This window comes from Pistacia vera, unplaced genomic scaffold, assembly GCF_008641045.1.
Source record: "Pistacia vera cultivar Batoury unplaced genomic scaffold, PisVer_v2 Contig184, whole genome shotgun sequence".
Taxonomy (NCBI): domain Eukaryota; kingdom Viridiplantae; phylum Streptophyta; class Magnoliopsida; order Sapindales; family Anacardiaceae; genus Pistacia; species Pistacia vera.
Window position 1 is genome coordinate 175,771 of NW_022195938.1, and position 142,320 is coordinate 318,090.

Here is a 142,320-nt window from a genome sequence, read left to right on the forward strand (position 1 = left end):
TTCACTTGAACATTCTCCTGAAAGCTAAACTTATTAGAGAGCAATTCTTGTTGTCTTTTGAAGTTTTCTGAACTGAACTTGAAGATTGAAAAACATCTCTTGATCATAATCAATTCTTAATCACTTCTTATCAACTCCCAGCAGTAAGACAACAACACCATTTCTTATCAAATCACAGCAGCAAGACAAAGTACACAACAACACCATTTTTTAATCAACTCACACCAGCAAGACAAAGACATATCTCCTTCAGCAACTTAAAAACTGATACTGCAACATCACACAGCAGAAACACTTCTTTATCTCTACAGTTCAAATACAACATCATTCTGATACTGCAACATCAAAGACATATCTCCTTCAGTCAACTTAAAAATTGATACTGCAACATCACAGCAAAAGTACTTCTTATCTCTGCAGCTCCAAAAAAAAAAAAAAAAAAAAAAATCTTCAACATTCTGCAACATAACATCAGAGCAGCACCCATTAACGGATTTTACTTGACAAAGAAATTTCAAGTTTAGGAAGCGAAGTGGTACATGACAACACTAAACGAGATAATACTCTTACATTGAACAGCAAGCTTACTACTGAAAGCAGAGTAGCCTTTATGCGTGGCATTTCCTCCTCTCATCTTCTGTTTTTAACTTTGATTCACCAGTGAAAAAAATAATCTTTTAAGTCTAGGTTGAGGTTTTCTGAGTGTAACGAGATGACATGGTACGTGAAATGCTACATTACTCTTGAGAAGATGGAAGTAATTATACATTAATATTTGGATTCAAATCCAAAATCTTTACTTAATTTGTACCTGTGTATCCCTGTTCTTTTATTTGAGATATCATTTTCGTGTCAATGCCTCCATGCTAGTTCTTGAAATGAATACTATAGCATACAATGTCTATATTCATATGGGAGAACAGTTAAAGAAGAAATAGCTGCTAGTGCTTCAAGAATTATGAAGCTGGCCTGAACTAATAATTATATGCTTACTGTCTTCAAAGTGGATGGCAACATAGAGAGTATAGATAAATTATATCACACCTAGAAATCCCACCACAGTTGTCTGGCTGATTCAAGAGGTAGGCAATTTGTATTACCCCTGGATTATGCAAAAATGACAAACGAGGTTTAGTTAACTCAAGAATTGGCAGCAGCTACTCTAAATCATAAACAGTGCCCTCCCTATCCTTCTTGCTCCGTCTCTGACGCCGCATTGCACCTATGCGCATTGAACCTATGAATACAGTTGCTCACTCTTTTTGGTTTCTTTTTTAGTAAAATAGTTTGAATGCTTGTCTTTTTCCCGTCAAGGAGAGGGTTTTGGTTTTAAAATGGGGTGTGCCATTTCTTTTTCCAGGTGTATATATGGCTTAGATGCTCTGAAGAACTCATATTGGCACTGCCTGGGCATTCTGTAGCAGTTAATTGTGTGAGCTGGAATCCAGCAAATCCTCACATGTTGGCTTCAGCCAGTGATGATCATACAATTCGAATTTGGGCCATGGAAGTAGTCGTAAGTAACAATGCTATACTTTTAAAATTCCTTGGGAGTCGTCAGACATTAATGTTCTTTAGTTCGTTAACATTTGTGTAAATTCTACAATCATTTGCTTTTGTTCATTGCATCCACGGTAGACAATAAGCAAGTCATTAATGCAGCTGCTGTCTGCCAACACTTAGGATCTCACTCCTGTTATTCTCTGCGTGTATGAATATGGTGCCTAATTTCTTCGCACAAAATATACACTTGTATTACTATACATTAAGCTTCACAAATATTGCATATTAATCTTTCTTTAAAAAAGGTCGATATGAACAGTATTTTCATTAGACTGTGTCGAAACAAATATTGCATATGTGAGTATATATCATCCTGGAAATTCCAATAAATTCAGAACTACATAAGAATGAGATCCACCATCAAATCTTTCATTATTATCAGTCGGAAAGCTTCACAAAGTCCAGTAAATGCATAACTTTAACGGGAAACACACTTAAACAATGGCAAGAAAGGAAGAATAAAATAGAGCTTTTATTACTACAATTCACCTTACCCAGTAAAACAGGAAGAAAAAAGATCCAATTTAAACTAGTGGGAAGTCTTCATCGTGGATCCATTACAGATATAGTTAAGTTATTTATTGTATTCTCTGTCCTGCTTATTCCACTCGCATTGTCCACAACAATCTTTCTTTCAATGGAAAATGCAGGCTGTTTTGGCGCTGGTAATTTTACTCCTTCATTTGTTAACATAGAAATAACAATTGACATGATAGGTCTGTCCATTTGATTGTGTTCAACACAAAGCAAGGCCAAGTTAATACATCTCAAAACTTGGTCTTCACAATATGAATCATGTAGTGTTGGATTCATTAGTTCTATGGCTACACCTTCCTTCCACATCTNGGTACCTTTACAAGTATGGAGACAAAAGGAATTGAAGGTCATTTTAATGTGTGTTTTAATGAAAAATGGTACATCTTCTCATGCAAATTTAACGCAATGAATTCTTGAAAAGCATCAGGAACTTGTTTAAATGATTTTCACACAGAATATTAGCAGGAAAAAATGATAAGAACTCACCCTGAATCTGCATAAATTCCTGACTTCAGACCTTTGTTGTGCACATAATCTGCAAGAGCTTTAATCCCGCTTGGGAATGTAGTCCTGTTAGCTCTTAGATTGCCCTACAATTTGATCAGGCGATGGTTTCAATAACCATTTTTGCTGGTAAAATAGAAATATTAGAAAGACATAAATTTTGGTTAGAATACAATTGAAAATTATGAACATCAGATTTTTTTTCAAGAAACTTAACAGACCATGTTAAATTGAAGGTCATCCTAGATGTTTTAGTGTGCAACATAGACCAGAAGATCTTCAAGTCTATAAACCCACTGGAGAAATTGTAAAATGAGTAAAGAAAAGATCGTAAATGAACCTTATAATCGCGACTTGATTCACCCCAACAATCATTTGGTAAATATGTAGAGTGCAATGTCTATTGACTAATTGATAAGAAGATTATTTCACCTAGGAATGAATAGCAAGGTGCTTTAGATATTTCCCACACCAAGTTGTTACCTATGTTGACATACTGATATCCAAGCTTGGCTAGTCCACTTGATACTAGGGCATCAGCTGTTGAAGACAAAAATTCAGGGTGTAAAGCAGAATATCTCTAAAGAATACAAGTATAACCTTCCGTAAGACTGATTTAAAAATAGTTTCATTAAAGCTTGAAAGTGAAGGGCATGGTCAACCCCAAGGGCATGACCGAACTCATATGCCCTTCGTGAGTTCTAAACGCTGTTTTGGACGTCCTCTTCTTTAACCTGAATCTGGTGGTAACCTGATTTGAGGTCCAGTTTTGTAAAAATGGCTGCCCCTGATAGTTCTCCAGTAGCTCACATTGAGGGAATTGGAAATTTGTCTGAATAGTGATGTTATTAAGTGCGCGGTAATTGACACAAACCCGCCAACTACCATCCTTCTTTTTTCCACATAGAACCGGACTAGCGAAAGGACTTGTGTTGGGTTGTATAAACTTGCCATCACATCTCACCTACCAACCTTCAATTTCATTTTTCTGGTAAAGGAGTATTTGTATGGACGATGTTGGGAGGTTTGGTATTGGTTTCTAAAACTATGGCGTGGTCAGTGTGTCCTCTTGTGGTGGTGTCGACTGTTCAACAGGTGGCTAAATCCATCAACCACTGCTCGGCTGCTAGGTCCATGGGTTCCTTTGTTTCCTATCCTTACACCATGGAGCATACTCGACCCATACCCACATTCCTCTCTCTGCAAGGATTTCAGCATTGCCCTTAGTGATACCACTTGTCTTGACTAACGATGGATCCCCTTGTAAACCACCTTCTTTCCCTTCACTGAAAATTCCATTGTCAGATTTCTCCAATTTGCACAAACATCTCCTAGTGTACTAAGCCAAGAATTCTACACGACTCTTGCCCCTCCTAACTCAAATGGAAAATAGTCCTGACACCATTCAATACCTTGCATCGAATGGCACTCCTCTGCAAATTCCCTCTCCTCTAATTGTAAATCTGTTTCCCACCACATCACCCCAAGGATTTACTCTCTCCACTGGTAGCTCTAATTTTCGCACCAATTCATGCGAAATGATTATGGGAAGCCCCACTGTCAACCAAAACAATCAACTCTGTCCCTCCAATCACCCCTTTTAATTTTAGGTTTTATCATGGTTACCCCTACGTTGAATGCTGGATAAGGCCAATGGTTACCTTCTCGGTATTTCCGAGTGGTTCAGGACTGCCGTCCATCATTTTCATGCCCGTGTGTTGGTCACTAACGTATTATCTTGATCGATTTGCTCCGACACACGTGATGGCCATATTATCTCATCACAACGAAACCAGAGACCCTTTCCCGTTTTTGTTCAGCTCGGCCGTCGGACATTCGCCGAATTATCCCGCAGAAGTTGGCGTGGTCGGTCGCTGCTTATCGATGTTCTGTCGTGAAATCGATTTGGGGAAATTGGGGAATTTAATCTGCATTTCCATGGGTTAGTCCACCAATTTGGCGACCGGTTCGGGTTGGGCTTGGGGTACCGAGGTAATAATCCAGTTTGTTTCCTTGGGCTTTAGTAATCTGCCCCGATTTTGTCTAAAACCCAATTTCGTTCTCCACGTGATTGGCCTGATCCATCACGGCAAACAAGACTGGCTTTGTTAGGCGAATCTCAGCTCTTATTCCTCCTTAACACCCTTTGCAAACCCCTTAGAATGTCTTTCTCCTACCTATAACGCAAGGGTCTTGGCATGGCCTTAAAATTTTCCATGTACTTCTTCACTGTTACACCATCCACTGCTTCAGAGCTACCAAAGCTGTCATATGCTTCAGCCCTAAATGATGTTGTCCTGAACCTGCCTCACCACTGCATTTTAAGAATCCTGTCCCAGGAACCGATGGGTGCCCTATACGCCACCCACTGATACCATTTCATGGCAATGACCCTTCCATAACACGGCGACTGCCGCCCGCCTTTTCTTCCTCCCCATATTGATTCACAGCGAAAATATCGTCAGCTCTAATGTCCATCCCAAAGCTTCCCTTTGAATTGGGTATTCCAACTTTTTCACCTTTGAGTCCTCTCCATCCTTAGTTCCTATCCACATCCCCTACGTCGTCACTACTTTGGAAGCTTCACCGTTAGATTCTTCCCTTGTCCAGGCTCCAGATTGTGCATCCTTTCTCCTCCTTAACTTCATCCCTCACACAAGCGCTAGTAAAGTAGCCCTTAATACTGCACCTAGTTCTTCCTTTAGAGTCCCCATTTCCTGCTCAACGTTCCCCCATTTCCTTTTCCAAACCTTCCATCTAGTTCCATCTTTGATTTAACCTTACCCAACGAAGCTCTGATGCCAATTTGTTAAGCTCCCTGCACTATCACCAGCAACACACACAAGCATCCACAAAACAGAAATGTATTCTCAATGAATTCTCAACAAGATTATATTACTGAAAAATAGAAGAGTTGCCAACAATGTATAAAACACCAAACTGATAGATCCCAGCAATTAGGAGCTGGGACCTCTCTCAATGAATATCCTAAAACTTTGATAACTCCAGAACAGACCCCCTCTATTTAAACTATCTTCTTAACACCTATTCTCTACTAACACTTTGATTCCCCACTCATACGGTACGACTCTCCAAACGATAGGGACCTCACACCCGCTTTACTACCTCAATGTCTCTTCTGCCCTTATATTGATAAACTGATTAATGGGAGGTCTTCACATTCCCAGAAGAAGACATGAAGCACTTTTATATGAGTTAAATACCTTACAGGATACCCAAGTGCTGAAATTGCACCCATATCACTATATTTCACCCACCATTACCAACTTCAAGCTGTCCGATCGTTTTAAGAAAGGGAAGATATATTCCAGTCAAAACATACATTTTGGGGTCAAAACCCTCCAATTGCCCTAAATTTCACAATGAGTGGGCAACTCCCCATTTTATTTATATTTATAATTGCTACACTTGGGTATGTATCAGAAACTCTACTCGTATCTTGTGTATGAAACCCATCAAAGGCTAAATTTTCGCATTAGAACTCAATGAATGACACAACCATTACCATCCTCCAGGCTGCACAATCACATAAACTTCATTCAGGTCAGCACTTCCGCATTCTATAAGAAAAATGTAGTGGAAACCATCTACTTCTAAGCTCCACCCCTTGCACCGATTTCTTCTAGACAAGACACACCCTTGAGATACTAAGTCACAACTGTCTAGAATGTCCTCCTGCAGATGTACAGCTTATCGATCCCCTGAGTCTGAATGTCAGCGGTAGGTCTCCAGCTAGTTCCCAGAGTCGCCACCCAACCCCAATATCCCCAAGCCGGTGCATGGCCCCCCCGATGTTAGCAACAAAAAAGAATTGACTGCAATCATTGTAGAAACCTCAAAGTAAACTAGTATGCCACATCAGAGTAATAGATATTCACGATAGAGAAGAAGATGGGGCGTCTGTCGCCTGATAATGCAGTGGACTTGCCTTGGTACCCTGAAAGAAACAAGATTCCGTAGACCTTTCATCAAGGGGAAAAGAATAATTTACCAAAACATGGAAAATATAAAACATAATGTTAGATGACCTATAGTGTGGTCTTGTGTCATCATTCGTAACATTGTCATACTTCAAGTAGTCTTCCGTCCCCGCTTAAGCTATAAAAATTACTATCTTCCATCCTCTAGAGACCATAACTGGAAAGCAGAATGATCACTCAACATATATATGCATGGTGTATTATGTTTGGCGCATTCCCATGCACCCCAGAAGCAAGTTGTAGCATCTTGTCTTCATGCCATTACCGGGGCATTTTTCCCTGTACATGTTTCATCCTAAAAGAAGTGGAGCCTGTAGTAACATATAGAATGTGTATCAATATTGCAAAAGAATTCTGTTGAGACTCCCTGCACTATCAACCAGCAAACACACAAGCAATCCACAAAACATAAAGTAATATACTTAATGAAGTCTCAACAAGATTATATTACTGAAAAATAGAAGAGTTGCCAACAATGTATAAAACACCAAACTGATAGATCCCAGCAATTCGAGGAGCTTGGGACCTCTCTCAATGATAATAGACTAAAACTTTGATAATACTCCAGAACAGACCCCCTCTATTTAAACTATCTTTTTAACCACCTATTCTCTACTAACAACTTTGATTGGAATTGGGGAAATTGCATATTGATAACATCAAAAGCCTCCCACGATGCTTCAAAGGAAGCCAAATCCTTCCATTTTATAAGGACTTCCCGAGAGCCATCTAATAAAGTGCAGACTACCAGTACTAATTCTGGGTGAACAAGGAGTTCCATTTCCTCGGTGAGGAAAGAGGGCAGGGGCTGGATGGGCACCGAGGGGTGCAGATTGCGTTTAAGCTGAGAAATGTGAAATACTGGATGAATTTTTGTCGTAGTGGGCAGCTCTAACTTGTAAGCAACCTGCCCAATCTTTTCTAAGATAAAAGGGCCATAAAATCTCGGGCTCAGTTTCTCATTCAGTTTCTTGGCTAAGGATTTGAAACGATACGGTTAGAGTTTCAAATAGACCTGGTCCCCTAGTTGAAAACTATCATCCCAACGGCGCAGGTCAGCTGTGCCCTTCATCTATTCTTGAGCAACAGCTAAGTTATGTTTCAATTCCTCCAAAATTGTATTGCGTGTAGCCATCTGCTAGTTCACTTCTTCTATAGCAGAAGGATAATCAGTAAACCTGAGGAGAGTGGGTGGATCCCTTCCATATAGGGCTTTAAAGGGGGTCATTTTTATGGAACTGTGATGGGTGGTATTGTACCAATATTCTGCCCAAGACAGCCACCTATGCCACTGTTTGGGCTATGAACTACAGAAGCAATGTAGGTAAGTTTCCAAAGATCGGTTGACAACCTCCGTCTGGCCATCAGTTTAAGGATGGTATGCTGAGCTAAACTTCAACGAAGTGCTAGCAGCCTTGAATAGCTCCTGCCAAAACTGACTAAGAAAGACCCTATCTCTGTCCGAGACTATGGATTTAGGAAATCCATGGAGCTTCACAATAACAGAGATAAAAAGTACAGCAACATCTTTAGTGCTGTAGGGATGGCACAGGGGAATGAAATGTCCGTATTTAGTAAGCCTATCCACCACAACCATTATAGTATCCTGTCCTTTTGACTTTGGTAACCCGCCAATGAAATCCATGCTGATATCTTCAAAAACCTAGGTTGGAATCGGTAAGGGCTGAAGTAAACCTACTGGTTTGAGGGCAGAATACTTATTTAATTGGTAGACTGAGCACTGTTGGACATACCTCTGCATATCTTTCTTAATTCCAGCCCAAAACACTATATTCATTAGTTTCTTGTATGTTCTGAAAAAACCTGAATGGCACCCTCCCGGGCTGCAGTGAAATTCGGCTAATAGTTTAGGAATGAATTTCGAATTTGTGGGTTATACCAATCTGTTTTTGTAGACGAGACAGCCACGGCGAAAACCATAATGGGCATGGCTGGAAGGGTAAAAAAGAAGGTCTTGTATGATTGCTTGGAGCTTGGAGTCTTGTTGTGCCTCGGCAGCTAACTCATGAAATTCAGAAAATTGGACCACCGGAATGGCCTCCAATTTAGCACCCTCTCCTCATCTTGATAATGCATCAGCTACCCGGTTTGAGCTACCAGGTTGGTAATGGATTTCGAAAGAGAAGTTGAGGAGCTTAGAAATCCACTTTTGTTGTTCGGGTGTCTTGGCACGTTGATCTGTCAAGAACTGCAGGCTGCACTGGTAAGATTTAATGATAAATTTGCGGCCACTAAGATTGTGGTTGGAGAAGGCTTGGCTAATGAATGCGATGGGATGCTGATTCTGGACCAGGACAGCACCAATCCCCTGTCCTGATGCGTCTGTGTGGACTTCAAAAGGCAGAGTGAAATCAGGGACTGCCAGAACAAGCACATCAGTCATTGCCGCTTTAAGAGTTTCAAAAACCTGTTGTGCTTGGTTAGTCCATGCAAAAGAATCCTTTCTCAGTAACTGTGTTAAGGGCTGCGCGATTAAACCATAATTCTACACAAAGCGGCGGTAGTAACCGATTAAGCCCAAAAAACCCCGTAATCCTTTGATTGTGGATGGGACGGGCCAAGATAGCATTGAATCAATCTTTTGTGGGTCAGCCTCTACCCCTTTTGCCGAGATTAAATGACCCAAATATTCCAATCGCTGACGGGCAAATAGACACTTCTTGCAATTGATAACCAATTCGTGCTTGGTGAGAATCTGAAATTGGTGTCGCATGTGCAGCAGATGGGTCTTCAAATCAGGANATCAAATTCAGAAAATTGGACCATCGAAATGGCCTCCAATTCAGCACCCTCTCCTCGTCTTGATAATGCATTAGCTACCTGGTTTGAGCTACCAGGTTGGTAATGGATTTCGAAGGAGAAGTTGAGGAGCTTAGAAATCCACTTTTGTTGTTCTGGTGTCTTGGCACGTTGATCTGTCAAGAACTGCAGGCTGCGCTGGTTAGATTTAATGATAAATTTGCGGCCTCTAAGATAATGGCTCCACTTGTGGACAACAAACACGATGGCCATCAGCTCTCTTTTGTATGCAGATTTCTGTCGGGACTGGTTGGAGAAGGCTTGGCTAATGAATGCGATGGGACGCTGATTCTAGACCAGAACAGCACCAATCCCCTGTCCTGATGCATCTGTGTGGACTTAAAAAGGCAGAGTGAAATCAGGGACTGCTAGAATAGGCACCTCAGTCATTGCCGCTTTAAGAGTTTCAAAAACCTGCTGTGCTTGGTTAGTCCATGCAAAAGAATCCTTTCTCAGTAACTATGTTAAGGGCTGCGCGATTAAACCATAATTCTGCACAAAGCGGCGGTAGTAACCGGTTAAGCCCAAAAAACCTCGTAATCCTTTGATTGTGCATGGGACGGGCCAAGATAGCATTGAATCAATCTTTTATGGGTCAGCCTCTACCCCTTTTCTTGAGATTAAATGACACAAATACTCCAATCGTTGACGGGCAAATAGACATTTCTTGTAATTGATAACCAATTCGTGCTTGGTGAGAATCTGAAAGGGGTGTCGCATGTGCAACAGATGGGTCTTCAAATCAGGGCTGTAAATCAGAATATCGTTAAAGAATACAAGTATAAACTTCCATAAGACTGATTTAAAAATAGTGTTCATTAAAGCTTGAAAAGTGGAAGGGGCATTGGTCAACCCGAAGGGCATGACCAGGAACTCATAGTGCCCTTTGTGAGTTCTAAACGCTGTTTTGGGAACGTCCTCTTCTTTAACCTGAATCCGGTGGTAACCTGATTTGAGGTCCAGTTTTGTAAAAATGGCTGCCCCTAATAGTTTGTCCAACAGCTCATCAATTGAGGGAATTGGAAATTTGTCTGGAATAGTGATGTTATTAAGTGCCCGGTAATCGACATAAAACCGCCAACTACCATCCTTTTTTTTTTACCAATAGAACTGGACTAGCGAAAGGACTTATGCTGGGTTGTATAATACTTGCCATCAGCATCTCACCTACCAACCTTTCAATTTCATTTTTCTGGGTAAAGGAGTATTTGTACGGACGGATGTTGGGAGGTTTGGTATTGGTTTCTAAAACTATGGCGTGGTCANGGCATGTTTAGTTGTATTATCCAAAATAAACGATCAAGAACTCACCTGTTTCTCTAATGATCTTCTCGTTAATCTGGCAGTGGAAGTGATTCCAACTATTCCACCTACGCCATAGAGTTAAATTGCTTGAGGATAAACCATTTCTGATAGAATATTGATTTTATCACAAACAAAATTCGTTATAACAAAACCATAATCTTTTATTTTGTGAGTACTGCAAAATTAGAATAATAGTGTCTTTGGCATAGAGAAGAAAAACACACTGCAAACAGAGTACACAGTTTCACTATAATCAGGCGAATATACTCTTTAGTTCATAGCAGAAAACAACATCTACTTATATAATTTGCACCTAAAACAACCTGCTCAATATTAACTTCTCTTACACACTATTATAAAAGAAAATGGCAAAGAGGAAATAGTTGTGCAGAAAAGTATACAGGTTGTCTATTTGCATAGATAGGATAATGATGAATACCCCATTGGAGGAGTGAGACCGAGATCGTTACGTAGCAGAATTCTCCTACCAGCTCCATGGCTGCTTGCAGAAGGATTAGATGAAACTATATAAGAATGGTTGAAAGAGAGGCTGAAGAGAATCGAACATAAAAGCAAGCAAGGCGAGTAGCATCTATCCATCGTCTCTCACTGCCAAATCATGTATCCACGGCCCAAGTACTTAATCCACCACAACCAGATGATGAAAACATACTTTCTTACTAAACGGTTGGCGATACCTAGAGATGGAAAAGTAGTCACCGAACCCCATATTTATAAAAAATTATCCAAGTTTTTTCATCACTCAGTAAACTGAACAAATAAAGTATTGAAGTGCTATTACACGTGCAACCCAGTGAAGCACGCTTCCACTACAGCGAACTTTTTAGCCTCTTTGTCGACCAATGCTAAAAAATAAGTGGATTATAATCATTAACTAATGAAAGATTGGTATATCACTGCATTATAATTTTATTCTAAATAATCATTTGTATTGGAAGTATGTGTACAAGGCACTCAGATCCTGGATTAGCCCAAAAATCTGCAGACAATAGAACAGATTCAGATATCTAATTCAAACCAAAACCTCTTTAACTTTACAAGATTTTCTCATCAGGTTATAACATCTCTCCATGAAATCCCTGTACAACCTCCAGGAAATCCCATGTAATTTCTTTCTTTCATTAAGAATTCCCAGTACTTAATTGGGTCACTCAAACTTTTATATGTAGAAATAGAAACTGAACAGTAATAAAGGAAAATTAGGATTTTAACTCCCACAAAGTTAGAATATACTGAAAGTAACTGTGCCTAAAATCATCAATACATGTTATACTTGAACAAATTATTAGCCTTTCAATAAATATGGTATTCAGGAAGCATTAATTACCCATTCCTGTTTAAAGTCATCTAATGAATGGCACATTGCCTCACAAAAGTTTCTACAAAATTTTATAGAACAAATTCCCCCGGAGCCTCGTGTTTGGGTTAACTACAGTTTAAAGGCAGACCTTGTTTCACAAAGCCTCCTTAAGACGGAAGGTCCTAGCTATGTTCCTTGCATTGTCATACTCATTGAGCTCAACCAACATTTTCTTCAATCGACGAGCAAGTCCGCCTGTCTCATTCTCAGTCACACCAGCCAAATGCTTCTTCTCTAGAGTCTTTCCTAATGATAGCATGTAATCAACCAATGGTTGCAACTTACGGCTGCGGCTTCCAGTGACGCTTGAACCAGACCAGACCCCAGATAAAGAAGCAACAATTTTTTCGGTTCTCATGATTGCATCATGAACATTTGATGTGATGCTTTATTTTTTTCGGTTCTCTATTGCATCTGATTTATTACAACTGTGGCAATACTTTTCTACACAAAAGCCATCAAGGACAAGCTCTTCTAGAATTGGCAATGCCAGGATTTCTTTCCACAAGCAGATATTTCTCATCAAACGAACAGACATCCCAAATCGGTATGCTGCAATCCGTGCTGCATTGGGGACAGCATTATAAAAGAGGGCTCCATGCAGGGACTGTAAGGTTAGAAACAGCTAGCAGGCGGGTACGAATAGCAAGTAGTAAATCCGCAGTGCACTGGAAGTAGGAACAATGCGACAACCAAGCTTGTGCAAAAACAGCATCTTTGTTCTCTTGTACTAAGCATGTCCCAGCAATGAGCAATTTCGGGTGGCAGAATTGGAAGTGCAACCTTTTCCACCAGCGTAGGAACCAGGTTAGCATCAGCATCATCCAGGGCAAAATCTCTCCATTTCTGGCAAACCAAACTGAATAGTAAAGAATGCCATTTCATATCAGAGAAATCAGCATCCTCAGTAGTGGGTCCCACTTTAAGAGCTCAACTTACAAATGGAGAAAAATAGTAGGAGCACTTAGGGACATGTAAGCACACGATAGCTCGATGAATACTCTCTTCTTCATTTTTCAAACCTTTCTTTAACCAATGAAGTTGGAATATCCTCAGATGCATCATGAAAATTCATCAGCATGCTGGAGCACCAATTCACGGTTTGACTGGTATGCGAGAACTCTCACTAACTTTCATCAGTACTAGATTCTCCTTCCATTTTCTGATGGAACTGTCAATATCCATGGATGACAAGCGCTTTGACTCAAATGAGCTCTCTACGTTGGCGTGCTTCAGCCCTCCGTGTCATATCCATCCGTTTCTGCAGGTTCATATCTCTACCAAATTCATCTAACTTCACGGTAAATTGTTTGTTCTCTAGGCAGAAGATGCCGCCTGAGTGCACTTTTGGCAATTATTGCAGCATTGTTGCCACGTTCGTTGAATACTGCATAGCTGCTTTCACAGCTGCTTCTACCTCAATCATTTCATACATTGTCGGCAGCCCTCTCCCAAAGGTGGATGCACGTTCTTCATGGAGCTTTTGCATCTGCGATTCAGTTCTCTATGTAAGGAGCTTTATGCTGAAAGCAGAAGAATATTACCAACACTTATAAGTACACGTTCAGATTTACACGAAAAGCAACAAGCAAAAGAAGCACAGGTTAACACAACAAAGCAACAAAAAGAACAGAAAACTAAGCATTCCTGATAATTGAGACATGCCCAAGAACAAATTGAATTAGAAAAATTAATGGGCCAATACAACAAGCAAACATCAGTTTTCTTATCTCAAAGAGATACTGGCAGATATGAGTTCAATTTGAAGGTGTCCAACTAATACGAAAGCCCGGGGGGATTTTATACTCTTCCCATCAACATAAATTGTTGAGAGTGAAATTCACTGATCTGTTTTCTAAGAGAATCTCAATCGTGGCCTGGAAGCAAGCATTGTCAGAGTGTGCATGAAGGGGACCTTTTTATCTTAGAATATCACTAGACTATTTAGGCAGTTCACAAATCATTAACAAGATCTTGCTTCTAGATGTTTCGCTATGATGAAACTAGAAAGCAATTAGATGAACTAATAAAGGGAAGAACAAAAGGCACTGAGCAATAAAGAAACCAAAAGCAAGTATGTTTTCCGGAGGACCTTAGAGGTTAATAAAAAGAGGTACATAAAAATTTAGAACAAAACAGATGGCTCTAAAAGAAATATGACATTAAACATATGACAGTACCAGTATGATCAAACAATATTTTTAGTTGGGATGGGATACAAGGACAAAGGGAATTACAGAGAATGCAAGAGCAGGTGGTGAGACGTAAAACAATGCTGGCACCAGTTCGATCAAACAATATATTTCAAGTAGGAAGGAATACAAGGACAAGAACAATGACAGAGAGAAAAAAGTATTCACGTAAGACAGTTCCAATTATTCAAATCTAACTTTTCCCTAATAAGAATAATCTATATCCAATAGATTAAGAAAAATCAGAATATAAAGCCACTGCAGAAGCTAGTCAATACCTACACTTTTTACTGAGAGCAATGTTATTCTGTTTGTTCTGTCGAAAGAAAATATCTCTTTTTTTTTTTTTTTTTTTTTTACTTTTTTATCTTGGTGAGAATGAAGTGTACCTGAGTTTTCTAAGGAGATTAACAAAAGTGTGAACAAGTAATCCATGAAACAACGGCAACCCCTAGGGTTACAACTATATAATCAACACAGCTCAAACCCACAGAATTATGCTACTAACCAACCTCTAGCATACAAGCCCTGATGGTCATAAAACAAACCTCTATCAAGAGATAGCATCAGGAATTCCATGATACAGGTCCTAGAATGATGTATACAATTCACCCAAATCTTATAGCTTCATAAGTTTTTTGATAACTAATCTATCATATAACATTTTCAAACAGTTGCAATGGACTTTGTACATGAATCACTGAAATGCTGATAAAAACCATGGAAATTAATGTGTAACCCATCAAGTAAATTATTCCAATTTGACAGGTTCTCCAAGATCACAAAAAGCACAGAGAAAAAACAGGAAGACCTAGAGAATGTAAAAGGTCGTTCAAAAACCAAGGAACTAGGCACACATAGCAGTACAGAACATAGAATTAGATAAAAGCATACCTGCAAAAATTCACATATGACAGAAACGAAGTCACGAAGCTTTTGCATAAAGATGAACTTCTCACCGGCAGCAGATAGAGACCTTTCAAGATCAGTAATTTTCAAGAGTGAGGCAGACAAATCTTCATCGGCCTTTGTCAGTGATGACATCACTCTACCATTAGTTTCCTGGTACGAAAACGAAAGTTAAGTACATAGTTGTAAATAGCAATTAAATTAAAATCATGAAACATCTTTATAAATATCCTGCCAAAACGAAACTTGATACATTGGGACAAAATTTTAATTATACTGTAAGAACTATTCTATTTCCACAATTAAGAATTAAAGTTTCAAAAGTTAATTAGAAGAGTGGAAATAGCACCATCAGATATCCTATGTGCTTCTTCTATATCTTAATTTTCTGAGTGTAATCCTCTCCCATAACGTCTACCAGTACTGAACTCTCATCAAATTTGAGAATTTTCCAAGATTGTGGAAAGAACCGTCAACTTAGCACCACTTTCTCTGAGACGCAAACAGGAGAATCTAATTGAGTGAACTACAGAAATTAACTTCTGGGGTTGGTAAATTACTGTTTTGTGTATGTATTTTAAAGTCTGTTAGATCTTATTCGGGTCAATGATGAATTGAGTTATTAGGTCTTTAAAATGGTCTTTAGTTGATTTAGAATATGGGAAGTTAAGAACTTGCATATCCTATACTTCTAAAATCCTACATTTTCTAAGGAAGTAGTCTAATCAAAATATATATACATCTCTCACAATCAAAACATAAAAGTTGATGTCTTTCAATCCAAACAACAAAATAGACTAACAAACCCAAACATACCTTAAGCCTATTGATATTATCGTTCACAGCTTTTATGGCATTCTCTCCTTTCTGAGATATTGACATTGTATCAAATCCTTGTAATGCTCCAATTGCCCCTCCAATACTCGGCGGAGCTGCTGTGGGATACAACTTCTGTGGCTGCACCAAGGGCTGCTGAGACATAGGAACACTTGTAGTAGCACTAGAAACGACCCTAGCAGCAGCAGAACTATCATCTATTCTCTTCCCTAAACCCTTCCTCACTTGCTCCTCTTCCCACATTTTAGCAACTTCATCTTCATCATCATATTCATTATCCTCCACGTTTTTCTTCCCAGCATTACCAACCACCACAGGCCTCTCATCCTCCTCCTCCTCATCCTCAAAAACACCCTTCTTCATATTCTTCTTGTCACTCTCTAGCTTCTCCCCAAACATAGCCACTCGCCTTGGAAATTCCGGTTCTTCATCACTCAAATCCTCTCCACCCAAACGCTGATCACTCCCTCCTTCCAACGATATATAATCTGGCGCCGCCCGCCCTCTAGATAGCCTCATTCTCTCCCTCTTTGCTCTAATTGCTTCTATTGTAGCTTTATCAGGAATCAAGTCTTTCCCTTTGGCAATCCCCATCGAAGCAAATCTCTTCTCCGTATCATCTTTATTATCAGAATCGGAATCCGAAGAAACCCTAGAAGGTTTGTCTTCGAAAAAGGTGGAATTTTGAGGCTTGAGCAGGCCCTTGAGGACAATTGTGGGTTCAGAAGAAGGCGGGGGTTTAGAGGAGGGGGCGGCTAAAGTTTTGGTGTTCTTTTGAAGTTCAAGGAGGGCTTCTTTAGTATAAGTTCCAGCTTGGGGTAGAACATTGGAGAGAATAGGAAGGCGTTCTTTAGAGGAAGTAATTTTGTGAGATGAAGAGGGTTTGTTGAGACGTGAAGAGGGTTTGTTTTTCACTCTATTTGAAGATGGGCGGTCTTCTTCTTCATCGTCAGCAAAGCTCAGCAGTTTCTTAGGTTTTGATGAGGAAGGTTTCTTACCCGTGGTGGTGGCGGCGGCGGACACAGTAGAGGGAGTACTGTCGGTGTTGTCTTCATCGTCGTCGCTGCGACGGCGGAAGTTTCTAGCTCTAGAGCTGCTCATGGTGGTGATCTGAGAAGAATGGGAGCTAAAGATTAGAAAACTTACTCTAGGCTTTCCTCTGTCTCTCTCACTCCGTTATTTCTTAAATCACACTTTAATTAAACATATTTTTATTTGGATTATGCTAAATATTAAATAGCATATAGAATTAGTGAATTAGCATATATTTCTCAAAATGATTTTAGTTCAAATCATGAAAAAAAATACATGTATATATGTATGAAATTATGAATAACAATCATAGATATATTAAAATATATTTATCTACATCATATTCATTTTTTAGGACTTTAGTATATGGAATCTTAATAAAATGTTGGACATATATATATAATTCCACACAAGGTTCTCTTCTTATATATGACATAAAATATTCTCTACTTTCTAAGAATGTGACCATATCAAAATTGAGCATTTTATATATAATAGGGTTCATATGAAAATATTGAACTAAACTAGGCATGCCAATGGGCCTCGAAATTCAGGGGTCGAGACCACCCCCCCCGCCCCCCCGGTATGGGGTGGGGATTCCCCAATTTTTTCGGGGATAGGAGTGGGGATGGGAGGAGTTTTAATCCCCATCCTTGAGGATGGGGCGAGGGTAAGGGTGCCCTTCCCCTACCCCGCCCTATCTCACCTCACATATAATATATAAAATTATATACAATAAAACCTTTCTATAGTCATAATAATGGGACTAATTAATTTTATTACTATGAAGAGGTTATAATTTAATAGAGGTGTAGTTAAAAAAATTTCTTATTTCATAATTCATGTTTTAGTAATACAATATTAGAATTTTAATTCATGTTTTAATAATATTAGGGTTTCAATTCAGCGTTTCAATTATCTACTTTTGAAACAGATAGAAAATCGTGTTTTGAAACCAACAAAGATAACTGTCATTAATGGAATTGTAAATGCAGTTGTTTTATGACAATTGATGTGAAGCCACAGGCAATTGTCAATTGTTTTAAGCATTACAAAATTAGGACCTCCGATGTCGATGAATTGTAAGTTATAATTGAAGTGAATGAGAAGAATCAAAGAGTCATTGTAAAATTAGGTGACCAGATTTGACAACTTCACTATACTAATCGAATGAATATTAATGTCTTCCTTAATCATCCAAATGAGTAACAAGTCATTTAACAAAAGAAGAAATCATTTCTACAATTAAACAAGAAGAGAAAGAAAATAATTATGAGGATGATAATACGGAAATACAAAAAGTTTCATGTCAAGAAGTTAGAAATGTTTTGGCTTTAACAAGAAAATGTCCATGCTAGCGAGTAATGTATTCGCAAGTTAAAAGATGTAATAACAACTCTAAAGCATAAATTATTGTTCAAAACAATTTCAGATAAATATTTTATTTCATCTTAAACATTTAATGTAACATACCATATTTTTTTTGCAATATACAGATAATTATTACAATATGGAGGCAACTTTCCTTAAGACGGGAATTAGAAAAATTATAACTTATTACAATGTGGAGTTTATTCTTATTTATAACTATCCCAAATTAGGAATATAATTTTTTATGACTATGTAGAGTTTATTCCTATATAGAGTATCACTATATAGATGTTTTACTGTATATATATACTTTTCACTAATACTCCTATATATTTCATTTTATTACCTAATTATTCTACCTATATAAACCCATATTTTTCCCAATTTCCCTCAACCTAAACAATTGAACAAGAACAAACCCTAACCCTTAAGTCTTAAACTTGTCACCATTGCCATCCGCCCTTAGCCAACTTCATATTGCTATTCGTCATATGGACGAATACATAATGAGTCTGTATTTTGGATAAGTGCAATGCCTTACCTTAAGTTTAAATGATTAATTAAAGTGTTTGTCATGTGGATGAATCTAAACATTAAAAGAGAATTAACTATTATGTTTAGTAATGCTCAAATTGATGGGGCGGGAACGGGCCTCCAACATTCCCCATGGGCCAAGGATGAGGAATTCCCCCGCAACGGGGATGAGATGGGAGTGGGGATTGATGTTGAGGGTGGGGATGGGGACGGTGAATGAGATCCCCGCCCCACCCCGCCTTATTGCCATGCCTAAACTAAACTGTAAGGTTGGAACTTGGAAAATATTTATGTGTAAGCCAGCTTGTGAAACTTATACAAGACTTTATTGATAGGTTCATAATGTTGTTACCTTCATACAAAAACTAACGCTGTTTTAATGGGTAACATTCATTATCTTTTCAACTTTTTGATGAGTTACTCATTTGGTTGTTCCATCTGTTGGATTTGATGCACAATTTTTTCGCTCCAATCCAAGATACTAAAACTGAAGTTGTAAAGGTAATAACATGACGTTAATAAACTTTTCTAACCTGAGTTCTTAACATCTCATGCTACCATGAATCCATATTAGTAGTGTCAAAATGTTACGAGCAGGCAACAGCACACGTTTATTTGAATCCACTCCAATAACTTAAACAATTGAGTTAGGCAATTGTCGTTTTGTGGGTTTGAGTAAGACTCTTCTCAGGGAGTTTTTTTTTCTATTGGTTTTGAGGGGTTTATAATTAGACTGGTTTTGAAGTATTCTAAAACCATTATTTGCTAAATTTTTCATGCATTGGTTTGGATGGCTTAAAAATCCCCTAGAACCAGTATAGTGTATTTTTGAGGGGTTTATAAAACACCCCAAATTGAGGTGTTTTGGTTGATTTTAAAATTTTATTCCATAAATACATTATCCACTACAAAAACTATCCCAATTATATCAAAAAAAAATTAAGCATATAATGTGCATCTCCAACCATATTAAATATAAAATAATTTTAGGAAAAAAAAAAAAAAAAAAAAAAAAAAAAAAAAAATATGAAAATCTCATTTCTAAATGCTTTCTTGGAGAAATGGAGCTACAATTTTTCAATCATTCCCGATATTGCAAAGAATGGCGAAAAAGGATAAGATGACTTTATTACATTTGAAGTTATAAAATACTAATAGGTAGAAAACAAATAAAGAATCCTTACCTTCTAATTGGAAAAACAAAACTCTTAAGTACTGGTTGAAGTTTGGTATTTTTATAGGCATATATATAAATTTATCATTTTAAAAAACTGTCAGAACTGCTACAGTTATTTTCCCTCGTAACCGCTACCATGAAACTTCCAAACGAACCTAAAGAAATTAGCTTGTCAAGTAAGGGTGTCTAAACTCTTATAAACTACGTGTCCTCCATTTTTCCCTCCCAGTGTAGGATCATAACATATACACTTCATTCTTTTTCAAGAGCAATTGAAAACTCTTAAGAGGCTTTGGTTCAGGGAATGTTGGATTACTGGAAAGTTAGATTACCTTGAAGATTATTGAGAATCTTTAGGAAATTATGTTTGGTTAACTGGTGGGTATGTTATATTAATATGTTTGGTTAGGAGGAATAAATTGGTGGGTATGTTATTTAAATTACTGAATTGTCCTCTATCAGTATGGAAGACAGCTTGTTGAAGTTCAGTATACTGATAGGATGTACGCAGGTTTGAGTTTGTAATGTTGGAAATATAGAAGGGTTGTGTTTGTAAAACAAAGTAAAAGGATAATAAAGAAACGATGACGTTTTTAGATTTGTGTAATATAACAGAATATATGTTATATAAGTCATCGTTCTCCTCTGTACAAACTAACAAAAACATAATACACGTTCACGTGTTTTGGTGAATTGTTAACCGTCTTTTTCTCTTTGGTTTATTTCTTGTTTTTCTAGATCTTTCTTGTTTCTTGATAAAAACCTTCATGGTTTCAGAGCTATAGACAAGCGTCAATGGCTCAATCGATTTCTAAATCCTCTAATTTCATTTCAAAATCAGAGATAGAACAAACCTGTGCTGGAACTGGAGTCAATTCCAGTATCCAGTCATTACTTCCTATGGTTTCAGTAAAGCTTGGAGAAAAGAATTATAGTCACTGGCGTTCTCAAATTCTTCCAGCACTTGCATCTCATGATCTTGATGGATTTATAACTGGTGAGAAAATCTGTCCACCTATGCTTGTTATCGAAAAGTCTGATAATTCTGAAGATATTATAAAAAGGCCAAACCCTAAGTATTTTAATTGGAAACGAACTGATCAATGTTTGGTAAGCTGGTTGTTTTCATCAATATTTGAATCTATGTTCAGACATGTAGCAAAATGTGTGAGCTCTTATGAAATTTGGAATACCTTGGAGTTACATTTTCAATCTATTTCAAAGGCTAGGACTCTACATCTAAGAAACTTGTTACAAAATACTAAGAAAGATTCATCTAGCATCAACGAGTATGTCTTGAAAATGAAAGAGTTAGGAGATGAGTTGGTAGCTAGTGGTGTTAATCTTAGTGATCATGAGGAGCTTTTGTTGTATATTCTAGATGGTCTTGGTCCAAAATACGATGCAATGGCTACTAACTTGACTTACAACAATAGTACAACAAGTATTCAAGAGGCTCAATGTAACGCCCACATGGAGGTATGTAATTTAATTTATGTTTTTATAGCCCTTAGTTGATTTTGTTAAAGTTATTTTAAGAAAATATGAAGAAAATGCCTTAAAACTTGCATTAAGGGTAAAATGGTCTTTTCACTCAAAATTAGTTGAAAAAGTGAGGAGTGAAAAGAGAGAGAATTTCATGTAAAATGCAATAAAAATGAGAGCATTATGGTAACTGACTAAGGGACATGGTGGAATTTCTAAGAAAGTGTAAGGGCAAAATGGGAAAGTATGTTTATAAAATAAGATATTAAGGGTTTGAAACCCTTATTTCTCTCCTTCCACCGCCACTTTCCTTCTCCATTTTCTCTCAAATTTTCACTCAATTTTCCAAGGAATTTTGAGGGCTTTTGAATGGATTTTAATAAGGTTTTGATCCTAGGAAAAAGAGGTAAGAATTCTTGCTTTATAGATAAGATTTATTTGTGTAGAAGTCGAATTCTGATTAAGTTTATACTTAGGGTTAAGAGAAGGTTTGAATCCAACAAGAGTAGAGAGCTTTAGTGGAGACTACTCAAGTATAAGGTAAGTAAATTCCACTCAAACTCCAACTCAAGTTAAGGTTTAAGAAATCAATTGAGTAGAGATTTCTTTAAGCATGTGTATGTTATGATTGTTGAGAAATTAAGATGAGATGGATGATTATTTGTGCTTGTTGTTGGATATATTGAGTATGAGAAGTGTTTTTGATTGTATGATGATGGATTGAAATTCAGTTGGAATTAGAAGAATTTTGGGAGTGTTTTGCCGTGTAGGGATTATGAGGATACATGGGAGTTTTGCTCTTATTTTGGATGGTTTAAGAAGCAAAGAGAATTATAATTAAAGTAAAGTTTGTATATGCACATTTATTGTTTGATGAAATGCCTAAGAGAAGTATGAGTATGAGTAGAAACTTTAATTTTATGCAACATTGCATATTTGCATTTCATGAGTACATTTAAGTAAGAATTCTAAGCATTAGCGATCCATATGCATATATTTGTATATGTGTAATAACTTAAGAAAGAATAAAGAATTCTAAGAATAAAGAGAAAGAAAGAATAAGCACTAAAGAATTATAGAAAGAAAAGCATTAAAGAAGAGAAAAGAATAGGTTGTGCGATGGGGAACCGTGAGTGTTAAGAAGAAATTCCCACATACATGCCACCTTAATTGAGTGGCATAAGAAGAAGAAAAATTGTACGACTCGTAAGAGTGTATGTGGATGAGGGTTGCACCAAGAAGAATTCCTACATACACGCCACCTTAATTGAGTGGCCTAAGAAGAAAGAAAAAATTTGTATGGTTCGCAAAAGTGCATGTAGATGAGGACTGTACTCACTCACACGACCAAGGTTCCAAATCCATGCATCAACCGAGTCCGATTGGCAAAGAATAAGAAAAGAAAGAATAAGAACAAGAAAAGAAAGAATGAGAAAGCTTGAACAAGCAAAGAAAATAAAAGAAAAGAAAAACAAGAAAGAAAAGAGAAGCTTGAGCAAGCAAGACAAGAAAGAAAAGAAAAGAAATAGAAAGAAGAAAGAAAATACATTTTTATGCATTATTGCACATGCATTTCATTCATGCACCTTACCATGTATTCCATCATGGTTAGAAAGAATAAAAAGAATAAAAAGAAAGAAAGAACAAAGAGAAGGAAAGAACAACGAGAATTAGGAAGAAAGAAAGAATAGTGAAAATTAGAAACAGAGAAAGAAAGAAGAAGGGAATTAAGGAAAGAACCAAAGAAAGAGAAGAGATAAGGTATTTACTTACTAAGCATTTTTATGCTCACCCTGTTGTTTTTCCATGTTTTGCAGGAAATAGGTGAGCAGCGGTCGGAAGGAAGTCGACAAGCTAAGAGAATTGGCATTACTGTCCACTGTTGCTAAGTTTTTGTACTTGTTATTTTTGTATATATTTAAAGAATTATATTTTATAAGTAAAGAAAATTTGGGCCCAACTATTTTTCATATGCTAGGTATGTATGTTTTTATTATATATGTTCTAAAGTATATTAGTAGAAAGAAGTCATTACACTCAATTCATGCTTCATAATCATGAGATAAGACTAGAACGACAGCATAATAGTCTGACCAATTTTCATGAACAAATGACATCTGCTTTATTTGCTTCTAGACAAGAATCCAGTAACTCACTTGCACCTGTATCTAATCTTGTAATGAGTACAACACCTGAACTTAAGCCACTGCTATCCAACTATCCTCAAATATCAGGCTATAGTTATCAGCCTAGTACTAATAATAGCACTACAGTAGGAGCACCAAGTTATTCTATAGGAGTAGGTGTTGAGTTTGGGAATAACAGTCCTCATAGCCACCAAGCTTTTGGTAGACCTTACCACTTCCCTAATGCACAACAGTTCTTTACTAGAGGTGCTCAGCTGAATAACAATCCAATGAGGGGAAGAGGTAGAAGTAGAGAATTTTTCAAACCAAAATTAGTGTGTCAAGGTGTGGGAAAACAGGACACTTTGCCATACAATGCTATCACCGGTTTGATCAAGAGTATCAGGGATTTGTTGGTCCAAATTATGGTTCTCAACCACAACCAATTGGCTACACTTCATATGTTCCTCATTCGAATGTATCTAATGAAGGTTTTAATGCTCCAGCTCAGGCTTTGTTTGCAAATGCATCCAATCATGTCAACTTTCCTGGTTACACATCCAATAATTCACAAGTGCAGAACTCTTCCTTTTTTGGTTTGTTTCATGATCAATCTGCGTCCAAAGGTCCACCAATACATCACAATTCTACAGGTTTCTATCCATCAACTGTAGGAAATCAATCCTCGGCTATACCTGCTTATCATAACATCAACCTTGATGCCTCTAGTAATCTACCACAGCAAAATGTCAAAGATATTTTCTCTAGTTCAGCTTCTCATCTGCAGCCTATAGCTACTCCACAGACACTCCGTGATCAGCCCTGGTATATGGACTCTAGAGCTTCCAATCACATGGTAGCTGATGGATCCAACTTGATGGTTAAGTCCAATTATCCTGGAAATTCCAAGGTGCAAGTAGGTAATGGGGAAGCTATTCCAATTACACAAACAGGTATGTTGTTGATTCCTTCTTTTGATACTCATAGATTGATTCATCTTAGAGATATTCTATGTATTCCCAAAATTGCAAAGAATTTGCTAAGCATCTCACAAATAACTAAAGACAATAATGTTATTGTGGAATTTCATGCCAATTGTTGTTTGGTAAAGGACAAAAGTAGTAGAGCGATATTGCTTCATGGCACTGTTAAGGATGGACTGTATCAACTTGAACTTTCTCATGCTGTCACCTCCACTCCACAATTCACTGGTTCTACTGTTGCTACGTTTCTGTCCTCATCAGAAGCTAATTCTGTTTCAAGTGTTGATAATAATAAAGTTGCTCCAGATTCAAATGTGGCTAGTCATCAGTCTACTGCTGTATGTAATGCTGTTGAAGAATTGAATAAAGTTGCTGCAATTTTTGTTTCAAGTACTGATAATAGTGAGAGTGTCTCTGTATCAAATAATGATGTTCTTAGCTTTATTGGTGCATGTTATACTACTGCAAAATTAAATAAATCCGTTGTATGTAATGCTGCTGAAGAATTGAATAAAGTTGCTGCAGTTTTTGTTTCAAGTACTGATAATAGTGAGAGTGTCTCTGAATCAAATAATGATGCTCTTAGCTCTATTGGTGCGTGTTATACTGCTACAAAATTAAATAAATCTGTTGTATGTAATGTTGCTGAAGAATTGAATAAAGTTGTTGTAGTTTCTGTTTCAAGTACTGATAATAGTGAGAATGTCTCTAAATCAAATAATGAGGTTCTTAGCTCTACTGGTGCGTGTTATACTGCTACAAAATTAAATAAATCTACAAGTGTAGACTTATTTTTGCTATGGCATGCAAGGTTAGGACACCCCAATAGTTGAACTCTTCATGTTGTGCTAGACAAATTGGATGTAAAACAACAGTTACAATGCAATAAAAGTTTTTTTTGTGAGGCTTGTCAGTATGGAAAACTGCAACAATGTCATTTTCCTGCATCTTCTTCCAAAGCAACAATCCCTTTAGAGTTGATTCACTCTGATCTATGGGGACCAGCTCTTACCATATCCAAAGAAGGCTATAAATACTATATTATCTTTGTTGATGACTATAGTCGTTTTACATGGATATATCATTTAAAACTCAAGTCTGAAGCTTACACAGCCTTTGTCCAATTTTATTGTTGTATAGAGAAGCAATTAACACAAAATAAAGGCACTGCAGACTGATTGGGGAGGTGAATTCAGAGCTTTTACTAGTTATCTTCAACATCATGGAATCCTATTTAGACATCCTTGCCCATATCTCCAACAGCAAAATGGAAGGGTGAAGAGAAAGCATAGATCTATCACCGAATTTGGTCTCTCACTCTTGGCTCATGTTGGGATGCCATTAACTTACTGGTGGGCTGCTTTTAGTACATCCACCTATCTTCTCAATAGACTACCAACATCAGTCCTTGATTTTGATCTCCATATGTTGTTTTGTTCAATAAAGAGCCTGACTATAGTGAACTCAAAGTGTTTGGTTGCAATTGTTACCCTTATCTCAGGCCCTATAATAAGCACAAATTTGCTTTTCACATAGAAAAATGTGTTTTTCTTGGTTATAGCCTCACTCACAAAGGATACTTATGCCTAAACTCAAAGGGTCGAATTTATATTGTCAAGCAAGTGAGATTTAATGAGCTTGATTTCCCTTTCAAAAGTGGCTTTACTTCTGTGAATGTGACACTGGCAGAAAGCGAGTCTATGGTTGTAAGTTCATCTTCTTCATCCTGGAGACTTCCACTAAATTCAGCAGGTTTGTCTGAGTTGCCAATGGCCTCTCATGAGGTGTCAAGAGATTTTCCCAGATCTGCTATTCTTCCTACTTGTTCTCATGATCAACCAGTTGACTTACCTAAAGTACCAGTGGTCTCACATGAGTTGTCAGGTTCCAATCCAACAGGTGATTCCTCAGAGTATAATGACACTTCTACTTTACACTCTTCAGCAGCTAATGTCTAGTCTATTGAAAACGCAGTTCAACATAATCTTAGAACACGTTTACAGGCAGTCCAATGAACTTCAGTGGGCTGCTGTAAATATTGACTAAGTTTATTTACAACAAATGCTAGGTCTGGCCTAGACAAAGTCAAGTATTGTAACCCCCCTACAATGCTTCTATATAGACTCTTGGACTGGACTATTTTGACACCTTCTCCCCAGTGGTTAAAGCAGCTACTATTAGGGTAATGATGTCCTTAGCAGTTCATCAAAGGTGGGATATTCAGTAGTTGGATGTGAATAACGCATTTCTATATGGTGAGCTAACAGAAAAAGTCTTCATGTTACCTCCGGAAGGGTACTCTGAGTTTGAATCACATAAACATAAGTCATAGCAAGTGTGCAGATTGCAAAAGGCATTATATGACCTTAAGCAAGCTCCTAGAGCTTGGTTTGATAAACTCAAATCTGTGCTGATCGGTTGGGGCTTTGTTAATTCAGTATCCGATATCAGTCTCTTCTTTTATAAACAAGGTTATACTATTATGTATTTACTTGTGTATGTCGACGACATATTGGTGACTGGAAATGATGATCATCTGATTTCTAAACTAATAGCAGATTTGAATGTTACATTTGCTCTGAAGATCTTGAGTTCAGTTCAATATTTCCTAGGCTTTGAAGTCAATCGAAATTCATTTGGTTTACTTCTTACACAGACCAAATATGCTCAAGATTTACTCACAAAGGCAGGGATGGCAAATTCTAAGCCTTTTTCTACACCAATGGCCACTGGTCTCAAACTTGGTTCAACAGATAGTAAAGTGTTTGATCAGCCTACTCTATATAGAAGCATTGTAGGGGGGGTTACAATATCTGACTTTGTCCAGGCTAGACCTAGCATTTGTTATAAATAAACTTAGTCAATATTTACAGCAGCCCACTGAAGTTCATTGGACTGCCTGTAAACGTGTTCTAAGATATGTGAAAGGAACTCTAACATATGGTATTCTTTTCACTAGGAAGAAGGTTTTTGCCTTGGAAGCATTTGCTGATGCAGATTGGGCTGAAGATGAAATGGATAGACGTTCCACCAGTGAGTATATTTTCTGTTTAGGAGGTAATCTTGTTCAGTGGTCTTCTAGGAAACAAAAAGTAGTTTCTTTATCCTCGACTGAGGTTGAGTATCGGTCACTTAGCCAGGCTGCCACTGAAGTAGTGTGGATTCAAAATTTGTTTAAGGAACTTGGCATTCAAATCAGTAACATTCTAGTGATTTGGTGTGATAATATGAGTGTTGGAGCACTCTCATCTAATCCTGTTTTTCATGCTCGGACAAAGCACATTGAAATTGATATGCACTTTGTCCGAGAGCTGGTTACAAGACGATTGTTGATGGTTCAATATATTGCTTTAGAATGTCAAATGGCAGATATATTAACCAAAGCACTTCCTAGTTCTCGATTTGCTATGCTCCGGAACAAGCTAAATGTTACAGATACTTTACCAAGTGATGACACTAGTGCTAATCTTGAAGTGTCTAAATGAAGAACTCTGAGATTGTAATAATTAACTGGGTTCATGAAAAAGGTGATATGACGAAAGTGTTACTCTGTTATTTTATGTTCAATTATCGGAAATGTAGTCTTGGCAGAATTAGGAGTGGAAAGCTTGAAGACTGTTTAGTGTACGGGAGGATAGTAGTTTAAGAAGTCAGCTTGGGATTGTTAGTTGGAAGTTGTTCATGAAAAGGTGATATGAAGGAAGTGTCACTAGTGTTACTTTGTTTTTTGTATTTTGTATTTATTGATTTCTTTTTTTGTGATCAAATGCTGGAAGTGTAGTATTGACAGAATTAAGAGTGGAAAGCTTGAAGACCGTTCAGTTTACGGGAGGATATTAGTATAAGAAGTTAGTTTGGTATTGGTAGTTAAAGGAAGGTCATTCAACTTACGGGAGGATATCAGTATAGAAGACAGCTTGTTGGAGTTTAGTATACTGATAGGATGTACGCAGGGTTGAGTTTGTAATGTTGGAAATATAGAAGGGTTGTGTTTGTAAAACAAAGTAAAAGGATAATAAAGAAACGATGACGTTTTTAGATTTGTGTAATATAATAGAATATCTGTTATATAAGTCATCGTTCTCCTATGTAACAAACTAACAAAAACATAATACACGTTCATGTGTTTCTGGTGAATTGTTAACCCATCTTTTTCTCTCTAGTTTATTTCTTGTTTTTCTAGATCTTTCTTGTTTCTTGATAAAAACCTTCATAATTAAATTTATTATTATATTATTTTTTAATATTGATTATTATAAGCCCCCTACATTTAACAACGTAGCAAAAACAATCCCATAATAAAAGTTTGGAAAATTAACAAAGTACCCCTACCAACCTAGCCATTGCCAGTCGCTGGCAACCATCGTAGGTTGCCGACAGTCGGCAACCTAACGGAGCACAGAAGGCAGGAAATGGTCTCCGTGCGCTGTATGGTAGAAATGGCCAAACGTGACAGATCTGGCCGTTGACGGTTAGATTTAACACAATTTGATCGGAAATGGCCATATTAGCGCACGACGGCCATTTTCGACCTTCCATGCGTCGTTCCAGTGGCTGACCGCGACGGTGGTTGTTGGCGGTAGGTGGGTGGGGGTGGTGGCTTGGGTAGGCTGCTATTTGTTTTGAATTCAAGGGTAATTTTGTCCAAAAAGTTAATTAATTGGGATGAAATAGTAAAAGTCATATTTATATAAATAAATTTAAAAATAAGGGCATTGTTATCCTGAAATTTTATTAATAAGGGATATAATTATAACAAAAAAAGATAACCTTGATAATATTAAAATATCTAAGAAAATGAAAATAATCAGATTACCTCCAATATTATCAATAATAATTATTATTGGTATTTACATATCCTATATAATGACTAAATATAATAATCAAATAATATAAACTTAACTCAATAATCCCACATTACCATGACTTTTGAAAAGAGATGGCTTGTTTTGTTTTCTTCTCTTAATCACAACAAAAAACCGGCGGCTATGGGGCGCACACAGACAACAACAAACAACAGTAGTATAACCATTGTCTTTCTTTGTGCTTACTCTTTTAAGTTTTAACACATAACATGCTAATCTTACTTTTCATATTATTATTTTAAAGACTTCACACTATCTTGATGTTATATGCAAAAATCTTTATCCAAACTATCTTCAACCCTCAACTGCAATTATAATATCAGTAATGTTAAACGACAAATTTTTTTTACAAAGATTTCTATGAATTTTACAAATTTTTTTATAATATACCCTCGTGGGCCTAAACGGTGGGGAAATGACATGTGACCCCTCAAGGTTCTTAAAAAGTAACAAATGGATACACAGATTTCGAGAAGCGTGTGCCTCAACGTTAAACATCTTGCAACTTGTTCACATCCATCTCCATCCACGTATTCATAGCTGCCCACAGTTTAATCAATCCTACCAACTAAAATTTCCTTGCTTTAGCTACTACACTCCTACTAGTCACCTTACAAAAACATAACCAGGACCTTCGGTTCTGAACTGTTTCGACTCGGTCAGTCTTTTCTTCATCTCATTTCTGCTACTGGGTATCATTTATTTCTATACAAAGTTTATTCTTTTTACTCAAAAATTCCTTCTTTTTGGTCCACTGATTTGGGATTTGGTACTGTGTGAATCTATCTCTTTTACTTGTAGATTGGATCTGTTTGTTTTGATTCTTCTTCTTTGTACCGAGATGTTGAGAGTGTCTATAGCTATGATTCTGTGTTTGGTATCTGTGAAAATTAAGTATTTAAAATGAAAATATGATGAGATTTGGTGGGTTGTTTTTCAAATTTTAAAGTTCCTGTTTCTGATTTGCAGGTATATCTGTAATTGGTTAAGTTAAATCATGGCGAACATAGACATAGAGGGAATCTTGAAGGGAGTTCCAGATGATGGGCGAGTTCCTAAAACCAAGATTGTTTGTACTCTGGGTCCCGCTTCACGTTCAGTCCCGATGCTTGAGAAGCTTTTGAAGGCTGGTATGAATGTTGCTCGTTTCAATTTCTCTCATGGTACTCATGAGTATCATCAGGAGACTTTGGACAATCTCAAAATTGCCATGCAGAACACCCAGATCCTTTGTGCCGTTATGCTTGACACCAAGGTCTCTCATTTCGTTACTTTTCTTCCCCTGTGTTAGCTTACCTGCTATTGTCTGTCCGTGTTGGTTCAATATTGTTTTTATTGAATTGGATAATGGACTATTTGTAGATATTGCAAAGGTGTGGGATGGAGGGATGAGCTGATGAGTTGCTTATTAGAAAACCAATTCAGCTACTGTTAATGTATGCAGATTGGTAAATGTGGCTGACATGGATAGTTGAAGTTTGGTTGATGAAGGCTTTATAATGAACTTTAAACAAATAATTTCACATAGTTTCCCTGATTTGTGAACTTGGTTGAATTAGTTTCCCTCTTAACGTCTCATGTACTAGATTTGCCTGCCTTTAGTACTTCTTAAACTTATCTTTGTTTTCCACCTGTGAAAGAGAAGGCTAAGCTTGAGCTAGGCTTATTAGATCATTGATAAGCTTGATGGCTTGCCTTTGAAAGAGAAGGAACATTCCCTTCGCTGTGCTTGCAGAATGTTACCTCTATATTTCATTGAAGTGTGGGTTGAGAGAAATATCAGAACTTTTTGAGTAGCACTCAATCATGGGGTTCAAAACTGGTATTTAGAGGAGTTTATTTTCTTGGAACTTCATCTCCATTAAATCTGGTTTTTCCATTTCTGCTTTGAATTTATTGGATGTGCTAGATTAAGTTGTTAGTTTTCTTTCCTTTTTGCCTTTTCCTATTTTGTTTGCTTGGTTCTCTCTTATACTTCCTAAGTGGCATTCTCCCCTCACCTCCTTCCTTCAAATTGAGTGTCTGTTAATTATTGATGTTGCATGAGGAGCTGTATAGAAACTTTGATTGTTTCGTTCACTAAACATACTGATAGTGCTTAGTACATAGTCCATTACCATTAATAATTGAGCGTTGCAAGATATTTGATTTATGAAGATGGTTGTGTAAATAGTACACACACACACACACACACGTTTTCTGCGTGAATTGGTGGGAAAGAAAATCTTAGTTGTAAAAAATAAATAAGTGGTGAAAGATATTTGATTTATGAAGATAGTTGTATAAAAAGTATATACACACTCTCTTGTTTTCTGCATGAATTGGCGGGTAAGAAGATCTTAGTTGTGAAAAATAATTGAATAGACAATGATACTTGTTACTTATATTGCTTGCCTACCCTGCTCTACATTTTAATTATCATCATCCCTTTTCTGCACAAATATTGCATATATCCTAGCTTTTCTTTTGGTGTGCTATAACTCAAAATGTGTGCTATCGAATATTTATATACAAAGTCTGCTTCAAGTCTTTATAACTAATTAGATTTGTCATCATTAACTATTCTAAGTGCATTTCATTTCCTCTATTGGTTATAGGGACCTGAGATCCGAACTGGTTTCCTAAAGGATGGAAAACCTATACAACTACAGGAAGGTCAGGAAATTATTGTAAGTACTGATTACACCATCAAGGGTAATGAGGAAACGATTTCCATGAGCTACAAAAAGCTGCCTGTTGATGTGAAGCCTGGAAATACCATCCTATGTGCAGATGGCACCATTACCCTTACTGTTTTGTCATGTGATCCAAATGCTGGAACTGTGAGGTGTCGTTGTGAGAACACTGCAATGCTAGGCGAGAGAAAAAATGTCAATCTTCCTGGTGTTGTGGTGGATCTGCCCACACTAACAGACAAGGATAAGGAAGATATCCTCCAATGGGGTGTTCCAAATAATATAGATATGATTGCTCTATCATTTGTCCGGAAGGGCTCAGATCTTGTCAACGTTCGTAAGGTCCTTGGGCCCCAAAACAAGCATATACAGTTAATGTCAAAGGTATGCTGTTTCTTAATATTTTTTAACATTCAGGTTGCTCATTTATTTAGCTAACATAGGCTAATAACATAGCTCCATGCATGGATGTGTTTATGTTTTGATTGGTATTATTTTTATCACTGCAATGAGGATTTAGGGCTTGGGGACTGCATATTGTTTGTGAGGGGTTGGTGCAATTATAACTTGAATTGACCTAGTAAAATGGTCTGTCAACCAAATGTATCTGATGATTATTGTGTTTATAAGATGCCCTTTCTTTTATTTGTTCCTTTTTTTTTGATAAGTACTTGGCAAATTATATTAAAGAAAAGAGAAATAGGTTCATTAGTGGACTAGAAATGCACATAATTATCAAAAAGTTGGAGATGGGGAAAATCTATACATGCGAGTGACTAAAACTCTTTCAACTTTTATTTTTTTCTTAATTCACATTTTACATGCTGACCTGAAAAGCCTGGTTTTTCGTTTTGAACCGGTTTTCCCTTTTTTCTTTTTTATAAAACTTATTTTTTTTTAATTTTTTCCTAAATTAAATTGTAAATATAAACAATATATATCCAAATAAAAATTAAACATTCATATATATCCATTGACCGCTACTAACAATACATTAAAAATTGATACAAATAAAAGCTCGAAATGAAATTATTTTTTTATTATATATATATATAAAACCGGTTCAAAAAACTGGTTTCGGTTAACCGTTTTTAATTTTTTCTCAAACCGGTAATCCAGTTTTTTGAATTTTTCGAACCGTAACCAAACCGTTTTTTCGGTTAACCGGTTTTCGGTTCGATTTTTGCATTTTTTTGAACACCCCTAGCCCCAAGCATGATAAGCTTTCTATTTAACAGCTTACTTTTGTTCCTTTAAAAGAAATCATTTTTGCTGATGTGACCACTTGTTTGGTAGCTCTGGTTTTTATGTTCATTTTCTGCTGTTGAATTTACTGTGTGATTCTCTATAGCAGGTGTTATCCTTTGGTGGTTAACTAATATTTAGTTTGATATTTGATTTTCCTAGGTTGAAAACCAGGAAGGAGTTATCAACTTTGATGAGATCTTGCGTGAAACTGACTCATTTATGGTTGCTCGAGGTGATCTTGGAATGGAGATTCCAGTTGAGAAGATTTTCTTGGCACAAAAGATGATGATATACAAGTGCAATCTTGTGGGCAAGCCTGTGGTCACTGCAACTCAGATGCTTGAGTCAATGATCAAATCTCCCCGGCCAACTCGTGCTGAAGCTACTGATGTTGCAAATGCAGTTCTTGATGGCACAGATTGTGTTATGCTTAGTGGTGAGAGTGCAGCTGGAGCATATCCAGAGATTGCTGTGAAGATCATGCGTCGAATTTGCATCGAGGCAGAATCCTCGCTTGACTATGCGGCTATCTTTAAAGAGATGATAAGATCAACTCCTCTACCTATGAGCCCATTGGAGAGTCTTGCGTCATCAGCTGTCAGAACAGCTAATAAGGCTAGAGCAAAACTCATTGTTGTGCTAACACGTGGTGGTACCACGGCCAAGTTGGTTGCCAAGTACAGACCGGCTGTTCCAATCCTATCTGTCGTTGTTCCAGTCGTGACAACTGATTCATTCGACTGGACCTGCAGTGATGAATCCCCAGCAAGGCATAGCCTGACATATAGGGGCTTGATTCCTATCCTGGCAGAAGGATCTGCAAAGGCCACTGATGCAGAATCTACTGAAGTGATTTTGGTAGCTGCTATGAAGTCAGCAACAGAGAAGGGATTGTGCAAGCCTGGTGATTCAATTGTGGCACTTCATCGTATTGGAGGAGCTTCTGTTATTAAGATCTGCGTAGTGAAATGAAGTGGACTATGCAAATACCTTGAATAGCTTCAAGAGGCAGTAAGGCCATGGATTTTATTATATGCTTTGGAAATCTCTTTATGCTTATGCTATGGTACCTTAGTAGTAGTGGAGGATTCAAATATTTCCTGTATGACCTGAGCTGTTTTACAGAGTACTCTTTTGATTATTTTGCCTTTTCCTATGTTTTTAACTAGCTAATGTTGTCGTACATTTTTATGTACGATTGTTACCTAAATAAAATCCAGGGTTTGTTTTTTTTTGTAGCATTTGTGGCTATGGTATTGCCTTTCAATAATACTGCATTGTTTTAAAATCCGGATCGGAGGACAGCCTGTTTTGTTGCTTGGGTCATGGGTCAATTTTATTTTTAAAAAATTACATATTAATCTTTTAAATTTTAATATATTAAAAAATTCCTCTAAAAAAGTTTAATTAAACCCTAAAATTTGTATTTATTTAAAAAAGGCCTCAAAAATTACTAATTAATTTTTAAACTTTTAACGTATCTCTAAAACATCCTTATAAAATTATAAAATAACCTTTATAATTTTGAAATGTTATAAAAAGCCCCTTAAAACCTGAACTAGACCAGAGAAGCTATCGGGCCGGTCTAGTTTTTAAAACAGAGAATAATAGTGCACTTATAAAGTAGAATAGTCCAGTTTTGTAACTCAAGGTTGATTTGTTGATGCCATATTAAAGATGAAATGAAGAGATAAACAATGTAATTATGTATAATCAGTTGATGCGTTTGCTAAGTAAACAAAGATGAGATGTTTACTTTGTAAGGGAAGCATTATTCATTGCTATTGCAATTATGTCTTTTGAATGATCGCAAACCTTGACAAATATTTAAAGGTTCAATTGACAAATCTAAAGACAGGGCTTTTTTGTCAAGAGGGATCTCTTTGACAAATCTAATAGTATTTTGTCAGGCTTTAATAAACGTGTGCCTAACGGCGAACATACAATATTAATAAGTGTTTGTATTTAATTAGTTTATAATATGATCTTTTATTTACTATTTATTTGCCTATGATCAGAATAAAGGAAATATAATAAACTGGAATATGCTTTGGGATAACACACATGGTTGACTAGTAAGAGAAAATAAATCTTGTTTTGCTCAAAAAGCTAATATATTAATTCAGAAAATTATAACCTTCCATATCCTGGGGCCCTTATGAGATCCGGGTCAGAATTTGCATGCTTCTTCTCCACTTCAATGTTCTGAAAAAAATCATTTTTAAATTGAAGACTTGATGATGAATTATGGGTATCTTCCACGTGTACAATATGAATAATCAACTTGATGTGGTGGTCCTTGGCCTTAAGCATGGCAATGGCATAATGGTATTTCAAAATCTTTGGCCAACTTTTCTATCATTTGATGTAACCTGGACCTGGTCCATGTAAAACCCACATTTATTTTCTATTAATAGGTCAAAAAATGGTGTGGAATATGAATGGTTAAGTAATTAATTCAAAGCAAATTTATAATGACCAGTCGTTTGAGAGAAGCTCTTCATTTTGTGACCGACATATAAGAGTTGACTAGTTGATGAACGTACTCTTGGTTTGCATATGCTTTTTCCCTACTTTCACTTACTTGAGTTAGGCTCTTCTGCATAGATTTTCCCTTTAGAATATTAATATTGGTAATTGACATGAATTTGTGAATGATTATTTGTATATTAAGTTGATCTGCCATGCATGCATGCATGAATATTAACAAGAGAATATTGCTGGTTAAAAGCTCAGATGAAGGCTCTAGAGTTTAAAGCTCTGAGAATCCCACTTTCACTTGCACAAATTGTAACAGATGAGATATTGCAAGAAGACAGAATTAAAAGGAAGTGGCTTTTCTTGTCTTTAACGGCAAAAGCACAACCCCACACAGTACAAAGAGCTGGCTGGTGGGATCAAAGTGGGGTTTCTTATAAACTTTAAAGCAGCAGCTGTCAATGATACCAGACCTTAAAAGATTGCAGTAAACATGCACACATACATACAAATTTATCCAGTCAAAATATATAATTAATATATTTGAAGATACACATGCTTTGCCTTTCCCAATCAATCAATCAATTAATGTAATTGTCCTTATCTCCCCAAATTTTATAATTTGAGTAATGTATTAGTCACTGGGTTTTATCCTGATGACCTCTTGGTAGGGGAAAAAAAAAAATTTCTTTTTAAGGATTATAACTTCCCTTTTAAATAATTATACATACAATGAATCAATTATGGGGTCCGAAGATTTTAGATTCTGAAACAGATCAGTCATTATACTGATGTGTAGTAAAGAGTGATAAGAAAATTGGTGATTGTAAATTTGGCAAATGGGTTTGTGTTTCTTTTGAAAGGGATTTGCTTTAAATTACTAATATAATGGAGGATTTGTTATGAATAACGATGAGGGTAAATTTGGTATAAAAAGATTATGTAATGATCTTGTTAAATCTATATAAGTATATATAATTGCATTGTGACTTCTTGACTCCTCAGGCTTTATTCACTGGATTGCTTAGCTTTGGTACTGGCTTCATATGGAGACTAAAAGGCTTGATGCTTCGCTTGTGAAGTTGATGTGTGTGTTGCTTTCACTGTTATCTTCATTTATGGTGTTGAGTTTTGCTTCACCAGATGCCAACTTCAATGACTACAGGCGTAATCTTTTAGCAAATGGCCTTGGCATCACTCCTCCCATGGGGTTTGTTCATTCTCTCTCTGTTTCTCTTTCTTCTTGTTCTTGTGCTACACTGTTTTTCTTCAGATCATATCAAGCCTCTCCTTTTTTTAAGGAAAGTTTTTGGCTTTAGTTTGAAACTTATAGAATAGTCATTGCTTTGGTGTTTGCCGCATACCCTTTACTTATCAAACCAATTAGCGGCTATATATGAACAAAGATTTGATTTTTCCTTAAATTTGCTAATGTGATCATCACTGCTCAAAGAATTTTCAATGAGCATTCGGTATATAACGAATAGAAACAATATTTTCATTTGAAGAAACCTCAATGGATTGAATTTGCTTTCCATTATGTTGTATTGATGATTTTTTAGTTGTATTCCACCTTTTAAAATAATCCCCAGATGCAAAATTAAATTTAGATATGACAGGCTGAAAATGTAACTGAAAATACTGCTGTTCTCCTTTTCTGCAGATGGAATAGTTGGAATCACTTTAGCTGCAACATTAATGAGAATGTCATCAAACAAACTGGTAAGTTCTCCTTAAACTCTTTTTTCTTCTTTTGTAATTCTCAAGCCCAGATTCTTGGTTAAGAAGATTTATAACACAGAGATTTATAAGCTGTTTATTTGGTTTGACAGCTGATGCTTTGGTTTCCACTGGTCTATCCAAGCTTGGTTATACCTATGTTAACATAGGTATGTTGCAATTATGTTTCAAATTCTCTCTTTCTGGCAAGTTTTTTTGTTCTTTCCATTATTGACATAACTTGCTAACACTGGAGTGCATTATCTCCTTTTCCTTAGATGATTGTTGGGCAGAAATATATAGAAATGACAAGGTGTGGTTTGTTTTGTTTTTAGTTGTAAATTTTTTTTTAAAAAAAAAAATTGTTTAAGTTTTCATAAAAGAAAAATGAAGCAGCACTGAAACTAAGAAATACTAATTGCAGGGTGAATTACTGCCCAAGAACTCAACATTTCCTTCTGGTATTAAAGCTCTGGCAGACTATGTTCACCGCAAGGGGCTTAAGCTTGGTATATATTCAGATGCAGGGTAAAATAATGACGTCAATACATCATGATACAAACTTGTATTACATAGTTGTTGGTAAAATTTTATATATCCTTGTTATGAAAATTACCAAGCACATTTATATATTCATTTCCATCTATTTCGCAGTTATTTTACTTGCAGCAAAACTATGCCTGGTTCACTTGGTCATGAGGAAGAAGATGCGAAAACCTTTGCCTCATGGGTATAATATTTAGTGTTCAGTTTTCCATTTTGGATTCTATATTTTGTCTAGCTCATACCACAAATGAATTAATACTATGCACTTTCTGGGCAGGGTATTGATTATCTAAAGTATGACAATTGTAACAATGATGGAACAAAACCAACTCTCAGGTAATGAATCAAATATACAATCAAAGTGCTTATTGTTCTTCTCATTTTCAGTTGAATGTGCAGTAATATGTTCCATTATCTTGTTTAAATGTAGATATCCTATAATGACCCGAGCTTTAATGAATACTGGCCGTCCCATTTTCTTTTCACTATGTGAATGGTAACGATATATTTCTGATGACAATATATTCTTTTACCTCCTGAGTTGAGTGTTTCCATGTCTTTATTCTTGATTTAACATATTATTCTTAATGTAATATAGGGGAGACCTGCACCCTGCTTTATGGGGGTTTAAGGTAGGAAATAGCTGGAGAACAACTAATGATATTGCTGATACATGGGACAGGTAAAGACTTATTTTCAGAGTTTGAGTTTGGTTATTTAAGATGTTAGTCAGAATGTTATAAGTTCTCTGTTTTTCTTTGGCAGCATGATGTCTAGAGCAGATATGAATGAAATTTTTGCTGAGCTTGCAAGGCCTGGTGGTTGGAATGGTTAGAAATTCTGAGATCCTCACAGTCTTTCACCAATATAGAAATGGAAATGATTTTCAGCTAGAGGTTTATCTTCGCTTTCAAAATTTATTTATAAGTGTTGCATTTCAACAGATCCTGATATGCTAGAGGTGGGAAATGGAGGGATGACAAAGAATGAATATATCGTCCACTTCAGCATATGGGCCATTTCCAAGGTATAGTAGACTTTTCTTTCCCTTGAACCAAAATGTTTTGCGGGAGCTTCTGTTGGCTTATGATTAAGTGGGCATTGCAGGCTCCCCTTCTTCTTGGCTGTGATGTGAGAAACATGACAAAAGATACAAAGGAAATTGTAGCCAATAAAGAGGTCATTGCTGTTAACCAAGGTATCTTATAAGAATCTGTTCATAAATAGTGTTATGCATCTTTAGGTGAATAAGTGTGCTTTTCTGGACTGCCTAGATTTAGATTTTCGGTTACTCATATGTTACAGATTCACTTGGCGTTCAAGCAAAGAAGGTTAGATCTGAAGGCGATCAAGAGGTAATGTGTATTTGTAAACTTCTTTATGGAACTGTTGTGCGCTTTGCTTCCTGCAGAATTAATAAGCAAACTATCATTTTTGTCTTGGCTTTAACAGATTTGGGCAGGACCTCTTTCAAACTACAGGGTGGCTTTACTGCTTGTAAACCGAGGTCCAATACGTTATTCTATTACGGCCAACTGGGATGACATTGGAATCCCTGAAAAAAGTGTTGTTGAAGCTAGAGATCTCTGGGAGGTATTGTTCAGCTACAACATTTGGACCTTAGAATATTTATTTTCTTCTATCTGTGCTTTTTTGTTTTCTTGCATGAGTGATTTACTCCATTGGACTTGAGTGCTAATATGTGTATGTTTTATGCAGCACATGACATTGAAAACCAAATTTGTTGGGAATCTGACCGCCACTGTGGAGTCTCATGGATGCAAGATGTATGTGTTGAAACCAATTGCTTAAGTGTTGACTTTGCTTACACAATTTGCAGAACATGTATGATGCAAATGGTCTCTTCTAGTTTTGATTGAATGGCATCAAAGCTATGTGGCACCCATGACACTAGAGACTAATAATTAATATAAGTTTGGAAATAATTAATATACGTTTGGAAGAAGCAAAGCTCTTCTTTTTCTGATGCATATTAAGATGAAATGCTGTTTGAATGTCATATTGTTGGCAATACATCTTGCCAGCTCCAAACACCAAAACTCGCGGAATTTTTGGCGTCCTTAAATGTTGAAGTTGATTAAAGCATTTTAAAAATTGGCAACCACACCAGATTTGAAACTGAATGTATCAGGGTACGTACTGCTTAAGGTTCTCTTGCAGGAAATTGGTTTTTCTGTTGTTGAAACTGTCTGCACTCTCATTTTACCTTCTTTAACATAGTTAAAATGGTAAATGGTTTGTCATGGATTGATAATAGAGCAGCAAGCTAACTGCCCCATGTCTTTCCTCCGATCGGTAGAAGATGTGTCCTGTTATGAACATTCAAGAGAATATAATCAAGTGCAGAAGTTTAACCGAATAGAATAAATGAATTAGAATGGAAAAGAGTAAACAATATAATGATCAAAGAAAACAACAATCAAAAAGGTGAATTTAGATGCAGCATACACAATTTTTTGGAGCATTTGCAAGAAATTTGCTAAAGCTCATTGCGATCTGCAAAAGTGCTGACAATTAAACTCCTTTTATTGTGCTTCTACCTATATTAACGTTCCATGAAATTCCTTCGTCATTGAAACTATAGACAAGTTCCTACTATTCCATATATATTAAATATTTGGTTAATTTTATGTAACTAACTTAAAATTAGAATAGATATTACGATACTGGAGTTTGAGATTTGGAAGGATAATCAGTATCCCGATAAAGCTGGAGGAGTGAAATTGATTAGAGTTAAATCCTTAAAAGTTCATCAAATAAAATCATCCAATAATAATCCCTGATATTATGTTAACAGCTATCGTCAAGAGTAGTGTCTTTGAAGACTATAAGTACCACTGTTATTTCACTCACAAACTGAACCACACTTTCTATTTTCTCCTTGTTCCTTTGATTCAGAAGAGACTGTGGAAATGGATACTTTACCCTTGAAAGCGTTATGTTTGCTAGTAATAGTGATTGGTGTTTCCTCGTCCGGATCGACAATGATGGAGGAGTCGAAGTTGAAGGTGTTAAGCAGCAAATTTAAGTATCATAATCATGCACACAGGCGAAATTTGCTTGACAATGGACTTGCAAGCACTCCTGCCATGGGGTTTGTAGTAACTTCATTCTATTCATGATTTTGTTTCTTTAGTTCTTAGAACAAGCTAAAAATGAACTGAAAGAGCTGGCTTTATCTTTTTCTTCTTCATAGGTGGAATAGTTGGAATCACTACTGGTGCAGTGTTAATGAGACTATCATCAAAGAAGCAGGTAAGTTTTTCCATAACCTTCATTTATTTCCTTTAATAAACAAGTTACTCAGTGCTCTTGATTGTACTAACAGTTTTGATTTTATTTTACTTGGTTTGACAGCTGATGCTATTGTCTCCAGTGGGCTAGCCAAGCTTGGATATAAATATGTTAACATAGGTATTTTTCAACTACTGTCTTTATTGTATTATTGTAATTGATGTAAGTGCTAATCAAAGAGTGAACAATCTTTATTTTCTTAGATGATTGTTGGGGTGAACAAGATCGTGATAGCAAGGTATTATCTATTTCTATGTTCCTTATGTTGATCTCTATTTGCATATAACAAAGAAAGTGAAATGGTATTAAAGAAGAACATTAATTTCAGGGAAATTTAGTGGCTAAAAATACTACATTTCCATCTGGTATTAAAGCTCTGGCAGACTATGTTCACTCCAAGGGGCTTAAGCTCGGAATATACTCAAGTGCAGGGTAACATCGCTAAGTCTATTGCATTCTCTACCCCCTATATTTTATTGATTTTTATTAGCTAAGCGGTGGCTTTATCTTCAATTTTTTTTTTTTTTTCCGTTTTGCAGGACTTATACTTGTAGCAAGCAAATGCCTGGTTCACTGGGTTATGAGGACCAAGATGCTAAGGCCTTTGCCTCATGGGTATGAACTGTGTTCATATTTCATCTTGTTCTCTATTTTATTACTGTATTTCCACCCAAAACATTAATTAATTCACTTACTGTACAGGGTGTTGATTATTTGAAGTATGATAATTGTTACAATGATGGAACAGAGCCAACGGTCAGGTAAGTTAAGTCATATATAAATATATGCATATTCCAAAGTAATTTTTCTTTCCAGTCCTCATTTAAGCTTGTTGTTATAATCGATGTGTTATATTCTTTTTGTAGATACCCTGCAATGACTCGAGCATTGATGAATGCCGGACGCCCTATCTACTACTCTTTATGTGAATGGTACTCATTAACAGTGTTCCTAATCTTTTTTTTTAAATCTTGGTTTAACATATTCTTGCATTGCAGGGGAGATCGGCACCCTGCTACATGGGGTGCTATAGTTGGAAATAGCTGGAGAACTACTGGTGATATTACGGATTCATGGGATAGGTAAAATTTAATAACTTAAATTTGGTTATCGAAGACATTGGTCATCATATATTTAAGTTTTTTCTTCTTCTTTGGCAGCATGGTCACAAGAATAGACTTGAATGAAGCTTATGCTGAGTATGCAAGGCCTGGTGGTTGGAATGGTTAGCTTTTCTAAATAATGAAAATCTTTGATCCTTTCAGAAATGAATACTTCTCAGATAATATTGTGTTATTTCTGAACAGATCCTGACATGCTTGATATTGGAAATGGAGGGATGACAAAAGATGAATATATTGTGCACTTCAGTTTATGGTCCATTTCCAAGGTATTATATTTGAATTGGACACATGGCTTCAAGTCTTCTGTTAGCTTGTGATTTAATTGATATTGCAGGCTCCCCTTCTCCTCGGATGTGATCTGACAAGTATGACTGCAGATACATTAGAAATCATTGGAAATAAAGAGGTCATTGCTATTAATCAAGGTGATTAGATTTCTTCTCAATAAGAGACTTATCTAGATATTGATTTCATGTTGCTGATGCGTATAGCAAATGTATCAGATCCGCTTGGGATTCAAGCAAAGAAGGTTAGGTGGATGGGTGATCAAGAGGTAAAATTATTAACAACTCTTTCTTGTTTAGGCTTGTGGTTGTATTCATATTGTTGTTTTGGGTTGCACAGGTTTGGGCAGCTCCCATTTCAGGCTACAGGTTTGCTGTAGTGCTGGTGAACAGAGGTCCTTGGCGTTACGCCACCACCGCCACATGGGAAGACATTGGAATTCCTGAGGGTACTGTTATTGAAGCTAGAGATCTGTGGGAGGTAATTTTCAGCTACCATTTACAACACATTTGTTGTGTGTTTGTGCGGTTCTAATTTCCTTAAATCTTTATTTATGCAGCACAAGAACTTGCCAATGCAATTTGTAAGCAACATTACAGCTATGGTGCCTTCTCATGGGTGCAAGATGTATCTGTTGAATCCTGTTGGCTGAGAGATCTCTTCCGAATTCAGATGCTCTAGACATATTATGATTTGTAATTGGTCTCTTCTAGTTTTGAAATTAGTAATAGGTAGTGACTTTTTTTTGTTAATTTATTTTCTGGAAATTAATTGTTAATGAAAATTCAGATAAAGAAATTCCCATTGTTTTAGTTATCAGTAAGGTTGCTCCATTTTTAAGTTCATAATGTTATGTAACTTTAATTCTCTAATAAATGGAAGTAATGAAAAAATGTTCTGGTGAATTCAAATTCATGAGGGGTTTTCTTGGGTTTTAATTTGAAGTAAAGCTAAGGCATTTGGTTTCAGAATGACCAACGTCCGAATAGTCATCCTGAAAGGTTGCAATTAACTAATAGTATTGAGGCACCATTATCTTTCATTTTAATGACATTAGAGTTGTCTTGCAAGCAACAAGCACCACAAAATCATCTCCCTTTGAGCTGCCGAAAATTTAGCTTCTGTAAAATGTTTTATTTATTTATTTATTTTTGTTTTTGAAGCTGTATGTTTCCCCATGAGATTATCCACTTTGTAAATCAGACAAGGCATGCAGTTTAAACTAGTAATAAAATATGAAGACAGACTACACTTATACTTAAGTGTGTGTTTCCAAAACAAGATTACGAAGAAGGCAAGTTTGGTTGCAGTTGTAGTTTTTTGAATGAAGTACATGATTCCTAATCCTAGATGCATACTCGGAAATATCTATTTCAGAAAACTAAAAGGAAATTGTAAAAATAATTCTCTCTCACACCTCATCCCTCAACCTTAATATACAATAGCCCTGATCAGCACTCTACCAACAACAAAATTCAATCCACTAAATAAGTGTTACATAAATCAGTTTAGTTTTAGTTGTTGAAAAACTGGTTGTCAACTAAAAGAAATATCAGCATTAGATCCTATTTGAGATTATTATGGTTTTTGGATAATATGAAAAATACTGTTCATTTGGTGCTTTCTGCAATGGTTGCTTTTCATATTGCATCAGGGTTTCGATTGTAGAAGTTTATCCATGAAGAAATTAAAGCTTAAAAATTTAAGTAGCCATGAAAAGCGAAGGTCTCTGCTAAAAGTTTCAGTTCAACTGATATCATCTCCTCGTAAAAAAAAGAGCATTTAATAAATGGTCACAAAAGCAGTCAGAATCAGAATCAGAATCAGAATCATCGCCACCCTATTCATGGGGCAAAAGACAAGGCAGAAATGGGACTGGTCCCTTAATAATAGAGGGACACTCACCCACATGCCAGACCCCACCAAATTATATGATATGATATCTTCTACCTTGAACAGAATTATGTGATTTTATCTCTAGCAGAAAGTAATACCTGTTTTATGATCTTATAAGATATCTCTTAATCTCTGTGCTTCAGTTCATCGTAAATATTATATTTCTTATTTATATGGAAATCCCGATATGGTTGGTGATTTTAGAATTAAAATGGATAATTACCGAAGCCGAAGCTAGAATTATCCATTAATATTGTTTTATTTCTATAATAATCATAACAAATTATTATTTGATACTCAAAAGATGTGAGTCTGAGTCTTAACTCTCTATAAATAGCTGTGTAATTCCTCTCACTCCACTCATTCCTCTTCTGTTTGATCAGTAACAAAAGAAGAGAACAGTAACATAAGTAGAAATGGAGAGGAAGTTGACATGTTGTTTATTATTAATATCATTAATGGTGATTGCGGTGACCTCATCAGGAGCAAAAATCATAAAGAAGCCCCCAAATACCAAGTTTCACTACTACAGCGAACGCCTCAGGCGAAATCTGCTTGCAAATACCCTCGGCCTTACTCCTCCGATGGGGTACTTTTCATATTTATGTATACTTTTGCCATATTGATTAGTTCAAATATCTGATTATGTGTTGTTCTTTATAGGTGGAATAGTTGGAATCACTTCAACTGCAATGTTAATGAAACTATCATCAAAGATGCCGGTAAGTTTTGATCTGGGGTTCCTCAAGTTTTGCAAGAACAGAAATTTGTATTTAAATTTTTGTTAACATGTGCCTCTAAAAGGACTCCTTTAAATTAATTTATATTTGTTTTGTATTTTCAGCTGATGCTCTGGTTTCCTCTGGTCTCGCCCAGCTCGGATATACCTATGTCAACATAGGTAAGTTGTTATTTATATTTATATTTCATCTTCTCCTTTATTGACATAAGTGGTAATCAAAGAGTGTCATGTTTTGATTTCTCAGATGATTGTTGGGCCGAAAAAGTTCGTGATAAAAATGTATGTGTTTTGTTTACATCTTTCTTTGTGTTTTAAGTTTATACAGAATAAGAAAATGAGCTGAACTGAAGAAATAATTTTGATTCCAGGGAAATATAGTGGCTAGAAACACTACGTTTCCATCTGGCATAAAAGCCCTTGCAGACTATGTTCACAGCAGGGGGCTTAAGCTTGGGATTTATTCCAGTGCTGGGTAACATCTTTACTATTGAAAAATGAATATTCCTTTTAATCAAAATTGGAAACTGAGCACATAGGTGCATTTCCATCTATTTTTCAGGTTTTTTACTTGCAGCAACACCATGCCTGGCTCACTTGGTTACGAGGAACAAGATGCTAAGACCTTTGCCTCATGGGTATTGCTATTTATAATTATTTGAATTTCATTATGTCTCATGCCACATACTTATATATAATTCACTTTCTGTGTAGGGCATTGATTATTTGAAGTATGATAACTGTTACAATGATGGAACAAATCCAACTGCCAGGTGAATAAATATATCTTCAAATATAAATTGTGTATGCATGTGGCTCTAACATCTTTACTTTACCTCGTTTGTGTAGATATCCTGCAATGACCAGAGCTTTAATGAAGGCTGGTCGCCCTATCTACTACTCTCTATGTGAATGGTAGTCCTCGTTCTCTGTGAAAATTTATCTCCCAAATCTTTTTTCTATTGAACTTTTTCTTCATATATAGGGGAGACATGCATCCTGCTACATGGGGTTTCCGGGTAGGAAATAGCTGGAGAACTACTGGTGACATCAGTGATAACTTTGACACGTAAATACATGGATTCAGAATTTCAGATCAGTTTGAGTTTCTTTGTTTCAGATGCTGTTCATTTTATTTATAATAATTTTTCATTCTTTGGCAGCATGATGAATAGAGCAGATATGAACAATATGTATGCTGACTATGCAAGGCCTGGTGGTTGGAATGGTTATAATNTCCAATGGGGTACTTTTCATATTTATGTATACTTTTGCCATATTGATTAGTTCAAATATCTGATTATGTGTTGTTCTTTATAGGTGGAATAGTTGGAATCACTTCAACTGCAATGTTAATGAAACTATCATCAAAGATGCCGGTAAGTTTTGATCTGGGGTTCCTCAAGTTTTGCAAGAACAGAAATTTGTATTTAAATTTTTGTTAACATGTGCCTCTAAAAGGACTCCTTTAAATTAATTTATATTTGTTTTGTATTTTCAGCTGATGCTCTGGTTTCCTCTGGTCTCGCCCAGCTCGGATATACCTATGTCAACATAGGTAAGTTGTTATTTATATTTATATTTCATCTTCTCCTTTATTGACATAAGTGGTAATCAAAGAGTGTCATGTTTTGATTTCTCAGATGATTGTTGGGCCGAAAAAGTTCGTGATAAAAATGTATGTGTTTTGTTTACATCTTTCTTTGTGTTTTAAGTTTATACAGAATAAGAAAATGAGCTGAACTGAAGAAATAATTTTGATTCCAGGGAAATATAGTGGCTAGAAACACTACGTTTCCATCTGGCATAAAAGCCCTTGCAGACTATGTTCACAGCAGGGGGCTTAAGCTTGGGATTTATTCCAGTGCTGGGTAACATCTTTACTATTGAAAAATGAATATTCCTTTTAATCAAAATTGGAAACTGAGCACATAGGTGCATTTCCATCTATTTTTCAGGTTTTTTACTTGCAGCAACACCATGCCTGGCTCACTTGGTTACGAGGAACAAGATGCTAAGACCTTTGCCTCATGGGTATTGCTATTTATAATTATTTGAATTTCATTATGTCTCATGCCACATACTTATATATAATTCACTTTCTGTGTAGGGCATTGATTATTTGAAGTATGATAACTGTTACAATGATGGAACAAATCCAACTGCCAGGTGAATAAATATATCTTCAAATATAAATTGTGTATGCATGTGGCTCTAACATCTTTACTTTACCTCGTTTGTGTAGATATCCTGCAATGACCAGAGCTTTAATGAAGGCTGGTCGCCCTATCTACTACTCTCTATGTGAATGGTAGTCCTCGTTCTCTGTGAAAATTTATCTCCCAAATCTTTTTTCTATTGAACTTTTTCTTCATATATAGGGGAGACATGCATCCTGCTACATGGGGTTTCCGCGTAGGAAATAGCTGGAGAACTACTGGTGACATCAGTGATAACTTTGACACGTAAATACATGGATTCAGAATTTCAGATCAGTTTGAGTTTCTTTGTTTCAGATGCTGTTCATTTTATTTATAATAATTTTTCATTCTTTGGCAGCATGATGAATAGAGCAGATATGAACAATATGTTTGCTGACTATGCAAGGCCTGGTGGTTGGAATGGTTATAATTCTGAAACTTGGAAATTTTGGCTTATGAAGAAATAGTTTCAGCAAATTGTTTAACTCATTTTTAGAGATTTATTCAATGTTTGAACAGATCCTGATATGCTTGAAGTTGGAAATGGAGGAATGACAAAAGACCAATACATTATACACTTCAGTCTATGGGCCATGGTTAAGGTATGATATGTTTCATTTAGACTCATGCTTGCGTAAATTAATGCATCGAGCTGTTAATTCATGATTTAATTGGTGTTGCAGTCTCCCCTTCTCCTTGGCTGTGATTTGACGAATTTGACTCAACAAACATTAGAGATTATTGGCAACAAAGAAGTCATTGCCATTAACCAAGGTAATCAGACTTTTATTTACTCTTAACAGTTTCTTTTCTATTCAATAAGACTTAATATAGATAACATGCTTTTTTATGTAACAGATCCACTTGGGGTTCAGGCAAAGAAGGTTAGGGAAGATGCTGAGGTAAATTTTCCCACTGAAATTTTAGCCAACTATTTTTTATTTTATTTTTGACTGATTAACTATGATTTATATTTTTCCTTGAAACAGATATGGGCAGGACCTCTTTCAGGCTATAGATTTGTGGCACTCCTAGTCAACCGAGGTACATGGTCTACTAATATCACAGCACATCTGGAAGACATTGGAATTCCCCCAAAAACTAAAGTTCAAGTTAGAGATCTATGGGAGGTATTTGGCCTGTTTATTTAATTTTATTTATGTTCATTTGTCTGGCTTCTAATGTGTGTTATTTTTAATGCACAGCACAAGACACTGGAAGAAACAGCGACAATGAACCTGACAGCTAGTCTGGGTGCTTATGGAAGCAAGATGTATCTGTTGACGCCTCTTAAGGAGCAGTCATCTTAATTATATCTAACTTCAGGAATTTTCATTTTCTTTTGATGTAATAGGTCACTAGATTTTAGATTGAAATTAGCTAATAATTGTAAGGCATTTTACGTGGATTTTATTGTTAGTGACGATTTGGAAGAAGTTAAGTTTTCCATTTTTTTAGTGCATAATGTTTTAAGTTTTGGTATTTACTGTTGGCTTCAAATTTTGTGGAATGGTGAATTATTCTAGTTAATTATCACAAAGATTGCTATAGTTAATGAGTAAAAAGAAATAATGTTGAAAGAATTTGCCACTCAAAACCTTAGAAATAAGAGGCTACAGGTTCCCTGATTAGACTCATCTCAGACTTCTTACATTGAACATTTCTGAAACCTACTTTTCTTGTTTTTTCATGTTAAAGTAAATCCATTTCCACATACGCTCAGGCTCATCATCAATGTCGAAAGCATATTACATGCACATTCTTGATAAGATCTCCTGCCATTTTGTCGCCAGGACATATAAGACAGTTGTTAATTCTTCAGGCAAATATTGCCTCGATTGCCTCGGCAGCTTATAATATGTGAACAATATAAGAGTTATATGAATACACATAAACAAAGAAGTAAAACTGGCATATGCATTTAACCATAGATTTCAAGTATTTTACCAGAAAAGACAATGATATGGTCGACTAGCCCAAGGGACAAGACTTACACTTTGTCCAATAGTTGTGAATAAGGATATAAAAAATTACTCCAAGGAACCTGATTCATATGATTCATAATTTGGAGCTTTCATGTCGTTTTCACTTTGACTGCCGGCATGCCTCTGTACAACTTCGTAAACTTATACTGAAACTTCACTATATATCTCCTCTCTAGTTATAACTTGCTTTAACAGAAAACTGAACAGCTTCTCATGGCCAATGGTGTGACTTCTTCTCTCCTTTCAGTGTTTATTTTATGTACGATTTTAACAGTAGCAGTCAGCCATGCTGCTCGTTTGAGGAAACTCGGTGAAGTAGAGGAAACAAGAAGGAACTTGCTAAACAATGGTCTTGGTCATACTCCTCAAATGGGGTGAGCTTACTTATCTCAAGATTTTTTTCTGCGTATGATGTTGCTGTACCATCATTTGATGTCAAAATAATGCAACAAAGAAAAAAAAAATTTCTAAAAGAGCATGAATAATTTATTTTGATGCATGCAGATGGAACAGTTATAATCACTTTCCTTGCAAACTCAGTGATGAACTAATTCGCCAGACTGGTAAAATTATTTTACAGCTTGAAGTTGGTTGTCCCTTACTCTTTTTCCCATAGATATTCTTGCCATTGTTCTGAGTCGTTTCTCTTCATTTGTGATGCAGCTGATGCAATGGTTTCTAGTGGACTCGCTGCCCTCGGATATGAATATATTAATTTAGGTAATTTTTCTTCTTGATAAGTAAATAGGATACAATACAAGTATCAATTTCCTTTGTTCTAACTTTGTTTTTGAGCAGATGATTGCTGGGCAGAATTGCATAGAGACTCCAAGGTACAAAACCTCTCATGTTCCATATCGTTTGTGATATGTCCACACATATTCTTTGAATTTGGGGTCTAGTGTCTGTCACCTTCTTCCTGATTTATAGGTGTTATGGAAAGATTCCCCAGAGTCAAAACTTTTGAGATTTTTGGATCTATCATTAAAACCTTCTGGATTTAGAATCAAGTTAAATTCATATTTTCTAGATTCACAAGCTCATTTAGTTTCACGGGAAGCATTTGTACTGTTGCTTACACTCTTTAGAATGTGATCTCTGGTTGTCCTAATCTTTCGGGTATGCAGGGAAACCTGGTGCCAAAAGCTTCTATTTTCCCCTCTGGCATGAAAGCTCTCGTGGATTATGTCCACAGCAAAGGGCTAAAGATTGGGATTTATGCTGATGCAGGGTACTGATCATATATCATCTCTTATTATTAACTAAACATAAAATTTTGTTTATTTTATAAACTAGTGGCCATTAGCCTATTGGTTGTTTTTTCAGGACAATGACTTGTGCCAAGACAATGCCAGGGTCTCTTGGTTACGAGGAACAGGATGCCAACACCTTCGCTTCTTGGGTATGTTGAACTAACCATATTCTAAGGTCAAATAAAGTCTACATGTTCGAAACTTTTTCTATCTTTAAATAGAAATAGTGATGTTATTGTTAAATATACTGATTGCGCTGTTAACTTATGCTCTCAAGCTGTAGCATGTTGTCTCTTGCAATTTAGCTCCATTTGGGGCATGTTGTCAGTTAATCCACCGATACAATCGTTTGCATTCTTTAATTTCTACCTACTAGAATATGTGTATATTTAACTCTTAATAGTTAATATTAGTGCTTTTATCTTTTATGAAATCGCTTTCGAAGTAACACATCCTGACATGCATCATATATATTTAATCACCTGTGGGGTTGATTTTTATTTTTTTAATCTCTTGATGGTTATTTAGGGAATTGATTATCTGAAATACGATAATTGCCACAACAATGGAGTGAGCCCACAAGAAAGGTATAGCTATAGAAACTCTGAAATATGCATAATACATTAAACTGCTTCCCTGATCTGGTCAAGTTTTATTCACATATACAATTACTATTGGCGTTGGTGACAGATATTCCAAAATGGGCAAAGCTCTACTAAACACTGGAAGACCCATATTTTACTCTCTTTGTGAATGGTATTCTTTTTTCTATTTTCATTCTTAAATATTATTCATATTTTTTAAACCAAGTAAGAATGTGTTTTACTATAGGCCAAGCATATACATGACATAAAGGAAACAAAATTTGTGCATATGCAGGGGCCAGGAAGACCCTGCAACATGGGCACCTGACATTGGAAACAGTTGGAGAACAACTGGAGATATCAAAGATTCTTGGGATAGGTAGTTTTCTTTTATTCTTCCGAAATCAAAGAGAGTAGGCAAAACATGAAATTGATGATTCTGTTTCTGCAGTATGACATCGCGTGCTGATCAGAATGACCAATGGGCATCTTATGCTGGACCGGGTGGATGGAATGGTTAGAGGCAACTATATTATACATGTCAATCTACTTTATATTACCAGCTCATGTTATTAGATTTTTTACATTGCTGCTGAATCTTTAGACCCTGACATGCTTGAGGTGGGCAACGGAGGAATGTCAACAGAAGAATACCGCTCCCACTTCAGCATTTGGACTTTAGCAAAGGTGCTTGATTGATCATATTTAAGGACAATTCACATACACCTGGTGTTGACCCTCTCTAAATGGCTATATATTTTTTGTCAATGATTCCTTAGGCTCCCCTTATCCTTGGGTGCGATATTCGCTCCATGGACAAGGACACATTGGAGTTGATTACCAACGAGGAGGTCATTTCTGTTAACCAAGGTTAGTCTTTTGATCACCATATATCATACATTTAAATGTATTATATTTACTCTGACCACATGACATTGAAACAGATAAACTTGGAATTCAAGGAAAGAAGGTGAAGAAGACTGGAGATTTGGAGGTAATTAAGTGTGTGCATCTTATAACAATGTTTGCAACTGATTTGTAGTTCGTCATATTAATAAATGCTTCTAAGTTTCCAGGTCTGGGCTGGTCCTCTAAGTGGCAATAGGATAGCAGTAATATTGTGGAACAGAGGATCTTCCAAAGCCACCATAACAGCTGACTGGAGTGACATTGGCCTCAAATCATCAGCAGTGGTTGATGCTCGAGATTTATGGGCGGTCTGACTCAACAAACTTCTTATGTTTTTTTTATCAATTTTGTCACTAACACATCCATGCATTAGATCCTAATTAACTTGTGTGTTTTGATTTGATTTTGCAGCATTCAACTACTCACTCTGTTAAGAATAAACTTGAGGCAAGTGTTGAATCCCATGCATGCAAGATGTACATCCTCACGCCACAATAGAAAGCGTCGAAATTTCATCTATATGATCAATCCTTCCCTCTTGATCAACATGTGAAAGAAAATAATGTAATTTGGCAGGTTGAATTGCAAAATACAGTAACATTTATTACTTATGTGTATGCACTTTGAAGTGTTTTAACCGTCCTTGGCTCTATTTAATTGGAATTATATTGTCTTGATTTCATAGTGATGTTTCTAGTAATGGGCTGTGATTAAAATTTGGAAGATAAAGTTTGATAGGTTTCCATTTTACAAAGAAAGTTTTATGTTGTGGCCTATAATATACTCTCTTCATCATTATCAAAGTTAACTGAAGTTAAGGAGTAAAAACTGTGTTAAATAAAATAAACGCAAGTCGTATTTATGGATATGTATAAAACAAGAACATAAAAGAAACTGAAGGTAAAAAGGATTAGGCATATGAAAATATTACACTCCATCGAAAAATGTTGTCAGTGAGGATGTTGGGTTTAAGTAGTAAAACCCATGTTCACGTTCTGAATCAATTATCAAAATTTGCTTTTGTTCAAGATAAGCCCTTTTTGTCTTGTAATTCACTTACAATCTCACCTGTGAAGACACCAATTCGTGCTGCTAATGATGATGAAACAGCGAAAAATGAAGTTATGACCAAAGGGTCAGGAACCACGGCTAGAGGAAGGAGACTGCTCAAGGTTCGAGAAGAGAAGAGGAAAAGAGAATACGATAAACTTCACAAATATCCTGCTTGGGCCAAGTAAGTGTTTGAATTAATGTCTCAATGAATGGACATCTTTTCTCCTAATAATAATAATAATAATAATAATAATAATAATAATAATAGAAAAAATCGTTTCTTCTGTTGCAGAGTCCTTGAAGATGCCTGCAAAGATGATGAGGAGCTCCGAGCAGTTCTTGGAGATAGCATCGGCAACCCTGAACTTATGAGAAAACGGGCAATTATCTAACTTAACCCTTTAAATTTTCTTCTAACAGCTTTTGTATTGATGTTGTTTATGCCAGCTTTTATGGATAAAGATTATGTCCAGATGAGTTTTAATGTCTTAGGCAAACATGCTACAGGTTGAAGAAAGAGTTAGACAGAAGGGTAGGGACTTCCAAAAATCGAAAACAGGCTCTGTCGTTGCATTCAAAGTCGGCTTTAGAGAGTAATCTACTCTTACTCCTTCAATTTCAGACACTGTTATAAGAGATTTCAAAAATATGTTACATTTTCTATATCTTCAATAAATATGGGATTTCACATGCGATGGTAATTGATTATCTAAAGAAATCACTTATATTCATGTTGATGATAACTCTATGAAGATAAGTCTGCGAATGCTCTAGCACTTTTTATTATTATTATTATTCTGATTGGAGTCATTAGCACATTAGTGGTATCAACATAGTTTGCTTGGCTTTTAGAAGTTACATTGGCCACAAAATCCATTAGTCGTTGACTGCAAAAGCTGTTTTTGAAATGGCTGGGAGCTGTATTAGCACTGGAATTGCATAGAGTAACATGAGGGGGCATGATTGATGCTGCGGGGTTCAGTTTGTTTACTGTTTTGGAATCTTTGTCTGCATTGGAAAGTAATTAATAAACATGCAAACTTGACTATTGTAGTTCTTTTTTCTTGTGACAGCTTTAATCCTATTGATTCATACATATGGTTTGAATTATATGGGTCACCATCTGATCGAGACGTTGATCTTATTGGTAGCGTAAGTGTTTCTCCGAGCATTCTCCACCTAGTTCCCTTCATTGGCATTGAATTTTTATTCTGTTATCACAAACATGTTTAATTATTACATTTTCCTGCTTGTAACCTCTTTTTTTGTTTTTCCTTTTATTTATGTTTATGGGTCCTTAATTACTTACGACAGCTATACATACAGGTTATTCAGTCATGGTATGTCATGGGGCGACTGGGAGCCTTTAATTCTTCTAATCTGCAGGTTTGTTCATACTTTTCTCCTTAACATTCTATTTGACTTTAAAATGTTGTTTGCTCATTGTGATGTTTGATTGATGGTGTGGGGATTATATCCCAAAGCTGAATGTAAAAGCCTTTGGTTTCAATCAAGAGGTGAAAGGGTTCAAATCCTGTTCGGCTGTCTACTTGGGAAATTATTAGGGATGACAAGATGGGTTAGTTTGCGTTGTATGTTAAGACGATCGGCTGTCTACTTGGGATATTATTAGGGATGACAAGATGGGTTAATTTGTGATATTTGTTGGAAAGATTGAGGGATTTCTTGGTTGAGGGCTTGCATATCATTAAGTTTTATTCCTATTTTTGCCGTGTCTGGAATAATATAAAAAAATATATTCATTTTTTAAAAAAGAGGCATTTTTGGTATTCTGACAAAGAGATGAACCAACTAGAGATGGAAATTATTTTCCCCCTTGTGATTATTAGCTGAGTTGTTTTAGTTTTAGTTATTAGTGTGCAAAATTAGAAAATGATGTTTGCTAATATAGTGTTAATGACAGTTGGCAAATTCATCAATGGAGTATGATCCCCTCTATGATGCAGATAAGGGTTTCAAAGTGATGCCATCATCATTTCATGATATCAGTGATGTTGAGTTTCAGGATAACTGGGGCCGTGTATGGTATGACTCAGCTGAATCTCTGTTGTTTTAACTCATTGACACATTTGTTTCAGTCTGAAGTATATTCATAATCTTACAGGGTAGACCTAGGGACATCTGATTTTTTCGCCATTGATGTCCTCCTCAATTGCTTCACAGTGTTGAGTTCAGAGTAAGTTGTGAGAATAGTTGTATGCAGCGGGTAGATGTTCGTTCTTGATAAAATCCATTTCTTGCAACTTAAGCTTAACTTTTTCCACCCCGCTCTTTGTGTGTGTGTGTGTGTGTGTGTGTGTGTGTGTGTGTTCTTGATGACAGGTACTTGGGCATTCAACAGATTGTTTTTGGTGGGCGTCGCATGGGTGATTGGGAAGAGGGCATGACAGACCCTCAGTTTGGATACAAATATTTTAAAATCTGAAGTAAATCTGGATTCTGGATTTCTGTTTTTCCTGTTTTGTTTACTATTATAAATGTATATACTTTCTATCCGTTGGAATGAATGAATATTAGATGATTAACGTTGTCTACACATTCTTAGTTGTAATCATTTTTGGCTTCAACCAGAACAAGCCTGTTTGCTATCTTACATCTTGAACAATATTTGTATTAGTATATCTCTTTCTCTTAACTGGAGTCGCAAGACAGCCTCACCAGAAACTGTACAATGAAATGATGGTTAATTAGATGATGTTCAAGCATGAAAGCAGTAACTTGAGATGGCAAAATATATACATACCTTCAACTTCGAAAAAAGGCAGAAATATTATGGGATTCTTGTCAGCTATACATTATCCTCTATATTTAGTCTAGCGGTTTGTACAAACTACGGCAACTTAAGAAAGTTTTTAGAAAATGTTACTGGTATAAAACAAAGTGCTGAAATATATGGGATTCATTGCATATTAGAACCTACGAGACATGAAGAAGTTAAAGTCATGGTGCTGGAATCCAAGTTGCTTCAACCAGGTCGATGCAGCACTCAGATAACTGATTACCCGCTCCTGATCTGACATCTCAGGATTTATCCAAAGTCTCCCAAACATCTTGTAAGTTGCCATTGCAAAAGGAGCAAACAATATCTCACCTCTCCCATTTCCTTTGGACTTGTCTCTAGGATTTTCTTCCCAAGAACTCATGCATTTCAGTTTCTCATCCTCCTCTGTGATGAAATTTGGGAGACCTAATTTGCAAGAAAAAAGATAAAATATATGTTCAAAGTAAATATCCAACTGTTACATATACTTGACTAACTAACAAACTTTAGTACAAATCAACAAACTCATTGGCCCATTGTTACCAGCTGATTCACATCACAAACATTTACCTAAACAAGCTTTATATAGATGATTACATTACTAGGAAAGTAGACAATCAGTCTGGACAAGATATCTTGCAATGGTCATTGCTGTGCGGTTGAACAGTTTTCTTGCATAAAAGATTCAAATGAAGCCAGACAAGATTCACTCAAACTAATAATTAAAGAACAATATTAATATTGTTTACTGTTTTGGATACTCAGTCATTAAAGTTTACTCCAGGCAAACCATATTCCAAGAAGAGTTCCATAAAATTTTCAGTTTTTTGGTCCCATTTCTTTTCCTCAGAAGGGGAAATTCATACATAATTACATTTGTAAAAAAACCAGAATAATATTGGTTGTTTCAAGAAAATCATTGTCTAGGAAAGAGACTTTAATTTTAGATTCTTCAATTATGTGACTTTTCCGTACAGACTGTTTTAATTGAAACTCTAAAAAATCAACTCTTAACAAGGAAACAAACTTTGAATGAACAAAAGAAAAATAAATAACTAATAAACTATAAATTATCCTAGTCCAACTCTAAGAAAACCCGTAACTTAAATGTAACCCTTCTTTTTACCCATAATCTTCATGAACACACAATATTCCTTTCCCCTTGAAACAGTCATTGTCCCCAAGGAAAAAAAATTTGTAACTTTAAGTTCATTGCACTAGTTCAGAAAAGAAAGTGTTGACAAATGAAGAAACATTTTGAAAAAGCTAATTTCAATTATAAAATGTGGAAAAAGTGTAAAGGTGAACTGGATGAGCTGGGCGGAAGGAAAGGCTTGTTATGGACTATTGGAATGTTTGTTGTGACTACCAGCAGCTTTACTACGGGTTTGGGTTCAGGTTCAGATTCGGAGGTTTGTAATAGTGATAGAGGCTCAAATATAAATTTAGGTTCAAGTACTTCGTGGGATTAAGAGGATACCAATAATTTGAATAAAGATAATCAAAGTAAAATATAAATTATCTTAATGTAACTCTTAAGATAATCCGAACTTAAATGTAACTCTTCCTGTAGCCATGATCTTCATAAACATGTAGCATGCATATCATACCAAAAAATGAAAATATCTTTTTCAAATGAGTTTCTTACAAGACATATATTCATAGTTAGTTATACTGAAAGTTCCAATTAAAAGACCATACCCACTTCAAACTTGATTTAACAGATAAGTGTTATGGGCTTTATTTTATTTCTCAACAATTTGCCATGTGACTATATAGAAACATGCTTGATAGATGAAAATCACACAACATAAAAGAAAAAAGAAGTCAACATGATTCTCCATATGGAATATAATTTTTAAGTTTTGGGTTTCATTTTATTTCTAGATAGTTTTCCAGATACATCAGGACAGTTGGGACTGCCACAAGGACCACAACATAAAAGAAGAAAGTTGTAATATTAAATTTTCTAAATGGAAGAATTGAAATCTGATTGTGACAATCTAAAGATAATAACCAAAGCGAGGAATTCATTCAAGATACTCGTAAGCACAGGCTAAGCAACATAAGGGCCAAAATAAAACATCCAATAATCCAAAGTCATAAGTTCATTGAATAAGGCAAAGAGTGAACTACCATCAAAAAGCTACATAAGGGTCAAATCCATAAGTTCGGCTTGGAGAAAAAATACCAAGACAAATATTGCTTCAGCCCAAATACATGAACCAAGAGTAGAGGCAAGCACACAATATTGTTTAATGGTTCATATTCAAATAGTTAAAAACAGGCAATACCCCACAACGCACACAGAGACTCATACAAGTCCATTACAAAGGTTTTTCTAGTTCTCACAACGAATATTATTTTATATTCCAAAAGTAAGATATTGTTTACAGATTCTATGTCACCATCCTTTTTTTTTAAAAAAAAAAAAAAAAAATCAAACTCTTGCTTATGTATCAGAATGTTATTTGCAAGGACCTGATTTTCAACTTTAACGAAGAAGCGGAGACACTTAGCCTTGAACTGTCCCTAAACATATCCATTACATTTTTTTTTTGCTCTTGAAATACTTCTAAGTAGATATTAAGGTTTCAAAGTCATTTCCAGTAAAGGAAAAATTGAGCCAAACGCATACCATGCACTAAATTGGTTTAATGACCCTTGATACATTAAACCTCAAGGTCTGTCTTGTTCTCGCTATATATATCACTATATATTCCAAAAATAAAATCATTTATACATTCTATGTTACCTCCCTTTTGTACAAATCATGCTCTTCCTTAATTAAGTATTGAAGCATCATTTGCAACACTCGCATTTCTAGCCCCAACATAGATACAAAGATGCTCAGCAATGAGTTGTCCCTAACAAACTCTATTAAACGCATTTTGAACTTGAAATTTGAGTTGCAACTTTCTCGTAGATATTAAGGTTTCAAAGTCATTTCCATTAAAGGAAAATTTGAGCCAAGTGCTTACCGCACTCTAAATTTAATTTAATGGCCCTTGATATATTAAAGCTTAAGGTTTGTCTTGTTCTCATTACAAACATCACTATATATTCCAAACTCGGATATTATCAACACATTCTACTTTGACATCCTTTTGCTAAAATCAAGCTGTTACTCAAGTACCTAAGCATCATTTGCAAGTACCTTAATTCTAGATCCAATGAATAAGCAAACACACTCAAGCTCTTCAGTATTAAAGTGTCATTTTAAAGTACCTATATTTCCGCTCTTAAGAAAGAAGCAAAAACACTTAGCCTACTTATTGCCAAACAACTCCATTAAATGATTTTTTCACCTTGAAATATTCTTGCTCTAACTAACTTCCAATAATACTCTTGATATGTTAGACCTCAAGGTTTCTCTCGTTCTTACTATAAATATCATTGCAGATTCCAAAATCCCGTATGTTATAAACACATTCTATCTTACCTTCATTTTGTTAAGATCAAGCTCTCACTGAAGTATTGAAGTGTCATTTGCAACATACATTTCTGACTTCAACAAAGAAGCGGAGATACTTAGCCTCGTTTTGTCCTTAAGCGCCTTTGTCAAACACTTTCGGGAAACTAAGATTCCAAACTCCAATTAGCTTTGTAGTAGATATTAAGGTTTCAAAATCGTTTTCCATAAAGGGAAAATCGAGCCAACCATCAAATTGGCTTAATAACCCTTCATATGTTAAACCTCAAGTTGGCAAAAGAAATAAGAGACTGAAGACACTAATCAGATCATAAAAGTACCCAGTCAAATACTTTTAAGGTTGTTATCATTAATTTCTTTAAAAAAAATTGATATTTAGACACACTAGAATTTGAAAATCTTTAAAATTTTCAACAAATTTTGATATTCATGAAAAACCACTTATAAACTCGCCCAGACTCTCTTGGAATTTGTTTGAATTTATTGTTCACAGGGTTTTGATCATTTGGGTAGTTATTTAAATCGTGTCACATGAATTTAGACAAAATTTCAAGGAAAATCATTGATTTTAACTCAAAGTATTTTAAAAGTTAGCCTATCCTAGAAAGTTGGAATTTGACAGCATTTGTTCTAAAAACCCAACACAATTATATTAATTACTTTTCCGTTCCAAAACTATATTATTACAGATTCATTGATTTAACTTTTCTTGTTTATGTCACGTTATCTTTCCCTTTATACATAATGTCTACCCTCGCATTTAATATATTTTCTTTATATACATACAAAATTCCATAAAAGTTCATTAGTTTTAGTTTCTTATGATCATTGACTAATATCAAACGAACATTAAAGAATTTAGAGGCACTTTCCTTTTCTTTTCTCTTATTTCCATATTTAGCTAATTAGATTCATTTACTAAAGCAAACATGACAAATGGAAACACATAAATTCTGGCTATAGTTACTTATCAACCTAAAACATGGTAAGGAAATCCATCAAATGGAAAATCTCACTTCATCTCCTTATAGACAAATAAATTAAGCCTAAAGCCTTGAATGAATTAAAAAAGAAACAGCAATGACTTTTAGAATTTATAGTCCCATTTGGTGTTGTTTTGTGCAACAGGTTTTCATTCTGCAAATCCAAAAGACATGTAACATGAGCTCGGTAGTTGTACTTGAAAAAACAAGCATCAGAAAACACAAAAACAAAATTCCTAAAAACTAATGTTAATTTGGAAAACATACCATAAATGTTTCTGCATTTTAGAAAATACAGATATGACATTTTATATAAGCTAACTCATACAAAAGGGGAAAAAAAAAAGTCTCAACCTTTGCCCTCTTTTAACTACTGTCCTATCTCTTTCTTCCATGTCATTCATTTCTAATAATAGCTGATCATACCCAAGTCTGCAGCATTGAGAAAGACTATGTGACACATGGAGTAGGATCAAAGATTCCCCAGTCACATATAAGTGGTTTTGGGTTGCAATTTTCACCATGAGTGGTACTAGTTGCCAGTTGCCACTCCTTCCCATAAAAGCATAAGCTTTCTTGTATGTCAGCTTTAGTTTATCACTCACAATCATAAGAAGAACCACTTTAACTTTAGACTATAAGAATCACTATTTGCTCCCATCATCAAATAGCTGTATACCAAACACATCAAATTGATTGTCAAACGGTCCCAAATTGGCAGGTTGGCACTGTATAGTGGAAGTCTTCACCAGAGAGGTTCTTGGTATCATGAACTGAGCACAACATCTAACCAATAACGTCTTAAGCTATAGGTTCTAGGCCAATCTATGTTAAAACAGCAATCAGTATCTACATATGTGTATCACATTTTCTCGATTTGAATGGTTAATGACAAATCCATGAACAATCACTTTCTAAATCATAATTTTTTTGGAAATGGCATAATCTTTACATCTTGCATTGGGCCCTAACTCAAACTACTTGGTAAATCTAGTTTCTACAAACATTTATTTGAAAAGAGAAATCTTTGTCTTGATTGATTAATAATCAGATCTACTTTAATATAATGAAAGTTTCCTATTACCAACATTAGAACTGAGATATATCTAGAGTCTAATCTCCATAAAGTTCATTCACTCTAATTTTAACTGGAAGTTTGAGGACTAAAAAAAAAAAAGGAAAAAGAAAGAAAGAAAAGGGAAAGAATGCAAACAAGAGTATAGGAGCTCCAACATAGTATACATATAATCTGAAATGATCAAAACAAGAGGAGAGGAAGAAGCAAACTATGCATATAACATAAAGAAAATGCATATACAAGGAACTTAATATCCATGCCTACTTTCTAGAAAAGATACAAGATCATTTTCCCCCCTTACAATAAAGGATAAGAGAATTGTTTGTTCTGGTTAGAGAAAAAGGAGACTTACCTTCAAAAGATGGAGATAATTTATGATAAGTGAGGAAACATGCAGATAATTCCCTTACATTTCTCATTGTTGGAATCTGATAGATGGGATACCTAGATAAACAACAAAGAATTATTTAAGAATTTTTTGACTTACATATCTAGTAATCCAAATAAGATATCTCAAATTCTCAATAACTATCTTTAGGTAATGAATAAAATAAACAAAAATGTGATTTTTAATCAATGGCCAAATTAACGTTGTAAAGGGATTAATTGTAACACTAAGCAAAATTTCATTCGGGAAAAGCCTCATAATTGTAGAATGTCTAACATACCAAGCAATGGCCATCCAACTATAAAGAGAGATATCTGTGCTTTTGAATTTCAACAATCTTGGGTAACCTTGAGATAACTCATTGATCTGATTAAACACGTAAAAACAAAAACACATATTGAATTGTTTGAGCTTCATCTTTAATAGAAATGAAAACCAAACTAAAATGATTAAGTACCTTTTCTGTAAACGGGAGTCTGTAATAAGGACTTGATATCTCATTGTATTGGCAGTACAGCAAACCAAGTTGATCTTCTATTTTTGGTGCTCCATAGTACTGGTTATTGATTGAATCATCTAAATTTGGATTAGCATCTGCATTCCTACTTAATTAAAAGTGTAATTCACCTCAAAATTAGAATTTGCATTCATATATATACATAATTCAACATAAATTAATGGTGTAAAGTGTAAACTTAGATAGAAAACCTGATTAAAGGAATGGAGGGTCTGGCAGCGTTAGTATATATCTGGAGGGCTGATAAGGAAGGAGAATAATATTGTACCACACTCTCATAACCGTCCAACATAAGAGGGACACTTGCACCATAACTGCTCCATTCAACATATAAATTCCAGAGATCACTTAAGGAGAAGCAATCCGCTTCATCTTTTACTAAGGGCTGCCAGAAGCCATTGAAGATTTCAAAACAATCGTAATAGTTAAAGACTTAGGAATGGCTACTTTTTCATAATATAAGAAAAATGTTAATTAAACCAAATGCTTTTTCAACAGTAACTGTCACTCCTAATACTCATTCTGAAACACTTTACTGTATCACCTAAAAGGTAAAAATTTTTTTAAGAATATAAATTCCACTAACAAGCATCTTCAAGCAGTTTTATAATACATAAATAAGATATTAAAACTCAAGAATTCGATTCAAATGGAATATAAATCAACTATCATTCATCTGTACAAATTAATTGTTTAAAAAGTGGAAATTTATTAGAATGAAAAGGTAACATTTAACCAAAAAAAAAAAAAAAAATTAACCTTACCAACCATACAACTGTTGGCAATTTCTATTCCAAGTTCAAATTTTCACATGACTTGAAATAGTCGTTTTAATTCACCAAAAAAGAAAGGAAAAGGTAAAGGGAAAATCTTAACCCTTCACTCACAAACATGTCTAATCATCACAAGGGAAATTAGAGACATTAAAAGTGAAAATAGAATTTATTACCGTTTGCTGGAGATGGGTAGTAAGTGTGGGAGTAATACATTCAAGAAAGCATTGAATGTTGGAGTGGGTAGAACTAAGTGGGTATTGTAAGTCCCAGTAAGAGAATGGCATGACTAATGGTAGATGCTGCTTTCTCAAGGAGGAGAAAAAAAGAGAGGAAAAGAAGAAAATTGTTGAAAGTTTTAGAAATTAGTGTTTAAAGTCCCCTTCTCATTAAAAAAAAAAAAAAAAAAAAAAATTAATTAAACTTAATTAGTCACTTGCATGCTTGTTTCCACAAATGGCATACAACAGTACATCCTTATCGACTCCACCACAAAACTTTTCACAATTTCCTTTTCCACATTCAGTTTCTCCTCCCTTCACCCATTATCAAAGTTTTGTTTCTTTTTTCTTATCATTAATTAAGGTTCATTTCCTTTACTAATATATGAAGGAAAGAGAATTACTTTAATTTCCATGCGTTTAACATAATTGGCATCGAACCTAGCAATATAACAAAATTAAATGAAGGATCCAGGTTGAAAAACATTATTGTTTGACATCCATGCACTTTCCCATTTGTGGACCTGCAAATAAAGCAGAAGACAATTATTTAACTTAAATTTGGACAAAACCACCCCTTGGTTTTGATTCCAAATGAGTGAGAGCCTACTGGATTAGAAAACAAGACAATAACTCAAGTCAAAAATAGTTTTCTTCTAAACCACTTTGATTCCCATGGTTTTGTTTTCAAAAGCCTTAGTGGTTTCAGATAAATCAAGCTTATCTAATCTCTGCCAAATGACACAAAATAACTGTTGACAAGTGTTAGGGCAAAGCATACCTTGATTTTTTGAATAGAAGTTTCATTATTTGGCTTCGTCTTCTTCCCCAAATGACATGAGTGCTGTACATACTCTTTTCACAAACCCCATTAACCATGAATTTCGTTTCCAGTGGGAGAAGCTTAAAGCTTTGGCTTCCCATTTGATTCTGCTACCAAAATTAAGAATTTAAGATCAGAAGAATCCGAAATATAACCTCAGAATCCCCAAAAATAACCTTTTGCGATTTCAAATTCAAATATCGTAATGAATTTTGATTTTAAGAGACCAAAAAAATCATTTTTAATTATTGACAAATTCAGTAAATAATAAAAGATAATTTTTGTGGGCCCCCCCACCAAAAAAAAAAAAAAAACAAAGTCAACTTGACCTTAATATTAAGGATTGCTAATGAAATCGGTTTTCCTTAATTAGTTAGCGTAACTCTTCTTCACTACTCTTTCCCTCCTCTTCCAATTTGCCATTTTCAGTATCTTTGAGTTTTGGGATATGATGATACTGGGTTTGAACAATGTTGAAGTTGGGATCTCTGATTAAAATTCTGAAATCTCCTCCCAAAATAAACATAGGTCATGAAGCTCATCAATATAAGTCCTCCGACTCCGAACGTTCATATTAGAACCTAGAGTGGGAAAAATTCTCTAGAATTAAGTATATGTATCGAGTGTTGATCATTGTTTTAAAAATCGGACCGGAAGGCAATCCGCTCTGATAGCCGAGTCACGGTTCAACCGGTTGGACCATCAGTTGGACCGGTGACATCATCATACATCATAATGACGTTAGCACATTTTTAAAAAAACTTTTTTTTTTTTAGATTTCTATTTTTTAATAACACAATAACAACTTAATTACCATCCAACATGATTCAAAGTTCAAATTCAACAACAATCCTAACATAATTTAAGTATTTAACAACAATTCAAAGTCCAAATTCAAATATGATATTGTATTTACATATTAAATGACAAAACAAAATACATAATAATTAATAACAAAATATTTGATGCAAGTGTTTTTTCTTTGATCCGTCTCCATGTTAATTGAACTTCACACATTATCATCAAAATTCATCACCATCATTATCATCATATTGTGTATGTTTCAGAACTTGAGATGTCCTACAAAATCTTGAATATTGTGTATGCAAAGGCTACTGTCTTTACCTTATAGCTTGCCAACATGAATGTCCTACAAAATCGCACATCACCTAGAGCCTATACACCCTGCAGCTAACACGACTATATACAGAAGCATAAGAACATTTTACTCCATAAGATCAATCCCAAATTTGTCAAAAACTATGCTACCTTTGATAAAGGTCAAATTAGAGTAACACAATTGAACTGACCAGTATGTTTTGAAGAAGACTATATATATTGACACAACTATACACACATTACAACCTTTCAAATGATTGTCTACCGTATTTCTAATTGCTGAATGCACAATTCATAAGGTAATAGTTAATTTCTAAAAGCACAGAGTCCAATAGACTATAGTTAGAAATGTAGCATTTTCGTTACCCTAGTTGGCAAGAGAACCATGAACTGGTGGAGTTGCAAAGAACTTCATCTCAGGACATAGATTGTATTGACCTTCTTTGCACTGATTGCATCGCCAGCAGCTGATCCCTGGTTCTAGGGCCACACGATCACCGGGCACTAAAGTCTTCACTTCATTTCCCACCTCCTCTATGATCCCAACACACTCATGATCAATCACCATAGGCTCTTTCACAACAAAATCTGCACATCTCAAGGTCTGAAACATACACAATATTCAGAGTTCTCAGTTAAGAATCACCATAGGCTCTTTCACAACAAAATCTGCACAACAAAATTCATTGATTATTGCTCCAGATTAAGTTTGCAACGAAATCATTATTGATTATTGAAGCTGGATCGAAGAATGGCGTGTTTATTATCTGGATCGATAAATGGAGCTGTCGTCAACGAATGGAGATGTCACCATCGATTTCCAGCGAGGAACAGAGCTGTCGTTGTCGATTTCCGGCGAGGGAGGAAGACGTCATCGTCGATTTTAGAGAGTTCAGATGCGATTTGGGTGGGATTTCAGAGAGAAATCTTCGTAGAGAACAAACAACGGAGACGAAGTTGAAAATTTTTTTTAGAGAAGAGAGAAGAAGCTGAGAAATTTGCGTAAGAAACTGCAAAAGAGATGAACTGATCGCGAATACGCAATGAGAAGAAGGCTGCGTGTATCAGGTTTAGGGATTTTTAATTGGATTGGTTTATCAATCGGTCCAGTTGGACCGACGATTCGCTAAAAATATCCAGTTTTTTAACGATTTAACGCGATCCATTATATTATAACGGTTTTAGGATTGACCCGAACTGGACACGTGACCTGTTCCCAGTCCAACCGGTTGGACTGGCCGGTCCGGTCCAACTTTTAAAACAATGGTGTTGATCAGAATATTACAAAGAGGGCTTGCTTCAAATGCTGGTAATGGAATGGATACAAATAACTTCTGCGAACAGAGCTACATGATACACCCTCAAATTATAAAGATCCTCGCCTTTTGAGGTATCTTGTAAAGTCAAAGATATTATCCAGTATTTTTACTTGGCAGTTGGCACTTAATTCCAAACCATTGCATTAGCTGCCAAAACAAGATTACACCATGCTCAATATAAACTCAGCTTGCTCTATTTCAAGATTTGAATAAGTTGAGAATCCATGTGTTAAGAGTTTTGTATATTCACGTTGAAAACAATAGTTAGATCAAAAAAACACGCAAAAAGTTATATCTGGACAAGCTACACATTGGGTTAGAAGGAAATATAAAGTGGATGGATTCTCGCCAAGCAGGTACAGAGTTGATAGTTGCCAAAGCCAGCAGCAGGTACTATTAGCCCTATGATCCAGTTAATTTAGTAGTAGTTAATGCCTCCACTTAGCAATGTACATGGAGGACCCAGGGCATGGAAAGAAATCAAATACTGGTTCTTTCTTGCACCAAAACATTTCAATTCCACAGCAACTTAAAGAATTTAACCCATGCTAAGTTGAAACAAGCTGCATTTCCACTCAGCATGATTTCACTCATGAAACTTCTTGGAGTGCTAAACTCAATTCTTGAGCAGATTTTGCGACAGAACCCCCTCTTCTACAGGGAAAAAAAAAGAATGAAAACAAAACAAAACAAAAACAAAGAATGACATCTCCACCATTACTCATTGAAATATCCAACGAACAGAAACCATAATAAGATAATAGTATTACCAACCTAGTCAGAATCGGCAAGCAGCGCTTGACTTTTTCCAGCTCTATAAAGCAAAGGTTGCAGCGTTCCATCCTACAATACCAAGTAAGCATTAGAATGTCATACCATTTAAATAAACTACTTTCCTGTCTATGAACTGAACACGAAAATTTGAGACAAAACTGCACAAACCTTTGCTCAGCCTCAATATCGACGCCAACAGACGTTGATGCTGACAATGTTGAATAGATCATCGAGCCAAATATTCTAACAAGTTTAAGCAGCATGTCCAGAGAGATGCTTAAATGCCTAAATATGGACAAACTGTTAAAATGCTGATATCTCAACTCACAAAATTAATGATAGTATTTTATTTTGCATTTAAAATCAAGCAGGTTGTCTCAAGCTAAGGAAAATGAAAATTTTGAGTCAATGTCCTCCTCTCCATCAGAATCTACGTTCAGAAAAGGAACTACGAATTTATACATTCATACAAAGGAAACTAAGAAGTTCTTAATGAAAAGATATAAGCACAAGTAATAGAAGAGTTTTATGGAGAATTCCTGGCTTGTTTTGGAATCCAAAAAGGACTGAAAATATTTCACTGAGACAGGATTTTAACTTCTCACTTTTGCAAATTCATAGCTCTCACTTAATACAAAGAAATGACTCAAGGATTGGAAAAAGATATGTAGCAATGAATAGATCAGGAAAAGTGGGATTGACTATTGGAATAATACACCAACAACAGGAAAATATCACAATCCTTTTACCTATCCATGTCACTTTCAAGAAGACCTGACAGAAGAGGGAGAAGACAACTGCAAATATCCAACGTCACTATGTCAATTTTCTCTGTCATAATGCTCATTACATCAGCAAGGACCTACAATTTACATGACAAAGGAAGCAGATGATGGGCTCTTCAACAATGAGTGTGAGGAAACAAATATTCGTTTCAACATCCGATCTTTGAAATGGATGAATATATTATTCAATAACAAGCTCTTACAGCATCATCAGCCATCTTTTGCATAGCACTAATGGCCCCCTTAAAATCGTTCCTTTCCCAGTATCTAGAAACTACCTACATAAGGTCAAGCAAATGTTAGCAAATGCAATAAAACAATATCTATATCAAGAGATTATTAGTCATTGCAACACCACTATTTTTGTGGCAGTAAAGCAGATTAAAAAATTAAACAAGACAGCACTCCGATTACTTAAACTGTTAAAATAAATAAACACAAATCATGGTCTAAAAACTCTTCACATGAGCGTGAAGAGTAAGGCTATAGTTAAGAATAAGGAACCTAAGGAATATTTATGAGTATGAATTGGAGAGATTCTAAGATATAGATTCTACAATGTCAAAGCATTGGGATAATTTGATGGCTCAAGAAAAGTTAAATGAAGTATGCACAACTTATGCTTCAGAAAGGACCCTGGCATAGAATTAATACTAAATATGGGAAAAATAAAAAGGCCAGAACCAAAGAATTACATAGCAGAAATTTAGATAGAAACATGACTAGCTTGGTTAACTTAGAATTTTGCTAAAAATAAAATCTATTGAAAATAATGTTTTGATTTAACAACATATATATAATAAAAAAGGTAAAGCTATTTAGCCAAAACTAAATAAGTAGCGCATATATATTTATCAGAATACTGTGCTACTCAACAAATAGTAATTGAACAAAACACCAGAGTAGGAAACAAAAATGCTAGAGAAACAACAGAAGTTCTTGAAAAATATTAGAAGGATTTCAGAACACCTAAGTCCCATTCAACACCTTGAGCAAGACGGTTAACAACCAGTCTAATTTAATAAAGGTCAGATGAAGAACACTCTCCAAGATGATGTGTCCTAAAATTGAGAAAGATTTGAAATCATACTACAGAATTTCAAGCTTCGTATGAGAGTAACTTCTCATAACATTCATGCTTCAAAAGAACCAAAGAGTTTTATGGTATCTATTAGCATAACTTTGTTGAAGATTACCTGTAACTTAGCCAAACGGGACTGCATAGAGCTGACAAACTGATCATGTGGTTCCATTACATCTGCACTAGCATCCTCATCGCTAGCATAAACCATTTCTTTTTCGACAGGTGCAGTATATCCTCTCTGTTTAAGCTTTATGTCATTAAGCGACAAAATAGAAAAAATTAGCGCACAGCAAGAAAGTTAAAAGTTGAAAATAAAAATTTAAAAACACAAAGATATTTGTTGAAGAAGAGACATAGTTAAGGGCCACTCCATACTAATTACAATTTTCAGTTAAAAATACAGCATACAAAGTTAATTTGTAAATTTTAACAACCTATGGGAAACATGCCATTAATAATCTATGGATGCCTTAGATGGCATATTAAGTGGATCACTGTAACTTCATATTAAAGGTACATTTGCCTCATTCAAGGCTGAAGTGAAAAAGTTTAGAAGGATTTCTCCAGATTGTAATGGGTCCACCTATTGTAATATATACACAAGGAGCATATTTATAACCCAAAACATTGACCAGAGAAAAATATTATTAGTAGCTTCAAACAAAACACAAAAGATAATACACGCTATTTTAAGGAAGTGATGCTCGTTGGCCAAAGGCTCTGCATGATGATAGATAGTCTCTCTGTCCCCAGATCAGTTTAGGAAGCAGCTTCCCAGCCCCAAACCCCCCAAACTTTATGCACATTAGCAGGCCTTATGCTGTCAATAACCACCTTCTCTCTTAGAGTCCACCTTGTCAGGTCTATGTCCCTCCATCACACCCTTCCTCATTATGTGTGAAAACTCTCTCCATCAGATTCTTTGTGAAAGGAGCCAAACTCAGAAAAGATTGTATGAATAAGCTATTTTGAAAAAGTCGATGCACCTTTGGTTCACTATTCCATCGATAAAAATTGAAGCAAGCCATTTGAGGTAGTTTGATTACACTATTGGAGATGTTGTGGAGATGAAGCTTTCCTCTCTCTACTAGTTTTTTATAGTATGATATATTGTTTCTTGTTATTTATGGGTAATGCTAAAACTTGTAGGGAATTGGTTTTCTTTTGGCTGTTAGTCTGATATCCTGAGCCAGGAACAGATAATTTCTGATTAAACATGATAGCATAAAACATATTAAGAACTTAACTAATTAGCTTTTGTTCTATTTCTAGCAATTTTCCTGAAAACTGGCCAACTGAAAAAGACAGAAAAATGTGCAAAATGATAATGATGAGTGAGAAATTCTCAGCAGAAAATGAAGCAACACGAAGACATAACAAAATGAAGACACTAATAATCCAAAAAGTTCAAGGTGTCAGTACAAAAAAGGTTCATTGTACACACATTAGCTCTTTTTCCACTTTCCTTTTTATTTTTCTCTTTATCCAGTAGGAACCAGTGGTCTACCCCTTTTTTTAAGTTAACGTCAAATAAAAAAATACAATTACTGGATAGAAATACAAATTTACAGGGAAAAAAAAAAAAAAATTGAAATAGGACTTGTAGCAAAATATCTTTTCAAAAAATTATCTCTTCAAAAAATTATCTCTTTCTTCAGAAAATGTTCATTGACATTGGTAAGGAAAATATATAATGCAGTAGTCTCCTCTAAAAACTACAGTTAGTATGCAACTCTTCTTTGTCTGTAGCCAAAATAAAAAATAAAATAAAATGTGTTTGTACCGCATTGAACGGAGGCATGCTTCCAGTAGATACTGTCCCTTGGGAAATACCGGAAGTCGGTCCCTCAAAATTAGGAGATCTTCCTCTTGTCTCCCAATTTATGACAAGTGAACGCATTCTTCCTAAATTTTTTTTCAGAATGTACGAGGAGTTAGACACCAATAGACTGCTTATAACCATAAACCAAGAATGAGGAAAATCTATACCTCTTTTTTGACTTTCCATTGGAAAAGCATCTCTGGTTGATTTATTGCCCAAACTATCATCTGAAATACACATTTAGAGCTCTAGAGTTAAAAGTTAAAAATTTCCTTCAAGTGATCAATGTATACAAATTATATAAATACTACAACAAACATTCTCAAAAAGAGGCTACCAATCATCAAACATCTGAACACATGAACTGAAATTCAAGCAACACAAGTAATGGCAAAAAAGCTAAAGATAATGACAGAATTTTTTTTATAGCAATTAGGATGACCTTTAAAGGGCAAACATGTCTGTGTAAAACCATATTAAATGGGAATTAAGACTCAGAAATTTTATAGTAACTATCAGGCCAGGTGACCTAGACATATATTTGAAATTGCAATATATGGTCTATCTGAATACCAAAAGATGAAACTATGCACATGCAAGAAGATAAAGAAAAATCATATAACCTTCATAAGCAAACTACTGACGAACGTGAAGCCCAAAATGAAATTTAAATTGAAGGTAAAAAGAATATTTGGAAGGTCTGTATACATACATCTTTCATCGTGGTAGCTAGCAGGAGACTCCGACATTGACATTGATTCACTCTTACCAGATATGACAAACCTATCATCCTTCATGTTCCTTTCAGCAGCAGATGCTCCCTGGACTGAGCCTTTAACTGCAGGGTAGGTATTCCTATCTGCAACACTACTCAATTCAGAAGCCTTAGGGCCTGTGGTTTCAGAGAGAACAGGGAGAGTTGGCCGGTCAACCTCATCTCCACTATTTGGAAACTTCCGGAAATCAGCTGTCTTAGATTGCAAAGAAAATGGCATTGTTCTTCCAACAATGTCAACTTCTTTTCTGGATTCAGCTGCTTGCTCAAACCTAGTATTTGTTCTAGGGACAATTACAGGTACAATATCTGACTTGTTCAAGATTGAAACGTTGGATGTTGAGTTGACCTTTGTAGAATTCCTCTTTGAGACTGTTGCACTAGGAGCTGTCACAGAACTGGCTATACTTGTCTTTGGACCTGTGTTTAAATTGACCCTTTGAGGGGTACCAGGTACACTTCCTGTGGCTTCAACCAGGACAGAGAACCAAGAATGAGATAAATATGTCACACCATGGACAAAGAAAGAAAGTTCATACCAAGAAGTAGGCAAAAAGAAAAAAGAAAAAAATAAGAAGATAAGATACAATAGAATAGAACAGAATATAAAGCTAAAATCACCAGTAAACTTTAAAACATAAAATGAGAGTAACATACATGACAAAAATTTTGACTCCTTAACAGGATCTGAATTTTGAGAAACAGACAACCTTCCAAGAGATTTTGTTTCCTTCACCAAGGGATCTGAATTTTGTGAAACAGATAACCTTCCCAAACTAGCCTTTCCAGTGTTCTCATTTAGAACTGAGAAATTCCCACCTGAACTAGATTTAGATTCTGAATGGCCATTTGATCGGGTAACACTGCCAACAGCATATGGCTCTATGCGCTGTGTGTGAGGTAAAAAAATGCAACACATCGGTTTAAAAATGAGATCAGTTACAACCAGCACTAGAAAACAAGTAAAAGGACCAGCAAGAGCAAAGAAAAATAAGTAATACCGAGATGTCTACAACCCACACTCCCACACAACTTTGATTATATGAGCAGCCGAGGAGTTTGCCCTCATGAACATTAAGATCTGACAATCTTGACCATCCCACATCCACACCATCATGACACATTATTGGTTCCCAGGAGAAAACCTGCATTGAGATAGATAAAAAGTAAATAAAAAAACAAGTCAAAATGGAACATATCCTAGTATAAGATGTGTATGGTAAAAGGGATGAAACTATAAAGAGGACTTACCTTCAAACTTTCATGCAATCCACAAAGTAAGGTCCTCCCATCTGGATTAAAGGTCAAGCAGCGCACTCCAGTGGTCTGTAGTAAAGAAGAAAATTTACACAGACATTCTCATGTTATCTTATTGATGTTGGAATCCACAAAAATTCAAACAATTACCCCATAAGGCATAAAATTACCTCAGGGCCACCTGAACCAATTAGCTCAAATGTTTCAAGGTCCCAAAATTTCACAGTCCTATCAGCTGAACCTGAGCAAAGGCAAAAGCAAAATATCACATAAATCAAGCAAACACCAAGTGGCATATTTGCTGTAAACAGTATTGCATTGGAGTGACTAGAGTAAACATGAGAAAAGAAATGGATATGCACACAAGTTTTATGAAAATGATGTTCTTAAAACCTAAGATCACCTCATGCTCTCTTTACTAAAAGTTTTGCATAAATGACAGAACCAACATCAATACATAACCAAAAAGGCAATACTTGACAGGAAACAAAAGTAAAACACTGGAAATTTAAGAACATTCACATATTATTTCTCGTAATTTGAAAGAACAGAATATGGAGGAGCCAATCACCAGGTGTTCAACTCACCAAACTGTAATATTCATTTTGACTAACTCCGCATCAAGCAATTTCTTAGTGACAACGCCTATACCAATATACCTTATAAAGTTTGTAGCTTCGTATTCACTTATGGGTTATCTCTACATGTACTTTGGACAGGAAGGGGGAGAATACAAGGGGAAAGCACCCAGAAATAAACATATAAACAATCTCTCAATAGTGACTATTACTACCAAAAAAATATTAATAAAGTAATAAACAAGGAATGGATTAAATTGCAGAACTAATCAAATTGTAAATAAATTATATTTGCAATGCAAAATTATTTGTAGAAAGAGAGAAATATAACTAACCTGTTGCCAGCAGAAATTCATGAGGATGAAAATCAATACACTGAACCTGACCTTCATGACATTTGAAGTCATGCAACAGCTTTCCAGCAGTGAGATCCCACAGCTGTTAAGATTGTGTACCCAAATCAACCAAAAAATTTATATATGAGCAAATGCATTTATCTCTATCATATAACTGTGGATGAATGGACATATATACCTGACATATACAAATGATTCATATTACATCAATTCCAAAAACACCTGGACTATAAGGAAAGAAGTTCTAACCTTCACGGTATTGTCCTCTCCTCCAGATACAACCCAACGACCATCTGGAGTAAATCTGATGGCATTCACCCCTCGGGTATGGCCCTTGTACGTGTGGATACATCCCTTCTTTCTGATATCCCATATCTTAAGATTTGTGTCAAGAGAGCCAGATGCAAAGAATTCCCCAAATGGATGGAAGTCCACAGATATGCAGTTGGATCTGTGACCAGTAAGTGTGCGAACAACTACAAAAAATAATAATAATAATAATAATAATAATAATAATAATAATGCAACAGAATAAATATAATCAAGATAGATATAATTTGTTGAATGAAGTTGAAAGAACTTTTTTGCAAAATTGAGAAGCTTACTCTTTGCCTCTTCTAAATCCCAAAGCTTGATTGTACCACTTGCCGCTCCAGCAGCTACTAAAACTTCTGAAGAATCAAAGCTTACAGAATCGATTCCACTTGTATGTCCAGACAGACTCTGAAAAATGTGAGAAGAATTCCTCTTTGAGACTGTTGCACTAGGAGCTGTCACAGAACTGGCTATACTTGTCTTTGGACCTGTGTTTAAATTGACCCTTTGAGGGGTACCAGGTACACTTCCTGTGGCTTCAACCAGGACAGAGAACCAAGAATGAGATAAATATGTCACACCATGGACAAAGAAAGAAAGTTCATACCAAGAAGTAGGCAAAAAGAAAAAAGAAAAAAATAAGAAGATAAGATACAATAGAATAGAACAGAATATAAAGCTAAAATCACCAGTAAACTTTAAAACATAAAATGAGAGTAACATACATGACAAAAATTTTGACTCCTTAACAGGATCTGAATTTTGAGAAACAGACAACCTTCCAAGAGATTTTGTTTCCTTCACCAAGGGATCTGAATTTTGTGAAACAGATAACCTTCCCAAACTAGCCTTTCCAGTGTTCTCATTTAGAACTGAGAAATTCCCACCTGAACTAGATTTAGATTCTGAATGGCCATTTGATCGGGTAACACTGCCAACAGCATATGGCTCTATGCGCTGTGTGTGAGGTAAAAAAATGCAACACATCGGTTTAAAAATGAGATCAGTTACAACCAGCACTAGAAAACAAGTAAAAGGACCAGCAAGAGCAAAGAAAAATAAGTAATACCGAGATGTCTACAACCCACACTCCCACACAACTTTGATTATATGAGCAGCCGAGGAGTTTGCCCTCATGAACATTAAGATCTGACAATCTTGACCATCCCACATCCACACCATCATGACACATTATTGGTTCCCAGGAGAAAACCTGCATTGAGATAGATAAAAAGTAAATAAAAAAACAAGTCAAAATGGAACATATCCTAGTATAAGATGTGTATGGTAAAAGGGATGAAACTATAAAGAGGACTTACCTTCAAACTTTCATGCAATCCACAAAGTAAGGTCCTCCCATCTGGATTAAAGGTCAAGCAGCGCACTCCAGTGGTCTGTAGTAAAGAAGAAAATTTACACAGACATTCTCATGTTATCTTATTGATGTTGGAATCCACAAAAATTCAAACAATTACCCCATAAGGCATAAAATTACCTCAGGGCCACCTGAACCAATTAGCTCAAATGTTTCAAGGTCCCAAAATTTCACAGTCCTATCAGCTGAACCTGAGCAAAGGCAAAAGCAAAATATCACATAAATCAAGCAAACACCAAGTGGCATATTTGCTGTAAACAGTATTGCATTGGAGTGACTAGAGTAAACATGAGAAAAGAAATGGATATGCACACAAGTTTTATGAAAATGATGTTCTTAAAACCTAAGATCACCTCATGCTCTCTTTACTAAAAGTTTTGCATAAATGACAGAACCAACATCAATACATAACCAAAAAGGCAATACTTGACAGGAAACAAAAGTAAAACACTGGAAATTTAAGAACATTCACATATTATTTCTCGTAATTTGAAAGAACAGAATATGGAGGAGCCAATCACCAGGTGTTCAACTCACCAAACTGTAATATTCATTTTGACTAACTCCGCATCAAGCAATTTCTTAGTGACAACGCCTATACCAATATACCTTATAAAGTTTGTAGCTTCGTATTCACTTATGGGTTATCTCTACATGTACTTTGGACAGGAAGGGGGAGAATACAAGGGGAAAGCACCCAGAAATAAACATATAAACAATCTCTCAATAGTGACTATTACTACCAAAAAAATATTAATAAAGTAATAAACAAGGAATGGATTAAATTGCAGAACTAATCAAATTGTAAATAAATTATATTTGCAATGCAAAATTATTTGTAGAAAGAGAGAAATATAACTAACCTGTTGCCAGCAGAAATTCATGAGGATGAAAATCAATACACTGAACCTGACCTTCATGACATTTGAAGTCATGCAACAGCTTTCCAGCAGTGAGATCCCACAGCTGTTAAGATTGTGTACCCAAATCAACCAAAAAATTTATATATGAGCAAATGCATTTATCTCTATCATATAACTGTGGATGAATGGACATATATACCTGACATATACAAATGATTCATATTACATCAATTCCAAAAACACCTGGACTATAAGGAAAGAAGTTCTAACCTTCACGGTATTGTCCTCTCCTCCAGATACAACCCAACGACCATCTGGAGTAAATCTGATGGCATTCACCCCTCGGGTATGGCCCTTGTACGTGTGGATACATCCCTTCTTTCTGATATCCCATATCTTAAGATTTGTGTCAAGAGAGCCAGATGCAAAGAATTCCCCAAATGGATGGAAGTCCACAGATATGCAGTTGGATCTGTGACCAGTAAGTGTGCGAACAACTACAAAAAATAATAATAATAATAATAATAATAATAATAATAATAATGCAACAGAATAAATATAATCAAGATAGATATAATTTGTTGAATGAAGTTGAAAGAACTTTTTTGCAAAATTGAGAAGCTTACTCTTTGCCTCTTCTAAATCCCAAAGCTTGATTGTACCACTTGCCGCTCCAGCAGCTACTAAAACTTCTGAAGAATCAAAGCTTACAGAATCGATTCCACTTGTATGTCCAGACAGACTCTGGATTATAGAAAGGAAATGATAGTTTAGCAGAAAGGGCATTCACCATGTTATTTGGTTTTTCAGTATGTGTCCTTAGTACCAATAATTAAAACTATCAAGTCTAGCACTTAGTACAATACAAGTTTGGACAGGAACTTTTCTTTTGTGTGTGTCCTCTGAGACATGTATATTTATATAAAATAAAAATAAAAATAAAAGAAATATAGAAAGAGAACTGACCAGAATGGCATTGGGTTTACCAATGGCCCAGAGATTGACCTTGTGATCTTCACCTCCAGTGACCAAAACCCTCGATGACTTCCTTCCAATCTTGAGACAATTGACTGTAGAAGAATGTGCTACAAATTCCTCTAAAAACAAATTGTTCTAGTCAAGGGAACTAAACTCATCACCATAATAACAGTAATGATAACAAATTAAAGATTAAAAGAGAAGAGATCTGACGAAGCAAATTGTTTTTAAAACCCTAGAAGGATACGTAGCTTGTAAGCGCGTTTGGTAGTCATTTTGAATGGAACAGCGGAAAATCTGAAAATTTTAGGGTGTGCTGATCTTCCTCATGTCACTGAAAGATCAAAAAAAGTGAAAACTGAGAGATCAGAACGAAGGAAAAAAAAAGAAAAAGAAAAAAGAAAAAGAGGAAGAAAAGAGTGAAGGACACAGATAAGCATACCAGTAGCTGAGAGTTAGGTTGAACGGCAAGGCAATGGCGGTGATTTCGGTTGAGATTTCTCGTAAGGTAGTAACCGTACTAGTAGAGAAGTAGTAAGTCATAAGCATCCAAAAATTTTAACAAAGAAACAAGAATGCAGGTAAGGTAACTGTATTTGAATTATTTCAAAGTAAAATGGACTAAAACAAATTGATTATTTATTAGTCATAGAAGAAAGAGAAGAAGAGAAGAAACAAATTGTAAATGTGCAACTCGTTCAAACTAAACTCAATTTACAGCAGCAAATTAAATTAATCCAATCCCTAGATGAGAGGAAGGAGAAGGAGGAGGAGGAGGGAATGTAATTAATAAAATAAAAAAGACAAAAATATTTGAAATAATATTGGGTGAAAATAGATTGTGAAAGAGATAGAAGGCCCATGGTGAAAACTACCTACCCTCTTTCCTGAAGTTGGAAGGTTGGACCGTCTGTCCACCATCCGGGTCCGGGTCCAGGTTCAGCCCAAGCTAGAGCTCCCTCCCACTTCAACTCAAAATTGAAAAATATTAATCAGCAGAACCCCACCACTTCATATTTTATGTATCTACCTTTATTTATCTATTATCATTTCTTCTTTCTGTTACTTTTTTCTTTTTTTTTTTATTTGGGGGTTGAATTAAACTATATGTTGTGGTTGCAGTGTCTTTCGCTTCTTTTCTTAATTAATGGGTGGGAACCACTTAATAATTATTATCACAAAAACTTAATATTCACTGCCTCCATTATAACATTAGTGGAACAAATACATCATCACGGGATGTGAACAGAACATTAACCATTAGGAATTAGAACAGGAGATTCTTATGCCTCGAATATAATCTTGTTGCTTTAAGTGCTGGCATCAAACACCAAGTTCTAAATTTCATCAATCAATAATATGGTTTAAGTCTCCTAACATCTTTGCAAGTAAATGTAAATCTCTTTCTCATCACCGCTCACACCTACTTCAATCGTTTCTTGTTTAGTGAAACATCCAACCCACTTTCAATTAAATTTTCAAACTCATTCTCTGCTCATAATGTTACCTTATATGGAAAAATATTATTACTAACCGTAAGACGTTATGTATGATAATATAAAATAATTAGGTCATGGTAATGCATTTCTCCTTTTCAATTTTTATAAATATTGCATACAAACAAGTTACCAGCACACGAACTAATTATATATTTGTAAAATCCTCTATGTACTATGAGTTGCTATGGATCATATCATGAACGCTCAGGACATTGATATTTTCATCAAGGCTCATGCCGTCACATCCACAATCACAACTTGAGATTTGCCAAATCAATATTGACAATTTCCACATGAACTGCAGGAGACAATGAGCACATCCATATTAAAATTGTTGAGGTTTCTAAATTTGATTTCTTTCTTTATGCTCGTATCTTTTGTAGATGAAAGAATACAAAGCTTACTTGGGTATAATTGATGCAGCGACGGAAAACAGAGAGAAAAAGATGATCAGCTCATCATTCTGCATTCCTCTGTAAAAATCTATAAACCACAACCGCTACGTTTTCGCTCAACCCAATAGTAGAAAGACAACAAGATGAAATGACGGAAAACACACAGAAAAAGATGATCAGCTCATCATTCTGCATTCCTCTGTGAAATCTATAAACCACAACCGCAACATTTTCGCTCAACCCAATAGTTAATAGACACCAAGATGAAAATGACGGAAAACACAGAGAAAAAGATGATCAGCTCATCATTCTGCATTCCTCTGTAAAATCTATAAACCACAACCGCAACGTTTTTGCTCAACCCAATAGTTAATAGACACCAAGATGAAGATGACGGAAAACACAGAGAAAAAGATGATCAGCTCTTCATTCTGCATTCCTCCGTAAAAATCTATAAACCACATCCGCAACGTTTTCACTCAACCCAATAGTTAATAGACACCAAGATGAAAATGACATTCTAAATCATCAACAGATCTGTATCACTTTTCAGTAAGCATCATTAAAATCATATTTGTTGGACTGGAAACCAAGATGACTTACAAGAGTCTACGAATATAAAACAATAAGCAGCCAACTAGACAAATAAAAGCCAATGCAGTGAGATGCCAGTGACCTGTAAAGCCCTGCATTGCATTGTCAAGACTTGGTGACCCCAATTCATTAAAGCGGTCTTGTGAAAACTCTGTTAAGCATCACCCATACTTATCTTGACAATATAAGATCCATATTATTACCAAATCATGCATAGAAAGGTGCAGCTTTGAAGAAAAATGCAGCACCAATTAAACTCTCCATTGATTTTGGACTATACAACTCTAGTTCTATTTTCTGAAAACTAACGTAAACAAAACCATGGCATACACAGGAATCATGCAAAAAAATAAATAAATAAATAAAAAAATCGACTAGAGTAGAATCAAATCTAATAGGCAAGGGATTACCCTTCCATACTCCTAATGTCAGCCAGTGAAGCAAAGCATTCATAATGGTAACGGTTATGAGGATTAATTCAATAACTACTGGATATAAGTGTTCCTCTGCCTCTGCTGCATGACTCAGTTCTGTTGTTAAGCTAATAAAACTGCATAGACCATACCATACATTGATTTTCAAGTATCAAATACATGAATAAAATTTAGATGTATATCAATACAAGAAATCATATATCCCAACAGTGATCCGAAGAACCATATTGCCCCATTTAACACTCATTAACTTACATCATAGCAGGTCAACTGCTTGCCTCCCCTTAGCTTTAGGGAACTCATAGTACTATTGACAAGGAAGAACCTTCAGAGTATGTGTAGTTGTCGCAATACCATCAGAATAAGGAAAAAAATCACAAACTTCTTTTACAAAATTGATCCAGTGCATGTTAAATGAATACCAAATACATGAAGATATAGGACTCGTAATTGAACTGAAGATTTGTTAATTCAGCCAAAGCCTTTCAAAACAAATAAGCAAGCATGAAAGACCGCATCTTTATTAGATTTTTTCTCCACCCTTTAAGATAAAAAACTTTCTAACCAAAATTCACTTAGTAAAAGCCTTTTCCTAAAAGCCAGCCTTATAAGAAATCTAGCAGGTTGGAAAAAAATAAAAAGAAAAAAGAAAAAAGAGCAAAAAATCATAATTGTATTTGATTTTCAGCGTCGACAACTTAGTTTGCACCCAATGTACAGTACTGTATTGATGGACTAAGCCCAAGCATAGCAACTGAGGCTAAAAGTCACACAACCCTTTCAAACAATTTAATGTTAATTTTAGGCTGACTTAAAGAGACCCCATTTCAGATCTCATAACTAAAGTGAACTAAAGTACATGTTTTAGACGCTAACATGAAAGATTCTAACATAATTAATCAAGTAATGAGAGATCAATAAATAATTAATCAAGTAATGATTTTAATATGATATTCAATCTTGACTCTCCATATAAGTTTTTGGTCCCTCTGTAAGTTGATAACATCATTTTTACAACATGCATTTCCTCACTAAATCAGGCTTCCAATATAATCTCAGTAAGAAGTTTACAATTAAAAATTAGAGAAATCTTAATTCTAATCTTGGAGTTTCTATCACCAATGAGATGTGTGGTTAAGATTGAGTCAAACAACAAAAGTACTTGATTAATCCATCAATAACTGAAAAAGATATGGTGAATTCATTAAGCTCCCTGCAACTCTAAAGCAGTAGCAACAGAGTGAAGAATTTCTGCACTTAAAGGAAGCCTCAAATACGAATCCACAAAAATATATCAGCATTACAGCAGCACGACAATTTCTTACTCTCACAAGATCAATGCCACATACTGTAAACTGTGCCTGTAATTTGCCAAATTCAACCCGAAGCTTCTCTACTCTGTTTCTGCCATCTAGATTGTAACATGGGCCTGATTTAAATTCCAACACTGTATATTTGCACATGCTTGCTATCAATTCTGACGACTAGGCTGAATGTCAGTCAAGTACATGCTTCACAAGGGATCATGTATTTTCCTGGTGAAAATCTTCTTCAATGATGCTAAGTTTAAGAATTCTTTTTCTCATACAAGGCAAATAGAATGTTCTCAACATCACCAATGGAGAGCATGCCCTTTTTTTTACTATGTTCTCCATGGTTTGAAGATATTCTCTGACTTCTAATGTTCCACATATGATAGCCTCGAGCTCACTGACACAATTTCCCAAATTTTGTTGAATTAGGCAACCGATTTTGGGATGCTTATGTTGAACTTGTTTCAATTCTCTCAACATTTATAGCCAACTTATAGATGGTTGGGTGCATATAGAGTGCACTTGAAGGGGAAAAACTCACTAAACTAGACATCTTCTGACACAAATAATTAAACAGCTGAAGTGAATATGGTAATGAGCTGTATCAGAAAATAGTAATTGAATCAACCCAGACTTAGAAAAGCCTTAGTTTTGCTTCATTCCGGAAAAAACCGCAGATACTAGTCTTAGAACTGAATATAGCAGCAAGAGAAAATAACGATAATTATAACAATAATTAGCATATCAAGCTAATCCCATGTGAAATACATACAAAATAATAACAATTATTGTTGGTTTGTTACTAGAGAAGTAATAAAATATGGAAAAATAATTAATCAAGGTAATCGAACTCATCTTCCTTGAGATGGGCAAAGAACTTGACAGGTCCACGGCCTTCAACTTGTGTAACAAACTGGACCTTATAAGGCATATTGGCGGAGATTTTCTTTCCCTTAAAAACGGAAACGTTTTGCTTGAGCACGCCTTCCATACCATTGAGATCAACCTCGGGAACCCTAGGCACATGGTAGACCTTCAAAGGAACTTTCACTCGAACTTTAGCACCTATCTTAGCTTCCTCTTCAGATGGATTGCTCTCAAATCCTACGGTAGGAGTTGAATTGTTGGATTTAACAGCCACTTCACAACAGATCATCCAACCTTTTCTTCTCTTGCCATTCTCGTTATTATTGCACGCGGAAAGTGAAGAAACTGCAACGCATGAGGAGAAACATGCATTTGAAAGCGGGCGATTAATCAGCGAAGATGTCGCTGATGATACAGCCAAGGTTGTACTAGTCATGTTGTTTATTACCACCGTTTCTCTAATATCTATCTCTCTCTTCAATCAATCTTCTGCTCTTTTCTGAATTTTCAATTCAACCTCGACCGCTAACTCTGAACCTCAGCTAACATTACATTTACATGATGCAACGGACTTTCTTCTATACAGTGTTTACCATATTCACATTTTTAGTCTGTCCTACACGTGTCACATATCGTGAGGTTAAAAATGGAAACAATCTCAGTACTTTAAAAGATAATACTCTATTATATATTACATATAATCTGATATATGCTGTCATAAATATTACAACACAACAAAAGATAAATATCAGTTGGACAAAGATTTTCTATTATTATTTTGTTTCTTTATATTTAGTGGATGAGAAATGTGAGGCAGAAGATTCAACTTGTCACTCTCTACTCCAGGTTTTATGGATAACGAACAATTTGACATAAAATTCGACCAATACCAAGCCCAAGCCCAAGCCAACAGAGAAAGCACTAAGATTTCAATTATCTATTCTGTAGCAATTCCATGGATCAAGGCCCATCCCAAGTTAATGAATTGGGATTTAATTACATTGAAACTGCCCTTTCAACCAGAGAAAAAAAGAATTACCCAAACAAAAAACAATGTGAAAGACCATTTCCAATTCGAAGATGATTACTGGAGAAGTAGAAATTAAAATTTAAGGAAAAAAATATCACAAATTTCAATACATTGAACAGATCACACCCGGAAGCCAACAAGGGAGAATAGTACATCAGAGAAAGTTAAACGTAATAATAATGATAATAAAGAAAAAAAACAAATTAACAGCAAAAGAGATACAGATAACCGAACAAAAAATTTACAGGGACCTCAGCTATGTAAAGGCACAATGTAGAGGGAACTAAGAAAAATATTTAACAAGCTTTTTTCTTCATTTTTTTGTTTTTGTTTTTTGATCTTCTGGGGTTTTAAGGATACTCCGCATAGTCTCGAGTGAAAGATCATATATGTGCACAGAATTCGTCAAAGAATTCAAATCAAAGGCTCATTTTCATTTCTTCTGGCACAATCACAAACACTTTTTGTAGTTATACGTGATGGTTATAGGAGCGACCAATAAGTCTGCATTGGTCCGGAAGCAAAGAAGAGATGGCTTGTCCATTGAGTGGAAAAAACTCACCATCAATGCCACAACCATTGTGGGTGTGCTTTCCAGCCTTAATCTTCACTGATTTAACCTGTATTTGATTAAAAGTTGAGTTAGATGATATCAATACAACTAAATCCACTTATTAATCAGTGTGTAGGATATGGTAACATAATTACATCATTCAGGTCCGTAACAACGACTTAAATTGATGTTTATGGCAATTAAATGGACTCAATTTACTGTTTGATTGATTACTTATGTGCCTAATTGAGTCCCCCTTAACAGTAAAAGGTTGAAGGTTTCAGTTCAAACCTCCTTTGATACATAAGTAAAAGCCCCTCACTCAAAAAGTGAAAGCATCATCAGAGTAAAAGCTCATACCTTCACATATTCAACATATGGCAGTGAAAGATGCCGACCCAACTGCAGCAGCAAGAAAAATCTTATCAACCGAAGCCGCCCACTTCCATGAACTAAGAGCATATCCATGGTGTTGTCATCATGCTCTGCTTTTGGTGCTGCCACCTGAGAACTCTGCACAGTTCTACATGCATGGTTGCAAACCAGGATGCCAAGAAATTGCCCTTTAGTAACAATCCATTTATCATCGTACCTAGGCGTGACTTCCTTCTTTGTTCCTGCTTCTACATCATCTGAAGGTCCAGGCAATTCAATTGGATTTTCCACATCCCAATTAGGCTCTGTATCCCACTTAGGCTCTGTATCCCACTTAGGTTCAGCATCCCAAATTGGACCTGGATCAGATAGTGTTGAAGATATATCTTCTCTATCATTGGTTGCAGTATTTCCCCAAGAACATCTAGAGGGATCATGCGTGATGGTCAAACCAGTCCACCCCTTGTCTGTCCTAGACTTTGACCTCGTCCTTGGCCAATTTGGAGTTGTAGACAGTGGCATCTGAGGATGAATAACTTCCGGTTCTGCTGTTACATTGGTCCTTCCTGAGGACAGGCGTTTCGCTTTTGGATCCAGGCCACGTACATACTCTGATGGTTCAGTGCTAGCATGAGTGCTACTACATGTTGTATCTGGATCTCCGGCGGACATTCGGCTAGGGGTCATTATAGAATCAATACTTGATAAACTAGAGGCTCTGGGCATGCCATCTTTTGATTTCCTGGTAATGTCTGTGTACAGGTCTGACATGTCAACTGTTTCACGCTCTGCTGAGTGTTTCCTTTCTAGATCCTCTTTTGATGCAGGAAGATATTCCACTTCATAGTTGTATTTTGGCAGGCATAAGAACTTGAGGAATCCAGCAACAAAATAACGCAGAGGGCCAAAGTGTTTTTGATATTTCTCCGAAAGTTCCAACACTGCAAAAATTAGTTATGAACAAATCTCGATACATTTCACACTGGAGAAAAAGAAATATTTCAGACATATAAATTGTTGTCATTTACACTATCTTCTTCCAACCAAAAGCAATAATCAGAAGTCATTCAAAATGAGTAATAAAAGTTTTTATGATGACAACATTTTCATATACCTAGGCTGCAAAACAGTAATGCAATTACTAACAAATGGCACCAAAAATCATGCCCATATTGAAGACAAATAATGAGTGTTATCCATGACTACAGTATCAGCTTTTTTTTTTCTGTTTCTGAACACTCAAATGAGGATCAGTGTACCAAGGAATGTCGTACATAAGCAAGTACGGAGCAAGCATGTTGATTCAAGATATACCAGAGCTTACTTTGGCCTTACCAATTCTGGCCAATTGCAGTTAAACTTTAAATTATTAGATTACCAGGAAAAGTACAAGTTTTTAATTCCATCATGAACTGGATTGAAATGGAAACTCACAACAAACACCTGGCAATGGATGGTAGAATTTGTAAATCTCATGCCCACCAGTTAAATTATGAGTACTGTTGAGAAGCTATTTTATCTGAAATTTAATACATTAATCAGTGGTTATATTTGGCCCAAGTTGATTAATTTATTAAACCCCATTTCCAAGTATGCTCTACTATAAATTTTAAGAATACCTAACTATATAATCAACCCCATTAAATTCCAAAATAACCCTTGTTATTTTTGTTTTGCCCCCATCAAAATAATTTTCCAATCCTCATTTTCTAATTTCACTCTTTTTTTGGGTCTCAATGGGTCGTCCTTTCAACATGACACTCGGCAAGAAATGTAAGATTGAGGACAACATGATCTGATCTAATACAGAATGGAATATTGGTGAAATACCCAATTTGATGTCGAAAGTTCCTGCAACAGTATGTGGAACAGTGGTAGACTACAAACAACAGAAAAAACTTGTTATTTGGTCCTCTTTAGTAATTTTCAAAAAGGATAAAATTTTAATAAAATCAATCTTTAATCTTTTGTGTAACAAAAAGTACGTAGAGGGCAAGTAGCATCAGTCTACATTAATTTCTTTCATTTACTATCTTTCTTATAACATAAACGGAGTCAATCCTCAAAAAGTAGTTAGCTCTTGCCATACTCCTGCCTCTCCCTAGACCAGCAACAGTAGAAATCAAACAGTTCAATAACTTGCAGGCCACATGGTTAACATTCACCTAAAAAGATCATACATGAAACATACAATTGATGCACATCTCAAACTTTAAAGCCTTGGCCTCAACATTTTTCTTAAACTTTACTACAAAGCGACAGCCAATATGAGCATTCAAAAAACATGGAACAAAATCAACAAATTAAATCACCAAGCTATATCAGTTATCACTCTTTGGAATATGGAGCACCTAGTATACTAATTAATCATAATAAAAATCAAGATTTAGAAAGAACAAATAATAGGTTCATGACTTACCATCACTAACAAAACCATAATACGAGACTGTCATCCCATAGTGGATGACACCAGTATGAATCCACTCAACAGCAAAAACATCTGTGGCAGTAAGACCGCCCTGAAACCAACAACATTTCACTTGTGAGCATTTGATAGCCTAATCTGCATTAGAAGGAAGCTGAAACAAATGGCATAAATGAAAACAATAGAAATAAAAAGGTCTCATTAGATATTTGAAAAAAGAAAATTATTTTCAGTTGACAACCTGAAGTGAGTATATGATAAATAAAGGGTTGCATATGGTTTTCAGTGTATAACATCTTAACCATAGATGGTTGTTAAAAGGTACTAATTATAATAATATCAACAGTGAGTATTAAGAAATTACGGAAAATTCAGAAAGAGAGTTACCTTCACGATAGCTATTGCAGCAGAAATTGGATCTCTAACTCCCAAAACTGTCCAAATTAATGAATTGTCGGAACCAGCAGGAATGATTCCAATTGGTATAGAAATACCTTCTTTCTGGTTGTCTCGACTAAGTAGACCATTTAGAACCTGCACAGAAAGAAGGGGATTTTATTTAAAGACAGTTTGAAGTTGTAGATTATACTATAATGTTCTTATCAAGTCATAGCCAAGGAATACAACATCCTAAAACCAAAAGTTAGCAACTGAGCTACAAATAACCTAGAAAATCTTCATATGGTTCCTAAATTTCCACAAAACTAAAACTTGCACATGAGATAAGTGTATAAGAGGATTGAGAGAGACAGAGACAGAGTTGTCTGAAAATTTATCCCTTCAGCAGACAACTAGGTTAAAATTGTATTCGACCTGAAATTGTCGTCCCAAAAAAATTCATATTCTACTCAAAAAGACGTAAATGCACAGTTGACCCTCCAGACAGTTATTTTTGTCACTGCAATTGCATGCACAAAATGTTCCAAATCTTGGCCAATTAAAGCTTTACAATAGATGAAACTTTGTACCATTTTGAAGACTAAACCATGAGGCAAAACTTCATTTGTGAGTTGGTTACTTCTGGAAAGAATACTTGTATTCACAGCCTCAATGGAGAATCACTCCTCTCTACATTCAGAGAAGTGTTTGTATCAGTCAAACCTTTGTTGAAGATCATATAACTAACTAGACACCAGATGACAATTATGCATTCATTAGTTAGTCTCTTGGCTAAATAGTAAAAATAATCTCGATTAATAATTACACAGATGTCCATGTACACAAAGTACAAGCGAACAAATCATGACAGCCTTTCTTAGATGTTCTAAATCAGATTAAGTTCCAGGTAATACTCTATCCTCTAAGACTCTTCAAGCTTCCTAACTAAGGAGCAAAATAATATGTGAGCAGATAGAATAGGCAGCAACTTCTTTGCATAAAGGAACCTAATTGACATCAAGGTCTCGTATTGTGTAAAAGTATCACATGTTCTTTCAAATCCCAAGAATCAATTAATCATGTATAAGCAGTTAAAAAACTTGTTATATATCTAAAACCAAAATATTAAGGTTTAGAAATTATTTATTTTCAATCTAATATATTTGTTGAATTGCTTTTATTCAAATATAAGCCATCAAATTTTAGCTGAAGGAATGGAAACAGTACATAAAACTTTCACACTTGCTACACAATGCATGAAATGTTGTGCCTAAAGTTTCTAAACAAATTTTCCAGTTAGACAATTTTTCAAAAGAAATGAGTTTGTTCAAATTCCTACTTCTCTGTCAATCCAGGAAACAGTTAGTTGTTTGCTCCTCCCCCTCCTTGACCAACACCAAACATAGTTCCTTTCCCCAATTATTTCCACATACTTCAAGTCTGTTGAATGGTCATTTAGAAATCCTAGATAATTATGAGTTGGACTAAAAATATTTTCTTTACCCATGGATGAGAGAGCGATTTTTTTCCCAGCCATATGGTAAAAGAGTAGCCAATTAAAACTGAGTTAGGAGTTTCTTAGAACTTAAATATGTTAAAGGGAAAGGTCTTAGGACTCTTGTTGGCCAATTATTCAATCTCAGAAATTCAAATTCGGCATGGAGAATTTATCCATTTTTTCTGCAGCCGTAGGTGGATGGAGGAAAAGATAAGAATATGATCTTTTTGCAATAATCTGTGGAAGAAATGTCTAAAACACTAAATTTGACAATGGTGTGGCTGTAACATGCTTCAACTTCGTATATTCCTTTCTCTAGAGGTACAATAAATTCTATGCTTTCTTCCCCAAAACACGAAAAAGAGTATGCACTGCACTGTGTACACTAGTTTCTGACAACTATGACTCTACACGTCCATCAAGTCCCTACAACAATCATATTACCAAAACCCTTCACCCCAGACACCCTCATTGCTCTTCATATATCAAAGAGAGCAACTACACATAAGTTAACTAATGATTCAATTTTCATACTTAGCAGTTTTAAAGTTTCTTACAACATTAATGAAGCTCTGATTTCATTTCAAATAATTTAACTTTATAAATAAGTGATCATCCATAGCTAGACATCTGAACTAAGCACAGATTTTTTTTATTACCTTTAAGGCATTTGGTAGATAGATCTTTGTAGTGTTACATGAGTTACTGATAGACATCTCAACCAACACTTGAATGTTTGCTTGGTGCATTTATCAAACTATTGATCACATAAAGCCAATAACCTTAGCATAACGAAGGACCAAAATAGGGGCATATAGTGTCTGGAAATGCCTACTAACAAAAATATAGAGCAGTATCACAACTACTTTCACTTGACAAGGATAAACATCTTGATTACTGATGGATTAGTGGCAAAAAGACGATACAATTGTGCAGTAATAAAATCAGTTTCAGTTGATTATACAGCATATGTTTATGAATAAATAACACCAAGATGTAGGTGGTCGAAGACAAAAAAGCACTATGAAACAAAAACTTAAGACCAACTTGATGGCATCAGATGCTAAACCAAAATTTAATTAACAGTTACTGACTCTCATTATCAACACAAAAAGTTTATGACTCACTTTTAAATCATGAGCACTAATTAGTCTTTGTAGCCAACCCAAGCTGATAACTTGATATGATTTAGCAGCAATTTTCTCAATCTAAACTAAAATAGCTGTATCTGATGTACGGTATACCCTAATAGAAGCATAAGAAAATTTATAAGTTTCTCAGACATAATGAGAGGAGAAACAACATTCCACTGAAGTAGCAAATAACACACCTCATTAATGATTCCATCCCCTCCAACGCATATAATTCCTGGAAATATGTAAAACGGCATCAAAACCTAATAAAGATGACATAACTTGCGAAAGGATTAAGGAAAAGCTTAACATGTTATCTAATAGTGCATGTGGTAGCAGTACCATCCGGGCATGTGCTGATATCAACAGTGGATGCCAGAGTTTTAGCATGACCAGCAGATGTTGTTTTGACTACCTCCAATTTAAACCCTGCAAGCTGTCACAGTTTGCATGCTGATTGAATAGTAGTATGACAAAACTTGAACAAATTCTTTACAACAAACAAAGTACGACTAAACAAAAAGACACGAATGAATTTAAAGATTATAATTAACAAACAAGAAATAGAAAGCATAAATAAAGCATCAACAGGGCACTGCTTCTCAGTTAAAAAAAAAAAAAAAAGCACAAAACACTCCGATCAAGATATTCACGAACACTTTATGCTCGTTGTTTCATTTCAGTAAAACCTAATGCATAGAATTTTTAAGTGGATGATCTCTGTTGATGTGCATCAATATGCTGATTTATTGTATGTGTTTTCCGCTTATTACATGTTTTCCTCTACCTTAAGAGTACTATGCATTCGACAGCACACATAACATAAAACACAGGCAATCATGGTTGTACTTTTCATGACCTAGTACGTCCATAGAACAACTAGCTCAGAGCTACTCTTTGAATTGTTATTTAAAAAGATGACTTTTAGCACCTATATTTGTTTTCCAAAGCACAATATTGACCATAGAAAATTTTGCCTTTCGTTCAAACCATCATGATCAATAATACACTATATCATACTTATATTATGTTTTGAGCAGGTAACCCATCTATTATGAATGACAAGGTCAATTTTTGCAAATATTATAGCAATGTCGATGACAACAAATGATCTTATGCACTCATTTCATAAACTTAATGAGGCAAAAATGAGATCAAGTTAAGTTTTTGCATTGCTAGCCTCAAATATGATAAATATTCTGGCAAATATAAGCAGAAACAAAGAGAATTGGCATATTGAAATCCAGAACAAAGTAGGAACACACCTTAAATATTGGTTCTACAATGCCATGGAAAACCTTACTAGAACGACCACGCCCCGACCTTGGATTCAATATCACAAGCATCTTAGGGGCACTCTTACACCGGAAAAGCAACTCAGGAGGAGGATCAGTCGGGAATAGTTCTGATGACGCCTGTTTCTTTGAAGAAACCAACGGGTGAGGCAAAAAATTTACAAAGCATTGTTGATCAGCAAAACCACCCACCCACTGAATTGCTTCTTCTGTGCTAGAAGCCAAGAAGCGATAGTCCTTTTGAGTTCTTCGAGGCTTTATAAAACAGGAAAGGCCACAAGAACCCCTTTTAACAGGATAAGAATGAACAGTGAAATGTCTGAGACCGTTATGATATGATACCTATCAGAGAATTTTAGGTTAATGAGCATCTTGCAAATGAGAAATGAATAATTGTTGGAAAAAAAAAAAAAAAAGAATTGAGTAGAATATACCGAGACGACATCATCCAAAGACAGCACATGAGAACCCCAAACTAAAGCTTTGCTGTTGAGCTTAGCATCAACAGCTTCTTGACTAGTAGGTTGAGTCGAAGATTGGTGTTGTAGATCGGTGGTAGTTGTTTTATCATAGGAGGCATTTCTCTTATCCAAAATGAGCTTGCCAGAGTATACAACATATCCTAATAAATCAGATTTTTCGTTTTCACCCCCAACAGGAATGTCAATTCTGTGCTCATCTATCTTAGGGTGATCAAATTGAGGATCAGAAGCCTTGACCTTCTTGCTACGTTTCTCAGGGAACACAATTGGAGAAGAGTGTTGAACTAATTGTGAACACAAGCCCAAGCGCCTAAGAGACTGCTGAGGTTGTGTCATTTTTAAAGTACTATTATCATTATCATTAATATTAGTATTATTACTGCTACTGTTATTTCTTGATACACTCCCAGTCTTGAGCATATCTCCTCGAATTGGAGAGGAATACATAAACAATCACATGAGCTGCTGCAGAATAAATTGAGGTCAAACACTAATACTAATACTAATAGTAATACAGAGATAGAGATGACAGATCCAACCAATTCACAAGTCTAAGTAGTCAGATTCAGTAGATAAAAGTCTGTATAACTTTGCAATTTTAGATCGAATTGAAAAGGAGGAGAAAGACTTACCTTACCTAGCAGCTGTAGATCATTTCTGATGTTATCGGACCCGATTCATTCATACCTAAGTCCCCGTTTTCCTTTCATTCCATTACAGAGAGGAAATGCGCCCACCTTTTCTTTTCTTTTTTCCTTTTTTTTTTTTTTAAATTATTATGAGCTGTTATTCTTTTTATTATCCCATCCCATTTTCCTTTTATAATTTATTCCTTTAATTAATTAAATCTTATATAGTATAAAATGTTTTTCTTTTGGCAAAATGAAAAAGCAAGTCGGGTTCAAGTCAACGTACAACAACTACTCCATGACAACGAATCAACGATACCAACCAATCACAGATTACCACCACACTCCCTGAGTCTAATTATAATTGTTTAAGTTTTAATTTAAAATAAAAATATAATATTACGTCCTCAGCATTTCTTTATTTATTTACAATTGTCATCCGTTACAAGATTAGATTTTCAATGTTTATTTACTAGTTTATATATTTGATATACAAACACACTTATTTTAGGTGATGCTATGTGTAAAGATATTAATTTGTTTCATAATTGTATTAGCATTGATTTTTTAACATAAAATTAATATCTCGGATTGGTTATATATATTGTTGGGCTTCAATTAATGGTAATTAGTATGATTTTTTAATATAATTGTCTGGTGGATGCAACGTCCTTTGGACATCATATCATAAAAATTATTAATTATAAGAGAGAGGAACAAACATGGGCAGTTGATAGCATTAAAATGTTACAGATTAGCTTGATTTTGCTTTTCGGTTGTTACATTATATGGAACAAGTATACTCATATGGTTCTACTCAGGGCCGGCTCAAGGGGTAAGCCGGCGAGGCACATGCTTAGTAGGGGTGTTCAAAATAGCTGTTCAGGCACATGCTTAGTAGGGGTGTTCAAAAGAGCTGTTCGAAATCGGAACCGTTGAGTACCCGGTGTTTGATTCTGGTTCCTACCCATAACCGATCGTCAACGGGTAAGTTCTGGTTCCAAAAATCTGGAATCGAGAATCGGGACTAAAAAAAATGTTATTAAAGAGTGGGGGGGTTATTGTAATTTATCTGTCACATATAAAACCTTTAAATTAGGGCAAAAAAATTCATTTTCTTTCTTCCCTTCTCACGATCTTCATCTGCTCTCTGTCCACTCACTTCAAATTAAGGTAAAAACTTCAGCCTTTTTTTCTTTGCAAAAAATTTCATTTTCTTTCTTCCCTTCTCACGATCTTCGTCTGCTCTTGCTCTGTCCACTCACTTCAGATTAAGGCAAAAACTTCAGCTTTTTTTTTCCTTTAATTTGCTTGGTTTTGTGAAACGTGATCCTTGGAATCTAGAAGAAGACACTAAAGCACTCCAATTTCTTAAAGTAATTTCTATTTCTTTCTTTTAATTTTATTTTTGAATTTTAACTTGATCTACAGATCTAGAGTAACTTCATTTCTGCTTTAATCTGAATTCTAAATAGTTTTAGTTGCACACATTTTGCATAGAAATTCCCTCAATGATTCGTGAAAAGTGGTTGTTGATTTCTTAGCATCTCTCTTTGTGTGTGCAAAACCCCAATATCTCTATTATTCTATTGCAGTTGGTGTATTTTGTACAAAAATATAATCATGCTTCAAAACCTCTTATTTTCACATTTGATGTGATTTGATTGCCAGTGAATAATATTGGAGTTAACTTTTGTGGATATTAATAGATTGTTGGACACTCAATGGATGGAGGAACTGCAGCTCTTTTAACATATGTATTGCGGGAGCCGAAGGAATTATCAACAACAACCTGTTTTACATTTTGAATTTGTGATTTTCAACGGATTATTGTAATATTTTAATTTTGAATTTGTGATTTTCAATGGATTATTTTAATTTTGGAGTTTGAAATTTGAAATTTATAATTTTAATTTTGTTAATAAGTGCCAAGTGGGGGGTATTTGTAAGTTTTTAAGAGTTTTTTTGTCATTTTAAAAACTTTGGGGGGAGGGGATAATGAATTTTACAGGGTACCCAGAACCGGAACCAGAACTGAAACCGTTGGTACAGGTTTTGGTTCTGGGTATCTAGGACGGTTCCGGTTCTTTCTAAAAGTGTAGGATACCCGGAACCAAACACCCCTAATGATTAGGACCCCAAAAAAATGGGGGCCCAAATCTTTTATTAATTTTTTTTAATATATTACAAAAATGAAAATGATGTATAATTTTTTTTTTGGACCAAGGCCCCCCCCCCCCCCCACAAAAAAAGCCCAAATTTATTATAAACTTTTTACATATATTCCCACCTAAAGTTTGACGAAATAGTAAGTTTGTACATCTAGTTTCATATATTCCAATTTACACCCCTAAATTAGCACATTGAATTTCTTTTAACAATAAAAAACTAAAATAGTTATTTACATGTCTCAAATTACTCACCCCCAATTCAATCCCAAAATTCGACATTCACATAAATCATCTCCACCCCTCTTTCGTCGCTAGCCGTTTGAAGCTGATTCTGATAGATTTTCTCACCAAAATTGACCGGAATCATCACTTTATCATTTCCCAATTATTTTCCTAGCTTTGATAGTCCTCGATTTGATCGATTTTTGACGAATCTCGCAATCCAACTCCATCACACGTGACAGCCATTTCCGACCTTTTCGGCATGTACCCGACATTTTTTGCCTTCCCCAACACCACCAGCTTCCTCCCCTTAGCCCTCTCACCAAAACCCCTATCATACCTCATCTGTTTACTTCGCCAATCGCAGGCCACCGATACCTTTTGGGCTACGACTTCTCAAGCTTTTCCCAGTCAATCCTGGCATTGAAAATCACCCATTTCACCGCCCATCGCTTCGCCAGCATCTGCTCTCCAAAACTCCCCACCAACCTGACCTCGTCAGCCCTCTGATCATCGTCCACCTCTCCTAGTGATTTTGCATCTCAAAAGGCAAAAAAAATAATTTTGAAATAATTTTTTTAATATATGTTTATATTATTAGAAGACCCCTAAAGTAACTCTTGTCTAGGGTCACAAATATTTTTGAGACGGCCCTGGTTCTACTAAATGTTGACCAAACTAAAATTGGACATAAGTGTGGACGAGGTTTGAGAGAGAAATAGAGGATTGTCAGAGTATTTATCCTTTTTAGCTAACAACTTAATCAAAACTACATTACCCAAATTCATATGTTATAACTATAATATATACATAACTATAGTCAGGGGTAAAATTATTTTTCTGAGTATAACTAAAATGAAAATTTCTATCACACACTTTGACATCTAGAAAGTGCCTTATTAAAAAGTTTATACTTAATAAAATCAGATTCATTATTTAAAATGTATAGTTCATTTTGAAGAAGAACAGAATTGAAAACAATATTTATACAATAAATGGAACTTATTATAGTTTTATTAAGAAAAGAAACAAAATGATATTTTAAATAAATAATAAAAACACTCTAAATAATATATAATTAATTAAAATTTTAATTATACTCATAATTATAAAATTAAAATTTTGTTTTTTCCCGACATTTTCACCCGGGCAGTAGCCAAGGGGGGCCACCCCTAATAAACATGAAAAAGAAATATAATAAAGTAATTAACCAAAGCATTAATACCTAAATGACAATACTAAGTCGCATATTTCATTTATAAAGAATAAAATGTCTAGAAAATAGTGCTTCTTGTCAAAAAATTTATTGTTTATTGTTGTGTGTGATTTTTCCATCAAGCTCGGTGAGTTGCGAGGTATTAATTCGGCCCACAATCAGTCTGACTCTACCGGTTGCCTGACCCAGCATAAGCTCGTCGACATATAGCTCAACCCTACATAAGCTAGTCGCGAACAACCTGAATGATCAATCAATCAATTTTTAGATAACTTCAGATCCCAAATATTACGGGAATGATCAGATTAACAACAATCTATGTCCAATCACAATACCCAATTGCGAGAATATCAGAGTTGCATTTAAAATCAATTGTAATCCCTTCATTTTTGCTATTTTCTTTGTACAAGCATTGTATATAAACCCCTTCAAATGATGAGAAAGGGGTTAGAAATTTTCCATAGAACTCTTATTGTAAGCTCTCACAGCAAATATAAGAACCGTGGACTTAGGCACAAGAGGTTACCTCGCTGAACCACTTTAAAAACTTCATTGTCATTTATTTTATTACATTTATCATTCATCCATCGCTAATTATTTGTAATCACGCTCACATCCGTTCCGATTCCACCAAGGTCAATCGGATCTCTCTGGTTGGTGCGAATTTTCGTATAAACATTTTGGCGCTAAAAGAAAGGGTCTTCGCCAACATCTTAGAAATTCCGGTGAACAGCCACAACAACCTACTCAATCCAGGCTTGCAATGGTACGTACCAAATCGAAGACCACCTCCGGGAACCACAAAAATGTGGAAACCACCCATGAGGAGGTGCAACAGGACGCCGCTAGACGTCGACCACCTATGCCACCAACTCAACACGTCACAAATAACCAGGGGATAGGACGTCAAACCCCGAAAATGGCCAGCTGGTGGAGATGATCAGAACAATGGTTGCATAGGCGGTGCAACAAAACGTGGCTAAGCTGAGAAACTAGCAACTAACTGCCCAAAACCTCGACCAGCCACACTTCGCCAATGCCTCCCTAAAGTGTATGAATTCAGTAGGTGGCCAGTCCGGCTCATCGGTGCCGAGAGGCGATTGGTATCCCCGCCGTCATAAGCTCCACTTCGCTCATGAGCGTAAATCCCACAGGCAAACTAACACTGGGAGGCGGCCAGAAAAGCGACCACTAGGTGAAAGCGAAGGCAATTGTCACCCCCGAGATGCTGGACGGTATCCCCAGCGTCAATGTGCTGGTCTTAACCCATGCCTGAGATAAGCTCAATCCTTGCAAGCTCGCGAATGAGTCATGTGCGTCAATTCGGCGATGACCGATGTTCCAGTTATAATCGACATCGTGAGCAACGTACCAACAAGAATGATATCACCTATCAGCCTAGCCATCATGACTCAACTTCACACATCAATGCACATAATGGAGAGGCTTCGTAAGCGACAGACTTGCGAACTCACTTGCTCGAAGTAAGGTTGAACACAGCCAACAGGGGAACCAGAATGAAGATTTAGATCGTGTGCAAAAAATGCTTGACGATCTAAGGGCCTGCCAAAACAGCGTAGTAGAAGAAATAGTGAGTTCCCCTTTCATGTAGGAGGTTCAACAGGCCCCACTTCCATAGGGATTCAAGGTGCCAGAAAGTAAGTTCGACGGGAGAGGGGACCCTAAAGACCACCTTGACAATTTCAATGACCTGATGGAGGTACACTAGGTCTGTGACTTGGTGAAGTGTCGCTGCTTCGCAGTCACATTAGTAAAGGATGCCAAAAGGTGGTACAAGAGACTCAAAGTGAACTTCATCAATTCCTAACAACAATTCTCCTCGCTGTAGCTACAACAATTTTAAGTGAGGAGACAGTTTGCAATGCCGCTCAGTTACTTGAGCAACATTCATCAGGAGAGGGACGAAACATTGACCGCGTATTTGATGAGGTTCCATAATAAAAAAAACAAAGGTTGCGAATGCACCCAATGAGTCCATCTGAACTTTGCTTATTGCAGGCATCAAGCCAAACATGGAGTTGTGGAAAGAGCTCCAGAGTGAAGATCACGTGAGCCTGGCCAAGTTTTACCAAATAGTTATAAAACACTAGGGAGTAGAAAGCTCGTTGACAGTATTGGCCAGAAGCTCGAAGCGAGGAGCCTCGGACAGGCAACAAGATCGCCCATCACACAAGTGTGGGGGTCAAGACCGCAATGATAGGGATCACAATAGGTCTAAAAAAGGCAGAGAACAGATAACTGCGGGGATAGTTAGCCCTTCCCACAATATGCAGAACATACCCCTTTCACGCAAGATATAGCTCACATCTATGAAGTCTCCCATGAGGCAAAGAGATTTTCTGCTCCAGAAAAGATGAGAGGGGCTCCAAGCAGAGGAGATCGACAAAAATTTTGCCAATACCACCGGGACATTGGGCATAACACTAATGAGTGTCGGGCTTTGAAAGATGTCATCGAAGACCTAATACGAATGGGGCACCGAAAGGAATTCGTCAAGGAGGCACTAGCTCGTGAAGGTCCTAGCAAGCAAAACAATCAGGTCCAAAACTAGATTCAACAAGCCCCGACAAATGCCAATAATAAGGTCATGGTAGGTATGATCTATGGGGGGGCCCGACATAGCGAACAGCTCAAAGCGTACCCGTGAACAATATGCTCGTGAGGCCAGAACAAACTCGGTCCCTTGAATAATGAGCTGTGAACAGAAGCCGCCCAAGCAGCCTAAACAAGAGACCGAGGTAGTAGGATTCACAATCGAGGAATGCGAAGAATCCCTTCGCCATAATCATGATGCGACTGTAATCGCAGCAAGAATTGACAATGCCAGAGTGCTGAGGGTAATGGTCGATAATGGGAGTACATCGAACATCATTTTCTTGGGAGCTTTTCGAGGAATGATGTTCATAGAGAGAGCCCTGAAGGCATGCGCTTCGCTGCTCTATGGGTTTACCGTGGACAGCCTAGTTCCCAAATGGATGATTGACCTCCTAGTGACTCTAGGGGTAGAGCCCAAGATCAGGACGGTGATGGTTGAATTCCTAGTGGTAAACTACCAACTACATACAATGTCATCCTCGAAAGACTGATCTTGGATGACTTGAGTGTAGTCACATTAGTGTGTTGCCAAGCAATGAGGTTTCTAACTCCCGGGGGAGTCGCAACGATCAAAAGCTACAGAAAGGAATCTTAGAAATGTTACAACCGGGCTATAAATGCTGCGCAAAAATAGCTGCTCTTGAGAACAATGGTTATTGCAAAATCTGAACCAAACCTCGTGCCTCTCGAGGATACCATTGATTCTCGCATCCATAGAGAAGAGCCTGCAATAGGGCCAACTGAAGAGCTGCGAGAGATATGTGTCAGTGAAGAAGATCCAACTCGAGTACTAAAAGTCGGCAGTAGCTTGAGCGAAGACATGACCGACAACCTGGCGGGGTTTTTGAAGAAAAATCTCGATGTTTTTGCATGAGTGTATGCGGATATGGTGGGGATCAACCATGAGGTAATGTGTCATAGGCTGAACATCGACCCGAAAATTCGACCAATAAGACAAAAAAGAAGTTTTATGGATGCAAAGCGCTCCAGGGCGCTCAAGGATAAAGTTGACAAGCTCCTGAACATCAACTTCATTAGGGAAGTAAAATACCCGGATTGGCTCACCAACCCAGTCCTGGTTAAGAAGTCGAATGACAAGTGACAGACTTGTGTTGACTTCACAGATGTGAATAACGTTTGTCCAAAAGATAGTTTTCTGCTACCATGGATCGACCAACTAGTGGATGCGACAGTTGGAAATGCACTACTTAGCTTCATAGACGCGTACTGGGGATATAACCAAATCTCGATGTACCAGCCCGATGAGAACATACCTCATTCATTACTGACCGTGGAATTTATTGTTACAAGGTTATGTCATTTGGCCTCAAGAATGCTGGGATGACCTACCAGCGCTTGGTGAATAAGATGTTCGCTAACCAAATTGGCAAGACTATGGAGGTATACATCAACGACATGCTCGTCAAGTCAAAGGTCGTCGAAAGCCACATTGAGCATCTGGGGGAAATGTTTAACATCCTCAGAAGATACCGAGTGAAGCTCAATCCTTTAAAATGTGCTTTTGGAGTGAGCTCGGGGAAATTCTTAGGCTTCCTCATAAACCAACGGGGTGTAGAAGCCAACCCCGAGAAGATTCAAGCTTTGCTCGATATGAAAAGCCTGACCAGCATAAGGTAGGTACAAAGCTTGACCGAGCGTGTGGCCGCACTTAACAGGTTTGTTTGCTAAGCCACAGACAGATGCTTACCATTCTTTGAGACCTTGAAGTGGAAGAAATGTTTCAACTGGACAGAGGAGTATGAGAGAGCCTTCCAAGAGCTAAAGAAACATATGGGATGACCTCATTTGTTGTCAAAACCCGTCCAGGGTGAGCCATTGCTATTATACTTATCAGTATCAAAGTTTGCTATCAACGTGACATTGGTATGCGAGGAGGGAGGAGTGCAATGACCGGTATACTATGTGAGCAAGAGGCTGGTCAACATGGAGACGAGATACCCTAAAATGGAGAAGCTCACCTTCACCCTTGTCATCGCTACCAGGAAGCTGCAGCCTTATTTCTAGGCACACTCCATTCACATGCTGACCAACTTTTCCTTAAAGAAAATAATGCAAAAGCTTGAGATATCGGGAAGATTGATCTAGTGGATAATGGAAATGAGTTAGCATGATATCAAATACATCCCAAGAATAACAATCAAAGGTCAAGCCTTGGCAGAGTTTATATCAGAATTCTCCTATCAACCAGAAGATGAACCAAGCTCGCCAGGGGCAGATACCTCGGGAGAAGTCGAGCAATAGAAACCAAAGCTCGATGACCTATGGCAATGGACTTTGTATGTGGATGACTCCTCGAACGAGAAAGGGACAGAGCGGGGCTCTTGCTCGAAAGTCTAGAGGAAAACCTGATCAGAGCTGCAATAAGGTTCGGGTTTGCCGTCGCCAACAACGAGGCTGAATACGATGCGTTGCTCGTAGGGATCCGTCTCACTAAGAAAATGGGGGCAGATTCCATTAAGATTTATAGTGATTCACAGCTTGTAGTCCACCAAATTATCGGAGAATACCAGCCAAAGGAAGACATGATGGCGTCTTACCTCCAATTAGTGGAAATCGAGCTCAAGCAGTTCCAATCCTTCACAATCCTTCAGATCCAAGGGGAGAAGAACTCGGTAGCAGATGCTTTAGCCTGCTTAGCCTCTGCAATGAACCAAGAGAAAGCTGATTCTATCCCAGTTAAGTTCCTCCCAAGACTAAGCATCTCCGCTCCATAAGGACCTGTTTTAGTGACGAGTCAGAGATATGGTTGGATGGATGCAATCACTGCCTACCTAAGGGATGGTACACTACCAGAGGAGATAACTGAAGCTAGAAGACTCCGCATAAAAACAGCTCAGTACACGCTCATCAATGAAAAATTGTATAAATGCAGTTTCAATGTACTGCTGCTGCGATGTATCGACCATGAGGATGCAAATTATGTCCTGAGAGAGATCCATGAGGGAATTTGTGGAAATCATGCAGGAGGTAGATCTTTAGCATATAAAGTGTTTCGCTAGGGGTATTATTGGCCAACATTTTTCAACGATGCAACGAACTATGTGCGTAGATGTGATAGATGCCGGAGGTTTGCAGATACTTCGCGAGCTCCACCTCAAGAATTGACTACTCTGACAAGCCCTTGGCCATTTGCGATATGGGGCATCGACCTAATCGGCCCCTTGCCTTAAGGAAAATGGGGCGTTAAGTTTTCAGTGGTTGCCATTGATTACTTCACCAAGTGGGTAGAGGTTGAGCCCTTGGTTACTGTCACGTTGAATAAGCTGAAGGATTTTGTTTATAAAAATATTATTTGTCGGTTCGGAATCGCCCATACTATAATAACCGATAATGGGAAACAGTTCGACAGTGAGGACTTTAAATCTTTCTGTGAACCACTCGACATCAAGAAGAGTTTTGTCACTGTTTATTGGCCTCAAGCCAATGGTCAAGTAGATGTTATAAACAAGGTCATCAAGCACACTATTAAAAAGAAGCTCGACGCCCTGAAGGGAAGATGGGCTGAAGAATTCCCCGAAGCCTTGTGGTCCTATAGAACGACAGCCAGGAGTTCGACAGGTGAAACCCTGTTCTCTCTATCATATGGGTGTGAAGCAATGGCCTCTATCGAAGTGGGAATCAGTTCCTTCCGGAGGGAAGTTTTCAACGAGGAAGTAAATGAAGACCTTCTCCGCTTGAGGCTAGACTTAATCGAAGAGTATCGAGTCAATTCTCAATTAAGACTCACCTCATATCAGCAGCGAGCCAAACGATACTTCAACACCAAAGTCTCAATTAAGAATTTTATTTTGTTGAAGTTTACATATGAAAAGAAAGAAAACGAAAATCAAAACACATGATATTATCCTTAAGTGGGGAAATTTGTGATGTCATTTTTTTCACTTTTCTCGTCCATGCGTATCCTATACTTTTTTAATGAGACACCTAGCATGATAGTCTATAATAAGAGAGGAAGGAAGGTCAGTAGAGGAATATCAGTAAAAGGGTAGAAAACTAAGTGAGGTGTAAAGTGCTAGGAGTGGAATTTAGGAAGGACAGATGGCATTATGTGAGTGGGAAAGTGAACAATTCAGTTATAAGAAAAAGGCGTTGGGGAATAAAAGGGAGGGACTAGGGGAATTGTGGGTTCATTTCTGGAAAAAGGTTAAGGTTAAGGAAATGGAGGTGGCTGACCCTCGAAGTTCAGTGTTATCTTTTATTTTTCTGTTTTCATTCTAGTTCTTGAATTGATTTGTGTTTAGTTGCTGGTAGAGGATAGAACATGGATCTTCTGAATGTATTGTTCTGATCTTGATATCAATAGACAGACTATTTCATTTTATTCCTTTTGGTTGCTGAGTTTGCGTAGTTGTGTTTGGAAAGGTAGTTTGTGTGTTGCTGCTGTGACTAAATAGAATCGGTGTTCTATCACTTTTATATTTAGAGGAAAATCCCAAAAGGATAAAAGGAAGGAGACAAGGGAAGAGGGTGAACGCATAAAGTTGCCAAAATGCAGGGAGTGGGAAAATAGAATTGAATTAGAGAGCCTTGCATGTGATAGCTTTAATTTTTTTTCATGAGCATGATTATAGGATCATGATATGCTTTTAAATGATCATCAAATTTGTATGTTTTAAGGCCTATCATTGTTTAATCATGTGAACAAAATTCTATATGTTGAAATAGGGCTTATAGCATACTTTTCTGGAAGGAACAATATCTGAACTGTTCTCTTGGATTCTTGTTTTGTTGAATTTATGTGCAATTTTCATTAGAGTAGTTTGTTCCTCATGAACTTTCATTGGCTAATCAAGCAATTTGGAGTCATAGGTTAAATTGAACTTAAAACACTTGGAAACTTGGAGACAGTGGATCCTTTTGTTGGTTTCTATTTCTATCTCTTTTTGCCTAGAGTTAGGAAAGTTAACCTGAAGTTGACTTTGACTATGTGATTTTAGTTCTGTTCTAACTGAATCAGGCAAGGTTTGCTAGCAATCCTTTCTGATATGATGATCTACCATGATAATTATGCTATGAATAATTAACATTTCCTGTGCAGCCTTGATTGGTGATTTGCTCTTTTTTTTTTTAATACTACAAAAAAATTGTAGTTTTATTATGATCACCCTGCAATGAGGGGTGGCTGCTAGGAATGCTAATTGTTATTTTTCTCTGATGGTGTTGGACATTTGTTTTGTATGCAAATGGATTATAATAAAATTGGATTTTATGATGAGGGAAATTATGCATGTTTTGGGTATAAAAAATTGTAATATACAAAGTTGACTCTAGTAATAAGCTAGATTGAACTTTCTTAAGTGATAATTGTTGGAGAAAATGGAAAATACGATTATGTGTAATTTAGATAGTCAACATGATTGTTTCTGTTACAAGAACAGTGAAAATTAAATATTGAAGCTGTCATTTGATTACTATAATAAAAACTAGGTGACAAAACCAAGCTGCTTCTTTGTTTAGTGATGACATGATTTTACATGCAGTTATTTTTCTTGTCAATGAACTGACAATTCATCTGTGAGTGTAACTCTTCTGTTTCTTTCAAGCAGATGAGCTGAATGTAGAAGCAAGGGTCGAGTCCCTGGTGAGTATCGGGGAATTCTTCGGATTCTTAAGCATTGGCTAAACCCAATAGACGATTATGTGATTCTGCCTACTGCTTTCGAAATTGAAAGGCAGAAAGAGAAAGGATTAGAAGTAACTTCGCGAAAAGAGGAACGGGAAATCATCTTAGAAGTTCAAGATGACTGAAATATCTCTTGTGGTAAACCGGAACCGGAACCGCACAGTAACGGTTCCAAAAATTTGGAACCGGAACCTACCCATTGACGATTGGTTCTGGGTAGGTACCGAAACCAAACTCAGGGTAACCGTCGGTTCCGGTTCCAACCGGTTCTTTTGAAAACCCCTATTGCACTCACCGGCCCTTCCTCTTCAAAACCCCCAACATCTTAGCTTTCAATTGTTTACCGATCATCATCCCAATTTTTAGGGCTTTTAATGAATAGGGAAATTGATAAACTAACTCGGTGAAGGCCTCAAGTCCCGATTGAACTGATTCAACCGGTCGGGTCGTGTTTTAAAACAATGATTAAATTATAGTTTTTAAGATAGATGTAAAAACTAATTAACCGCTAGAATGACATGTGATCTTTCCATTTCTGTCTGTTCCAACACACAGAAATATGAAGCAACGAAAATAGTTAAGCGATTATAAATAGTTAGTCAATAAAGCAAATTAATTTTCGTTAAAATTTTAATTTAATCAATAAATGAACCCAAATGATCGAGTAAACTTTCCTCACTTAAAAAGAAGAATCAACCACTTATATGGGAATGAGACTAGCTTTTTCCAGACAAGATTTGATTTAATTAAATAAAATCATGACTAAATATTCACATTTATATCAAATATTATCTTTTATGTTTGATACAAGGAAAATAATACAGCCACCGACGATAGTGTACCGAATTTATGCACTGAATGACGTGACAAATTCTTGACTGTTGATTAATTTTAACTTACTATTAATCAACGGTCAAGATTTTGCCACGTCATTCGATGCATAAATTCGGTGCACTACTTCGATGACTGTAGCATTACTCTTGATACAATAGTAAGTTATCTGTGTTGTTATGAAATCAAGTAATTATAAAATTTTAGGACAATAGGAATTAGGGCCGAAAATAGGATTCCTAAAAATTTTCGGCATTGACAATTCGGCCATCGTTAGAATTTGAAGAGATTATTATGGGTTTTTGTAGCCTCTATTTCTAGCTTTCTTGGAAAGTTTTAAGACGATAATTACGTAAGGCTTAAAGCAAACCTCTCGAAAAATGTAAAATTTAAAGACAATGAGCTTTATTTTCTTGGCACCGAAAAATTAGTATTTCCAATCGTCATTTGATTTCAAAGAGATTATCCCACCTTGAAGTAGCCTATGTGTCTTGTTTGCTAGCAAAATCTAAAGACAATAGTTTTGTAGGGCTGAAATAGGCTTCTAAAAAATTCTAGGTAGTGAAAGTCGGTATATTCAATTCTCGTTGGAGTTCGAAGAGATTACCCTGTTGAAGTAGCCTATTTGTCTTGCTTGCTCAAAAATTTTAAAACAGTAAGTGTTTTTCATACCTTAAATCGGGCCTTATGAAAATTCACTCACTAAAAAATTCAAATTTTCGGTTGTGGTCGTAAATTAAAAAGATTGTCCCATATTGAAGTACCCATTTATAACTGTTCTCGGGATGTACTTGATATCATGTTGACTCATCTCCTTGGTCTACTGAATCAATCTACCCAATATCTCGGGCTTCTGCATTATTTTTTTCAATGGAAAGTTTGTCAACATGTGTACGGAGTGCACTTGGAAATAGGGCCGCAGCTTCCAAGCGGCGATGGCCAGTGCATAGGCGAGCTTCTCCATCCCCAGGTATATTGTCTCAACATCGAGCAGCCTCTTGCCCACATAGTACATTGACCATTNGACTCCGGCCACCTCCGGTGGTGGTCGCCGGCTGGGGGTGTTTGAGGGTGGGTTAGGGGTATTTTTGTTAACTTTTAATGTTTTATTATAGGGGGTATTTTGTAAAAAAAACAAACATAAAGGAGATTTTATTAATTTATAAATTTTACCTCGTAATACCCGCCCAATTCAACTTTTTTTTAACTTTTTTCAAAAAACTTTTCCCAAAACCCCCAAATTTTCAACCAAACGCAGCCTAAGTGTTTTTCATACCTTAAATCAGGCTTCTGCATTATTTTTCTCAGTGGAAAGTTTGTCAACACATGTATGGAGTGCGCTTGGAAATAGGGCCGCAGCTTCCAAGCGGCGATGACCAGTGCATAGGCGAGCTTCTCCATCTCGAGGTATCTTGTCTCAACATCGAGCAACCTCGTGCTCACATAGTACATTGTCCATTGCACTCCTCCGTCTTCGGGTACCAAAGTCGCACTGATCTCAGACTTAGATACCAATAAATACAGAAGCAAAGGCTCGTCTTGGATGAGCTTTGATAACAAAGAAGGCTGCCCCAAGTGCTTCTTCAGTTCCTAGAATGCTTTCTCGTATCCCTTTGTCCATTTGAAACCCTTGTTTCCCTTTAGGGTTTCGAAAAAAGGTAGGCACCTGTTTGTAGCTCCAAAGACGAACCTGCTAAGTGTGGCCACACGCTCTATTAGGCTCTGAACCTACTTTATGCTGGTTGGGCTCTTCATGTTCAGAAGAGCATGAATCTTGTCTGGGCTAGCTTCGACACCTCGCTGATTGACAAGGAAACCCAGAAACTTTCCCGAGCTTACTCCAAAAGCACACTTTAGAGGGTTATGTCTCATTTTGTATTTTTTGAGGATTTCGAACATTTCCCCCAGCTGCTTAATGTGGCTCTCGGTGACCTTTGATTTGATGAGCATGTCGTTGATGTACACCTCCATTGTTTTGCCAATTTTCTCAGCGAACATTTTGTTCATCAAACGCTGATAGGTCGCTCCAACGTTCTTCAAGCCAAATGGCATTACCCTATAACAGTAAATCCCTTGGTTAGTAATAAATGATGTGTGTTCTTCATCAGGCTGATACATTGGAATTTGGTTATATCTCGAGTATGCATCAATAAAGCTGAGTAGTGCGTTCTTGGCTATCGCATCTACTAACTAGTCAATCCAGAGTAGCGGAGAGCTGTCTTTGGGACAGACTGCACTTTCCATTTGACTTTTTCACCAAGACCAGGTTGGCAAGCCAGTCCAGGTATTTCACTTCCCTGATGAAGTTAATGTTCAGGAGCTTGGCAACTTCATCTTTGAGTGCTTTAGGCCACTCTGCATCCATAGATCTTCTTTTTCGTATGATTGGTCGGGCTGTTGAGTCAACATTTAATTTGTGGCACGTTATCTCGGGGTTGATCCCCACCATATCTGTATGTACCTAGGTGAACGCGTTGAGGTTTACTTTAGGAACCACACCAAATTATTTGCCAGTTCGTTGCTCAGACTGCTGCTAATTTTCAGCATGCGAGTTGGGTCTTCCTCGTTGACTGATACTTCTCGTAGCTTTTTTGTTGGCCCTATTACAGGCTCTTCTTTATGGATGTGAGGATCTATGGTGTCCTCTAAAGGTCCGGGGTTTGGCTCGGACTCTACGATGACCATGGTTCTCTAGAGCGACCACTTTAGTGCAGCATGAACAACTCGGTTGTAGCATTCCCAAGATTCTTTCCTACAATTCCTAATCGTTGCAACCCTGCCTAGAGTTGGGAACCTCATTGCCTGGCAATGTACTGAGGTGATTGCACTCAGATCATCCAGGATCAGTCTTCCAAGAATGACATTGTAAGTGGTCGGGTAATCCACCATTATCATCTTGATCTTGGGCTCTACCCCCAGGGTCACGGGCATGTTGATTGTTCTCTTGGGGACTAGGTTGTCCCCGGTGAATCCATAGAGTGGTGATGAACACGCCTTTAGGTCTCACTCTGTGAACCTCATTTCTCGAAAGGCTCCCAAGAAAATGATGTTCGCTGCACTGCCATTATCGACCATTACCCTGAGTACTCGAGTGTTGTCGATCCTGGCTGCAATCATGATCGCATCATGGTTGTGGTAACGAGACTCTTTTCACTCTTTCACTGTGAATCCTATCACCTCGCTCTCTTGCTTGGACCACTTTGGCATCTTCTGTTCACAGTTCATTACTTGGGGAACTGAGTCTATCCTGGTCTCTCACGCATAGTGCTTATGAGAGCGCATTGAGTTGCCCGCAATGTCAGGTTCCCCATAGATCATGCCTACCAGGATGTTGTTGTTGGTTGGGGCTTGCTAAATCTAGTGATTCTGCTTGCCTATACTTTCGCAAGCTGGTGCCTCCTTGAAAAATTGTTTTAGGTGGCCTCTTTGGATCAGATCTTTGATGACATCCTTTAAAGCCCGACACTCATTGGTTTTGTGCTCGATTTCCAGTGATATCGGCAATATTTCTATCGATCTCTTTTGCCCGGAGCCCCCCTCATCCTTTCTAGAGTGAGCAATCTCTTAGCCTTACGGGAGACTTCATATATATGAGCTATGTCTTGAGGGGGGGGGGGGGGGGGGGGGGGGGGGGTGTATTCTACATATTGCAGAAGAGGTTGTCTTTCCCCGTGATTTTCTGTTTTTTGCCTTTTTTGGAACCTATTATGGTCCTTATCATTACGGTCTTGGCCCTTTCGTTTATCTGCTAAGCGATCTTGTCGCATGTCCGGGGCTCTTTGTGGTGAGCTTCTAGCTAGGGCCACTAGCGAGCTTTCCACTTGCTGATGTTTAGTAGCCATTTGGTAGAACTTTGCAAGGCTCACATGGTCTTCACTTTGGAGCTCTTTCCATAGCTCCGTCTACGACTTGATACACGTGATTAGCAAAGTCCGAATTGACTCTTCAGGTGCATCTGCGACCTTTGCCTGCTCTTTCTGGAACCTCATTAAGTACAAGGTCACTGTTTTGTCTCTTTCTTAATGAATATTGCTCAGATAGTTGAGCGGCATTGCAAATTGTCTCGTCACTTGGAATTGCTATAGGTACAACAAGGAGAACTATTGCCAAGAACTAATTGAGTTCACCTTGAGCCTTTTGTACCACCTCTTAGCATCCCCTACCCATGTGACAGCAAAGCAACAACATTTTGCCAACTCACCGACCTGGTGTAGCTCCATCAGGTCATTGAAAGTGTCAAGGTGGTCTCTGGGATCTCCTTTCCCATCGAACTTGCTTTCTGACTCCCTGAATCCCTGGGGAAGCAGGGTCTGACAAACTTCCTCTATGAATGGAGAGCTCACTATCTCTTCCGTCGCATTGTTCTAGCAGGCTCTTAAATCGTCGAGCATTTTTTGTACCTAATCTAAGTCTTCGTTATGGGGTTACTCTAGTGTTGAGTGTTGGAAATGAGGATTTATTTAGTGATTTAGGGATGAAACTATAGGGAATTTAAAGTTTAATGCATGATTTATGATGTGAATTCTCGCAAGTTTCGTTATCTTCTGGAATCACGGGTGTTGTAAGTGTTTTCAAGTATTCAGGTGCAAAAGAATGGATTATTCGTGCTTATGTCAATGTTCGGGTGTCTTGGACCTGTTCAAGTGTGGATAAATCAAGGTGAGAAGAAAAGATTGAAATTCTAACTTTGCATTGTAGCACAATGTCGATGAACTACGTCGCGTCGTGGTACGATTTGTGTCGGATAAGGATCACCAGGAAACGCATCGGAGCACAATTCAAACACATTGGGGTGCAATTCAACTGAGCCGCGGCGCAAATCACGTAGAGTGTAAAAATGTTGCATTTCAACCCTAATTTTGACTACAAGTATTTACAAGTTTGCCATTTTGTCTAAAAACTATATAAAGGCAACTTAAGTACCTTTTTAGGGAGTTTTTAGGTTTGATATACACATTTTGGAGACATTTCATTTGGGACTTCTTGGAAAGGTGGAGATTGGAGAGGAGAGGAGGTTCTCTTCCTCTCCTCCTCCTTTTTTCTTCACGATTATAGTTCTAGGTGTTGTTGTTTCTTTTCCTTTATGTTGTATTTTGTTTTCTAGGGATTTGATGTAATCTAATTGAAGGCTTGTGTTTTATTGTTATTTTATTTGTTTGATCCATTCTATTATGTGCTAGATTCATTCATTGTATTTAATTCAATCTTTAGTTTATGTTAGGGCATGATCAACCTTGATGTTAGTTGATTGATTGTATGAGACAAGATTGGGTATGGAATGATTTATCTATAGCCTACCCGGGTATAGATTGGTTATTGTCTTTAAGATCGTATGGTGCTTAATGAGTTTTCGTTATTAGACTAGGCTATACGCCACTAGCTAGTTTAATTGATGGAAACACTAGGTCATTCCGAATGGCCACGGTAATACCTTCGAAATAAGAGACGTTGTGCTTATCTTGATTAGCTTTGTGAATGGATGATTTGTGTCTATGCGAATTGGTTCCTTTGTTGTTTATACTAGGCTATACGCCACTAGCTAGTTTGAATGATGAAAGTACTAGGTTGAACCAAATGATGTACGAACCCTAGAATAGAGTGGGAGAACAATAGTTTGATGATGAATACGTAGCCTGATAATTATGATGGAGTTAGAGCCCTAAGATTCTTTGTAGATAGTTAGATTTATATTTACTTTAAAGTCGATTTTATGTTTGCTTTGTTTCAATTCTTGTTACTTTCATCAAGGCATAGTTTCTAGGATCACAAGAGCATCTCCAGTCTCTGTGCGCATTGATGCACGAAGTCAAGTCATGATGGCTTGGCTAGTAGGTGTTATCGTGCTCATCAGTACGTTGCTCACGACATTGGTTATAACCAGAACGTCAATCATTGCCAGATTGGAGCGTATTACTCATCTCGCGAACTTGTAAGGTTTGAGCATGCCTTCGGTTAAAATCGGCATGCTGACATTGGGGCTATCATTGAGTAGGTCGAGTATCCCTCTGACCATTAGCTTCATCTTCCCTCATGGACTCTTTACCTGGGTCGCCTCCCAGGGTTAGTTTGCCTGCGAGATTCTCGTTCATAAGCAGTTGGAGTAGAAAGGTTATGTTAGGCTTAACCAAGTGTAAATTTTAGTATTCAATAGTGCATTTTGTTATGCCAAAATTTAGAATATCACTTAGTCATGTTAGTTCAATGAGATAGATGGCTCTTAGTGCATGGTTCAAGTTACTTGAACCTTTACTATTTCTTGAATAGCACATTATTTTTTAGATATTGAAATTAGAAATTGTGTAACTTATGACTTTGGGAAAGTGTTAGAAAGGAATTGTATGTTAAATTGTTACTTTGATATGACATTGTTGATAGTAGAGAATGGTAGAATTATGTCATAACATATCAATATGCCATAATGAATTCTTAAGTTTGTGTATTTGAACTTGGAAAGAACATCAAAGACTGGGCTTGGCCATACATATATTGCGCATATTATTTGTATATACTTGATTTGGTAAGTGAGAATATTAAGGAAAAATGTTAGCAAAGATTGAGAGAAAGAAAGAAAAGAAAATGGCTTGTAGATTCTTTTTAAGCTAACATGTAAATATATATATTTCCTTATTTATTAAAGAGTGCAATTGTAGAACTTCCATACCTTGGAAATTTATTTAGAAATGTGTATATAATCTTTTTCAGAAATATAGAATGTTATATTAGAAGGTTGTTGCAATGGGGAACTCGTGCGTGACAGAGATGCAGAAAATTCCTACATGTATACCGCCATCAGTGAGCGGCCTAAGAATAGAATAACAAAATTTGTACAGTTCGTTAGAAGTGCATGTGGATGAGGACTGTACCCAGAAAGAATTTCAGAATACATTCACACGGCTAGGGTTCCAAAACCATGCCTCAGCCTAGTCTGATCGGCAAACCAGAATAGAATAAAAAAAGAAACAGAAACAGAATAAGAGACAGAAAACAGAAAAGAAAAGAAAATTTATTTCTTAGAAAAAAATTTATTATTTTGCATTTGTATTATGCTACTTGTATTATTTAGAATTTCTTATGTGCTCAACGATGTACATTTTTATTAATTGTTCTTGCTCGTCAGTAAGTAGCAAATTAGAATAATAGAAAAGATTGAAGAGTAATAGAAAATATTGAAGTGAGAAAAGGAAAGCCAGAATGTGAGTAACGGAGGAAAAACAGTAGTGTAGTTTGGTTTACTTATTGAGCAATTAGTGCTCACTCCGTTATTTTATTGTCTTTGCAGGTACTAGATGAATTATGGTTGGGTGGAACGTCAGTAAGCGGTGGAGTTTGGCAGCACTGTCCAAGGATATTTTTGTACTTATTAATGTATATTAGTTGTTTTATGTGTGTGTGTGTGTGTGTTTATATATATATATAAAGGGAAAGGGAGTTAGTGGAGTGGGTCTTGAGTGAGAATCAATTGGAATATAAGGGAAGAGTCTTAAGACGTGAGGGTAGTTAATTTGTTAAAGGAATAGTGATGGGAGGTCTCTAGCTCCTCGAAATGCTACAATTCTGCTGTTCATTTATTAGTTGCTTTTCTATTTCTCAATATATGTAATTCTTTGCTTATCAATATAATTCTGGACTAATTCGTATTTGTGGAATTATTTGAATTGTTGTGTGTGCATGTGTTGACTGCTGATCAGTGTGGTCGAGAGGGGTTTGTATCAAAGACTATTAGCTTCATTGAATTTGTTATTCTTGCAATACACATTGATTAAAGTATTGTAGCAAACAACGTCAAGTCTATACCCTTATTTAGTTATAGAAGCAAACAACTCTCTTGCATCCTCAATTCTACCGGCAAAGCAATACCCTCCATTAAAATGTTGTAAGTATAAATGTCAAGATCCACACTTGTTTGAATCATCAGTTCCAATCACCTATTTGCTACATCCAATTTCCCTTTCTTGCAAAGCTTATCCATACCACACTAAACATCATCACACAAGGCCACACACCTTGATCCATCATCACAAAGATTAAAATTTTACCCCTCTCAAAATCACCTAGACAATATAAACCATGTATAGAGTATTATAAGCGATTGCATTTGGATTAATACCAAAACTCTTCATTTCCAAGGACAATAATTTCGTCTTCTAAAAAATTCACCCTTACAAAGACCATCAATAATACTATTATAAGTAACTATATTTGTCCTACAAATAACACTAGATTCTTCATTTCCTTAGCCATTTCTTCATGCAACTTAATGACAACACTATTTTACACAATCCATCAATTCAACTAAAATCCCATAAGTAATCACATCAGGCCTACATCTAAAAGCAACCATTTTCTTAAACAAATCTGTTAGACTCCATAATCTGTGAAGGATGAAAATTGGAGAAATGAGTTGTGAATTAATCCTGTAATAAAAAAAAGTAAAGAGCTTCTTTTAGAGTGAAGTTACCTGATCTGGAATTTGGCAAGTGAAGTTGGTTCAGGGGGTTTTTTGAAAGAAGTGAATAAAGATGAAACATTACCTTCCAAAGATGGGCTTTCAGTGCACAAAGACGAGAATGAGGCTTTGAAAGCCATGATTTGGAGAGGTTTTTTTTTTTTTTTTTTTTTTTTTTGACGAGGGTCTGGGGCTGTCAAGGTTTCCTTATTAAAGAGAAAAATTTTTGACAAATTCCAAAAGTTTGGAAAAATTTCACGACCCTAACATTTCAAAAATTGTTCACTTTGTGTCACGACCTTAGAGAATCATGCAGCCCACACAAAAACTAGAACTTGTAAAATTTTGAAAGAAAGAGATGGAGAGAAACTCTCTTCTGTTACTATTATTCTCAAATAATACAACGTAAAGAGTTCACAAACATATCTGAAGATCCAAATTCAACAAATCTAATAAATTGGATGATCAAGATTAATCATATTAGAATATGAACATAATCTTATTCTACCTATTACCTATTTGAGTGAGGAGTATTCTAGAACTTTAAAAACTTGGGTCCCTTGGGTACAACATTTTTAACTTATCCTATTCCACTATCTTATCCAATTTCAACATTCAAAATTCTCTTCAAATAACTATTATTCTATTCAACTCAAAATATTTAGATTACTTTTAACCCTTTAGGTTTGTTAATTTAACTAAACACCCACAATAATAAAAGTTTATAAATTACAAAAAACACCCCACCCCACCCACATTTGCTAGATTCTGGCCATTACCGCCAAAAAGTGGTCGGAATATGTCGTAATGGCACACTACCGACTTATACGCCTGCCAAATCTGGCTGTTAACAATGATCATATCTTGGTTGTCGTTTGACCCTCAACGACAGCTAGATTTGTGGTCTACATTTGTTCTTTTCCGGTCAATCTTGTGGATTTGATCGGAAAAGGTCAGATCAGTGCACTACCGGCCATATCCAACCGGTAGTGTGCCATTATGGCAGATTCCAGCCACCTTCTGGTAGACCTGCCAAAACGGTCGGACCCGCGGTCGGTCTGTACCCGGGTAAAAAATATAGGGTACAGATCCAATATTAAACCCATTTTTTTGTGACCCGTACCCGTACCTGGTTCAATAAATCACGGGTCATACGGGTGAACCCACGGCACCCGTATTTGCCCTATTCAGTATCACTGAATCCCTAATCACGCTCCCTCTCACGCCTCCCTTTCACAGAGTCACAGTCTCACTCTCATCTCAATATCTCATCTCTGATCTCTCAGTCTCAGATCGCGGTCGCATCTCACGCAGAGTCCAAGATCACGCTCACGCCTTCCTCTCACGCCTCCCTTTCACAGAGTCACAGTCTCATTCTCATCTCAATATCTCTCTGATCTCTCAGTCTTAGATCGCGGCCACATCTCATCAGTCATCACGAATCACGCTCACGCCTCCTTCCACAGTCTTACTCTCATCTCATCTCAAATCACAAAACAAAACCACAGAGAGATGAAGAAAGCAGGGGCAGCAGAGAAAAAAGGGTGCGAAGATCATCAGCAGCCTTTCAAAACGGCACCAGAGATCCCAGCAACGATACCCCACCTAGGGTTTTTCCCTCTCTCTCGCTTTGTCTTTACACTTTTCTGTGAAACGACACATATCCACATCTCGTTTCGTTGTTTTTGTTCTGTTTCCTGATCTGGGATTTTGTGTTCGTGAGGTTTTATGTAGGTTTAAATGTTTGTGTTATGATGGACATTTTTTATTTGGTGAATAAAGGTTGTGTTTTAATGCTTAATTGTTTTGAAAGTTTATGCCTTTGTGGGAAATGTTTGTGTTATTGTTTTGATCCGTTTTTGTGGCGTTTAACGATTGAAAGAGGAGAAAGGAGATTAATTTGTTGGAGAAATTTTGATGTAATCATGCTTTGTTTCTGTGAATTTGAGGATTGTATGTGCGTTTGGTGGTGTTTTTTATTTTTATTTTTTGTTATTTTGTTTTTGGAAAGTACAGGTAATGGTTTTCATGTAGGGAAAAAACGGGCCCACCCGCGGGTCCACCCGTACCCGTATAGGGTAGGGCACGGGTCTAAAATATTGGACCCATATATATCGACCCGTATAAGGACCCGCACCCGTATGACCCGTACTCGTATAACCCTGACTGTACCCGGCCCACCTACCCGTTTTGCCAGGTCTACCTTCTGGTGGTGGTGGCTGCATGTTGACAATACGTGGATAGATGAGGGTGTTTTTGTTAATTTATAAACTTTTATTATTGGAGGTGTTTAGTTAAATTAACAAAGCTAAGGGGTTAAAAATAATATAAATAGTCTTTTTCTAAAAGACTATTTTAGAAACTCCAAAAATAGTAAAACAAACAGTCTTACGTATTCTCTTGATACCCTTTGGATTCGAACATCATGGCTGGAGCCCAATGGGTCTCTTAATTTGGGCTGGCCATGACACTTGTTGCCCTTTCAATTAATGGTGTGGAGGTTAACGCAGTAAACTTATATTAATTATTAGAGGGTAAAATTGAAATTTAATGAGGCTTAGGCCATACATGATGACCGTGGGCTCGTTTTCAATAGGAGTTTTGTTATGTTGTTGTGTAACAGGAGATGACGAGGGACTGACTAGGGTGAAAAGAAATAGCACTTTTCTTGTGCAATGATATTATATTTACAAAAAAAACTTACAAAAATTTATATACAAACTGGGATAATAAAAAATGAATGAAAAAGTAAAATAAAAGGTCAAACTCATTAAATTCACTTTTTCATTTATTTTTTATCAAATCACTTTTTATAAAGATTTTTGTAAAATTTCTTTGTAAATGTAATATTTTTCTTTGTTATATTGTATTATGACTAGAGATTTTTTCTTGGAGGGGAAATCTACATTTTATTCTTTAATGTTATACGTACAAAAAATCTATACAAAGTTTTGGATGTAAAATGACATGACAAAACATAAATGGATAAATTAATATAAAAAATCAATTTAGTAGATGCACATAAAATGATGGTGAATAATGTGACAACAAAAGTGATATACTTATATAATAAGATTTTATACAATCTCTCCATATATGTAATGTATTCTTTTTAATTTTCTAGATTTAAATATTTTATTTCTTTATTAACATTTTTAATTTAAATATTTTTTAGGAGAAGATTTTACGGGCAATTTGGTACTTCCACCAAGATTTTGTGTCACCAACAGATTCCTTTAACTTCCGTCATTTTGAGGACTGATTTGCCAATAAAAATAAATATGTCCTGAATTATTGTTAGGCTACAAGTGAAGGACTGCACACTTGTTTTTTTTTTTTTTTTTTTTTTCCCCTCTATATATGGTGTGAAATGGCCAGCATCTTTAGATAGAGTAATACCATTCTCTCACAAAGTTGACAAAACAACTGTATAGATCTCGTCTACCCAATTGCGAGTTACCACGTCACGTTTATAGAAAAAGGTAATAAGAAATGTTTGTCAATATATCTTTATTATTTTAGACAAGTACAAACTACGTTTCAACTTCCGACAAAAGTATAAACAAATTTTTTTTTTTTTAAAAAAAAAAAAAAACCATTAAACCATCTCATCAACTCCAGGAAAACACCAATCTAGATGAACTGGGTTTTGGAAGCTTTAGACCACATCCATCAAATTGTCTATATTATAGGCTTTGGATCAAGCATTGGTAAGAAAACATTCAATCTTTATATCTTTTTAAGTAATGTCTGCCAACACTTGAAATCACAAGAATTGCAACAATTCAAATCCCTATTCGACAAGGTTGCATAAAGGATTGCAATGCAAACAAATATCTACAAGTCATCAAGACAGTAAATAATAAATTCAAAACTTGAAAAATACATGTGATACCCAAGTTAGCAGCAATCTGAGAACGAAAAATAGGATTAATCTTTATTATATCTCTTATCCCTCGTAACAATGATGATTCTCTAAAAAAGAATAGAAAAAAGTAGAATGTGACAAGATTAAAAAAAAAAAGAAGAAAAAACTCATTTCCATTATATACTTTTTACAGTTTACTCGGAAAAAATTAAAAGACTATAAAAATAAATTAAGAGCTTCCACATATCTTCAATTAAACTGTTATAGTTAGCTCCAAGCATTTTTTGTGGAGACCTTATGGCGACAAAGCATGGAAAGATAATTCTAAATTCTACTTCTCTTCTTACCCTGGTTTCCTCTCACTTCATCATAGTTCATAAGCAAATCATAACAATTCTGGTACTTAATAAAAAAATCAATAATGACAACTTGTCCACCATGATCATCTTTGAGAAAAAGGAAATAAAGAAAAAAAAAAAAAAGATAAATAAGAAAAATCATCAATTATAAGATGAATGTACCTTAATGAGGTTGATGTGATCCTTCCCCCATGTGTCTACACTCAAAACACTTTGGATAGCAAATCCAAAGAAGAGCATCCCACAAAGCTCCAAAGTCTGATGATAATAGAGTTGGAAATAAAGATACATAGCCAACTTTATAGGGTGGTGAAGGTGAACCCTTTTGGAATTCTTCCAAATCAAACGAAACATTGATATATCACACCAAACAAGAACAATGAAAAAACAAAAGAAATCAATAATAATATAAAATGCAAAAATACAGATGAAATGTAAATAATCAATTAACTTGTGTTAAAAGACTCACCTTATCTGACATGCAACATAAAGTCAATGCTTTAATCTTTGAAGATGTTGCTAGAAATTTTTTCAACTTAATATACCAATTAGTGTAAAAATCATGTTCAATCACAAAACAAACTATCCATGGAGCATTCATTGAGGATATAGGAATTGTTTTAGTTTGGTAATCAAAGGAAAGTAAATTTGGAGTATCAACATCAATTGCCCCAAATTGCAAGAGTTATCAATACTCAAATTTTAAAGTTGATTGCTTGAAATTTTATTCCTTTCAATAAAATGACAGCTAATCATGCTAAGATTCGGAACAAGGGAAACTTTGAGAGAAGGTAATGAAACTCTTCATCACAAAAAGCACAACATGCAAGACGTAAATCTTTCAATTGTGAACACCCACTCATGTAAATCTCACATAACCTTGGGTACCATATAAGATCAAATTGTTGAAGACCTAGAATATCAACTTTAACTCTTTCAAGTTCACTGGGGGCTATGTGAATCTGCAAAATCTTGAGCTCATCAGGTTTACAAATGCAAACACATTTCAAACCCCAACAAAAAGAGAAAATATAATTCTTCAAGCAAAACACATTCACTAGTAAGCTTCTCCACCATTGGTTCACTTATGTTGACTCTAACTAGTTCTAATTTTTTGAGAAAACAGAACCTTATTGTATTAGGTGGCTTCTCAAACTTAAAGCCATTTAGCCTAAGTAGTTAACAATTTACCAGTATAGATTAGGTGAGGCAAAATATAAAGCTTCTTATCATCTGTTTTAATAGTAATATCTAACTCTTTCACATCCTTCTCTACTGCCAATCTTATCCATTTGTCAATAGAACAAGGCAATCCTTCAACATCAACAAGATTTATAAATAACCTAAATGTCTTCATAGAAACCTGATGCTCACAAAATCAAAGCAGGGAAGTATCAATAAATTGCAAAAAATTTGCTATACGTTCACAATATTCTTCATTACTTGCCAATCTCGTTTCCAAGTCTGATTGAAACAAGTCAGCTTCACTAAAATCAAAGATAGGGAATGATGCCTGCAAGTGATTCCATCTCTTTGATAAGAGTTTAGTTCGAGCTACCTGTTTTCTGGAGAGGTGAGACATAATTTGATGAATGGTAAAAGGAGGTAGGGCATAGATCCGATCATCACCCATATTTGTTTCTATCCAACCTGTAATATCCATACATTTCAATTACAAAAGGCTCCATATCTCAGTATATATTTCAAGCAATTTGCTAAACTTTTAAGAAAACTTCAGCATAACAAAGATGAAAACTAGGAAAAAAACCTGCCAAGAAAATTCTTCTTGGAATTCGAAAATTCTGATACTAAATTTCACGCTTAGCCAGAAGATTTTATCAGCATGAACTATACATGNAAGAAATCGCGTTTTCAACTGATGAATTTCGATTAAGCGACGTGAATAGAGTGTGGGGCTTGTTTTGCGAAATTTCAAATTTTGAAAACTTTCATTATTTCTGATTCGGCCCACATATGTTTTAATCTTTTCATTTTAACCCATTTTACGTGTTTAATTAATCCTAACTATGCCACGTCATCTTCTCTAAATTATAAAATATTTTATGAACAGTATCAAGGCCATTTTCTTAAATGCAGACTTGGGGGGACCGGGCAGCTAAATTTTCTCCTAAATATGGTTGGGAAATGGCCAAGCATTTTAGATAGAGTAATATCAGTCTCTCATACAACGACATAACAGCTCATAATAGATCTCGTCTACCCAATTACGAATTGTCACATCACATTTGTGAAAAAAAAGGTAGTAAAAAATGTTTATCAATCTATCTTTATTACTTTAGACAAGTACAAACTACGTTTCAATTTCTGACAAAAGTATAAACAAAAAATAAAAAAAATAAAAAAAAAAACCATTAAACTAGAGATGGGAACAGGCCAGGTCGGGGACCCCATGCCCCAGGCCCGTCCCCGTTATCCTCTTTTTGGACCATCCCCAGCTCGTCCCCGCGAGCAGGGATTTTTCTCATGACCGTCCCCGGCCTACGGGGACAAAATTATGACCAACCCCGTCCCGGCCTGGCCCCGCCCGATAACATGGGCTTCACAGGGAATTTATCCCCCGAACGGGGATTTTTGCCCAGTGTAAATCAAAATTTTTCGTAAAATTAATTATTTTAATTGTAAAAAGCTAGTACGTTAATAAGTATTATATTTAACAATTTAACTGTTTAATTTCAGTAGTTAATTAACTTAATTCATTAAAAAGACATAATTTAAGGTAAAAAAATATAAAGTCTAACAATTTCTTGTAAAATTTAAATTAAGATTTAAAAAACAAATTAATATGAATAATTGAATATGGTGAATAACAATTTCTTGGTAAAAGTTGGAACATACTCATGGATTTCAAAGCAATAAAGTATAATCATCATTCATGATACATTGTTGCAAGTATGCGTCTATGCCATTCACAGTTTAAAAAGCTTGTAAACCATATATTTCCAATTTCTTAACAACTTGTTAAAGTTAAATGTCATCCAATTTCTGAATAGCTGGTTACAAAATATACAACCTAAGAAAGGAGATTCCCCTTAAACATTAGAACCTTGGACAGGCCCAAGGCATGATAATAATAAGAAATAAATAAAACATTAGAAAATATTATAAAAGTATATATCATAAATTTAGATAAATTATTTAAAATTATGATTTAAACTTTAATTTTATATATAATCTCGCAAAGGAAACAAAAAAAAAAAAAACAAATCCTCAAAACAAGCGGGGCGCTGAGGCTTCACGGGCCAGGGCGGCCGGGCCGGGTATTGCACTATCCCCTTCCCCGGCCCGTCCCTGGATGCGGGAACACAACTTAATACCATCCCGGCCCTATCCCCATTTTTTTCGAGGATTCCCCAGCCCATTGGGCCGGTCGGGACGGATCCCTGCGAGGCGGGGAAAACGCCCATCTACTTAAACCATCGCATCAACTCTGGGAAACACCAATCTAGATGAACTCGGTTTTGGAAGCTTCGGCAACCCATCCATCAAATTGTCTATAATTACGACTTGGATCAGCATTGGTAAGAAACATTCAATCTTTATATCTTTTTAAGTAATGTCTGCCAACACTTGAATCACAAGAATTGCAACAATTCAATCCCTATTTGACAAGGTGGCATAAAGTGATTACAATGCAAACAAATATCTACAAGTCTCAAGACAGGATATAATTAAATTCAAAACTTGAAAAATACATTGTGTACCCAAGTTAGCAGCAATCTAAATGAAAAATATGATTAATCTTAATTAAAATATTCTCTTATCCCTCGTAACATGTGATCTCCAAAAAAAAATAGAAACCAAAGTAGGAATGTGACAAATTAAAAAAAAAAAAAAAAAAAAAAAAAAAAAAAAAAAAAAAAAAAAAAAACTCATTTCCATTTATCTTTTTACAGTTTTACTCAGGGAAAAATTAAGAGACTATAAAAAATAAATTAAGAGCTTCCACATAATCTTCATAACTGTTATAATAGCTCAAGCTTTTTTGTGAGAGACCTTATAGCGACAAGCATGGAAAGATAATTCTAAATTCTATTTCTCTTCTTTCCTGTTTCCTCTCACTTCATCATAGTTCCATAAGCAAATCAATAACAATTCTGGTACTTTAATAAAAAATCAATAATGACAACTTTCCACCATGATCATCTTTGAGAAATAGAATAAGAAAAAAATAAAATAAATAAGACAATCATCATGATAAGATGAATGTACCCATGAGGTTGATGTGATCCTTCCCCCATGGCTGTCTAACATAACCAACTTTCTAGGTGTGTAAGGTGAACCCTTTTGGAATTCTTCCAAATCAACGAAACATTGATAATTGCACAAACAGAACAATGAAAAAACAAAAGAAATCATAATAATATGAAATGCAAAAATACAGGTGAAATGTAATAATCAATAAACTTTGTGAAAAATCCACCTTATCTAACATGCAAATAAAGTCAGTACTCAATCTTTGAAGACGTTGCTAGAAATTTCTTCACTTAATATACCAATTAGTAAAAATCATGTTCAATCACAAACAAACTATCCATGGACATGGAGCATTCATTGAGGATATAGGAATTGTTTAGTTTGGTAATCAAAGGAAAGTAAATTTGGAGTATCAACATCATTGTTTTAAAGTTGATTGCTTGAAATTTTATTCCTTTCAATAAAATGACAACTAATCATGCTAGACGGAAGCAAGGGAACTTTGAGAGAAGGTAATGAAACTCTTCATCACGAAAGCACAACATCAGAGATAAATCTTCAATTGTGGACACCCACTCATTGTAATCTCACATGACCTTGTTACTATATAAGATCAATGTTGAAACCTAGAATATCAATTTACTCTTTCAAGTTCACTGGGGATATGTGAATCTGCAAAATCTTGAGCTCATCAGTTTACAAATGCAAACACATTTCAACCCCCAACAAAAAGAGAAATATTTCTTCTAGCAAAACACATTCACTGGTAAGCTTCTCCACCATTGGTTCACTTATGTGGACTCTAACTAGTTCTAATTTTTTGAGAAAACAGAACCTTATTATTAGGCGGCTTCTCAAACTTAAAGCCATTTGCCTAAGTATTAATAATTTAGCAGTATGATAGCTGAGGCAAAATGTAAACCTTCTTATCATTGTTTTAATGGTAATATCTAACTCTTTCACATCCTTCTCTACTGCCATCTTATCCTTTGTCAATAGACAAGGCAATCCTTCAACATCACCAAGACTTATAATACCTAATGTCTTCATAGAAACCTGATGCCCCAAATCAAGCAGGGAAATATCAATAATTGCAAAAAATTGTCTGAACGTTCACAATATTCTATCTACTTGCCAATCTCATTCAGTCTGATTAAAACACTCTCATCACTAAATCAAGAATATGCCTGACATCTGAAAGTGCACCTATGCTTATACGTAGGGAGTATTAAGGTATGACTCCTCTATAGTTCGGAATAATATATAATAAGTGTAATAATGGAATAATTAAAGGAGGTAAAGTGACAGACTGCAATTACACAGATTAACATCCCGCAATGTAAATATCTATCACTATATGTCATCGCATAAATAACATTATGACAATTACAAAGGGTAATGCAGTGATATCTCACCAATATTGAATACACACACTAAACTTCACACAATAAGAAGAATCAATAGACGATATCTAGATAGAACCTGCAAAATTCTTTGGAATTCGAAAATCTGATATATTTCACGCTTAGCCAGAAGTTTATCAGCATGACTACTGTAATGACCAAATTATTTCGGATAATACGATCAAAAACCTAAATCAAACAACAATAACGAACTTCCACGAAGAGAAAACAATGGGTATGAATTAAGATCACAACGAAGAAAAATTCTTACTAAAATATAATACATCAAAGAACAGAAATATATTAAAGAGACAAAAATCGTATAAGTTAAGAAAACAATGAGTAAAGTGAAGAGGAAGTGTAAGAAGGCGTCTCGCCAGTAAATCTGTTGAGTTATTAAGAGTGAAAGATTAAGAGACGAAAAAAGAAGGCGTCTTCCCAGTAGATCTGTTTGAGTTAAAGTGACAACCTCTTCTGCTCTCTGGAAGATAAATGGAATTTGAGGCTATCAGTTTCACACTTATGTTCCAAACAACTTTATTTAGGCCATCCTCTACCCGACTCTTTCATTATTAAAAGAAGATACTCTGTCTGCTATAATATTAAGTGCCATATCACACTAACAACCAGAGAGCATGCGATAATTAGACGTCATAGTCGAAGAGATACGAAAATGCTGATAGAGGGGTGGCAAGAGCGTGAGTATGTGATCCACAAAAACCCAGCGAAGGATAAATCAAAAAGAAAGGCATAGCGAAACGATGTTTGGTACACGACCATCGATGGTGATTGTGATTTAGGCATTGGAAACATAAATGCACGGTAGAGTCCAAGGAGGATAACATGTACACAAATATGGTTGTGACATCCGAAATGAGAGTTACAGTCCTGTTTATAGTGATAACATAAAAAAAATTAGGGTTTGAGAAGGATGCTAGTAGGTTCACATCCTTTTTTTGTTTGATGAGTAATGCCAGCCTTACTCCGCTTTTTTACTCTCTTCTCTTACTCTATTGTGTGACAGCCAACGTGGTGAACGCCACCAACTGCCATATCATCAAACTACCACGTCATTCAGTACCCAAAATTAAAAAAAAAATCTCCAAATTTCGAAATTAGAGGGAATTCCAAAAAAAAAAAAAAAAAAAAAAAAAATTCATTTTATGTTTCCTTAATCATTGAACCCTAAAAATTTTCCATGTCTATTCAATTTTGAAATACCTTAGCCACCACCTTCCAATCTCAGCCATCGCCACGAATCCAAACATAAGTCGCACGAAGATCACAGACGAAGCAAAGGGTGAAGAAATGTTGGTTTCTCATTTTTGAACCATAAATAGGCGACGGTGAAATGACTGTGGTGAAGACAAGCAACAATTAGGTGAGTGGCCGATTTTTTGCACTCATTTCCCTTGTCTTGTTCTTTTCTTTCTTTCTTGTTGGTTTCAATGGTCGTGCCTTAGCTTTAGTTGAAGAATCTTTCATGAACGAAACTTTCTCAGCATGATGTTTGGTTTATTGAAATTTGGCTTCGTTTGCAAAATGGGTTTATTCCGTGGACATATGGCAATTGAAGAGACTACATGATAACTGTTTGTGTTAATGTGTGGATGAAGGGTAGATGATGTCAAAGGTTTTGTTTGTGTATTTTAGTATGGATTTTGATTGCTTGCTAACTGTTTGTGGTAATGTCCAGCCATTTGCAACGGCGACCACCACCGGCTCAGCTATCTTTCAATCAAGCACTCTTTTCCACTGAAGAGGACAAGCCTGTGTTGGATGGCAAAATTCAAACCTTTGATTTTTTTTTCTTTAATTGGGTTGCTTCCGGTTTCTAAATTTGTTTTAACAGTACTTTATCTCAGTAAACTGTTTTTCTTTTCAAAATTGTAGTACGGGATAACATTAAAATATTATGGAATTACCCTTGTTAATCAGATATATCATAAACATTATATAAACTGTTTTATTCACATGTCATCTGTATTTCAAGATGTGAATTTCATTATGGTTGTGAAGCCTTTATATATACGTATAACCTTTTAGCCTTGGACATTCAGAGTTTATAGAATTTTGAGGTGGAACTGTGGACTTCTGCACCTACTTTGTTCTAATCATTAATATCACTATTTGAATTCCCATGTTGGATGCATTGTTTAATCAACAGTAGTTTGCTGTGTGATTCAGGGGAATTTTTTGAAGATTTTTGTTGCTGCTGTGTTGTGTTTGCTGGGAGTGATGCTGGGCATGTTGAGAAGCAGCAGCAGAAAAATGCATTTTTGCCAGGAAATTGCAGAAAGGTTGTAGAAGAAATCTGCAATGGGAGAGTACTGCATTTTATGCAGTTTCTACAGTTTTTTCTTTTCTGTTCATGCAGCTAGAGTGCTGCATTTTCTGCAAATGTTTTGCAGAAAATGCAGCGTTTTGCCTTCTGGTTGTGAAGCTTTGTTTAATTGATTGTTGTCTTCAAATGGACAAGTTGTTTTTTTTTTTTTTTTTTTTTGGGGGGGGGGGGGGGGGGGGGGGGGGGGGGGGGGGGGGGTGGGGGGGTGTTAATTTTATATTACATTCTATCAGATGTACTGCATAATATCTACTGTTTTGATATATATTTGATACATGATAATAGACAATTGGTATTTGCAATTTTCCCTTAATTTGTACTTTTACAAAATTTACTATTCTAGAAAATGTAAGTGCAATTATTTGAAGTGAGAAAAAATGAATTTCAAGAACACTAAGGCCTCATGGACCATCTAATATGAATCTTCAAAAATTCTAATATTGAGGAAGGAGAGATTTTGAATTTTAGGGTTTTTAAATTTTGGGGAAAAAGAATTTATATAAGGTTGCCCAAATATGTGAAATTTCGGGTTTGATAATTTTCGAAATTTGAAATTTAGGGAATCTCATTTAAATAAAATTTGAAATTTAGGGAATCTCATTTAAATAAAAAAAAAAAAAAAAAGGAATTTGGGTGCTTGGATGACATGGCAGTTGGGTGACGCGGCAGATGAGGTGGCATCTGCTATGTCAACTACCACATAAGGGAGTAAGAGAGTGGAGTAAGACTAGCATTACTCTTGTTTGATACCTTCTCATGTCCCACATCTAGCCCATTAGCACACAAGGTCTTCTCATTACTGAACGGGTCATTTGTCTATAAAGTCTTCTTGCAAAAGAAGAATGATGTATAACAAAATGGGGAACAACTTACACCTACTCAAAGTTTGTTGTCAAAACAAGTGGGTACACAAAAAGTTTTGAAACGACAAATACCCACATTTCGTCAGAGTCTGTTAGTAAAAACTGTTAACTGATATGACGTTATTGATGTTCTTCCATCTCTAAGGGATAATTTTGATTTTTTATATTTTATAAAATCCCAAATTTTTTGTCTATTTCTTTACTATCTTTTACTCCATTTTATCTTTCTTTCCATCTCATCATTTCATCTTCTCCACCTCTCATCTTTCTCTTACTTTTCTTTCCTTTCTTATCCCTTTCTCTTTTCTCTCTCCCTCCTTCTCCTCCCATCTTCTTCTTCATCTTCATCTTCTTCATCTTCCCATCTAGCCAAATCGCACCTGATCGATGTGATTCTGACTACAATTATATCAGATTGGGGATGATTCTACTTGGGTCGGGTCCCATTCAGTCCAAAATCGCATCTAGCGGCGTGCGATTTGGCTGGAATTGCACCACCTGCACCTCTACCAAACCCGCCATCATTTCCTCCTCCACCCCTGCCTCGAGTTCCTCCTCCCCACCATTTCCTCTCTCCCTCTCCTTTCTATTGTTTAAATGTGAAGTAAATCCTTGAATAAACCAAATTATGTGCTTGTCTGTTGTGGAAGCTCTTCACGAGAATGCCTATGTTTTGCTATTATTTTGTTTGGTAGGTAGAATGGTGAAGGAAGTGGCTAATTATTTTGCTTGCAATTCGTGTTGCATTTTTGGAGGAGAACCACTGTGTATTATGATGACTGTAGGTGGCATAAAGGGGGATAGCTAGATTGCTGAGTTTCTTTCTTGATTCAACTTTGATTGTAAAAGATCTTTCCTTTTTGTTTCTTTTTGCTTCTTATTTTGTTGTTGCATTGGCCTGCCCCAAGGTGTTTTGCTTGAAGGGAGTCCCCTCCTTTAGGCTGTATTTTTTTTTTTTTTTGATTCTTTTCTATAAAACTACTAGATTACAATAATAATAATAATAATATGAATTTGTATTTTAATTTAAGTTGAGCATTGAGAATTTGAGTTGAGAAGAATGATTTGAGAATTTTTAAGTTGGGAGTTGATTATGGTGTTTATAAATTATTTTTCCTAGGCCACCGTGGTTCTGGCCATGGTGGAGGTTTTGATGGAGGTGTGGACGCAGTGATAGATTTTCTAATTGTATAGAAAATTAAGGTTTTTATTAATAGACTCTGACAAAAGGTGGGTATTTGTCGTTTCAAAACTTTTTGAGTACCAATTTGTCTTGTTGTTCCCCCTATAACAAAACTCATATCCTTATAGTATGGTGACTTTGCAGTCAAGGTTTAACTATCACATGGCTTGTGAAGACTATGAGGTGGTCAGACTTTACATACTTGTTTATTATACTTTCAATGTAATTAGAAAACATTATTATTATTTTTTTTATCTATTATTCTTTGGTTGTATGTCTTTCAAGGATAACAAAGCTAGACTAATCAGATGGGAAATTTGATTTGCAAATTATAGAATCAAATTTGAATATATATCTCGTAAATCTAACTTGGTTGCTGACTTTTTGTCCAAACATCTCTTTGAAGAATTACAAGATAATGGCGGGCAAGAAGTAAACTGGAAATCACTTCTCATATTCTACTCCACAAAAGCGGTTAATTAACATAGATATTTGTGAGAGGTTTAGCATTCCAAAAGGCTTAAGATTAACTCCGGTTAGTCAAACACTCTTGGAGGACTTGGAAACCCAAATTAGAATTGCATTGGCGACAAGTCAAGGGGAAGTACAACTGCAAAGGTGTTTAGAGAAGTTAGTAAGAAGGATAGCTTGGCTAGAAGTTGACAGATTGTTTTATGAAGACGAGGAATTTAGAGGAACTGCTCTACTTTATGAAGTAGGAATTCAAACAATCAAGGTAATGAGAAAATGTCATTTGTTTGACATGATAAATCTCAAACTTGAGAATTTAAATGAGCTAACAATGGAATTAGGAAAAACTGACTTGGCGGATTTGGTCCAAGGATTAGCAGTTTATCCTAATGGCGCTATGGAATTGTACGTTACATGGAAAACCTTTAGAAAAGGTTATTGCAAAAATCTTTTGAATATGTGTATTGAATAGAAAGGTCAACACTTTTACTTGCATGATTACTTCCTCATTGCAAGAGAACTATAATGTTAAATCCAAGTTGGAAGAGCTTGTTAAAGCAAATGCTACTATCCATGTCCATAATAGGATAGTGGTAGTTTTACCAAACAAGTATGCAACAATCCAGGATACACCCTTCAAACATAACCAAGCCTGGTTAAGAACGCTACTAGAAGGGTTTGATTTAGCCCATCTATCAAAGCAGGCTTTAATGGAAGGTATTATTGATCTTCTGAGGATGGTCTTAGCCCACGACCAGGAAGCCCAAGAAGATGAGACTCTGAATGATTTTATTAATCTTATAGAAGTAGATAACTTTAAAGATTGATAAAAATCTAGAGGATGGAGATTTGGACAACTGAATATGTCCAACACGTAATACACTGACGTGTATAAAATAAGCGGAAGATAATGTGTAGACATCCAGGATTTTGCTGACAGAATTCAACGATCCAAATCAAAAGAAGGCATTGGATGTTGTGAATTATCGTTTGTAATAATTATATGTAAAACGTGTAATGTAATAATTATATCTTTCTAAGACACATGGGAGACATGTGGACCCTAGTGTTATTATCTTTGAGATAGATGTTATTTTCTTATTAGTTTATTAGTTTTGTAGGTTTGACAAGTCACCTTTAGTTGGTGATTGATTAGACCTTTTGTTTTGTTTCATTTTGTTTTGTTTTACGGATTCAATTTATTTGAAATCTGGACTTCTCTATATAAAGAGAAGCTTATGTACATTTTTATTCGAAGAAAAATCAATAATATTTTCAGTTTGTGAAAAAATTCATTCTCTCAATCTCTTGTTTTACTTTTGAATTGCATACTCGAAGCAAAGAGAAATGTTCATTCAAGAAGATTGATACTCAGCTATGAATTAATCTTTAAAACTGAATCTATGTGTTTTTCTTTCCAATTAATCAACTAGGTGTCTAGTTATTAATTGCAATGATATTTATTAGACTGGATATAACAAATATTATGTGGGTGTAATGGTATTAGAGCATTGGAAGACGGGGCGGGGGGATATCTAAAACCTGTTAACCTGTTGAAAGTTCTATATCATGAATAATGGTTCAAATGATGAAGTCTGTGTAAATAAGACTTGTTTTCATTAGGATCATGGACTCGAGGGAAAACCAAAGATCAGTTTGTTAAATACTACCATAGATAAGTTGGAGCTTTTTGACGCAGAAGCTTGATAACTTAGACAGAAGAGTAAATTATACGGTGTATCTATATTTGCTCTAAACGAAGAATTGACTCAGATCGGAAAACAGATTGAAAAGGTCAATTCTGCACTTCAAAAGGTCACGACACTAGAACACATCCTAACTATTTTACTAAGCCAGTAAAATAGGAGATGTCCTTGGTTCTAAGTGACATTGAACAAGTGTGGCCTATTGAAGGGTATACGGAGCAAGAGGTTAAACGGGTTGTGTTAGACCTTTGTAACAAAAACCTAGATATTCGAGAAGAGTATATGACTTAGCTAGGAGAAAAGCGACTTTTGGATGTTATCCAAAAGGCCTTTAGTCAAGGGTGCACAAAGATTTTATGCTTTATCTGCCGAATTTCAACCATTGAAGTTACCGAGTTGGAACTTCGGAATAAGTGGTTGGAAAAGGTTGAGGCGGTAATTCCTTATTAGTACGGCGAATCCCAGCTGGATCCAGATCCAGATCTGGATCCTGAACCATATAAAGAGTCAGACTTTGCAGCCAACTTAAGGATTGATTCAGATTGACCATGGGTGATTTGGACGTTCTGGATCAATTTGCAGCAAGTCTACAGGAAAAATATCATGGTTTGCCTCCACGGTATGCCTAGTTCGTGGCCAAAGAAACCCAAGGTGATTGGGAAAAGGCAGAAAAGCTTTTTATGAAAGGTGTAAAAGAAAAAGACTTTGTTTCTAAAACGGATGGCAAACGGAAGGTTGATATTCTGGAAATTTCTACCTTTGATGCTGAAAAAATCAACAGGTATTATAAGGAAGAAATGAAGAAACAAAGGAAAGGGGAAGAAACTGGAGGTTTGAAAATTACTCCAGGACCTAAAAAGGTAGAGCTCAAAGAGCTAATCTCTAAACTCAGGGAATCTGAGTTTAAAGATGATCCACTTGAAGGAATTCGTACCCTTTAAATTCTTTTGAAGGATTCCTTAAGGAAATCTCCAAACCTGAATATAAACAAACTTATCTCACAAAGATAAGGTCGGAGTTTATACCTAGGGGAATACCTAGAATGGTAGAGATACCGTCTAGTGGTAGTTTCCTAAACATCGATTGCGTCACAAATGTTACTGATGCAATTGAAGCATGAGAAACTATTAACTAGTTTCATGCGCAAAATAAGGCTTTTGGACTCAGTGATACTTATAGATTTCTAAGATCCATTCTATAAGGAGCTACAGGAAGCTTTTGGAGAAGTTTTGAAGCTGGTACGGGTTTGTTAGATATTGTAAAGGACTTGAAGAATATAGAGACTATTTTTGCACTCTTCAAGGATATTCTTTGTCGAGAATTTACTGGTATAACCATAACCAATAGGAATCTCGCAAAGGTAGTTGCCTTAGAAGCTTTGACAAAGCTTAGGCTTTATGACATGTGTCTGTTTGAAAATTTCGTCTGTGAATATAGACGATATTTCTATCAGTTGCCTGGTGGCACACAGGAAGTCATGAAGAATACTTTCTTTGCCAAGCTTCCCCAAGGATGGGATAAGGCAACAAACAAGACGGTTAAGCTTTTAGTCGAAAAGAATTAGGTTGTTGATTCTTTGGGAGGAAGGATAGAAGCTGTTAGACAACTCGTGAGAATAAGATGTTTGAACGCTAAATTGGATAAAGAGGCTAAAAGACTTGAGTTCAATGAATCTTGTCAAAACTTTGATGGAGTGCCAAGACAATATGGCTGTAAGTCAAGGAATTCGACTAAACATCAAAGTTGGAAAAACCATATGAAACGGAAATGATCATTTGGTAAAAAGAATTTTAAGCCGAAACATTTTCGTAATATGGTAAAAAGACCTGTTGCCAATAAACGGAATCTTCCAGATCATGGAAGGTTTATTAGGCGAACATGAAAAGGTAGACTCAATGCTAAAGAACGCGGAGCGCGCAAGTATTGGGCTACTTGCCCATTTGGAAAAAACGCAAAAGATTGTAATTGTTGCTGGATTTGTGTAATCACGAATGTGGCTGTACTATTAAACGAGAAAAAATTTACTTTAAGGGAAGTCCTAATAGGGGATTACTTACAAGTAGATTTCATTCTCGGAAATGGCTTTCTGCGAGGGCAAGCAGAAGTTAGACCATTTACTCAGGATAATAACCACATTATCCTTGGAGGTCATAAAATCCCTATTCTTACTAAGCCTGAAGTTTCGAAAGTTAGAAACGGTTTTAGACCCGTGAAACTAAGGCAAGAAGTAGATCACATTGTTTTCCAAATTTTGGAAAAAGAAAAATGGTGTTTGAAAGCTTCTAAAGCAGAATGAATGGATGAGGCTTGTAATGTTTCCTTTTAGTGATTGTATCCTAGTCATCATATAAACTGGATCACACGGAGTATATCGCAGGAGGTTGGTCCCTCTAGTGCATGCCTTGAGAGCTTGGATAAATCAACAGATAAGGAGATAATCTTGAAGGTTGAAAACAAGAGCCAAAAGAACTCTTTAAGGATTGAGGAACTTGTAAAATCCTTTAAAGAGGAATTTTCTCCATGCTTTGATGATCAACAGCTAAAGCTATGGGAAAGGAACGGTATATATGTTTCGCTTAAATTAAAGAAGGATGATGTTACAATAACTACCAAATCCTATCCTTATACTCCTGATGCAGCGGAGAAATTTAGCAAGCAAATACCACCATTGCTGGAAAAGCAATTAATACGCGCTAGTGAAAGCCCACATTCTTCGCCGGCATTCATGGTTATGAATAGAGTTGAGTGAGAAAGAGGCAAGGCGCGGATGGTTATCGATTATAGGCATTTAAATGATAAAACCATTGATGATGTCTATAAGATACCAAACAAATCAGCTTGTTTGAATAAAGCTAGATTTAGAAAAATCTTCTCAAAATTTGATCTAAAGTCAGGTTTCTAGCAGATCAGAATGGAGGAGTCAAGCATTCCTTCGACGGCTTTCACTTGTCCAAAAGGATTGTTTGAATGGATGGTTCTGCCTCTTGGGCTTAAGCAGGCACCATCAATATTCTAGAGGAAATGGATAAAGTCTTTGGAGACTAATCTAACTTTTGTGTAGTCTAGCATATAAATCATCTTAAACTGGTGATCAAAAGGTTCATGGATAATAGAATGATTCTATCTAAAAGAAAGGTAAAATGGTTTATGAACAAGGTGAAGTTCTTAGGCGTTCAGTTAGGTGAAAAAGGTATTCAACTCCAAGAACATATCTGGAAGAAGTTGCTGGAATTCCCAGATGTGCTGAAAGATAAGCACATGTTACAGCTAGTGATGACAATGGGTCAGGCCGGGACCGGGCATCTCTTGGCCCATGCCCAAGCCCGACCTCATAACAAAGGCCCAAGCCTGGCTCGGACCCGTCATTGGTATAACAAGTAAAGCCCAAGCCCAGCCTGATGGGCTTTTAGTAACCTCAGGCCCGACCCAAGCCCGCCTATTTTTATAATGTGAATTTTTAAATATTAATAAATTTCAATTTTTTTATATTTTTAATTCTAGAAAATATTTTAAATATTAATTTATTTTTGAATACTCACCAAATATATAAATAACTTTCCACAAAGGGCATCCATCCATCCATGTAGGGTTTTGGAAAAATGAGTATATATATGTAGGATAATCTTGTAATTAAACATATAGTATAAGCGTAATTTAGTATAATTAATACTAAAATTGTCGGGCCGGGCTGGGTCGGAAGACATACCCAAGCCCAGCTTATACCCAAGGTCGGGCCTTAAAATCAGGCCCAGGCCTAAGCCCGCGAACATCGGGTAAAGCCCGACCTTTTTGGGCCGGGCAGGACTGGGTACCCGAAAATATCGAGCCCATTGCCATCTCTAGTTACAGTAATTTCTTAGATTAGCCAATTATATGCGCGAGTGATAAAGTGCCCTGGGTTTGGACACTTGAAGATACTAACTGTGTTAAGCGAACCAAAGCCTTGACAAAGCAATTAAAACCTTTAAAACTCTCGGAAGATGAGGATGTGCTTATCATAGAGAGTGATGCGTCTCACTTATACTGAAAAGGTGTGCTTAAGGCTAAGGGTACTGATAATATTGAATGGATTGTTCAATATGCGTCGGGAAAATTCTCTCTTACTGAGATAAACTATCCTGTTCATGAAAAGGAAGTTTTAGCAGCGAAAGAATGTATTGACCGATTTCGATTGTTCGTCATCAATCAGGAATTTACTTTAAGGACATACTCTAAATATTTAAAAACTTTTCTAAATCAAATTTGGTTTGCAAATTATAGAATCAAATTTGAATATATTTCTGGTAAATCTAACTTGGTTGCTGACTTTTGGTTCAGACATTTCTCTGAAGAATTACAAGATAATGGCGAACAAGAAGGAAACTGGAAATCACTTCTCATGTTCTAAGTGTAAACAACGAGGACATTTGAGAAGGAATTGTCCCTTGAAGATAACTTTGGCTCTAAGGATTACTGCTAAAAATGAGAAGACTATAGATAAAGGGGTCATCTCTACTCCTAAGCAGGTTATTGTAGCAAAGCAGGGTAAAGAAGTAAAGAGTCGAGACTATGACTCTGATACTTCAGAAAGAAGAAACCCAAAATTTCAACACTTGAAAGGTACTTCTACGAAGGAAGTTACTTCTGAAAAGGAGGTTATTCCTTAGAAGGAAAAACAAAAAACTAAGAAGAAAGCAATGGTTTGCTAGTCTTGTAAACAAGAAGGACATGAACGGGCTTATTGTCCACTGCCAAAGACAAAAAATTCTGAAGATTCATCATCAGGCGCTGCAAGCATGGTGATTCTACATACTCCATAGAAGCGGTTAATTGACGCGGATATTTGTGAGAGGTTTAGCTTTTCAAAAGGCTTACTATTAACTCCAAATATTCTTCGAAAAAAAATGTACATAAGCTTCTCTTTATATAGGGAAGTTCGGATTTCAAATAAATTGAATTCGTAAAATAAAACAAAAGGTCTAATCAATCACCAACTAAATGTGACTTGTCAAACCTACAAAGACTAATAAACTAATAAGAAAATAACATCTATCTCAAAGATAATGACATTGGGGTCCACATGTCTCCCACGTGTCTTACAAAGATATAATTATTACATAACACGTTTTACATATAATTATTACAAACGATAATACACAACATTCAGTGCCTTCTTTTGATTTGGATCGTTGAATTCTGTCAGCAAAATCCTAGATGTCCACGCATTATCTTCCACTTGTTTGATATATGTCACCGTATTACGTGTTGAACATTTTCAGTTGTCCAAATTTCCATCCTCTAAATTTTTATCAATCTTTAAAGTTATCTACTTCTATAAAATCAATAAAATCTTTTAGAGTCTCATCTTCTTGGGCTTCATGGTCATAGGCTAAGACCATCATCACAAGATCAATAGTACCTTCTATTAAAGCATGCTTTGATAGATGGGCTAAATCAAACTCTTCTAGTAGCGTTCTTAACTGGGCTTGGTGATGTTTGAAGAGTGTATCCTGGATTGTTGTATACCTATTTGGTAAAACTACCACTATCCCATTATAGATATGGACAGTAGCATTTGCTTTAACAAGCTCTTCCAACTTGGATTTAACCAATAGCAATTTTGCAATATGCAACCTGGTCCAATTTTCCTCTTCTTTCCTTTGAATTTCTTCTAGTGCATAAGGTCCCATTCTTCCCTTGTTATCTAACATAATTCGTACCATGGTTCTCCTACAAGAAATTCTCATATCTGTACAGGTTGAACATTATAGTTCTCTTGCAATGAGGAACTAATCATGCAAGTGAAAGTGTTGACTTTTCTATTCAATACACAGAGTGTTTATTTAACCCCGTCTGACATATTCGGGTCCACCATTGCTTCCTGCACATCAATTTCCATTGTACCGATCCATCCTCTATTCAAAAGATTTCTACAATAACCTCTTCTAAAGGTTTTCCATGGAACGTACAATTCCATGGTGCCATTAGGATAAATTGCTAATCCTTGGACCAAATTCGGCAAGTCAGTTTTTCTTAATTTCACTATTAGATCATTTAAATTCTCGAGTTTGAGATTTATCATGTCAAACAAATGACATTTTCTCATTACCTCAATTTTTTGAATTCCTGCTTCATAAAGTAGAGCAGTTCCTCTAAATTCCTCGTCTTTATAAAACAGTTTGTCAGCTTCCAGCCAAGTTATCCTTCTTGGTAACTTCTCTAAACACCTCTGCAGTTGTACTTCCCCTTGACCTGTCGCCAATGCGATTCTAATTTGGGTTTCCAAGTTCTCCTAGAGTGTTTGACTAACCGGAGTTAATCTTAAGCCTTTTGGAAAACTAAACCTCTTACAAATATCTACGTCAATTAATCACTTTAGTAAATTAATAAATAGAAAATACACATTTGTTATTCTAAAAGTACAAAAGTCTCAAACCTAAAATTATTATTTTTCAATTTTTAATCATATGTATTAAGATTTGAAAGTAAATTTTTGGTAGATAATATAGGTGGGGTTGACACAAATAAAGAAGCCAAAATCTCACCCTTGGGTGGTCAAGTGGTTGAATAGGAACTCTAGTCTTAGATNTGCATATTTCACTTACATTGTACTGATATTTGGAAAGTTAGTGAAATTCAAATCGACTGTCCTGGTAAATGAATTGTTGTCCATGCGTATCTCTCACCACATCAACCTCAGTCCACATGCCTCTGGAAGTATATATATAAGACAGAAGGATCTGGTTCCGAGAATTTGTATGTTCCAATTCAAAGAGATGTTTAGCAGCAGCCTCACCTATACTCACATGACCGTGAACTCTACAAGAACTACACAAAGCTCTCCAAACACAAGCGTCTGGCTCGAAAGGCATTCGCTCAATCATGTTATACGCCCCTTCTAGCCTTCCAACACAGCCTAGAAGGGTCGCCATGCAACCATAATGCTCTACCCTTGCTTCAATACCATGCTCTTTACACATGCTATCAAAAAATTTGCAGTCTTCTTCAGCCAGGTCAGCCTGGCTGCAGGCAGGTAATACACAAGTGAAGCTAATAGAACAAGACTTTTTTCCACTCTTTTGCATCAAATGAAAAATCTCTATAGCTTCTTTAGGCTTTCCATGCATAGCATATCCACCCATTATAGCATTCCAATCAACCCAAGTTTTAGGATGACATCATATCAAAACAAAGTCGTGACATTTGAATCCTTTCACACTTGGCATACATATCAATTAGTGCCCCATACACGTAACTATCATCAGAAATACCTCTTCTGATAGAAAAGCAATAAGCCGCCTTCCCGAGCATCCATGCTGCAACACTTCCACAGGCTGATAGTAAGCAAGGCATCGGAACATTGTTTGGCTTCATCCCCGCTGTCTGCATCCCTCTAAAAAGTTCCAATGCCTCAATACCTTTCCCATTTTGTGAGCAACCAGCAATCATTGACATCCAAGACACAACATCTAATTCCACTCCTTGTTGCCTAAAGACCTGCAATGCATTTTCAACAAGACAATTCCTACAGAGACCTGTAACAAAAGCATTGCAAGCACTTACATCCAAATCTTCCATTTCATGAAACACTTTGGACATATTACATGTACACACACACTTTCCGTACACTACTGATGCACTTATTCTCCAATAGACTCACAAACCCATGAATCTGAATCCCAAGTTTGGGAATCTCCAAAAGAACACTAGAAACACTATGCTCCTCAGGCCTAATTCCTTCAAAATGCATCCTTTGAAACAAAAGAACCACCTCTTCATAATGTCCACTATGATTAAACCCTGCAGTCATACCATTCCAAGACAACACATTGGGTTCCACTCTTAAACGACCCATCTCGTTAAAGAGGCTTTTCGCTACATCCACGCACCCTTGCCGTGCGTAACCCGCAAGCAGAGCACTAAAAGTTTTCACATCCGGTTGGGCNTCCGTTGAATCTAATCGAGTTTTTCAATAATCTGGGTTGAACACTCTACTTAAAGACATCAAACCTTCAAGGATTTATGTGGAGGAAGCAGTTCAACAACAAAGAGGGCTTGGGTAGTGGCTGAAAAAATAAAGACCCAATACTGATTATCTATTTTATGGAAAAGTACGATTGACCTAGTCAAAACTACTTTCAATGAAAAAGAATCTTAATCTAATACTACGACATTCCTCTTAAGAATATTCAAATTATCTAGGTTAATTGAAACTAATAGAAAACACTAATGGTTCATATTAGAGATCATCGGAGTCAGATAGCTGCAGGATGCTTTCAATCTCTTTGACTACCTCACTAATTGTAGGCCTGTTGGCTCCCAAATCTTCAACACACGTCATAGCCAGATCAACAAAATTCTCCAAACCACTTAATGTTGTGTCCTCACTGATGGCAGAATCAAGCATATCATGAAGGTTATATAATTTTTTTTTTTTTTTCTATCCCTTAGCAACTTCAACTCACTCACAATGTAACTCCCTCTTTTGATCAGACTTCGCTCAGTTATTAACCCTGACAATACCATTACAAAGCTATAAACATCACTCTTTTTTGTTAACTGTAGCATCCTGAAGTATTCGGGATCTAACTACCCATGCACCATTAAAAAATAAATTCTTTTTTGAGGCAAACTTCTACAATGCTATAATATAATGTTCACTGAACTCAAATCCATTAACCAACAAGCTTATCACCTGTTATAATTCATTACTTTTGCTAGTGTAAGTTTTGGAGGATGCCGCTATACTTACTGGGGTTCCTTTGACATCAGTAAGAATTTGATTGTTTTCACTGCCACCCAATGTCTTCGATAGACCAAAATCAGTAACTTTTGCAATTAAGTGATCATCAAGTAGAATGTTATTTAATTTGATGTCCCTGTGTATGATTGTTGGATTTACAAGCTCATGCAGATATGCCAAACCTCTTGCTAAGTCAAGGGCTATTCTCAGTTTCCAAATCCAACTTAACTGGATTCCTGATTTTCTTGCATTGTCAAATTAGATGAAGACAACGTATTATAAATTTTTATGTTTATGCTCTTGGTTTATGTTGTTAACCCCATTTGACTTAGAATTAAGTTTGGCTAGTGATGATCATAAATGTAGTATATGATAAAGTATGCGACACAAGTGCGAATGAGCTACCTAAGAGACTATCCTTTAGAGTACCATTCTGAATGAATTCATAAACCAGCGTCAGTTCTCCTTGCTCATAGTAGAAATCCACAAAACTAACAACATTTTTATGATAGACCCTTGATACTGATAGCAGTTCAATCTCACTTTTAAACTCATTTCGACCCAACAATGATCCCTGCTTAGCTCTTTTAATTGCAACTATTAACCCTGTTTCAAGCCTTCCTTTGTAGACTTGAGAACATTTTGGAAATCCATTTCCTAGAGAACACGTCATTATAAATTAAAAAACTATCAAGGCACAAGATAAAAGTTCAATGCAACTTTTACTTGCAAGACAAGCAACAAATGCTAAAGGAAAGTGACTAATGCTGTCATATTAGAAACTTTATTCCATATGTTTGTTTAAGTAAGGATCCTGTTAAAATTCATGTTCAATTTTTAAAGAGAACAATGGCAAAGAAACAAGCCAACGAACCTGTCCATAACCACCAGATCCTAAAATGTTGGTGTTTGAAAAATTGTTGGTACATTTCTTTAGCTCTTCAAAGGAGAAACATTTCACACCATTGATTCAAGGATGGCTAGTAGGGTCATTTAGATCCCAAGATGCTGCACAAGTATGACACAGGAACTTTAAGTAATGTAATGGAAACTGCATAGACTGCACCGGAGAAATAATGGTTTTCATTTACCAAATGGATCATTTAGTCAAGTTGCTCTTATAGCTTTCTTCCTCTGACAGATAGGATACATTCCAGGCTTTCCAGCAATAACTAATAGTACTAGAAGTATAAATCTACATACTGTTACTCCAATGATGATCCCAATATTTGGTGAATTTTTCTCTGCATAACATTTGGAAAGGGATGAGATACCATCAATTTCCCCTATAAGCTCTGCAAAATGTAGATGAATTCCTATGATAATGATATAGGACACAGCAAAATTTGCTCTTACCTTGATACTAATTAATGTTGTAGTAGTAATAGAAGGGTCGAAAAATTGGTCGGACAGTGGCAAAACTTATGTTTTTGAGCTGAGAGATGATAAGAGAGAAATTTGTTTTGTCGAGAAGACCGTGAACAGATGGAAAAACTACCCCCTGCAGTTCTAGGTAATCATTCGAAGGTCACTAACATTGAGTCTACAGGAAGATTTGATGCTTTGAAAGAGTTCATGAACCTGTCTCTGACAATACTATAGTTAACTAGTGTTTTTCCAGTTTGAGAAGGTAAAGGATCTGAAGTATAAGGTTCCAACGATTGGTGGGGATGAACAGGTCTCATAACGTACGGTTTGTTGGTGTGGAAGGTGAGGAACTTGGAACTTGCGGAGCTGAGCTGTTGTTTTCTTCTGAGTTCTCACAAATTGGATTATTATGAAGACTGGGAAAAATAGATAAGGAAAAGTTACACCTTCAGGTAACATAAAGTTACAAAACAAGCAAGGGAAGAACGATGTTGAAGAGTTTAACTTACTATAATGTCTTATTGTATCCTGTTGCTTCCATGGAGTCTATGGAATTGTTCTGCAAATCAATGAATTGCAGCTTGCTTCCGTAGCTTGAACCAATATCTAAGGTTCCATTGAGCTGGTTTTTCTTTAGTACCCTGCAACCATAATCAAATTGATCAGATTATAATATCATTCCATCTGATTAGACTAGCAGTTCATGTTTGTTTCTGATAAATTTCAATGTGGCGGTCTTTGAGAATAAGCTGATACTCACAGTGACTCCAACCAAGGGAGACCGAAGATTTCAACAAGTATTGATCGCTGAAGTTGTGTGTTGTCCATTATTCTGCTAGTACAGGGTAATAACCATTATAGTCATACTCATGGTAAGCAATTCAAGCAGAGAGGTTGTGCTAGGACAAGTGACATTTATAGTTTGAGCATTGAAATGAAGAACAAGATAGAGATACAATGGTTTTCAAGCATTCCAAATCTGAATACTGGATAAGCTTTTTCCTGCTAACCTTAATTGTTAATTGTTGCGTGAAAGAGTAAAAGAGAGAGTGAGAGATGTACAAAGATGTCAAAGATGGCAAGCATTTCTAAAGTTCTGTTTACTTACACATAGCGCAGGCTGCTCACGCCAGTAAGGTTAGGCATAGGGCCAGTCAATTGATTGTTGGAAAAATGCCTGGAAATAAGTTACCAATAATTTTCATAAGAAAACAGTAATCAACTTATAATTGAGAATAGAAGTTTAAGTTGCAAACTTATCTGCATATTTCACTTACATTGTACTGATATTTGGAAAGTTAGTGAAATTCAAATCGACNAAGTTGTGTGTTCTCCACTATTCTGTCAATGCAGGGTAATAACCATTATAGTCATACTCATGGTAAACAATTCAAGCCCGAAAGGTATGCCAGAACAAGCGACATTCATAGTTTGAGCATTGAAATGAAGAACAAGAAAGAGATACAATGGTTGTCAAGCATTCCAAGTCTGAATGCTGGATAAGCTATTTCCTGCTAAACTTAATTGTTAATTGTGTGTGTGAGAGAGTAAAAGTGAGAGTAAGAGATGTACAAAGAAGTCAAAGATGGCAAGCTTCAAAACTATGGTGGAATAGTTGACACTTCAAAACTATTATTGTTCATGTCCCTGCAAATTAGATATTAGTAAGGTTTGGCATGGCCAGTCAATTGATTGTTGGAAAAATGTTTGAAAATAAGTTACCAATAATTTTCATAAGAAAA

The 142,320-nt window shown here is 36.1% G+C and overlaps 11 protein-coding genes and 3 pseudogenes across 21 annotated transcripts; 7 read left to right on the forward strand and 7 right to left on the reverse strand.

Annotated features, from left to right (window-relative positions):
* Positions 1 to 12,005: 12,005 nt before the first annotated feature.
* LOC116126858 lies at positions 12,006 to 17,167 on the reverse strand (annotated as a pseudogene).
* Positions 17,168 to 30,200: 13,033 nt separating this feature from the next.
* LOC116126782 (pyruvate kinase, cytosolic isozyme) lies at positions 30,201 to 34,786 on the forward strand. Of its 3 annotated transcripts, none has more exons than XM_031412452.1 (4): positions 30,201 to 30,280; positions 30,592 to 30,877; positions 32,220 to 32,681; positions 33,705 to 34,786. In XM_031412452.1, exons 2-4 carry the CDS (start codon positions 30,620 to 30,622, stop codon positions 34,515 to 34,517), a joined length of 1,533 nt encoding a protein of 510 aa, XP_031268312.1. In that variant the 5' UTR covers positions 30,201 to 30,280; positions 30,592 to 30,619; the 3' UTR covers positions 34,518 to 34,786. The 3 variants fall into 3 exon arrangements, with proteins under 3 accessions (XP_031268312.1, XP_031268313.1, XP_031268314.1); XM_031412453.1 differs by having other exon boundaries at positions 30,227 to 30,314; XM_031412454.1 differs by lacking the exon at positions 30,201 to 30,280 and adding an exon at positions 30,290 to 30,391.
* A 1,965-nt stretch (positions 34,787 to 36,751) lies between these two features.
* On the forward strand, positions 36,752 to 40,279 carry LOC116126779 (alpha-galactosidase 1-like). Of its 2 annotated transcripts, XM_031412446.1 has the most exons (16): positions 36,754 to 36,941; positions 37,029 to 37,233; positions 37,687 to 37,745; positions 37,856 to 37,912; positions 38,021 to 38,055; positions 38,167 to 38,270; positions 38,397 to 38,472; positions 38,566 to 38,624; positions 38,719 to 38,784; positions 38,887 to 38,970; positions 39,054 to 39,118; positions 39,233 to 39,315; positions 39,396 to 39,486; positions 39,594 to 39,643; positions 39,741 to 39,881; positions 40,008 to 40,279. In XM_031412446.1, exons 2-16 carry the CDS (start codon positions 37,070 to 37,072, stop codon positions 40,098 to 40,100), a joined length of 1,227 nt encoding a protein of 408 aa, XP_031268306.1. In that variant the 5' UTR covers positions 36,754 to 36,941; positions 37,029 to 37,069; the 3' UTR covers positions 40,101 to 40,279. The 2 variants fall into 2 exon arrangements, with proteins under 2 accessions (XP_031268307.1, XP_031268306.1); XM_031412447.1 differs by lacking the exon at positions 38,719 to 38,784 and having other exon boundaries at positions 36,752 to 36,941.
* An 85-nt stretch (positions 40,280 to 40,364) lies between these two features.
* Positions 40,365 to 43,797, forward strand: LOC116126778 (alpha-galactosidase 1-like). The gene is made up of 16 exons (XM_031412445.1): positions 40,365 to 40,441; positions 41,208 to 41,403; positions 41,506 to 41,564; positions 41,667 to 41,723; positions 41,807 to 41,841; positions 41,932 to 42,035; positions 42,143 to 42,218; positions 42,306 to 42,364; positions 42,470 to 42,535; positions 42,602 to 42,685; positions 42,764 to 42,828; positions 42,911 to 42,993; positions 43,062 to 43,152; positions 43,231 to 43,280; positions 43,352 to 43,492; positions 43,572 to 43,797. Exons 1-16 carry the CDS (start codon positions 40,432 to 40,434, stop codon positions 43,662 to 43,664), a joined length of 1,269 nt encoding a protein of 422 aa, XP_031268305.1. The 5' UTR covers positions 40,365 to 40,431; the 3' UTR covers positions 43,665 to 43,797.
* A 2,434-nt stretch (positions 43,798 to 46,231) lies between these two features.
* Positions 46,232 to 49,302, forward strand: LOC116126803 (alpha-galactosidase 1-like). The gene is made up of 18 exons (XM_031412482.1): positions 46,232 to 46,285; positions 46,362 to 46,420; positions 46,633 to 46,716; positions 46,811 to 46,840; positions 46,968 to 47,026; positions 47,149 to 47,205; positions 47,291 to 47,325; positions 47,415 to 47,518; positions 47,606 to 47,681; positions 47,758 to 47,816; positions 47,893 to 47,958; positions 48,029 to 48,112; positions 48,207 to 48,271; positions 48,368 to 48,450; positions 48,532 to 48,622; positions 48,707 to 48,750; positions 48,838 to 48,978; positions 49,054 to 49,302. The coding sequence occupies exons 1-18, from the start codon at positions 46,232 to 46,234 to the stop codon at positions 49,156 to 49,158; spliced, it is 1,296 nt and encodes a 431-aa protein (XP_031268342.1). The 3' UTR covers positions 49,159 to 49,302.
* Positions 49,303 to 50,032: 730 nt separating this feature from the next.
* LOC116126794 (alpha-galactosidase-like) lies at positions 50,033 to 53,223 on the forward strand. The gene is made up of 15 exons (XM_031412473.1): positions 50,033 to 50,207; positions 50,338 to 50,396; positions 50,497 to 50,553; positions 50,632 to 50,666; positions 50,961 to 51,064; positions 51,160 to 51,235; positions 51,615 to 51,673; positions 51,777 to 51,842; positions 51,966 to 52,049; positions 52,122 to 52,186; positions 52,275 to 52,357; positions 52,450 to 52,540; positions 52,615 to 52,664; positions 52,747 to 52,887; positions 52,991 to 53,223. Exons 1-15 carry the CDS (start codon positions 50,047 to 50,049, stop codon positions 53,075 to 53,077), a joined length of 1,218 nt encoding a protein of 405 aa, XP_031268333.1. The 5' UTR covers positions 50,033 to 50,046; the 3' UTR covers positions 53,078 to 53,223.
* Positions 53,224 to 53,470: 247 nt separating this feature from the next.
* Positions 53,471 to 56,235, forward strand: LOC116126836. The gene is made up of 8 exons (XM_031412510.1): positions 53,471 to 53,813; positions 53,925 to 54,012; positions 54,140 to 54,225; positions 54,706 to 54,784; positions 54,959 to 55,018; positions 55,557 to 55,678; positions 55,758 to 55,829; positions 55,976 to 56,235. Exons 1-8 carry the CDS (start codon positions 53,524 to 53,526, stop codon positions 56,076 to 56,078), a joined length of 900 nt encoding a protein of 299 aa, XP_031268370.1. The 5' UTR covers positions 53,471 to 53,523; the 3' UTR covers positions 56,079 to 56,235.
* On the reverse strand, positions 56,151 to 64,827 carry LOC116126835. Of its 5 annotated transcripts, none has more exons than XR_004127539.1 (8): positions 64,589 to 64,827; positions 64,212 to 64,331; positions 63,005 to 63,127; positions 62,754 to 62,898; positions 62,577 to 62,662; positions 62,261 to 62,352; positions 56,397 to 56,840; positions 56,151 to 56,317 (listed from the first exon to the last, which is right to left on the reverse strand). XR_004127539.1 is itself a non-coding variant. In XM_031412506.1 (7 exons), exons 1-7 carry the CDS (start codon positions 64,729 to 64,731, stop codon positions 56,563 to 56,565), a joined length of 987 nt encoding a protein of 328 aa, XP_031268366.1. In that variant the 5' UTR covers positions 64,732 to 64,827; the 3' UTR covers positions 56,151 to 56,562. The 5 variants fall into 5 exon arrangements, 3 of the variants coding, with proteins under 3 accessions (XP_031268366.1, XP_031268369.1, XP_031268367.1); XR_004127540.1 differs by lacking the exon at positions 56,151 to 56,317 and adding an exon at positions 60,901 to 60,984 and having other exon boundaries at positions 56,822 to 56,840; XM_031412506.1 differs by having other exon boundaries at positions 56,151 to 56,840.
* Positions 64,828 to 67,240: 2,413 nt separating this feature from the next.
* LOC116126792 (katanin p80 WD40 repeat-containing subunit B1 homolog) lies at positions 67,241 to 78,813 on the reverse strand. The gene is made up of 20 exons (XM_031412471.1): positions 78,473 to 78,813; positions 78,278 to 78,364; positions 78,019 to 78,149; positions 77,679 to 77,796; positions 77,323 to 77,549; positions 77,053 to 77,155; positions 76,310 to 76,380; positions 76,134 to 76,208; positions 75,884 to 76,027; positions 75,565 to 75,771; positions 72,966 to 73,101; positions 72,246 to 72,776; positions 71,701 to 71,760; positions 71,495 to 71,616; positions 69,824 to 69,958; positions 68,831 to 68,905; positions 68,592 to 68,704; positions 68,011 to 68,127; positions 67,843 to 67,911; positions 67,241 to 67,722 (listed from the first exon to the last, which is right to left on the reverse strand). Exons 2-20 carry the CDS (start codon positions 78,303 to 78,305, stop codon positions 67,659 to 67,661), a joined length of 2,526 nt encoding a protein of 841 aa, XP_031268331.1. The 5' UTR covers positions 78,306 to 78,364; positions 78,473 to 78,813; the 3' UTR covers positions 67,241 to 67,658.
* A 4,070-nt stretch (positions 78,814 to 82,883) lies between these two features.
* Positions 82,884 to 83,659, reverse strand: LOC116126841 (ferredoxin-thioredoxin reductase, variable chain-like). The gene has a single exon (XM_031412518.1). It carries the CDS (start codon positions 83,566 to 83,568, stop codon positions 83,098 to 83,100), a length of 471 nt encoding a protein of 156 aa, XP_031268378.1. The 5' UTR covers positions 83,569 to 83,659; the 3' UTR covers positions 82,884 to 83,097.
* A 557-nt stretch (positions 83,660 to 84,216) lies between these two features.
* LOC116126788 (sphingoid long-chain bases kinase 1) lies at positions 84,217 to 93,072 on the reverse strand. 4 transcript variants are annotated; one of them, XM_031412466.1, is made up of 9 exons: positions 92,939 to 93,072; positions 92,254 to 92,763; positions 91,790 to 92,161; positions 90,867 to 90,960; positions 90,722 to 90,759; positions 87,903 to 88,049; positions 87,510 to 87,609; positions 85,076 to 86,031; positions 84,217 to 84,782 (listed from the first exon to the last, which is right to left on the reverse strand). In XM_031412466.1, exons 2-9 carry the CDS (start codon positions 92,746 to 92,748, stop codon positions 84,633 to 84,635), a joined length of 2,352 nt encoding a protein of 783 aa, XP_031268326.1. In that variant the 5' UTR covers positions 92,749 to 92,763; positions 92,939 to 93,072; the 3' UTR covers positions 84,217 to 84,632. The 4 variants fall into 4 exon arrangements, with proteins under 4 accessions (XP_031268326.1, XP_031268327.1, XP_031268324.1 ...); XM_031412467.1 differs by having other exon boundaries at positions 92,254 to 92,766; XM_031412464.1 differs by having other exon boundaries at positions 92,934 to 93,072.
* Positions 93,073 to 100,469: 7,397 nt separating this feature from the next.
* Positions 100,470 to 101,890, forward strand: LOC116126804. Its single transcript, XM_031412483.1, has 2 exons — positions 100,470 to 100,789; positions 101,482 to 101,890. Exons 1-2 carry the CDS (start codon positions 100,470 to 100,472, stop codon positions 101,888 to 101,890), a joined length of 729 nt encoding a protein of 242 aa, XP_031268343.1.
* A 35,187-nt stretch (positions 101,891 to 137,077) lies between these two features.
* LOC116126805 lies at positions 137,078 to 138,641 on the reverse strand (annotated as a pseudogene).
* A 65-nt stretch (positions 138,642 to 138,706) lies between these two features.
* LOC116126807 lies at positions 138,707 to 140,895 on the reverse strand (annotated as a pseudogene).
* Positions 140,896 to 142,320: the final 1,425 nt, after the last annotated feature.

What these genes read in the sequence shown, in the direction of transcription:
- LOC116126782 (XM_031412452.1), top strand. Translation starts at nt 30,620, where the DNA reads ATGGCGAACATAGACATAGAGGGAATCTTGAAGGGAGTTCCAGATGAT. An exon ending in CCGTTATGCTTGACACCAAG is followed by an intron (nt 30,878 to 32,219) that starts GTCTCTCATTTC and finishes TATTGGTTATAG; the next exon opens with GGACCTGAGATCCGAACTGG. An exon ending in ATATACAGTTAATGTCAAAG is followed by an intron (nt 32,682 to 33,704) that starts GTATGCTGTTTC and finishes TGATTTTCCTAG; the next exon opens with GTTGAAAACCAGGAAGGAGT.
- LOC116126779 (XM_031412446.1), top strand. Translation starts at nt 37,070, where the DNA reads ATGGAGACTAAAAGGCTTGATGCTTCGCTTGTGAAGTTGATGTGTGTG. An exon ending in TTCTTTTCACTATGTGAATG is followed by an intron (nt 38,785 to 38,886) that starts GTAACGATATAT and finishes AATGTAATATAG; the next exon opens with GGGAGACCTGCACCCTGCTT. An exon ending in AAGGCCTGGTGGTTGGAATG is followed by an intron (nt 39,119 to 39,232) that starts GTTAGAAATTCT and finishes GCATTTCAACAG; the next exon opens with ATCCTGATATGCTAGAGGTG.
- LOC116126778 (XM_031412445.1), top strand. An exon ending in GCAAGCACTCCTGCCATGGG is followed by an intron (nt 41,404 to 41,505) that starts GTTTGTAGTAAC and finishes TCTTCTTCATAG; the next exon opens with GTGGAATAGTTGGAATCACT. An exon ending in ATATAAATATGTTAACATAG is followed by an intron (nt 41,724 to 41,806) that starts GTATTTTTCAAC and finishes TTATTTTCTTAG; the next exon opens with ATGATTGTTGGGGTGAACAA.
- LOC116126803 (XM_031412482.1), top strand. Translation starts at nt 46,232, where the DNA reads ATGCCTGGCTCACTTGGTTACGAGGAACAAGATGCTAAGACCTTTGCC. An exon ending in AACTATCATCAAAGATGCCG is followed by an intron (nt 47,027 to 47,148) that starts GTAAGTTTTGAT and finishes TTGTATTTTCAG; the next exon opens with CTGATGCTCTGGTTTCCTCT. An exon ending in TACTACTCTCTATGTGAATG is followed by an intron (nt 47,959 to 48,028) that starts GTAGTCCTCGTT and finishes CTTCATATATAG; the next exon opens with GGGAGACATGCATCCTGCTA.
- LOC116126794 (XM_031412473.1), top strand. Translation starts at nt 50,047, where the DNA reads ATGGCCAATGGTGTGACTTCTTCTCTCCTTTCAGTGTTTATTTTATGT. An exon ending in CCAACACCTTCGCTTCTTGG is followed by an intron (nt 51,236 to 51,614) that starts GTATGTTGAACT and finishes ATGGTTATTTAG; the next exon opens with GGAATTGATTATCTGAAATA. An exon ending in AGAAGACTGGAGATTTGGAG is followed by an intron (nt 52,665 to 52,746) that starts GTAATTAAGTGT and finishes CTAAGTTTCCAG; the next exon opens with GTCTGGGCTGGTCCTCTAAG.
- LOC116126836 (XM_031412510.1), top strand. Translation starts at nt 53,524, where the DNA reads ATGTTGTCAGTGAGGATGTTGGGTTTAAGTAGTAAAACCCATGTTCAC. An exon ending in AAATATCCTGCTTGGGCCAA is followed by an intron (nt 53,814 to 53,924) that starts GTAAGTGTTTGA and finishes CTTCTGTTGCAG; the next exon opens with AGTCCTTGAAGATGCCTGCA. An exon ending in TTCACAGTGTTGAGTTCAGA is followed by an intron (nt 55,830 to 55,975) that starts GTAAGTTGTGAG and finishes TCTTGATGACAG; the next exon opens with GTACTTGGGCATTCAACAGA.
- LOC116126835 (XM_031412506.1), bottom strand. Translation starts at nt 64,731, where the DNA reads ATGGGAAGCCAAAGCTTTAAGCTTCTCCCACTGGAAACGAAATTCATG. An exon ending in TTAAACGCATGGAAATTAAA is followed by an intron (nt 63,128 to 64,211) that starts GTAATTCTCTTT and finishes TGAATGGAGCAG; the next exon opens with TTATGGTGCAAGTGTCCCTC. An exon ending in GACTCCCGTTTACAGAAAAG is followed by an intron (nt 62,663 to 62,753) that starts GTACTTAATCAT and finishes GTGTTTAATCAG; the next exon opens with ATCAATGAGTTATCTCAAGG.
- LOC116126792 (XM_031412471.1), bottom strand. Translation starts at nt 78,305, where the DNA reads ATGACTACCAAACGCGCTTACAAGCTAC. An exon ending in CAAACGCGCTTACAAGCTAC is followed by an intron (nt 78,150 to 78,277) that starts GTATCCTTCTAG and finishes ATTTGTTTTTAG; the next exon opens with AGGAATTTGTAGCACATTCT. An exon ending in AAAAGATGGCTGATGATGCT is followed by an intron (nt 68,705 to 68,830) that starts GTAAGAGCTTGT and finishes TGTAAATTGTAG; the next exon opens with GTCCTTGCTGATGTAATGAG.
- LOC116126841 (XM_031412518.1), bottom strand. Translation starts at nt 83,568, where the DNA reads ATGACTAGTACAACCTTGGCTGTATCATCAGCGACATCTTCGCTGATT.
- LOC116126788 (XM_031412466.1), bottom strand. Translation starts at nt 92,748, where the DNA reads ATGTATTCCTCTCCAATTCGAGGAGATATGCTCAAGACTGGGAGTGTA. An exon ending in CTTTGGATGATGTCGTCTCG is followed by an intron (nt 92,162 to 92,253) that starts GTATATTCTACT and finishes ATTCTCTGATAG; the next exon opens with GTATCATATCATAACGGTCT. An exon ending in TTGTAGAACCAATATTTAAG is followed by an intron (nt 90,961 to 91,789) that starts GTGTGTTCCTAC and finishes AAACTGTGACAG; the next exon opens with CTTGCAGGGTTTAAATTGGA.
- LOC116126804 (XM_031412483.1), top strand. Translation starts at nt 100,470, where the DNA reads ATGTCATTTGGCCTCAAGAATGCTGGGATGACCTACCAGCGCTTGGTG. An exon ending in AAAAGCCTGACCAGCATAAG is followed by an intron (nt 100,790 to 101,481) that starts GTAGGTACAAAG and finishes CGAACGAGAAAG; the next exon opens with GGACAGAGCGGGGCTCTTGC.